The sequence below is a fragment of the Nyctereutes procyonoides genome, unplaced genomic scaffold (genome assembly GCF_905146905.1).
Source record: "Nyctereutes procyonoides isolate TBG_1078 unplaced genomic scaffold, NYPRO_anot_genome, whole genome shotgun sequence".
Taxonomy (NCBI): domain Eukaryota; kingdom Metazoa; phylum Chordata; class Mammalia; order Carnivora; family Canidae; genus Nyctereutes; species Nyctereutes procyonoides.
In genome coordinates, this window is record NW_026575142.1 from 5118915 (window position 1) to 5263093 (window position 144179).

General features: G+C 38.5%; 1 protein-coding gene and 1 pseudogene across 1 annotated transcript; one reads left to right on the plus strand and one right to left on the minus strand.

The window, feature by feature from the left end:
- Nucleotides 1-3168: 3168 nt before the first annotated feature.
- Nucleotides 3169-109639, plus strand: NCKAP1 (NCK associated protein 1). Its single transcript, XM_055308549.1, has 31 exons — nt 3169-3346; nt 19654-19764; nt 42877-42969; nt 43159-43215; nt 43936-44078; nt 44162-44252; nt 46822-46959; nt 48063-48111; nt 52830-52986; nt 55386-55442; nt 57678-57774; nt 58168-58274; nt 59017-59149; nt 61391-61472; nt 63115-63173; nt 69150-69295; nt 71191-71323; nt 75086-75205; nt 75797-75936; nt 76772-76903; nt 79125-79343; nt 79525-79655; nt 79930-80027; nt 92094-92187; nt 99132-99214; nt 99610-99690; nt 104205-104298; nt 106272-106388; nt 107206-107315; nt 107658-107747; nt 108715-109639. Exons 1-31 carry the CDS (start codon nt 3239-3241, stop codon nt 108829-108831), a joined length of 3387 nt encoding a protein of 1128 aa, XP_055164524.1. The 5' UTR covers nt 3169-3238; the 3' UTR covers nt 108832-109639.
- Nucleotides 109640-120672: 11033 nt separating this feature from the next.
- Nucleotides 120673-122216, minus strand: LOC129498797 (protein FAM98A-like; annotated as a pseudogene).
- Nucleotides 122217-144179: the final 21963 nt, after the last annotated feature.

A 144179-nucleotide genomic window follows, 5' to 3' on the forward strand; every position in this document is an offset into this window, starting at 1 on the left:
ATCCTTACTTTGCTTAGAGTGAGTACATTTTGCCTGGCTTAGAAAACACTTTTTCAAATTTAGATACATAACTTTTTAAGAATCAGATTTATTGAGATAATTTATATACAATAAAATTCATACTTTCTTAGACATACTGGTCTCAGCCAGTTAATTTTACTAGTTAATTTTCTAAGATTACTTCAAATTTGAAGCTATTATCTACTTTCTATATCTCTGAAGGCTTACAATTTTAATGATATCTGAATATGTTATAGGGACAAAACAGTAGAAATCTCTTAACTGAAGGGAAACTATTTGGAGATCTTTAGTACCAAAGGAACTGTTATGCTTTACATGATGAGCTTTACATGATGAGGGGAATAATTATCTCCAGTAATGCTTTTAAAGCTTAGTTTCCTAATCATTTTTAAAATTTTATGCTTTTCCAGAAAGCTATGTATGGTAGGAAAAAAAACATAACAGGCACACTTTTTCATAATAGCCTTATAGGCTGATTAACATGATACAGCATATATTTTCAAAGACTGAAGAACCGAAAGAAAATATAAAATGATATATACTGACTACAACTGCCATAAAATCATCTGTACATGGCAAAATACACAATTACCTTAGCTCTGATAGTATAGTTTTTTTTTATTTTTTTTGATAGTATAGTTTTTATACATATAGGCAGATACTTGAAAGGGTTGAATCTTAGCAACAAAATGCTTTTTGATGCAAACTGTAGAAAAAAATGCAAGAATTATGAATACTTCATCTAGATCTAGTCCCTTTTACTCAAATAGGCATATTCTATTTTCAGTCTATGGTCAATATGTCTAGAAATCCGTTGTAATAAAAACTGGATAATGAATGAGTATCTACAGTTCTCCCTCTATTGGGTATTCTGAATTATAAGTAGGTACAAGTGTTCAAGTTCATGTGGAAACTTTTCTTGAGGAGTAACAGTTGTGTTCAAATTATAATATGGTGCCATTTCCTTGTTCTCTTTATACAACACTTTTGAAAAACTGGAAAATGATGTAAACTTTCTTTTTTCAAACAATTTATTTATATGAGCAGAGAGAGAGAGAGAGAGAGAGAGAGAGTGTGTGTGTGTGTGTGTATGTGTGTGTGTGTATGAGCAGGGGGGAGAGGCAGAGGGAGTAGCAGACTCTGGGTTGAGCAAGGTCCCAGGTGAGGCTGGATCCCAGGACCCCAAGGTCATGACCCGAGCTGAAGACAGATGCTCAATGGACTGAGCCACCCAGGCGCCGCGCGATGTAAACTTTCATGGGTGGGACTCTGTAGTTCTGCTTCTAGCTAAATTTGTTTGTGGTCGCCCCAAAGAGCACATCTTCCCCTCCACATTCAACATCTTTCAGTTCTCTTCTTGGCTGGTCTCAAACCCCTCATGCAGCTTAGTTTTTCCCAGATCCATTCTCACTGTGGCAGGCTCCAGATAACCGCCTCCTTTCAAGTTTTAACTATCAGGTTGGAGAGTAACCAGATAAATCAAATCCCCCAACAGGTTACTGAGTAATAATAGCTCAATAGGTCATCTCTCTGAGGCGTCTGGATTAAAAAAAAAAAAAAAAAAAAAAAAAAAAGAAAGGACTCTAGGTGCAAAGCCTTCATTCAAGGCAAAGCAGCTCTATTTGTAGAATTTAAAGCGCAGTGTCAGGTCTGATTGGTGGATGTTGGATTCCTTTAACGCCCCTTAAGTCAAATGCGTTCAGTCCATTCCCTTTCCCTTGTCAAGACGTTAAAATAAAGATTTCTGTAGGAATAGTACGTGTCTCAGCTTTAAAGACTTTTAAAAAGCCATTCATCACAATTTCCTTTTCCTAAAGCGTTTTGATCAATGCAGCGATAGCTTATTTACTCTTAGAATGTCTTTTTTTTTTTTTTTTTTTGCAGGTGCCAGAGCATTTTGTCATTCACTTAAAATCAAGGAATACGCTGGAAACATCGACGCCTGGAAGGAAGTTCAGGGCAGATCCTCCTGGCTCCGCTCACGCCGCTGCCCCAAGGGCTTGGTTCCTCCACTTGTGGGACCGAGGGGCCGTGTTAGAGCGCGGCCGGGGAGCAGCACACACGGTGGGCAGGAAAGTAAAATGTTTCCAAGAGGAGGTGGGATTCAGGGTGGAGGCCCCGCCAACGCCAGCGTCCCGGTCCCTGCGCAAACTCTGGGCTCCCGCAGGCTCCTTTCCGGATGGGAGCCGCCAGGCCACGGACTCCGGACGCGGAGCATCTCCGGAGCTCCAGCCGCCCTCGCTTCCGACCTCGGGTCCCCACCGGGGGCGGGGCGGGGGGATGGGGGAGGGAAGGGCTTGGGGCCACCGCCCTCCACCCCTCCGGGGGGCGCTGCGGGGACACGTAGGAGGGCGTGTGGGGCGCAGGGGGGGCCGCAGGGACGCGCGACCCCTCTGGGGCCCGGCGGGGGATCCAGTCCCGGGCGGCGGAGGCGGGAGGCCGGGCGGGGCCGGGAGGCGGGGAGGCGGGGTGTGTGGGGGGGAAACCCGGGCGGCGGGAAGGTGGGGGGGCGGGGCGGCAGGGAGCCCGGGAGGGGCGGAGCCGGGGATGCGGGGGCGGGGCCAGGAGGCCGGGGGCGGGGCCAGGAGGCCGGGGACGGGACAGAGAGGCGGGGCCCGAAGGCGAGGGGGCGGCTGGGAGCCCGGGAGGGGCGGGGCCTGGAATGCGGGGGGCGGGGCCGGGAAGCGGGGGCGGGGCCAGGAGGCCGGGATGCAGGGCCAAGCGGCCGGGGGCGGGGCCGAGAGGCGACTGGGAGCTCGGGAGGGGCGGAGCTGGGCGTGCGGGGGGCGGGGCCGGGGAGCGGGGCCGGGCGTCGCGGCGGCGGCCCCCTCCCTCCCGTCCCCTCCCGTCCCCTCCCCCCGGGCGCAGCTCCCCGTCCGGCCTGGCGGGGGCGCCCGAGCGCCCGATCAGGTGACCGAGCGTCCGTCCGGGGCTGCGGGAAGCGGCCTCGTTCTCAGCCGCCGGAGACGCCGCCGCCGCCGCCACACCTCGCGGAGGAGCCGGGGAGGGCGGCGCGGAGGGCGGCGGGGCGGAGGGCGGCGCGGGCGGAAGGGCGGCGGGCGGGAGGCAGGGGCCGCGGGGGCGCGGGCGCGGGCGGCTGCGGGGCCGGGCCCGAGGCCGGTGTGGGCGCCGGGGTCATGGGCGCGCTGCCCTGAGCCGGAGGCCGCGGCGGGGGACGGGGCGCGAGGCGGCGGCGGCGGCGGCGGGGCCCGGCACCATGTCGCGCGCGGTGCTGCAGCCCAGTCAGCAGAAGCTGGCGGAGAAGCTCACCATCCTCAACGACCGGGGCGTCGGCATGCTGACTCGTCTCTACAACATCAAGAAGGTGCGCGCGGGCCGGCGAGGCGGGGGCGGGGGGCTCGGGGCCGGGGCCGGGGCCGCGGCCGGGCGGCCGCTCGCCGAGCGCCGCGGCCTGCGGGCGGGTCCTGCCGGCGGTCCTGCGGCCGGGCCCGGGGCCGGGGTGACGCCCGCGTCGGCCGTCCGCGCCCCCCCCGCGGCCCCCCCAGCGGGGTCCCCGGGGAGGGGGAGGGGGAGGGGGAGCGCGCGGCGAGCGGGGGCGGCGGGGCCTGGGAGGGCAGGGGCCGCCCGCGGGGGGGGCCGCGAGGGTGGAACCAGTTTTCTTCCGAAATAAATACTTCTGGCCGTGAGTCACTGCAACCGGAATAACCGCCTCCTCCCCCGTCCCCCCCCCGCCCTCCTCCCCGCCCCTCCCCACCTGGTCCGACGCCCCGGGCCCGTCCCCTGCTCGCTGCGGGCGCAGGACCGAGAGCGCACCCGGTGCGGCCTGCCGTGGCCCCCCCGCCGCCGCGGCCCAGAGGCCCCGGAGAAGTCTGCAAATGGCTCCGCCGACTGAGCCAGGGCAGGCGGGGCTGCAGCCCGGGCCCGTCCAGGTAGAGCAGACGCAGCAAGGCCCCTCCCTCCCGGTTAAGGCAGAGCCGGTCGGTGCACCCAAGGCCTCGGTCAGGAGGGAAATGAGGGGGATCTGTGGGCACGGCCGACCCCTGAGTCTCCAGTGTCGGCCTTTCCGTGTATGACGAGCGTCCCCTCGGGCTGGACGCCACTGGGACCCCAGCGCGCGCCCCTCGGGGCTGCTGCTGCTGCTGCTGCTGCTGCTGCGGATACGGTTCTGAAGTGCAAACAGTGAGGTTCGAGCACAAAAGTAATTCGCTGCAGCCGTTTGCTGAGGATCCTGGCCGCCCAGGGAGGACTGTGCGCCTCTAGGTAGGGGCACATGGTGTGTAAGGATCGCTGCTCCTGTGGCCCAGCGGGATGCAAGCTCACCTGAGCTGGCCCCCCACCCAGCTCAGCGCGGCCTGAAGAGTCCCTGAAACCGGTCCAGGTTGTCACATGGGGGGGGGGGCAGGAGCGCAGCATCATTACAGAGAAGCCCTCTGCATTGACCGGAGAGCCTCGGCCACACGCTTGTGCACTTGCAAAGAACTTGATTTTCCTAACTCACAGGCTGTGTTGACCTGAGCTTTCTGGCCAGATTATTATGCTTCTTGACAGACTCTGAAACTGGTTCCTCTATGAGCTTTGTCCAAAAGGACGAGCGAGGCAAACAGTACTGAAAATTACTAGACCTGTGGTATTGTGGTTAGAGGAAATGGTTATGATGGTTTTCAGAAGAGGAAGTGAGAGTAACATCAAAAGTGATTTGGGTGTTTGGACGACCTACCTTTCGAAGTGTGCCTTGAAACACGTTTATGGTGTAAAATACAACCAGACTTTACCTGCTCCACCCTCATATAAGTTATACAGAAGATTAAACCAAGTTTTAAGCGTTTCAACTCGTATTATTTCAGTTCACTGCCTCAGAAGCATATTTTTTCACTTCCTGTTTGTTGAGGAACTTCAGGCTCTTATATTACTGAGCTACTGAAATTTAAAATGGATCGAACCCCAATGGTGACATCCCAGGGTCAAATATTTTGAGTTACTGGAATGTGTTTCAGCCTTTAACACATATTTAGAATTTATTGAGAAATGTTTTGTCTCCCCTGCCTGATTGTGAGTTCCCTCTGGGCAGGGAGAGTGCTACTCATTTTTGAATTACTTGTGCTCAGGCCCTTACCTGGTCTACGGAGTCTTGAGTCAAGTCTTGTTGAAAAGGATGAATACACAGTGTGTCTTAGGTTATACGTATGTGTTTAGCATATGAGCGTATGATCTTTATCTAGTTTTAATAATGCCTTTGGGTTTGCTCTCCTTGTGTAATTTTGCATACAAATGCATCAGATAGGTTTAGAATATTTTAGCCTGTAGAGTTGTCTGTAAGACTGGCACATCTTCCTGGCTGACTAGGGATTGAAACATTTGTTCAGAAATCTTGCCAAAAAAAGTGAGTAAGATTCGTTCACCACGTATTTGTAAGGTTCATGCCGCCTGCATTTTTTATGACAGTATAAGCTACATAATCTTTTAGATCTCAATCTCAGAGAGTCCTCAAAAAAACACAAACCAAACCCTTCCACTACACAATACACGTCTACCAATCAGTTATTACGTTTTTATTAATGCATATGTGTATCACATTGCCTGTCAGGTCCAGTTGCTCTGTTTCTATTGGAAGTCTGCATGGAAATATTTTAGTGAGCATACACAATGAAAATATTTAAATGACCTGAGTAAGATAGCTTCATACTGTGATCAAAAATAATATGCTTTAATGTTTGTCATAGGAAGGTAACATGGTTGTTGAAAATGTTTTGCTTTTTTAAAGAAAATTTAATCAGTTGAAAAATTTTTTGAGGTCTTAATATGTACAGATTATGGAAAATTTAGCAAAATCGTAGACACCTCAGGGATGTGAGAACACATGAAGGAGTATTTCAGAGAAAAGACAGGAAGGTGGTAGGTAGTTTTACATTTAAATTTATTTGTTTCTTGGTTTCTTACAAATTCCTTTTTTTTTTTTATTGAAAATATGTCTTAAAAAAAAAGAAAATATGTCTTTTTCCATACCTGATAATGCTACTCACCTCTATCTTGATTTTTAACATTTTCCAGGCTACTTTTTTATCTTTTACTGTGGCATGGTAGGCAGTGTGGTTGTGGAAGTGGAGTACTAGGCCAGGTTTGGGGGGACCTGCCTCCCAGTCTTGAGTCTGTCGCTAGGAGTTCTTTAACATTGGGAGATGTCGGGGATCCCTGGGTGGCACAGAGGTTTAGCGCCTGCCTTTGGCCCAGGGCGCGATCCTGGAGACCCGGGATCGAATCCCACGTCAGGCTCCCAGTGCATGGAGCCTGCTTCTCCCTCTGCCTGTGTCTCTGCCTCTCTCTCTCTCTCTCTCTCTCTCTCTGTGTGACTATCATAAATAAATAAAATAAATTAAAAAAATAAAACATTGGGAGATGTCTTGACTTCCCTGAACTCCATTTTTTCCTCATCTGTAAAATGGGAAAGTTAACTGTTAAAAAAAATGCTAAAGTCCATTCCAGCTCTGATTATCTTATCTCTAGAAGTGATGGCCCATTTTATTTTATTTTATTTTATTTTATTTATTTTTTTGATGGCCCATTTTAAACAGTGCCTGGGCTCAGGTTAGTTTTCTGTAATACACAGATGGCAGTGCCTTCTCTGCCTACCTCACAGGATCCTGTATGAATATAAAAGACAGTAACAATGTGAACACAGTTCAGAGCTTCAGTGAACGTAAGGTAGTATTTATTTAGGAGTCTCAGCGACTATTTTTGGGCAACATTTGTTCCTCTGAAATTTTGCTGCTATTTGCAAACACATTTCCAAATACCAAAACATTTTAGCTGAGTTCAGAAAATACTTGTTTTGGGTTTTTTTGTCTTTCTTTTCCTACTACCTGTCACCAACCTGAACTTGATGGTTCTGTACCACAAAGGTCTCCGGTAATACTTGCATAATTTTTCTTGTTATGTTATTGCCTTAATTCTAAGGGACAGAAAAGAAGAGCCACCCAACTGTTGCAGACTTTTTTTGAATGGCGTGTGTTTGCAGATTTCAATGCACTTCCACTTGTTTTTTAAAAAAAATTCCTCAAAAAAAATTAAAAAAAATTTCTCTTATTAGTGACTATTTTTCTTTTTCTTTTTTTCTGTAGTTTTCCCCCCGTGATTTTGGGTATGTTTATTTTATGAGGAAAAAAATGAATAAAATAGCAGTGTAAAAAATTGAAAGTATTTGGCTGGTATCTGCTTATTTAATGGAGAAAAAAAGGATGTGTGTGAAGGGTGTAGTGCAAGGTAAAGGGAGGGGGAGCCACCTTTAGCTTTCTCTTTCAGTGTTAACCTTTCTTTTCATTTAGGGTATTTTCTCTGTTCCTCAATCAGGAGCAGAAACATGCTCCAAAGATTGGCTTGTAGCAAATTGTAAACTAATAAGTATTATTAGTATGAGATTTTTTTTTCTCATCATTATGGGGTTTCATTAAGAGCCTTAAACATGTTAAGGAAACATACATCTCTTCATAAATCTGAATTAAATAGTATATATTATTTTTTTTAAACAGATCCTATCATGTCTATTTGTAATTTTATTTTTCAGGAAAGCTACTCATAAAAATAAGGATTTGATAATCTTTTTTCTTGTTATGTTGGATGGTAGGCTGAGGAGATAAAGATCACTGAAAAATACTTAGGAAAAAAATTTTTTTTTTTTCAGGTGGCAATGATAGATTGTCCCTTATGGACTTGTTAAATAACTTAATACTAAGCTTTTTTAACTAATACAAAAGGAATATATGTTTATTATCAGCAACTCAAACATAAGAGCATTGTGTCACTTCAGAAATTCTTTGCCTCCCCTTCTCCCACTTTTAAAAATAAGCCTATATACTTACATCCTTTTCTGTACAAATGCTAACATATGTGCATGCATATTTTATTATATTTTGATTAAATTAGACTCTTCACAAAAATAAAATTGAAGCAGCATGGTGCAGTTTGCATATCAATGAAATTAGGGTCCTTAATATATTGTTTGTGTACTTAGACTAGTAAGAAAATTATAAAGGAATGAACATACTTAACTATCTATATCCAATATGTAAAAAATGAGGGAGCTCAGATGAAAAGTATGTCAGTGTCAAAAGTTCCTGTCCTTACTGGTTGGGATGATTGAAAGATCTATTCCATATTCTTGTTTGATAGTATAGGAATGTTCACATTAACTTAAGTTCCAGCAGTAATTTTTTTTTTTTTTTTATGATAGTCACAGAGAGAGAGAGAGAGGCAGAGACACAGGCAGAGGGAGAAGCAGGCTCCATGCACCGGGAGCCCGATGTAGGATTCGATCCCAGGTCTCCAGGATCGCGCCCTGGGCCAAAGGCAGGCGCCAAACCGCTGCGCCACCCAGGGATCCCCTCCAGCAGTAATTTTGAGTCAGCTCCAGTAGTTGCACATTTTAAATGTTACTAGAACTAAATAATTTCATCTCTTTATTGCCCAATAAAATGTGTAATGAAATTAACACTTGCTGCCATTTATTGAGGCTTTACTGTATACTCTATTTTTTTTTTATTTGTCTTTAGGTCTGTGATACATATACTTATTTATTAATAAAACAGTTGAATTTGGAGAGGCTAAATAACTTACCCAAGTTATAACTTACCCAAGTTATTTTGGGTAAATAACTTACCCAAGATATTTATTATATCTTTTTTTTTTTTAAACTTTATGTTTTACTAACCTACAACCAGTATGGGACTCTAATTCATGACTCTCAGATCAAGAGTCACATGTTCCTCTGACTGAGTCGGCCAGATGCTCCATGCCCAATTCTTATTCTAGAAAATAATAAGAATTTAGATTGACACCTTTTTTTATTGACCACTAACATGGTTTCTAATTTAATTATTTTGCCATTAGATTTATAGTCATTATTGACATTTTAATGGGAGATACAATTAGATTTTTTTTTTTTTTAAGATTTTTATTTATGTATTCATGAGAGACACAGGGAGATGCAGAGACACAGGCAGAGGGAAAAGCAGGCTCCATGCAGGGAGCCCGATGTGGGACTGATCCCAGGTCTCCAGAATCATGCCCTGGGCTGAAGGCAGAGCTAAACCGCTGAGCCACCCAGGCTGCTTGAACACACAGTATTCTTAAAGAAATATGTACATAAACATAGTACAGAAATCTTTTTTTTTTTTTTTTTACTGGAGATGACTTTTGTATGAACTTTCTGTGGATTTGCATGAAAAGATCATTGATATCATACTGTGTATCAGAATGATTTTTTAAAATTAATTAATTTGACAGAAGGAGAAAGGCAGAGAGAGAGCGCGCGCACAAGTAGGGGGAGCAGGGGAGGGAGAAGCAGGCTCCCCGCTGAGCAGGGAGCCTGATGTAGGGCTTGGTTCCAGGACCTTGGGATCATGACCCCAGCCAAAGGCAGATGTTTAACTGAGCCACCCAGGCACCCTGGGTAATTATTTTTTTTTAGAAAGACTATTTGAGAAAGAGGAAGGCGGGAGGGCGGGTGGAGCCCCACACAGATTTATTCATTTATTTGAGAGAGAGAGAGCGTGCACGCGCAAGCTCACCCAGGTACAGGCAAAGGGAGAGGGAGAGAATCTTAAACTCCCTGCTAAATGAGCCCCACACAGGGTTCTATCCCAGGACCGTGAGATCGTGACCTGAGCTGAAATCAAGAGTGGGGTACTTAACTGACTGAGCTACCCAGGAGCTCCTGAATTTGGAAATTTGAATGTACTTTTTCATTTTAAATCTTACATACAGTTAAATGGTAACATTTTCAGGTTGGGCTCTCTGCTCAGCAGAGCCTGCTTCTTCCTGTCCCTCTGCTCTTCCCCTTATTTGTGCACACTCTCTGTCTCTCAGATAAATCTCTAAAAAAAAAAAAAATGAAAATTCTGTAACATGAAATATAAGAAATGCAATTAAGAAAGTCAACTGGTAAGTTTGTTTCTTTCTGTCTTGGGCAGAAACTAGTAATTAGTATGTCAGTCGTTTGCTTTTTCTGTTCTCAAAATGCGTTTTGTTGCTGGTGGTGGCTTTTTATTATTGCCTTTATCAGTAAATGTAGTAAAATCTTATTTGGATCCTCTTAGACATTTGCAAGTAGTATAATTAGACTGGCAGATTCTTTACTTATCTGACAGTGAGGAGACTGGCTCATCATTTCTTCAAATATTATTCTGCAGTGTCTTAAATAAGTTAAGAAACTTCATACGCTCTTAAATTGCTAATTTTTAAGTACGGTTGTACATGTGCCAGTTTTAAAGGAATTTCTTGTTTTAAGTAAAAAGCCTGTACTGGAAAATACTTTTGTTATTGCATAGTTGATTATTTTAGATATTTGACGGTAATAAAACAGCATTTTTAAAGAAGTGTCTTATAAATCATATGAACTATTCTTTTAGTTAATCCCAAATTTTGAGGGTTTCCTTTTCATTCATTCATTTCCTCTTTTATTGAATGTCTGGGGAGACAAATAAATTAAGATGCAGTCTCCAATGCCAAGAAATTCACATTTTAGTAGGTACGAGAGATTTACAGATACTTACCTAAAATGTATTATGTAAGCGTTCTTATGGGAGTCTTGAGAAGGGTGTTGAAGATTCCATTCTGGGGAAGAAGAGATAGTAACTTTTGTGCTTGATATTGAAGTACTAATAGCAGTTTCAGGTAGGCAGTGACAGGTATAGTCAGTCATTATTTAAGGTGCCAGAACTTTTGGTCAGCAGAATATATAAAGATAGATATATATAAGGTTACAAAATAATGCCCTAGTAATGTCTAATGTCCTTCTTGCTGGCATACAGCCTCTGAACTTCTCTCTCATTTTCCATACTTGCAGTGTATTCTATAGCTTGAGAGAGCTTGATTCAAGATAAAGCTCTGATACTATTTTTTTAAGCTTTGGACAAGCTATTTAACTGTTGTTCCAGGTTATAGTTTCTTATACATTGGGGAAACCAGTTTTAAAATTTTTTTTTTTAAGATTTTATTTATTCATGAGAGGCACAGAGAGAGAGAGGGAGGCAGAGGCACACGCAGAGGGAGAAGCAGGCTCCATGCAGGGAGCCTGACGTGGGACTCGACCCTGGGTATCCAGGATCAGGCCCTGGGCTGAAGGCGGCACTAAACCGCTGAGCCACCCGGGCTGCCCTTTAAAAGGTTTTTAAAAATACATCTGTATCTTGACCCAAAGTTAGAAAGAAAACGCACTGGAAGTGATTCTGATATTAAGAACCACTGAAATAAGTCAGATGTAAGTTCTTAATATCTGTTTTTTTTTCTTCTTTCTTATATAGTCACAATAGTGATGTAACTTTGTTTTGGGGGTAAAACCAAATTTCTGGAATGCTGGGCTTGCACATAGACTTTATACAGCAGAACCATTTACAGAGTACTTATTTGTTCTCCGTGTCTGTTAGGCTCCAAGCTATATATTTTTGTTTTCTAAGCCATGTTAATCTTCTTGATTTCAATTCTTGAAATCTGAAATTTTTTTTAAATTTTTTTTTTTTTATTATCTTTATTTATTTATGATAGTCACACACAGAGAGAGAGAGAGAGCGCAGAGACACAGGCAGAGGGAGAAGCAGGCTCCATGCACCAGGAGCCCGATGTGGGATTCGATCCTGGGTCTCCAGGATCGCGCCCTGGGCCAAAGGCAGGCGCCAAACCGCTGCGCCACCCTGGGATCCCTGAAATTTTTTTTTAAGATTTTACTTATTTATTTGACACAGAGAGCACAAGTAGACAAAGTGGCAGACAGAGGGAGGGAGAAGCAGGCTCTGAGCAGAGAGCCTGACATGGGGCTCCATCCCAGGACCCTGGGGTCATGACCTGAGCTGAAGGCAGATGGTTAACCAACTAAGCCACCCAGGAGCCCCTCGAATTCCTGAAATCTAAAATAAGTATCTAGCTCTCCCAGGTGTGTGGAATACTCTTTAGTTAACCTTATAAGGTTAAGTGAGTTAATTCATCTAAAGTGCTAGTGCAGGCTTAAGAGTAAGAAATGAATATGTTGGGCAGCCCCAGTGGCGCAGCGGTTTAGCGCCGCCTGCAGCCCAGGGCGTGATCTGGAGACCCTGGATGAGTCCCACGTCAGGCTCTCTGCATGGAGCCTGCTCCTCCCTCTGCCTGTGTCTCTGCCTCTCTCTCTCTCTCTCTCTGCATCTCTATGAATAAATAAATAAAAAATCTTTAAAGAAAAAAAAAGAAATGAATATGTTTAGGCTGTTGTTATTAAATCTATTTCTGGGGCTTGAAACAAAGTGGACATTTAATAAGTGTTCATCTTTTTCTCCTGTTAAATACAGTTCAAGGCCACCTTTAGGAAACATTACTTACTTCTTTTTTACTACCTGACATTACAGTTTGATATCTACTTACTGTTGGTACAAAATAAGTATTTGTATTTCAGGAGTGTGTTCTTCAGTAGGTCTTTTTTTTTTATTTTTTATTTTTTATTTTTTTCCTTTTTTTTCAGTAGGTCTTTAAAGAGAGCAGCTTATTTTATTTTTTAAAATATTCATTCATTCATTCATTTATTTATTAAGTACAGTGGAGCCCAACATGGGGCTTGAAGTCATGACCCTGAGATTAAGACCTCAGCTGAGATCAAGAGTCAGACAGATGCACTTAACCCACTAAGCCATCCAGGCACCCCAAGAACAGCTTCTTGAAAACAGTAAAAATGTGGCCATGTATATATAATACTTTAAAAAAACCTATAAAGCACCTTTGTTTTATATTGAGATGTTTCTGTATATTGCAAGCTGAAAAAAAATTTTTTTTTAAAGATTTTATTTATTTATTCATGAGAGAGAGAGAGAGGCAGAGACACAGGCAGAGGAAGAAACAGGCTCCATGCAGGGAGCTTGATGTGGGACGCGATCACAGGTCTCCAGGTTCACGACCTGGGCTGAAGGTGGCGCTAAACCATTGAGCCGCCGGGGTTGCCCCCTGAAAAATGTTTAAGAGCAATAGTGACATACATATCTTCTTATGAATTGAATAGTAATTGGTAACTCATTTGAATCATTAAAGTTTTTAATAATGAATTTTGAAATATATAATGCTTTGAAATATTTAAGTTTGTGAAATTCCCAGAACTTGTGCTTTGAGACCAAATACCATAATATATATTTTTAAGTTGGCCATTATTGGTTCTAAGTAACAGTTATTGATAAATTTACATTAACTTAAAAGTATTTCCAATAATTCCAATATACTTGCCTATAAAGCCTCTCAATCTAAATTTTAGCAGTGAGTTGCTTTTTTTCCCACCTACTCAGCTCAAGGGGAAGTTCAAAGCAGATTGGTTGGCCAAAATGTAGGTGATACACAAGAAAACAAAACAATTAGAGACTAAACCACTTAGTTTAGTTTCTAAAAACCTGCAGTTTTATTTTCATTTATTTTATTTATTATTTATTTATTTTTAAAAAGACCCCGAATAGCCAGGGGAATTTTATTTTATTTTTTTAATTTTTTTATTTATTTATGATAGTCACAGAGAGAGAGAGAGAGAGAGAGAGAGAGGCAGAGAGGCAGAGACATAGGCAGAGGGAGAAGCAGGCTCCATGCACTGGGAGCCCGACATGGGATTCGATCCCGGGTCTCCAGGATCGCGCCCTGGGCCAAAGGCAGGCACCAAACCGCTGCGCCACCCAGGGATCCTTTTATTTTTATTTATTTTTATTTTTTAAGATTTTATTTATTTATTCATGAGAGACACACACAGAGAGAAGCAGGGACACATGCAGAGGGAGAAGCAGGCTCCATGCAAGGAGCCCGACGTGGGACTCCATCCCGGGTCTCCAGGATCACACCCTGGGCTGCAGGCGGCGCCAAACCGCTGCGCCACCGGGGCTGCCCTAAAAAACTGCAGTTTTATTACTGCAAGAATTTAAGGCTTGTTTTGCTCTTGATAATTTTCCAATATTTATTGAAAATTTTCATTGTATTACTTTCATCATTTTTAAAATTAGAAAATAAAAGAATGATAGGTAAGTTGTTTCTATAGTTTTTGATTTTAGGTAATGTCTGTTTTCCCTCTAGGCATTAATGACAGTTAATTTCCTTTCAGACTCAACAGAGAATCTTGGTCCTGTTTTGCTTTTAGTTTTGCAAAACCTTTAAAAACTATGATTTTTCTTGTTTACTGAGTAAACATTAAATTCCTGTTTCTGGCATAAATTGGTCACATTTTACATTTTTTCTCTCCTTCCCTGACATATTCAGATAGGGCTAGTTTATTTCCTGTACTCTCACAAATAGCATTCTCACTCTGAACTCTGGAATTTTGTTCATATTTTCCATTATGTTATTATATTTAAAAAATTGGTTTGTTCTACAGTATTTTGGCAAAGTAATGTGTTTTATTGCTGAGTTAGACTAACAGTTAAAAATGAAACTGATCAAATTAAGCAGATATTTCCTTTTTAAAAATATTTTTATTTTTATTTTTAAAAAAGATTTTATTTATTTATTCATGAAAGACATAGAGACAGAGGCAGAGACACAGGCAGAGGGAGAAGCAGGCTCCCTGCAGGGGGAGCCCGATGTGGGACCGTGACCCATCCTGGAACCTCAGGATCACGCCCTGAGCCAAAGGCAGCCGCCCAGCCACCCAGGCGTCCCCAGATACTTCCTTTGATAGTAATTACTCCAATGAAAGTTTTAGGCGGTTGAGGTAATTAAAGAATGGAGATCTTTTGTGTGTGTTTTTTTTTGTATTTTTTTTTTTACTTTTTTTCCAAGCATATATTTTTAAATAACCATTTTAGTGCTTTGGAATCTTTGGGTACTCACAGCTAAACCTTGAGCAAGTCACTTAATTTTTCTGAAGCTCCTTTCCTCTCTGCTGAGAGACACTTTAGACAGTTTCAAAAGCATAGATGTTTTACACACAACAGGTGCCCAGTAAATTTTCTTTTTATTCCCCACTCTTCGGTCTTTTTTTTTTTTCCTTGATTGTTGCTTAACCTGTTATGAATAGATAGAAGACTATTTCTATATTTGTTTTTTTTTTTTAACATAAGTTTTTGAAAAAATACGTAGCATTAACCGTGTAAGGTTAGTCTGTGGGATGTAATCTGACGTTGTTACAGCCTGAGGGAAGGACTTGGGAAGGGGTTTTTTGGTGGTAGATCGGCAGAAAAATTAGTTTTAAAGTCATACTTTAAAGTTTGGTCTTAAAGTTTTTAGTCAAAGATCTTTATTTTGTGGCCTGAATAAAATATAATACGGTTTTCTAAAGCATTTTTATTCTTTATTTTTGATAGTAATATTATATTTACGTTTCATGAAGAAAATGAACTTGGAGATGTTGATTGATAATACTGAGCTAATACTGAAGTCAAATGGAAAATCTTTAATAATTGGGAAGTCACTGTAAATATCCATGTATTTTTGAGAAGTTTTATTTTAAAAAGTAGAAGATGATTACTTAGAACTTACTAAGTACTTACGTCTCGGTCACTGGAATAAGCACTTTATGTGCATTTTGTCTTAAAAATCTGAGCAGTTTACCCAGTGAAGCAGGTAGTATTAGTGCCCTTAAGTTTATGGCTTAGAGAATTGAGGTTCAGAGATTAAACAGCTTGCCAGGAAGTCATATGGGCTGTGCTCCTGACTCAGAGACAGATTTTTTAATTATTATATTTAAACATTCCCTTTAACACGAGTACAATTTTATCTTCTACATTAAATAGTTCTAACTTTGTTGAATTTAAAGATAAATAGAATATTCATAGAAAATAAAGTTCTAATTGTGAGAACTGGAAATTTAAGTATATAGATATTTAAATTTCCTTTAGATCTTCTGGAATTTTAAATTGGAATTTTAAATTACAATATTTTATGCAATATGAAAGCTTGCTGAGTCAAGATAAAGTCACATACACGGTTTTGAGGTTGTGGTTTTTTTTTTTTTAAGTTCTGTGGTTCAGATATGGTTTCCTTTTTGTCTAGGAAAAGTAGCTGTTTTAACCACTCATGCAAAAAAACTTTGTTTTTTATAGGACCATAAGGTTCAGTTATTTAGATGTAGTTTTGCCCTGTACTCACTTTTTCTTTTTCTTTTTTGGTATGGGAGAGATAGAAGTATTCAAAAGTTTTGTTTGATTGAATTAGTAACTTGTTAAACCTTTGGTTCAGTCTTTGTGGTAAGCCTTTCTGATACATGTCAGTCTAAAATTTATTAATAACCATTGTATGTATTTTCTTAACTGTGGTACTTCAAAGGGTGATATTTTTGAGAGTGAAAGATTAATTTTGTGTAATTTTGTAGTTGTATTAGGATGAAGTAGAGTTTCAGGTATACAACTGCAGGCAGTATTTTTGAAATCTAGGTTATTTTATGATTTCATTGTCCTCTGTGTCCTGAGAATGAAATGCTTTCAGTTAGGGTAGAGAAGAATAATTTTTATAAACTGAGACATCTGACTAGTTGCAATTTTGCTATACTACTTTGGTATGGTAAGAAACCCATTTTAACTGAATTACAGAAAGTATGGCTTTTTGTCAGATTTTAATTACTTAGACATTAGTTTTTTTTATGGCCTGAGTGTTCCCTATACAGTATCACTGTTGGTATTAAGTAAATAAATCAAGCAGATTGATTTCAGAAAACAACAACAACAACAAAAAAATAGGGCCTAGTTCTGTATAGTAACTATGAGCCTCGTGTAGTTTATTGGCATATTGGTATTCAAGATATTTGTGTAAACTGCATGCACACATGTGTGCACACACGTAATCGGCCTAAAAACTTTTTAGGGTAAATTGCAATTATTATCAACCTATTTAGCAGATGGAAAAGTTGAGGCACAGAGGAGTAAAATCACGTGCCTATGGTTCTGCAGCTAAGAATTGATGGAGTTAGAATATGAACCTGGACAGTCTTAGGACTCATGTTCTTAACTACCAGGCTAAACCCTTTCTGTAAGTACAACATATTTGGCATTCAGACTTAGGACAAATGAAGGAAATGTGCGATTGGAAGAGGGAATTTTAGTCATTATTGTTAGTTCTGTATATTATGAGAAAGACGATTTTGCAATTATATTCTTAAGAGACTTTTACTTGGGTAATTATAATTTTTGAGGTGGTTTTTGGCAACAGCAAACATTTTTAGAGCATCTTAGAGCGCTTACCTGTTAGTCCTGCTAAGTACTGTACATGGTTTATCTGTCTCTTTTCTAATCCTCATAATGACCCTAGGAGGTAAGTACTAATTTCCCCACTTAAACACGAAGAAACAGAGTAGGAGGTATTTTGTAATATATTCAAGGTCCTATGGATCGTTAAGTGGTGAAGATTGAAACTCAGTAAGTCTTATTCTAGAATGTGTCTCCTGCCTCCTGGGATAGGATGTTTAGGTATGGCTCATTGAGCAGTGTGGAAAAAGGTAAATCAATTCCAAGGGAAAATTAAACAACCATTTATTTTTCCATTGAAATGAAATTGGATTCTTTCTGTTTTCAGTGTAAGAAGGAAGAGTTCCTCACATACATACATACATGTATGTGTATGAGAATACATAAGTTAGTTTGTAGATATTTGATTAAATTCTCATACAGTATAATTTGTGATCATGGGAAATGCATATGGTAGCCTGATGTATTTTCATTATTCTAAAGTCACTGATATTGTTGTAATGGAAAGCTAAATTTTAAAATACTAGAATATGGAAGATAAAACATACCATTAAAAAACCGAGTATAATTCGGAATCACGTTAGGATTCTGGACCACCTCAGGCGTATTTAGGGAACTTGATTTTCATTGTATTACATCGGTGTAAGGAAATGCTAATCTGTAGGTATTTCTATTTGGACAAACTCTTAGTATGTGGTTCTTAGTTATTCTCTTATATAGTATATTTTTGGGGAAGTGGATTAATTGGCAAATGAATTTATAAGAAATAATATTTTAAATGAACGATGGTCTGCTCTGAGGAAAAGTCAGATACAGTTAGTATTTATGATGTTGAAATGAAATTTGCAAAGCTGCCTTGTGTCACTCTGGTTAAGGATTATGAAATTCTAAGTTTCTTGAGTTAATTTTGTTTTATCTACTTACGTTTCAGAATTAGGAGAATTCTTACTGCATTCCTATTTCCGTTTGGAAAATACAGGAATGTTTGCATTGATTTTTATACTTTGAGTTGGAAGGGAGTTAGGTGAAATTTGAAAAGTAGTTACAATTTGAGCTGAAGTAAGAGTCATCCAATAACGATTTATTTTTATTCTTGGCTACCGTTTCTTTTTAAGGTATGTAAAATTTCACTGACGGTTTTGCTCCTACTTTTATAGCTGCATGTAGTCTTCATTTTTTTTCTTCTAGTATTATTTTAAGTTTATTTAGAAAGAGCACCAAGAAACTTACATGGTTGTACACTTACACAATAGTATTTAAATATATATATGAATAATATAAACTCTATTGTATACTAAACTCGCTACTTAGAATACCTTTAGAGTTGTAGCACCATATAGTTGTTTTGTTATTCATAGTCTGCAGTGCATAAAGTTCTCTACTGAAACGTATGTCATAGTTTGACAATCATTGTTTACACGTAATTTTCTCTCTTTTTATTACAATGCTTCCCCAGCAAGGACAAGTTTGGAAGGTTTGCAAAGCTTTTCACCTTCCCTCTGCCCGCTTGCCCGCTTTCAGATCAGTTTCATGTTTCATAACTTCTCTTTCTGCAATTCACAACATAGCCATAGTAAACAATGAAAGAAACATTAAATTGCAATACGGTATTTCCTCACACGAAGTAGAGATATATAAGGGAGAGATGAAACTTTGCAAAGGACACACTTAAAAAAAAAATGCAATGAGAAGTTAAATAGCAGTGCTACAATTTTAGTAATTCCCTAAGAAATAACATCTCACTAGCACGCAGTTAATTAAATGTCACATTACAAAATGCTGAATAGTATTGATTATATTTGGTAGTGCTAATAGTTTAGGTAAAAAGTTCTTTCTAATACAGTTTACTACAGAGAATGCTGTACGGCTGATGTGGTCAAAATGTAAACATTCCCATTCATTCTGTGCTTACGAGATGAGACATAGGACAGATGCAGATTCATTGTTTTAAGTGCTGCTGGTATGATGGAAAGATAGTGCTGTAACTCAGATGTTCAGAGGAACAGGCAATACACTTCAGTACTATAAAGACAATTTTAGCAGCTTCCAGTTCTTTTGAACTAGGGCTCTTGTATTAAAATGTTTAAAGTGAATGAGGAAGACATTTTGGAAAAGACATTTAAACATAAGCTTTTATTTTATAACACTTAGAAACATTTCCAGTACTCTTCTGAATATTTAATTTTGTAATATTTTATTAGCTTCAGATGAATACAATCCTACCTCAAACCAAGACTTTTATTTTCTTTTTCTTTTTTTTTAGGTTTGAGCTTTTTCCTTCACTGCTGTTCTGCGCTAACTGCTTTGAAACTTTCCATGCATTTTTTTCAGTAGAAGAACATCTCTGTACTGTCTCCCATTGCATATTTCAGCTGTGACAATCCCTGCACTTTGCCTATTCATTTTATCACCTGCTCACCAAAAACAATAAATATCTTTAATTTCTGATTACAGATTTGCTATTACTTGGTTTTAGAACAAGGATGCATTTCACCTTTTTATTACTGTTGTTTTATAGGCATGTGGAGATCCCAAGGCAAAACCATCCTACCTTATTGACAAAAACCTGGAATCTGCTGTGAAATTCATAGTCAGAAAGTTCCCTGCTGTAGAAACTCGCAACAACAATGTGAGTCATAGAAATTTTCGTATTACTTGATTTTTGCTATGTGTGATAGTAATGGTTAGTGTAATACTTGAAGTAGTTATTTGTCTAATTCTTTATATTTTGGTATGCCATTTATGTACGTTAATTAAGGGCTTTTTGGGACAATATTTTTACCTCTGAAACTGGAAAAAAAAGACTCTGAATCATTTTATTATAGAAAAAATGAAATCTTAATTTCTTACACACTTCTTCCCTTTCAAGTTGCAACAGAAAGTAAGGTAATATGTATATATATTCCAGATATTTGCATGACTAGTTGGGGAGTTTTTCTTTATGGTAATAAACCTTATTTTGAGGTAAGTGAATGTCTTCATAGAACTTGTATTGTTTTTAGTAATTAGCTGTGTTTATTCTAAAATATATTTGTTTAGTATTTTTACAATTGAGAAAACTTTCTGAAAAGTATGTAACAAAGTAATACTGTTGGACCTTTATTTTTCCATATTTTTTCAGATGGGATACTTTCTCATAATATATAAAATACAGTCATATTCACAGTTTTCCTGATAGGTTTACATAATCTTTTGGTAGTTCTTTATGATAATTTCTACATTTAACTAATTTTAGAAAATTGGAGTTAATTTTTATCTCACTCTGGTCTTTTCATATGAGTTTTATTGACTTGGAATCTTTCTGCATGTCTTCTTTTAAATTTTTTCTGTTTGTAGTCTCATGTTATAATCTTTGTTCTCTTTTTATGTACAAACTTAGTCTAGAAATTTCCTCTATTCCTAAGAAACTGTTTAAAAAATATTTTGTCATCTTTTGGTTTCCTCAAATCATGTATATTTATTGAAGATTCATATTTAACTTATGGATATCACCTTTACTTAAAAATATTTTAATGTAGGAAGAAAACACTAGTCAGAACTTATAAAGTCTGGTAAAGTGCTTTTTAAAGAACTAGAAAGTCTGTGATTCTTGTAAGTACAAGTTAATAGAAGTCTCCCTTTGTTAGAAGATTGTGTTTTATAATTGGTATATTAATGTATCACAATTAGTTCCTGATTACAAATGGGTGATTCAAAGTATGCACTTCTTAAGAATACCATTATTTGTGTGGAGAATTCTTTTTTCGTTGTTGACACTTCTTTTTCTCCGGGCTCATAAAATCTCTGTGATATGAGCTCTTCCGAGAGTCATTTAAATTTAGTGTGTGTGTGTGTGTGTGTAAATTTCCATATAAAAATAACCATAGTTCCTAAATCTGAGATCTTTTCTTAGAAAATTAATAAGATACAATTAAATACATTTTCACTGTTTTTATAACAGTAACATTTTTTTGTTAAAGAGTAAATTAAGAATTTTTGCTCTTCCTGATTTGCAGGGTAAACTTTATAATGCTTCTGTTTTTTGCTTTTTAATAGTTTTACTTCCCTTCTCAACTTCTGTAGTATAAAACTGATTTTTTTTTAAGTAACAGTTTTATTAAGGTATAATTCACATATATCCAGTTTACCCACTTAAAGTGGGTTCAGCGGGTCTTTTTTTTTTTTTTTTTTTTTTTTTTTTTATTTATGATAGTTACACACACAGAGAGAGAGAGGCAGAGACACAGGCAGAGGGAGAAGCAGGCTCCATGCACCGGGAGCCCGACGCGGGACTTGATCCCGGGTCTCCAGGATCGCGCCCTGGGCCAAAGGCAGGCGCCAAACCGCTGCGCCACCCAGGGATCCCAGGTTCAGCGGGTCTTTAGTACATCCACGGAGTTATGCATCCAGTACCACAATCAAATTTAGAACCTTTTTGTCACCCCAGAAACCCCAAAACATAGCATTCACTTTTGTCAATCTCCCATCCCTAGGCAAACACTAATCTTTCTTACTGTATGCCTGTTTTGGAGATTTCATATAAATAGAATCATATAGCATGTGGTCTTTTGTGACTGGCTTCTTTACATTTTGCATAATGTTTTTAGGTTTATCCAGGTTGTAGCATAGATCAGTACGTCATTTCTTTTTGTTGCCAAAAAATACTCCATTGTTCAGATACACCATTTTATTTATTCATCAATTGATAGATGTTTGAGTTGTTTCTACTTTTTTTTACAATTATGATTAATGCTGTTGTGAACATATGTATAAAAGTTGTGTGAACTTATGTTTTCATTTCTCTTGGGTATGTATCCTTAGATGTGGAATTAGTCATGTGGTGATTTTTTGTTTGACCTATAAAATCAATTATATGGTATTGTTGAATATTAGGCTGCTTGTGGAATTGACTCTGGTGTTTTGTTTGCAAAGCCTGACTTTTGTCTTAGAACCTTTGCATCTATTCTGTGATGCTGTTCTTTTGTATTTTGCCTACTGAGGTACTATGTACTGGGTGCTTAGGAAGTTTTGTGATCTCAGTTTTGATCTGAGCCTGCTAAAATCCTGGTGAGAGGTTCCTGGCAAACTTGGGTTACGAAATGAGAAATGAGTTCTGTTTTGTTTTCGTTTAATTTCATAGAAATACTTAATGGAGGTTTAAGGACTGGGAATGGTAGTAGCATCTGGGAATGATAGATACTCGTAGACTTCTGGCTGTTAGGTACACTGAAGATATGGTATTGATATCATGGTCGGGGGGGGGGTTCCCTTGTTATTTGGGTCATTGAGTCATAGTATAAATATGTGCCCCAGAGCGTATTTATCTCCCTTTATCTCAGGGAGAATTACTGGTTAGCATCGTTTCTATTTTGATTCAGATAAGCACCACAGTTTCATAAAAGGCCATCATAAATTGTTGGTGAAAATTAAGCACAAATTTATTTTGAAGTTTCCATGATTAGAGTCGTGTGAAAAGGCTACCTATGTGCTCACAGATGGATGATTATCTTACATCTTATTTTACACTCTAAGAAAGGAGGGCGTTGCTGACAGATCTAGCTGGATTGGTGCCTAACATAGCTTTAACAGTGATGCTGTTGGGCTCTGTTGAGTCAGTTTTACTGTCTTGCTCAGGCCCCTTTGTAACTAGGTAGAAACTTTTATACTCTCTCAATTTTGGGTTTAGGGAAAGTCTGGATCATAGAATTTTTTTTTTTTTTTTCTGAGTCATGATGTTGAACGAGATGCCCTGTAGTCTTCAAAGCAGGCTGATTAAATTAATATATAGTATAGGATATTATGTAATAATTTTTTAAATATTACATAACAAATTAAGTAGTTTATAGCATCATTTACAGAATGACAAAGCAACTCTAATGTGAGACATAGCTTTAGAATCTGGTTTTATTTTTATTTATTTTTTAAATATTTTATTTATTTGGGAGAGAGAGTGTGTGCACACACACACACGCATGAACAGGGGAAGGGGCGGAGGGAGAGGGAGAAGCAGACTTCTCGCTGAGCAGGGAGCCCAACGTGGGGCTCCATCCCAGGATCCTGGGATCATGACCTGAGCCAAAGGCACATGCTTAACTGACTGAACCACCCAGGTGCCCCTAGAATCTCTTTTTAAACATCATTTTATTCAACTGAATAAAAGTGATACCAGTTTATAATTATACCAGCACTTACTGAGTGTCTAATATGTGTCAGGCTATGTATTTTAATAGAGTTAATAGATTTTCTTATTTAATTTAATTAATTAATTATTTATTTATTTTTAAAGATTTTATTTATTCATGAGACACAGAGACACAGGCAGAGGGACAAGCAGGCTCCCTGTAGGGAGCCCCATGTAGGACTCCATCCTAGGACCCCGGGATCACGACCTAAGCTGAAGGCAGACGCTCAACCAGGCATCCCGTATTTAATTTTAAATTAAGGAAAGCATTTGTGAGCTGATTGTCTAATTTATCTATAACATGATATCTTCTAGTATTTTGAATATGTGACTGCCAGATGGGTGCATAATTTGTCTCCTATAAGTTTCTTATGAGCATATAGAGGGAATCTGTTATTTTACTGGATAAAGAAAATAGTAGAAATTTCTTATTTTATTAACAGGTAAAAATTGTTTTGTCCAGGAAATTCTAAGGGGCATTTTAAGGAAATGTTTGGGTGTATGTATGTTAAAACGTTTCTTCTGAAATATTTTTCCTAAATATTTTAAACTTATTTCCTGCTTGTTCCTGTGTTGTATTTCCATCCAAAAGCTAATTTGTGTTTTTTAAAGATTTTATTTATTTATTTGACAGACAGAGAGTCAGAGATCACAAGTGGGGGGAATGGCAGAGGGAAAGGGAGAAGCAAGAGTGCCCAATGTGGGGCTTGATCCCAGGACCCTAGGATCGTGACCTGAGCCAAAGGCAGATGCTTAACCTGACTGAGCCACCCGAGCGCCCTAATTTGTGTTTTTTAAAGCAGTAAAATTATCTGACACAGAGGTGTTATTATAAGATTTGTCTATTTACTGTACATTTCAGTATAAAATTTTGGATTTAATTCCCAAATTAATGGTAAAGTGATATAAATTACTGCCCTGTATATGTTGGATTAGGTCTTAACTCCCTAAGAATGAAGGCATTGTTGGTGAGGAGAGTGCTATTAACAATCTTACAGGGATTCTGAAGTGAGATACAGGCCATTATTGAAATAATTAGAGGGGCACCTGGGTGGTTCAGTTGATTAAGTGTCTGCCTGGGATCCAGGCTCGCATCAGCTCTCTGCTCAGGGAGGAGTCTGCTTCTCCCTGCTTGTGCTCTCTCTCTTTCTCAAATTAAAAAAATTTTAATTTTTAATACAATTAAATTAAATACAATTTGAAAATTAAGTTTTCAAACTTACAGGAATACTTTTTTTAAAAAAAATTAATTAATTTATTTATGATAGTCACAGAGAGAGAGAGAGGCAGAGACACAGGCAGAGGGAGAAGCAGGCTCCATGCACTGGGAGCCCAATGTGGGATTCGATCCCAGGTCTCCAGGATCGTGCCCTGGGCCAAAGGCAGGCGCTAAACCGCTGTGCCACCCAGGGATCCCCCAGGAATACTTTTTTGTAGATGTTAATTATCTCTGCTCTTAAGGAACACAGTATTTTTTTTTTTTAAATTTTTTTTTAATTTTTATTTATGATAGGCACACAGTGAGAGAGAGAGAGGCAGAGACACAGGCAGAGGGAGAAGTAGGCTCCATGCACCGGGAGCCCGACGTGGGATTCGATCCCGGGTCTCCAGGATCGCGCCCTGGGCCAAAGGCAGGCGCCAAACCACTGCGCCACCCAGGGATCCCAGGAACACAGTATTATAGGATACCTTGTAATAAATTTAAGTAGCTTATAGCATCATTTTACAGAAAGACAAAATAAAGCAACTCTAATGTTGTGAGACATAGTTTTAGAATCTATTTCTATTTTTTTATTATTTTTATTTATTTTTAAAAGATTTTAAGAGAGAGAGTGAGTGCGTGTGCACACACATGAACAGGGGAAGGGGCAGAGGGAGTGGGAGAAGCAGCCTCCTCCCTGAGCTGGGAGCCAGATGCGGGGCTCCATCCCAGGATTCTGGGATCATCCCTTAGCCAAAGGCACATGCTCAACCGATTGAAATACCCAGGTGCCCCTAGAATGTGTTTTTAAATACCCTTTTATCCCTAGTGTTGAGTACATAAGAGAAAATACATATATGTTTGATGAGTGCATAAGATTTCCTTTATTCAATCATTGTTTTAAATTTATATCAGAACTCAAACTTAGTAATAATTTTTTAACTTCATTATGTTATTAGCTAAAAAAAATATCCTTTTTAGTAGAGCTACACAAATACATCTCATTAATGATACTATTGAGAGTAAATTGGAATAAGAATGGGAGTCCCAGCTTCTTAAAAACATGAATATATGTGGGAGTGGGATGGTGGTATGGAGGATGGGTACCGGGAAGCCTGACACACGCACTGTGGTTTAGTTAGTAGTTAGAAGGAAAGAGGAAGGACTTCCTTGTTTCTAGCTAATCTCTAAGAGAGCATGTGTTGTCTTGTCCTGGCTTCCATTATGATGAGGTAGTTAAGAGGTTGGACTTCAGAGCTAATAAACCAGAATTTGAGTTCTGGTTTTTCAACTTACTAGCTGAGTGGTTTGGGCGTCCTTTCACATCTAAAAGCCTGTTGGTTCTTATCTATAAAATTATGATAAAACCCAATTCTCAAGAAGCAGTTTAATATCTTCTAAGTACTTCACAGATCTGTGTGAATTGCTTCTGAGAAAAGGAAGCTGTTACTTAGATTACCTCTCTTTTTGGTCTACTTTACTGGCTTTTTTTGTAGTTGCCCTTTAAATGTGGGTGTTTCTGAATAATTTCCCCCACCTCCCCACTCCTCCCTGCCCCCCTTGCCTGCAGTGTATATGTATGAAAACATTTACTTCCATGGCTTCAACTAAGTGATATACTCTCTTCTCTTCTCTGGGTTCTGGATTAGCTACCTTTTGGACAGCAGCACAAGTTAAATAGCAAACTTCATATCCAGTATTGAACACATGATTGTGATCCATTTTGTTTCTCTTATGTGGTTTCTGTCTTGAGCCATCATCCTCTACTTGGTTACCTACACTAGAATTTTCAGAAATCCCTTTGACTTTTATAAAATGTCAAGTTATTTAGGGCTCATCAGTTTTAATACTTGTCAGTTTTCATAATGTCTTGAATTTATCCCCTTCAGGTCTGCATCTCCTGCTGGGAGAAACGCTGTGATAATCCAAACACTGCTTTTTGTCTTTTCCAATCTCTCTTACTGTTGTCAGCCTCTGCCTCCCACACTAGGGGAGACCAAACAAAACAAAACCCCTCTATTTCTCTGTGGTAACTCACATCTCTGTTTTCCTGGCCCAAGCACTCATCTTTGAATCCTTTTCTTTTTTCTTTTTTTCTAATATTTTATTTATTTATTCATGAGAAACAGAGACATAGGCAGAGGGAGAAGCAGGCTCCATGCAAGGAGCCCGACGTGGGACTTGATCCCGGGACTCCAGGATCACACCCTGGGCTGAAGGCGGCGCTAAACCGCTGAGCCATCCGGGCTGCCCTGAATCCTTTTCACTAGGATATAGTAGGCCAGCAAATAATACTTTGGTTTTAAAAGGATTTATCTTACAATAAAATGATGTTACAGTATTTTCATGGTATATTTTGTCCTTAGTATGTCTCTCTCTACGCTAATGGAAACTTGTATATACGCTAATGGAAACGTAAAGAAATATTTGGTCTTGACCAATTAAACTTTACCAAAATTAAGAAGCAGAACTAACTAAAATATCTGTTCTTTGAAAAAAGAATCATCAGGGTGCTTGTTTGGCACAGAGAGCTCAGGTCATGATCCCAGGGTCCTGGGATCAAGCCCCACATCCTGCTTCTTGCTCAGTGGGGAGCCTCCTTTTCCTCCTCCCTCTGCCTGCTGAGTTCCCTGCTAGTGTGTTCTCTCTCTCTCTGTGTCAATAAATAAAATTAAAAAAAAAATAAAAAGGTATCATCAGTATTCATTTAATATTTTTTCTACATGTAATGGTCTTTAATTCTAACTTGAATAAACCGTAAATAAAAGAATGAACCCCTCATTAGCAGATGCAAGTAAGTCATGCTTAGATATATTTGAAAAATATTTGAAATTGGTCAGACGCTGGCAGGGAATTGCATTAGCACTAATGACTTACCTAAACTGGTTTAAATGATCTTTTAATTTTTATCAAAATAATATGAATGCATGGTAATGAGTCAAGAAATTCAGAAGAATTTAGGATAAAAAGTGAGTATATCTCCTATTCCACTCTTTCCCAACCTGGTCATGTTTCTCAGAAGGAACTTCTATTTCTTTTTTTTAAATATTTTATTTATTCATGAGAGACACACAGAGATCGAGGAAGAGACACAGGCAGAGGGAGAAGCAGGCTCCATGCAGGGAGCCCCGATGCGGGACTCAATCCCGGGACCCCAGGATCACTACCTGGGCCGAAGGCAGGTGCTTAACTGCTGAGCCACCCAGACGTGCCAGGAACTGTTATAAGAAATATGCTTATTCTTTTTTCTTTTTTAAATTAATTTAATAGTGTTAGACAATATCTGTTATAAATTCTTTGCTATAAAAAATGAAAGTTTATTTCATTCAATTTCTCACTTCTTACTCTCCTGATATTTGATAGTTTTTTTTTTTTGGTTAATATTTTTAGATCATTGGTTACTTTCTTTTTAAACTTTAAATAATATAGTTCTCTATTTTTTTAGCCTTACTCTTGGTCATATACTTAAATGTTGTCAAAATTGTTAGTGCTCCCTTTTGTTTCTGAAATCATAAAGTGTTCTGAGATTGAACTATATGCTGATTCTAAAAATTAAAAACTGGTAAAGACCTGAGTGATTATTTTGCATTGCTTCACTCCATTGTCACACTGGACTTAAAATAACTTTTATTACATGTATTTATTTATGTTTATATATATGTAACAGTAAAATTAAATGGATTCTTCTAGAATTATTTCATACTTAAACTTGTCTCAAAGGTATATGTTGATTTTTCTGGACTTACAGTAATGTGCCTTGATAGAATTCTTAAATGTATCTGTCCTAATAATCATATCACTTTTATAAGCTTTCCTTTTTTTGTGAAGCCCACCCTCCTATAACCCGCAGTCTTCTAACTTCTCTCTGGACAATTTGCTTATGTCTGCTGCATAGTTTTCATCCCGGGAAATCTTTTTGTTGTCCCACCTGGGCTTTCATATGGAGTTTTCTTAGAGTTTGGGAATCCCTTGAAATTGTGTACAACGTTTGAGTGTGAATATACTTTCAGCTTTCATTGTATTCTCCAGGATGGTTTTTATGATCCGAAACCACATCTGCTTTGAATCACAGTATTGTGTACTGTATATGCTAATTATACAAAACTGTAATCATAACCTCTTCAGCTCATTGATGCTGTTTTCTTGCAAATGAGACTGCAAGTGGACATTTTACTGGGGTTTTATAGCGTAGCCCCTAGCATAGCCCCCAAAGAGATACATTCCTGGTATTTGCAATCATCTTTATATTTTCCTCAATTTCCTAAAGTTATATCTTGCCTTTAGTGATAGCTTTTCAACTCTTTCTCCCTTTGGCTGCAATGGTGATTATGATGCCCTTTGTAATAACAAAGGATGTTACCAATACCTAATCACTTGTTGATCTTTAATTTTTATTTTTCTTGGTCATTTGTTTGAAGGAGGCTTTAGCCACTTTTAGCCTGGTGCCCTTTGAGTACTCTTAGCATTTATCATGGTAGGTCTGGTCTTAACTTTATCACAGCAAAAGTTATTTGCCAACATCCAGAATAAAAGACAACAAAAGAAATTACAATGGAGTAAATAAGAAATGTTGCAAAAACTCTTATTTTTCTTTATTCTTCTTCCTAGTGGTGATCCTGGCTAAAAATGTTTTAAATATGTATACCAATGATCTTTGGCTAAAAATAAATAGGGTAGTATATATTGTGTTAGTCCTCTGTCTATACTGTTGGGTAGGTATAGAGCATGAGAAAATTTAATTGCTTATATATTTTTTAAGAATTTATTTATTCATCTGAGAGAGAGAGAGAGAGAGAGAGCGCGCGCGCGCGCATGGATGTGCCAGTAGGGGGAGGGGCCAGGGGAGGGTGAGAGGGAGAGAATCTTAAGTGGACTCCACACTGAATGTGGAGCCCCAAGCAGGGCTTGATCTTATGACCCTGAGATCATGACCTGAACTAAAATCAAGAGTCAGATGCTTAACCAGCTGAGTCACCTAGGCACCCCTAAATTGCTTGTTTTTTAAGAAGTATTTTACTTTGGGAACATATAGTGTGTATACAAATAGCCAAGCTTTACTTTGCCTCTAGGCCTTTGTTTATGTTGTTTTTACTCTGGAAAAATACTTTTCTCTATAATCCTTCACTAGGATAACTTCTACTTGTCTTTTGGGTCTATCCTTAGATGTCATCATTCCAGAGAAGCTTTCTTTAACCCTTTCAAATTAGGTTGTGTGCTGCATGTATAGTTTTCTCCTTTTATCACTCATTTTTATCACTTTATTCATTTATTTAAAAATTTTGTGGAGTGCTGTCTGTTAGCCAAATCCTATTCGAGAAGGCAGTAATGAATAGACAAATTATTGCCCCTGTAGAGCTTACATTCTATTGGGTAGAGATAGAAAAGGATTTAAATGTAATACTAGGTAGAGGTGAGTTCTAAGAAGAAGAACAAAGCAGAGAGAGTGTGGGGAGATGCTTATTTACTTAAAGTGACCAGGGAATGCCATTCTGAGGAGGATGGAATTTGTAGTCCTTGAGATGAGAGGTGATAGTGGCTTGGGGTAGAATGGTAGCAGTGAGAAATATTTAGATGCTGGAAATGTTTTTGAAAATAGAATCAACAGTAACTTACTCATGAGTTGATATGGGATATATGAGACAGTAAGAAATAAGACCCCAAGATTCTGGCTTGAGTGGATAACAAAATTTCCTTGGATGAGGACAGAAGAGGAATGGGTTTGGGATAGGGGTGTAGAAGAGATAGTACTCACCAGCTCAATATTAGATATGTTAAATTTGAGGGGCATACTAGAAATCTGAGTGGAGATGTTGAGTAGCCAGTTGTATATATGAGTCTTGAGCTCAGGCTAGCCTGCACCTGAGAAGTTGAAGAGGAATTACTGAGTGTTTTAAGAGGGAGGAGAAGTGGCATAATCACTGAGTGTAGGAGAATGAATTGATAGTAAAAATTGGCAGTGAAAAGGGAGTAGTGTTACTCGTTATGGTTTATGACCATGAATTCAGGTTGAGGTCAAGGCAGCACATGTATATGCTTTCTCTCATTGTGGGTTTTATCAGGCAATAATGATAGAGGGAGACAGGGGCAAAGAAGTAATACAGTGATGGGCCATTCAATCTTAAGATGGATAAAAAAGGAAATAGGGCATAAGATGGTGAGTGAAGATGGTAGGGTAAATGGATAGGAGGTGCCTCCGAGTTCAAAGACTTGATAAGAATATACAGGTATTAAGAGGGTATTAGACGTATTAAGTGGGAGTTATTCTTCCATTGATGCCATTTTACCTTGTCTCTAAATCTGCCATGAACACAAATAAAAAGGCCAGAAAGAAGCCAAGGCAGTTTAAGCATAAACTTTACTCCTGTTTATAGGCCTGTGAATTGAGGAAATTTAACATGAGCCACTCTCTGTCAGTATGTAAGAAAAATAATTCCAGTCTTCTCTGTTTTAAGATCTCCTTTAACTTTCCCCTCTTCCTCACCATCCTCACTACCCTTAGAAACTCTGACAATTCTTATTGCGGTCTTCCTCAAACTGGAGTGTGTGTGTGTGTGTGTGTGTGTGTGTGTGTTTTAAATTTATTTATTTATTTATTTATGACAGTCACAGAGAGAGAGAGGTAGAGACACAGGCAGAGGGAGAAGCAGGCTCCATGCACCGGGAGCCCGACGTGGGATTCGATCCCGGGTCTCCAGGATCGCGCCCTGGGCCAAAGGCAGGCGCCAGACCACTGCGCCACTCAGGGATCCCTGTGTGTGTGTTTTAAACCTCTTTCATGTAATTACTAGTTGGTGAGGGTCTGTGTCTTGTTTGAAGCATTATACATGATAGTTTTTCGCCATGTACTTTGTACCTAGAAGTTAATTGTTGTGTAACCAGCTTCTAAAACTGGATATTTACCTAGAAAAAAAAGTGAGAATTACCTGTATATCTACATATTACATCCCTCAGTAGATTATATACTGATTTAGAGGGCCATCATTTTATTGTTTTATCCCCAGGTCCCCCCACAATGCCTGATAATCTAATAGGTTAGGATATTTGTTGACTCAATGAATAATATATTATTACAGTCTTCCCTTTCCTAGAGGTTACTTTTCATATCACCTGCCGCTTTGCATTACATCTGAGAACTAGGAAGGAAGGAAGCAATTCCACTTTTAAGAATCTTCCCAAGAGGACCACCTGGGTGGCTCAGTCAGTTAAGCACCTGCCTTTGGCTCAGGCCATGATCTCAAGGTCCTGGGATCTCAGGGTCCTGGGTTCAAGCCCTGAGTTTGGCCCCTGATCGGTGGGGAGTTTGCTTCTCCCTCTCCCCTGCCTCATCTCACCACTGGTGCTCTCTCTCTCAAAGAAATAAATAAAACCTTTTTTTTTTTTTAAAGCATCTTCCAAGAAAAAGAAAGTATGTGTCCACTTATAAAGATATGTTTATAAAAGCATTCATTATTCATAATAGCCTAGAACTGGAAACAGTTCAAATGCCCAGCAATTGATGAATAAATAAACAAAATGTGGTATATCTATTTAATGGGATACACTGTTCAGCAAAACACGACTGATACCTATTATAGTATCAGTGAACTCCAGAAAAGTTTAGACAAGTGAAAGAAGCCAGATGCAAAAAGTTACATATGGTGTGATTCTATCTTATAGGAAATGTCCCTCTAGAAAAAGCAAATTTGTTGAGAGAGAAAGTAAGTAGTTTCTTGGTGCTGGGGGTAGTGAGGTAAGAATGAGGTTAACTATAAATAGGCACAAGGGAAGTTTTTGGGATAATGGAGATTTTCTCAAATAGGGTTTGTGGTTGCACAAATCTAAATTTTACACAAATTACTTAATTGTTCATATATATATATTTTTTAATCATATATTATCAATGAATTTTATGGAATGTAAATTGTACCACAATAAAGCTATGAAGAACAAATAATTTTGAGCATCCAGATGTGGTATTTTAGAAAAAATGAAGTTTATCCAGAAATAAGCTTTTTGGTTCTCACTATGCCAAGCTTGTTGAGTTTACTTAGGCAAAATTGTAACCAGTCTATTTTCTTTTTTTTTTTGTTGTTGTTGTTGTTTTGTGGGTTTTTTTTTTTATAAATTAATTTTTATTGGTGTTCAATTTACCAACATACAGAATAACACCCAGTGTTCATCCCATCAAGTGTCCCCCTCGGTGCCCGTCACCCATTCACCCCCACCCCCCGCCCTCCTCCCCTTCCATCACCCCTAGTTCATTTCCCAGAGTTAGAAGTCTTTATGTTCTGTGACCCTTTCTGATATCTCCCACACATTTCTTCTCCCTTCCCTTATATTCCCCTTCACTATTATTCATATTCCCCAAATGAATGAGAACATACACTGTTTGTCCTTCTCCGATTGACTTACTTACTCACTCAGCATAATACCCTCCAGTTCCATCCACGTTGAAGCAAATGGTGGGTATTTGTCGTTTCTAATGGCTGAGTAATATTCCATTGTATACATAAACCACATCTTCTTTATCCATTCATCTTTCGATGGGCACCGAGGCTCCTTCCACAGTTTGGCTATTGTGGACATTGCTGCTAGAAACATCGGGGTGCAGGTGCCCCGGCGTTTCATTGCATCTGAATCTTTGGGGTAAATCCCTAACAGTGCAATTGCTGGGTCGTAGGGCAGGTCTATTTTTAATTCTTTGAGGAACCTCCACACAGTTTTCCAGAGTGGCTGCACCAGTTCACATTCCCACCAACAGTGTAAGAGGGTTCCCTTTTCTCCGCATCCTCTCCAACATTTGTTGTTTCCTGCCTTATTAATTTTCCCCATTCTCACTGGTGTGAGGTGGTATCTCATTGTGGTTTTGATTTGTATTTCCCTGATGGCAAGTGATGCAGAGCATTTTCTCATGTGCATGTTGGCCATGTCTATGTCTTCCTCTGTGAGATTTCTGTTCATGTCTTTTGCCCATTTTATGATTGGATTGTTTGTTTCTTTGGTGTTGAGTTTAAGAAGTCAAACTCTCCCTCTTCGCCGATGACATGATACTCTACATAGAAAACCCAAAAGCCTCCACCCCAAGATTGCTAGAACTCATACAGCAATTTGGTAGCGTGGCAGGATACAAAATCAATGCCCAGAAATCAATGGCATTCTTATACACTAACAATGAGACTGAAGAAAGAGAAATTAAGGAGTCAATCCCATTTACAACTGCACCCAAAAGCATAAGATACCTAGGAATAAACCTAACCAAAGAGGTAAAGGATCTATACCCTAAAAACTATAGAACACTTCTGAAAGAAATTGAGGAAGACACAAAGAGATGGAAAAATATTCCATGCTCATGGATTGGAAGAATTAATATTGTGAAAATGTCAATGTTACCCAGGGCAATTTACACGTTCAATGCAATCCCTATCAAAATACCATGGACTTTCTTCAGAGACTTAGAACAAATTATTTTAAGATTTGTGTGGAACCAGAAAAGACCCCGAATAGCCAGGGGAATTTTAAAAAAGAAAACCATATCTGGGGGCATCACAATGCCAGATTTCAGGTTGTACTACAAAGCTGTGGTCATCAAGACAGTGTGGTACTGGCACAAAAACAGACACATAGACCAATGGAACAGAATAGAGAACCCAGAAATGGACCCTGAACTTTATGGTCAACTAATATTCGACAAAGGAGGAAAGACGATCCACTGGAAGAAAGACAGTCTCTTCAATAAATGGTGCTGGGAAAATTGGTCATCCACATGCAGAAGAATGAAACTGGACCACTCTCTTGCACCATACACAAAGATAAACTCAAAATGGATGAAAGATTTAAATGTGAGACAAGATTCCATCAAAATCCTAGAGGAGAACACAGGCAACACCCTTTTTGAACTTGGCCACAGTAACTTCTTGCAAGATACATCCACTAAAGCAAAAGAAACAAAAGCAAAAATGAACTATTGGGACTTCATCAAGATAAGAAGCTTTTGCACAGCAAAGGATACAGTCAACAAAACTCAAAGACAACCTACAGAATGGGAGAAGATATTTGCAAACCAGTCTATTTTCTAACACAGTGTACACATTGTACATTTAAAAGATACTGATCAGGAGCAAGTGATGATTGACGGAAAAGAAATAAAAGCTTTAAAAAGTAAAAAGTAGGGCAGCCTGGGTGGCTCCGCAGTTTAGCGCCGCCTTCGGCCCAGGGTGTGATCCTGAAGTCCTGGAATCAAGTCCCACGTTGGGCTCCCTGCATGGAGCCTGCTTCTCCCTCTGCCTATGTCTCTGCCTCTGTGTGTGTGTGTGTGTCTCATGAATAAATAAATAAAATTTTAAAAAAAAGTAAAAAGTATATCCAGCAAAGAGTGTTTAATGTTGGCTTGTTACCTTATGTATATCAGTAGCACCTGAGGCCATCTTGACATTAATAGCTTGGTATAATTACTGATTACAGTGATGACATCTAATCAGTAAGAAAAGCTTGTTTTATTTCTGTGTCCCTAGGTTATGAAAGCAAGATAATTACATAAAAATTTATAAAAATTAATTATTAAAATTGAATGTAAAGGAACTAGCTTCATTTATGCTTTTATTTATATTGGAAAATGATGCCAATGTATGAGGTAAATTATATTAACAGTGTGCTGTCTTGGTCATGTTACACCTGATGAATCACACTATACTAGGACCTGTAATTAGTGATTTTTCTAGTATTAATGATAAAATTACAGTAGTTTCATCAGTTTGCATTAACTTGACTGTCTTGTAACTAGAAATCTTAAAACTTTCAGGATTTTTTTCTGATGCAAGTTAATGCATTCAGATGGTAAAATAAAGGTGGTTTTAATTTAGTGCTAGTTTTAACCTAGTATTACATAACAGACCACCCCAGATCTTACTGAGCTTAAAACAACTTCTCTTTCATCATTCTGTGGGTTGATTGGGCAGTTCTTGTGCTTGTCTTACCAGTCTTACATCACAGCTGCATTTAGCAGATGGGTTGCCTGGGGGATGGGCCAGGGGATGGACCTAGCTGGGCTTAGCGAGATGCTGAGCTGCTTCTTGCCACATGATATGATATCTGAGGGTTCTTCACACATAGTGCTTTAGGGCAGTGTTCACAAAAGAGCAAAATCAGAAGTTGTAAGGCCTTAAGTTAAGAGTGTCATTTCTGCTGCTTTTTGTTGGTCAAAGCAAGTCACAAGGCCGGCTGAGATTATAAGGGTGGGAAAGTAGACTACAACTCTTGATGGGAGGAGCAGTAAAGTCCTATGACAAAAGAGGCATGCATACAATGTTTACTTTTTTTTTTTTTTGCCTTTCTGTTCTTTAAAATATAAAATTCTGCTTTCAGAATTAATTGGAACAGATGACTAGGAATATAAACTTGAAAAGGTTTGCTTTAATATAAAAAATGAAGAGGTTGACTTACAGGAGTTCTTGGAAGCTTCAGTCTGATGAGGCTACACGTAAATACAAGTATTTTCTGAAAAGAAAATAGCTTTAGCTTTGCTTGTTTCTATACTACTTTAGTGTCATTGTACGGCAACTTGAATGTCGAAGTGAGAAGAGGTGTTTTGAGCTTTGGAATTTGATTGACCTGGATGGGCATTTTATGCTTTTATGGTCTGTTTCTGTATCTGGAAAGTGAGGATAAAAATATACCTGGATTAGGAAGATAAAAAAAAGTTCTAGAGATAGATGGAAATGATGGCTGCACAACAGTGCTAGTATATATCTTTTTAAAGTTTTTATTCATTTAGAGAGTGAGAGAGAGAGCACACACATGGGGGAGGGAGTAACTGGACAAAGTGGGAGGGAGAGGGACGAGCAGACTTTTCGTTGAGTGCAGAGCCCTATGTGGGGCTTGGGCTCCATCCCATGACTCTTGAGATCATTACCTGAGCCAAAAACAAGAGTTGGATGCTCAACAGACTGAGCCACCCACATGGCCCAATGCTGGTATCAACACCTAAAAATGACTAAAATGCTTAAAGTAGATTTTATGTTATGTATATTTTATTGCAGTAAAAAAAAAAGAAAAAAAAACATGTACCTTGAAAAGCACTTATGAGGATTAGATTTAGTAACAGACACTCAGTTATGCTTATTCACTAGGCAGCTTGTTAGGGTTACTTTCCCTAAAATTTATTTAACCTTTACTCAGAGAAATGTGTTTCTGAAATATTGACTACTGGTAGAATCATTTTATATATGATAAAAAGAGAATCCTACAAAATCCTATGAACCTTTTTAAAAATGAGTACTCTGGGTGAATTTGGATTTTCAGGTAATCAAGAGATTTGCTTATATTGGATAGAATATGTCGTTCTCTTTAGATGTTTCCTGTTTTCTTCTTTTATGCTTTCTTGTCCCAGAAGGACATAATGAAATACTTTGCCCAACAGTAGAGATTTATTCAAGGGGTTAAATACTACTACTCTTTATTAGGATACATAAACTCAATTGAGACATGAATTGATGCCTGATACTGCATTCATTTATAGTCAGCAGTGCAATTTAAAAAATTAATTCATGATTTTTATGTTGAGAATCTTGAAGATTGGTAATTGATTGACAGTTCATCTAATATGTGCTAGTGTTCTAGATACTGGAGATACAGTAGATAATAATATAAATGTCCTGGCTCTCATGGATTTAAATTCAAGTTGAGATTTTAGTCAATAATTAATGGAAATAAATACGTACTTTGATTTGGAGATACGTGATAGAAAGAACTAAAAAAGCAGGATAAGAAGTTAAGAGAGTAATGAGGAAGAAGAGACTATATTAGAGAAGAGGGTCTAATCTTGGCATCTCTGAAGAGAAGTGTGGGAGTGAGCTATGCAAAGAAGTGGCGAACAGCGTCCCAGACTTGAGAAATAGCAAGTGCAAAGGCTTTGAGGTAGGGCCAAGGGTGGTGACGTTGATTGAGCAGGAAGTCCAGTAGTGACAACTACTGAGTGAGGCTAGAGGAACATGAAGGAAGGTGAGGTCTTAAAGATAGACAGGTGTCCTGTTTAAATTTTTTTCTGAGGCACTGGTAGGGACTTTGTATTTTAAGTGTGATGGGAAACCATTGGAATTTTTTTAAAAGCCTTTTATTTTGAAATGGTATTAGACTTTAAAAATTTGCAGAAATAGTGCAGAGTGCCCATATATTCTTCACCCAATATCAATATCTTGCATAACTATTATTGGAATCAGTTTTTTGAGGTAGTATTTTTTTTTTTAAGATTTTATTTTATTGATTCATGAGAGACACAGAGAGAGAGGCAGAGACACAGGCAGAGGGAGAAGCAGACTCTATGCAGGGAACCTGACGTGGGACTCGATTCAGGGTCTCCAGGATCAGGCCCTGGGCTGAAGGCAGCGCTAAACCTCTGAGCCACCCAGGCCGCCCTTGAGGTGTAGTATATTGCTTTAAAATTTGCACTCTCCTGGGATCCCTGGGTGGCGCAGCGGTTTAGCGCCTGCCTTTGGCCCAGGGCCCGATCCTGGAGACCCGGGATCGAATCCCACGTCGGGCTCCCGGTGCATGGAGCCTGCTTCTCCCTCTGCCTGTGTCTCTGCCTCTCTCTCTCACTGTGTGCCTATCATAAATAAATAAAAAAAAAATTAAAAAAAATTTTGCACTCTCCTGCTTCTATGTGAAGACTGAAGAGGCAAGAGATGAAGTCTGGAGACCAGTTCGGAGGCTAGTGTAGTGGTCTAGCGGAGAGTTGACAGTTCCTTAAAAGAGATGTACCCAAGTAGCTTCTTGGAACTCATATTTTTAAAAACCTGCTTTAGAGTATCTTACCAAGAAACTGCAGAAAGCATTCCCTGAGACCAAACTTCTGTACTTGGTATTTTTTAAGAGGAACAAAATAACTAGCATAATTTAGATCAATAAAAATATTATGTATAAGAAATTTTGATAATGAAAGAAGGTAGTAATTGACACAGGTGAATAAAGAACAATAGCCACATTTATCTGTCTTGAAAATCAGTGAGTTGCTTAGGCATTGGTTCCTTTATTGTAAGTTGCCAGTAGTTTTTCTTTGAAAAAGAAAACTAGTAAATATCACATTTCAAGTTTTTACTTTGTGTGGAAAATGCTTCTTAATCTAGCAAAGATTGATTACCAGGATTTTTCAGTGCAAAGATAAAATCTGCATGGCTAATCTTTATCCTTTTTATTTTCAATTTTTACATATTTTACTTGAACGTTAAGAATATGATCCATAGTTTGAAAGTTTAAGGAAAGCATTGTACAAATATTTTGTTAATATATATAGTTAATTTATAGATCTGTGATGGTGCTTATATTTATTTATTCATTTTTTAAAAAGATTTTATTTATTTATTCATGAAAGACACAGAGAGGCAGAGACACGGGCAGAGGGAGAAGCAGGCTCCATGCAGGAAGCCGGACATGGGACTTGATCCCGGGACTCCAGGATCATGCCCTGGGCGGAAGGCAGGTGCTAAACCGCTGAGCCACCCAGGGATCCCCCCCATGATATGCTTTTAAAGTATTAATGAAGTTCATGAATTATTCTCAAAATTGTAGTTTTCTAATGTTCTGTAACATCACACAATTTACTAATTTATGTATTTAAACTATTTCCAGCTTTTTGTTTTCTATAAAAACAATGAGGTGATGAATTAAATAAACCTTGTTCTGAATGTTGAACCTAAAATTAAGTACTTTTTAGTAGTATCTACTCTCCTTCACTTTAAGAACTAAAAGGTAACATTTTTTTTTGTGGTGGAAGTCTGAAAATTGTAGATACCTTTGTTCTTTGTTCTAATTCAACTCTTTAATGCATGGCTTTATGGAATTTATTTTCATTAAAGAGGGAACATAATTGAGAGGATTGAGTGAGATACTTGTAGAATATTTGGAACAAAGTCTGGCAAGGAGTTCATGCTTACTTAATATCAACTCTTAATAGAAGTACTGTAAGTGGATTGGGATTATTTAAAATAGCTTTATTTTTGCTTGTTTTGAAGAAGTGGTCTGTGAGCCCCCTTTGTTATTCACCTAATATCTAATGGGTAGCTTCTGGGTGTCAGGCAGTGTCAGATGTTCTCATGTACATTATTTTGGCTTATGAGGAGGGTAATAGGCTCTGAGATGTGAAGCTATTGAGTCATGGTTGCATAAGAGGTAGGCTTTCTAACAAAACTACCCAAACCTGCCATCTGTTGTTGATGTAAAAGGCTTTTTAATTTGTCAAAATCACTCCTGATAAATGTTTATATTGGATACTTTCTTATATGCAGAGCTATAGGATATGGGCTATGGAGATTGAAGATATGTTTGGTACACTGTGTTGGAGACACTGAGATACAAGGTAAAAACTGGTATTATTAGAAATTATACACACTTAGAGGACAGAGATGTTTGCTTCAGGGAAGAAGTTAAATCAGGGATTTTTTTTTTAAAGATTTTATTCATCATTTACTTACGAGAGAGCGAGAGAGATTGAGGAGAGAGCGTGCGCACCCACTCGAGCAGGGATTGGGAGCAGAGAAAGAGAATCTGGAGCAAATTCTGCCCTGAGTGTGGAGCCTGACAAAGGACCAAGATCCCATAACCCAGAGATCATGACCTGAGCCTAAATCAGGAGTCAGATACTTAACCGACTGAGCCACCCAGTTGCCCTCAGGGATGGTTTCTTGAAAACAGTTAACTTTTAAACTGAGTGATTTGGGAGGAGTGGGATTTGGATGACTTAGTTGAAGAAACAATAACGAAACATGAGATGTGTATAGAAAATAGTGTATAGTTTGTTTTGGCTACTGTGTGTGAATGAATGAATGAATGTAGGGGAAATTTTATTATTTATTTATTTTTAAAAGATTTTATTTATTTATTCATGAGACACACAGAGAGAGAGAGAGAGAGAGAGAGACAGAGACACGGGCAGACAGAGGGAGAAGCAGGCTCCATGCAGGGAGCCTGACGTGGGACTTGATCTGGGTCTCCAGGATCACGCCCTGGACTGAAGGCAGGCGCTAAACTGCTGAGCCACCCGGGCTGCCCTCTATGGGAAATTTTAGATTGAAAAGGTAAATTAAATTTAGGACCAAATTGTGTAGGATCTTGAAAACGTGACTGTTTTGAATTCAGACATTCATTAGTTGAGTGCATTTCTTTTAGTCACTATAGAAGCTAGGTACATATGGTTTGGGGAAAATAAAAGGGAATGAGAAATTTAGACCACAATGAGATTTTATTAAAAAGGGAAATTGGTGGGCATGCAGAATGGTAGAAAAAACATTCATTTTATTAGGAAAAAGAGAATGAAATTTCCAATCCTTGCCCTGCCATGAAGTAGTTATATAATGTCAGGACAGGCCTTTTACATTCTATGTGCATCAGTTTCTCAGTATGTAAAATGAGGATTGTATAAAAGATCATTAAAGCCATAATGAGATGGTGACTGTGTCTTTTCTTGTCTAAACTAAGATGCTGAAATTGAAAGGAGGTACTATTAATAATTAAGCTCAGTAGCAACTGAATTATATTCTTATTATGAGTCTACTTTCACCTATTTCAAAACTCAAATTTAAGCTACTGAAAAGAAAAAGAACTAAGACATAAATCATATATGTTTAATGTTGAACAAGGTAAAAGTAGTATAATCTGAGGAAATAGAATCTTTTAAACATTATTTTTAATTGAAGTATAATTGGCACTCGGCGTCACATTTGTTTCAGGTGTGTAACGTAGTGATTCCACAAGTTTACGTGTTAATGCTGCGCTCACCACCAGGGCGGTCCCATCTGTTATCTGCAGTGCTGCTGTAACACCCTTGACTGTATTCCTCGTGCTGGACTTTTGTTCTCGTGACTGACTCATAACTGGAAGCCTGTACCTCCCACTCCCCTTCACGCGTTTTGACCATCTACCACCCCCCAGAAATAGAATCATTTTTAAATAAGTATCTGCTTGATGTTACATACGAGTGGTGATGATTAAAAACGTGCATATGAACATGGAATTGTTTTGAAACGTATATTGTTCAAAATAAAGTCCGTTAGTCTCATAGACAAAGCTAAAGACAATTACACGTCACTATAAGAAGTAGTAAGTCTGGCATTTAGGGGAAGTAATGAGGTACTTCATTTACATGTGTTTTCTCGATATAATTCTTTAAATGTCTTCAGGGACTGCAGTCTTCAGGGTAGTTTACCTTGTATTAGCTGGTCTTCCAGACTGCTGTGCTTGCTGTTTTAAATACTCTTGTTACAGTTTTTAAGATCTTCCCTTGATGATAGACTCAGTGCTGTAATTTTCTGGCTTTTCATGATGGTTCAATACAATTATGCAGAGGCATCTTTCCCCCCAGCCGTCCTGTATAAGTAAGAACTGCCTGAGAGCTTCAACACTGGATTTTGATAGCCAGATTGTTATTTCAAGCCACTTTCCCATATTTTCTAGTTTTCTCATATTCTAGACAAGAGATTCTCAGGCACTTGATGTACATGCAGATCACTTGGGTATTTTGTTAAAAGGCTAATTCTGATTCAGTAGATCTGTGGGCCTGAGAATCTGCTTTTCTAATAAGCTCCTAAATGGTGTGGAGTTGCTATTCTGTAGACTGCACTCAGGACCAAAAGTTCTAGAAAGTTTACTGGAATTCTGTAAATCTTAGGATACAGGGCATTAAATTACCTGGATTCTTTCAGAATTATCGATAGTTTTAAAAAGAAAACTTAGTACTTCTGTAAATTTAATAATACAGCTGATTGAATAATATTTATCTTTTATATTCACATTTCCCTCTTTCATGTTTACCCGTGTCTTAACTCTAGTTTTGCTTCTTTCTCATTTCTTTTTTTTTGTTGTTGTTGTGGTTTTTTGCTTTTGTTTAATGTATTACTGTGTTTTGTGGATCTGGTCAGGGAACCGTTACTGTATTTTATGTTTGTATCTACATTTTATTTTGCATGCGTAACGTGGCTTTGCCTGGATGTTCTTTTTGGTAAGTTCCAAATTTATAAAGCATATTGTTTTTTTGTAGTGTAAGTTACAGTGTTTTTCATCTTTTTTTCCCCCCTCTCACTTCTAGTAATGTGCTCATGCTTATGAGTTGTTTTTAATTTTTTTTGAAGAGTTCATTTGTATTTTTTCCTAACATTTTCCAACTTTCCTTAATAGTAGTACAGTTTGATACTAATCTGCTTTGATTGGTCTTATAGCCTCATGCTGTCAGTTGCTGATCACTATTAGCAATAGCTGTCTCAAGTATTTTGGTTTTTTAAAAAAGCCTTAGTCATCTAGAGATGTTTTTCTAAGAGCTTCTGCTTCCATATAGTAATCATAAAAGAAGATAGTTTGTAGTGATATTAAATATCTTTGTTCTGAATGGACAATGCATTCTGATTTTGTTTTTACAGCAACAGCTTGCACAGCTACAGAAAGAAAAATCAGAGATTCTGAAAAATCTGGCATTGTACTACTTCACATTTGTAGATGTTATGGAATTTAAGGTAATGTATTTTAATATGTAAAATTTAACATAGAATGTTTGTTAATTGTATAAATTGCTTTGTAACCTGAAGATAATAAAATTAGAATTCTTCTAGAACTAAAAATTAAAATGCATTTTATTTGTATGTGTTTCCTAAATTCAGTATTATTTATATAGGTGAAAGATTAAAATCAGCTTTTATTTTTAGGACCATGTTTGTGAATTGCTGAATACTATTGATGTTTGCCAAGTCTTCTTTGATATTGTAAGTATTATTTTCAGTAAAGTTTCCAGTTCTCTTCTGATTTTCTAATAGAACTAAGGAGACTGAATATTTTTCTTTAGAAAAAAATCTCCATGACTAGTGTGTGAAATTTTAGCATTGTTAATTTGGGTTATTTTGTAGCATTTTTTTAAGGTAAGAAGTTATAATGTATTCTCTGTTTTGTTTATTTAATTGTCACTGAGTATGAGTCTTGCACATATTGAGAAATAGTTCTTAATTCTAGTATTTTAGTAGGTCTTTTAAAAAGTTAAGTGAATAATATTTTTCTCTGTAAAAGACATACTTGGGATCTTTCTTAGGTGAGACAATTTCTATATACAGAAAATCAAAGTGAAGAATGTCTCCGGTGACAATTTACTTATTGAATGACTTTTATTACTTATTTATTTAATACTTCTTTTTCTTGCTTAGTGAGATTGGCTCCATATTCCTTGTTATCCTACTTTTGTTTATTCTTTTAAACTGTTACCAATTAAGGCAATAACAACTTTTTTTCATCCATAAAATTGTGTCACCAACACAAAACTATTATCTGTAACTTCCAAATTTTAGGTATGTTTTTTTGGTGAAAGGAATTAGAATTTTAGAAATGGGAATAAAATAAATAACTATAGATTGGATTTCAGTAGCTGCTGTGAAGATTTTTGTGCATTTAAAAGTTAGCAAAATAAGGAGTTAAACTTGATTTTTGTTTTCTAGACTGTAAACTTTGATTTAACAAAGAACTACTTAGATTTGATCATAACCTATACGACACTAATGATACTGCTGTCTCGAATTGAAGAAAGGAAGGCAATCATTGGATTATACAACTACGCTCACGAAATGACCCATGGAGCAAGGTAGACCTCCATTATACAAATCTTTGCAAAGTTCTTAGTTTGATGGCTAACAACTCACTGATACTTGATATGTCTGTTTTAAGTGACCGAGAATATCCACGCCTTGGTCAGATGATTGTGGATTATGAAAACCCTTTAAAGAAGATGATGGAAGAATTTGTACCCCACAGCAAGGTAGGACCTGGTTTTTAAATGTGCTTTAATGGGCATGTGAGATACAGGGTAATGAGATTGAGCCTCCTCATCAGGTTCCATGCTGAGCATGGAGCCTGCTTAAGATTCTCTCCCATTCTCTTCCTCCTGCGCCCCCACCCCCCACCGCCCACCCATGCACACTTGCTCTCTCTTTTTCTCTCTCAAAGAATGAATGAATAAATAAATAAATAGGCATATGAGATGACTTAAGGGTGAATAGAGTTAACAAACTTCTTTTATGAAAAACATTAAAATGGGATATGAATAGTAGGCAAGCATGGTTTTATCTAATTGTGAACTGGAGCACTCATTAGTTAGATTCCAAGTAGTATATGGAGACTCAGGGATCATTCATTATAGTTTTCACATTTGGTATTGAGTATAGAGGTAGTGAAACTTAGTATTTGAGAATGTCTACTCTGATCCTAGACTATCTTGGTACTAATCCCAATGCTGCTGATTATTAAGTATATAATATTGGGAAAGTCACTTAACTGTTTTCATTGTATCTCACTTTTCTTATCCGTAAAAATGAAGTAATGGTACTTGCCTCATGGTTGTTAGGATGTTTTAATGAGTTACTTCATAAAAAGTGTTTGGATACATAGTATTTGATAAATTTTAGCTATATTAATTAATAAAGCTTTTTAATGAGGAAAAAATGATGAGTTTTGTGAAAATGCTTGGGAATGTCTGTCTTTTACAATATATTGAAAAAATTTCTGTTCGAAGGAGTCTTGCCATTATGGCTTCTCTGCAGTTAAGGCTGATTCAGTGTACATAAGCACATGAAGGAAATGTATAGGTATCTCATAAATCCTCATTATAGGTAAGGAAGTTGAGTGCTGGAGAACTGACACGATTAGGCATTTGGCAGTAATGGCAAAACCAGAGCAAAAGCCAAGATTTCAGAATCTTAGTTCATTCTGTTTGAATGATGAGTATTAGACATTTTAATAATACACTATTTTGTATGCATCTGTTAATGCCAAAATTTTCCTTTATTTTCTTACCTCTGAAAATTCTGAAGGTGTATTTGCAGTTTAATTTTTGCATAGCTGTATTATAGCCACAAATTTATATATTTAATGTTTTGAAGTTAGTTGGATCATTAGTTATAAGCTAATAGATGGCATCAAATTTGAAGTAAAAATCGTCCTTAATAGATGTAAGTGTCAGGATTCCTCAGAGTGTTGATGAGCACATCGTAGTCATCTGTCTCTGATTTTAGTCATCTGTCTCTTTTTCCTCACCTAGAACTAGCTTCCCTACTTCTCCCTTGTTTTTTCTCTGGATCTGTGTCTGACTTCTTGCCAATCATGTCTGACCTTATTTTTAATTACCCACTTCAAATTTGTTTTTTTTCCCACTTAGGTGATAAAAATTTCCTTAAAGGGCTTAAGGGTTGGATCTCTTTTTAAATAAACTCTCCATACTCATTCACATATACTAGGCTATTAAATTGCTTGAGGACAATCATACAGTTGGATTAGACCATTTATTTCCTTATTATGATTTTTTTTGATGTACCATGATATCCCAGGTTTTTTGTTTTAAGATTTTCTTCTTTTTGAGAGTGTGAGTGGAGGAAGAGCAAAGGGAGAGGGAGAGAGAAAAATCTCAAACAGACTGTACTGAGTGCAGAGCCTGATACAGGGCTCAAGCCCATGGCCCTGTGATCCTGACCTAAGCTGAAATCAAGAGTCAGATACTTAACCAACTGAGCCACCTAGGCATCCTAGTATCCCAAGTTTTAGTGGAAAGTCTATTTTGTATTTGCTAGAATTTGTTAAAATTAATTTAATTTAAAAAATATAATCATTTGGTAGAGCATCATAAAAATAGAGATTTCTAGAGTCTACTCTGAGGTTCTAGTTTACTAAGTTATAGGTAGGATCCTGCTTTCTGTTTTCTGAACAAATCCCATGGTAGTTCATGTGCAGCTAGATTAAAGAATCACTCTTATACAGAAGTTTTAGGAAGCAGAGATGAGTACCAAAGCACAGTTAAAAGCAAACAAGAAGCAGATGAGAAGAAACATTGAGTATCTTGATGATAAAGCTGTAGTTAACAAAACAAACGGCAGATAGAAGTTAAGTAATTTATTCAGATAGAGTACATTTTTTTATAAGGCATTCTTTGGAGAAATATGAAATGTGTTGCGCTCTCTTAATACTTAGTCATATAACCCTAATGTTCTGTTATTTCAGTGAGAATTATCAGAGTACAAAAGAATGACACTAGGTTTCCTACCCCTTTTGAAATAAATATGTCAAGATTGCCAAACATTTTAACTTCTAAGGAAGTAACATGATTTCCTGAGCTAAGCTCTTGCCCAGGAATGCAGAATCTATTTTGCTTTTATGAAGTTAAAAAAAAAATTCTAAAGGAGATTGCCAGACCCATCTCAAATATTATACAGAGCGTAGTTGTGATTAGGCTTTGTTGTTTTAGGATGGTACAGTTTTAGAAACACACAGCAGTTGTAGCTGAAATTTAAATGAGAAAGGAAAATGTTATTCCTCAACTTCCTTTTTTCCTATTTTAGTCTCTTTCAGATGCACTGATTTCTCTTCAGATGGTGTATCCTCGAAGGAATCTTTCAGCTGACCAGTGGAGAAATGCCCAATTATTGAGTCTCATCAGTGCACCTAGTACAATGCTTAATCCTGCACAGTCTGACACTGTATGGTTCTATTTTTCCCTTTTCGAATGAAAATAGTAGAGTTGATTTTTAAAATAACATAAGTTTTACAGTATTGTTGCAGTTTTTCTTCTAATTGATATTAGCTCATCAGTGAAATTTATTGCTAAATGCTCATTAAGTCCTACTGTTGAGTTTTATTTCTAAATTCTGATGCTGAGTTAATACAATTAGTGTAAGTATTTTCTTACACTAATTTAAATGTTTTGTTCTGTTATGGTAGAAAATTTGGAAAATGCAGAAAGTTTTAAAGAAAAAAACAAAAAACACCTCAATCTTCACCAACCAGAGAAAATCATTACTAATTCTTTCACGTAGTTGACCCTTGAACAGCACAAGTTTGAAGTGTGTGGGTCTACTTACACTTGGGTTTTTTTTTTTTTTTTGATAAATACCATATTTTCTCTTCCTTAAGATTTTCTTAATAACATTTTCTTTTCTGTAGCTTAATTTACTGTGAGTACATATAGTATAATATGTATTAACATGCAAAATATATGTTAATTGACTTTGTGTCATTGGTAGGGCTTCTGGTCAATAGTAGGCCATTAGTAGATAAGTCTTTGGGAGTCAGAAGTTCTGTGTGAATTTTCAACTGCGCAGGGAGGGGGTTTTGACACTCCTAACCCTCATGTTGTTTAATCTTTTCTCTGTGAACAAAGATGTTCTGCAGGTGGAGAATACACACACATAATTACTGATTTGGATGAGACACTGAACATCCATGTACATTAATCTTTTTTAACTTGATTAAAATATTATCTTTTGGAATACTGCAAACTCTCAAATAGACAGGAAATTTGGAAGTTGTCATTTACCAAATTGAAGACAAGCAGGAGTATTATTTTAAGGGAGGTTTCAGGGAGTGTAAATATGAAAGGGGCACAGCTCTTATTGTCCTTTATGACTGCACATTTAAATATAAGTTATAAAACTATTATCTAGCTTTTCAAATATGTCGTGGTATTTGAGCCAACTATTGAGTAGTAAGAATTTTTAGGAGGAAAAAAAGGAGTGTAACTCAGTACAGGATTTGTGTTTTTAGAAATTCTTTTAATCACAGATTTGTATCTTCTCTTTTTAAGATGCCTTGTGAATATCTTTCTTTGGATGCAATGGAAAAATGGATAATCTGTAAGTAAAATTAGTTTTGTAATTACCCCTCAGGTTTTAAGTTTTTAGAGAAAAATAACAGGTAACATGGATTACTTCTATGCTAAGCACTGTCCTGCGCCTTCTCTGTGCATTACTTCATTCAGTTCTTTTATGACCCTGTCAAGACTAGATCGTCTCTTTTATAGATAAGGAATCTAAAGCTTAATTCACATATGTAATCGATAAAGGCAAAATAAGAACCCAGGCTAATGCCAGGGCTCATGGTGTATTATGTTGCCTCTCAGTATAGCTGTCAAAACTACATTTTTGTTTTGTTTTTAAGGATTTTAAAAAATATTTTGTTTATTCACTTAATGTTTTTGGTTTTGATTTACTTCAGTACATATAATAGCGACTCATGGTTGGCAGTTAGATGCATGGAGGATAAAATTTCTTGTGCTCCTGAAAAGTTCACAAATTTTCGGGGTAATAGACATGGTGACACACAGATAAAATAGAGAATGAGAATTGCTATAATACAGCTGCTTGTATCACCCCCCGGTCCAGTGGCAGAGGGAATAATTTTAAGCGTTTGTGTTTTTTACTTTCTCTAGTTCTTGTTTCTTGATTTTTTGACTGTTAGGCAGTATTTGTTGATTTTTTTATTATAGTATGCCTCAAATTATAGTGAAGGATCAGGTTTTTTTTAAAACAAATTTTTAGATTGATACTTACATAAAATATGAATGACTAAACTACTAATAACTGAAAGTGAATTACTAAAGTTACCAGAAATAAAGTAATAAAGATAAACAAAAGAAAAGCTCACATTTTTAGGGGTGGCTCAGTGGTTGAGCATCTTCCTTCAGCTTGGGTTGTGATCCCGGGGTCCTGGGATCCAGTCCCACATCAGGCTCCCTTCATGGAGCCTGCTTCTCCCTCTTCCTGTGTTGTGTCTCTGCTTCTCTCTCTGTGTCTCTCATGAGTAAATAAATACAATCTTTAAAAAATCCACATTTTTAATTATTAGATTGTTACTAGATTTCTACTATAAATGTCAAATTTTTATGAAAATTTCTAAATACTCCTTTTCTTTACTTAATCTCAGTATGCCCTGTCACTTTGAATAGCACTGTTTTTATTATGAAAGAAAAGTAATTTAGGACATACTCCCTATCCTTAGCTTTTTTTTAAAAAAAAGGTTTTCTTTCTTTCTTTCTTTCTTTCTTTCTTTCTTTCTTTCTTTCTTTCTTTCTTTCTTTCTTTCTTTCTGAATATGCACACATGAGTGGCGGGGGTGGGCAGGGGGAGAGAGAGAGAGAATCTCAAACAGAGGGGCTCAGTGTGAAACCTGTCATGAGACTTGATCCCACCACCCTGAGATAATGACCTGAGCCAAAATCAAGAGTTGGATGCTTAACCATCCAGGTGCCCCTCCTTAGCCATTTTTATTAATTATATTTTTCACATTGATCATTTTTGATACTTATCTTTTCTTCTATTATGATAATTAAGATTTTCATTCTTTGCCTCTTGGTTGATTCAAAAGACAGCTTTCAAAGTGTTGATTTTGCTTAAATGTATGTATCCTGTTCCCTGATTGTTCATGTTTATGGAAGTATGGTTGTAGAACAGAGGTGATTAGTAGAATTAGGTGGCATGGGTGACTTCTAGAATTAATAGCACTAGTTCCCCCAGGCTATACAGGAATGCTGATTGCAAGGCTCTGTACTATGGGCAGGGATGTGGGTCAGAAGGCAGGCTACACAGGGTCATATATAAGGCAGATAGATTTGGCATGAGAACAGTTGCTGAAGTATGGAAAGTGTTAACTCTGAGCTTTGCTGAGCCTTGAGTAGAGTTAACAGAGGTTAAGAATTACCTTCAACTCAGCGCTTTTTTGACCCTGATATTCATAGTAGGACTTTTTCTTTTTCTTTTTTTTCATAGTAGAACTTTTTCTGTAGAAGATAGTCTTTCTTTAGCACTTTGCTTTAGATTAGTTCAAAGTGTGGTCCCTGGGTCAGCAGCATCACCTAGGAGCTTGTTAGATACACAGAATCTTGATGTCGGCCTAGACCTACCAACGTAGACTGTAAATGGATCGTGGCAGTGTGATTTAATAAGCCTTCCCAGTACTGATACAACCTAAAGTTTGAGGATCACAGGTCTAGATTGTAACCTGGGGCCAAGAGTTACTGAGAGTCTGGAATGTTGAAGACCCAGCTTTTTGGAATGCAGTTATAAAATAACTTACCCCGTTGTTCTTACTATATTGGTTGCACTCAGAGGGACTCCTTGGAAAAGATTTCTTTTTCATTTCTAGACTTTTGTGTTACTAATTTCTGTTTCTTTTTAAATTGATAGTTGATTCTTTTTTTTTTTTTTAAAGTTTGCTCAGTTTTTTTTTTTTTTTTTTTTTTTTTGAAATTTTTGTTTGTTTTATTTATTTATGATAGGCACACAGTGAGAGAGAGAGAAGCAGAGACACAGGCAGAGGGAGAAGCAGGCTCCATGCACCGGGAGCCCGACGTGGGATTCGATCCCGGGTCTCCAGGATCGCGCCCTGGGCCAAAGGCAGGCGCTAAACCGCTGCGCCACCCAGGGATCCCTCAGTTTTTTTTTTTTAATTTTTTTTTATTTATTTATCATAGTCACACAGAATGAGAGAGAGAGGCAGAGACATAGGCAGAGGGAGAAGCAGGCTCCATGCACAGGGAGCCCGACGTGGGATTCGATCCTGGGTCTCCAGGATCGCGCCCTGGGCCAAAGGCAGGCTCTAAACCGCTGCGCCACCCGGGGATCCCTGATAGTTGATTCTTAAAAGATTTTCTCCAACTTTCTTGTCTAGTATTGGTCTTTTATCTTGTTTTCCAACAATTTTGTGACTTAAAAAATGAAAAAAAATGTTCATTTCTTTTATTGGGACCTTGGTGGGGAAAGATGGGTAAAATGTGATTTAATAAACTATCCTGGGGCAGCCTGGGTAGCTCAGCGGTTTAGCGCTGCCTTCAGCCCAGGGCATGATCCTGGAGACCCGGGATCGAGTCCCACATCAGGCTTCCTGCATGGAGCCTGCTTCTCCCTCTGCCTGTGTCTCTGCCTCTCACTCTCTCTGTTTCTCATGAGTAAATAAGTAAAATCTTAAAAACAAAACAAACAAACAAAAACTATTCTGATCTGGGCAATCTTAAATTAATTTACTTTTTTTGATTCTATCATAAACAAATAGATACACTAAATTCAGAGGTAATCCGTATCTTAAAAAATAAAACATGGTAACACATAGTATAACTGCTAATATTTTTAGAGAAATCTTATATTATCAGCAGCAATTTTGTGAATCTAAGTATTCCACAAGGTATAAGACACTAAGTGAAATCTCTTTTTACTCAGGGTTTTAGAGTAAAAAGTCATTATATAAGGAAAGAATCTTTTACAGACAATTTCTCATAAGGATTCTTTAAATTTCCATGCATGTATTCTCTGTCTTTGGTTGTGTACCAGGTCGTATAATTGGCTTGTGTTTAGGGGTCCTCGGATTAAAAATATGTCTACGTAACTTAAAAAGTTAACCGCTGGGGCTGCCCAGGTGGCTCGGGTTGAGCGTCTGCCTTTGGCTCAGGGCATGACCCGGGGGTCCCAGGATCGAGTCCCACATCAGGTTCCCTGCATGGAGCCTGCTTCTCCCTCTGCCTGTGTCTCTGCCTCTCTTTCTCTCTGCGTCTCTCATGAATAAATAAATAAAATCTTTTTTTTTTTTAAAGTTAACTTGCTTGTGTAGTGGCTCTGTTAAAGGAAGGTTCTTGAGCTAAAAATAAAAAGATAAATGGCAAGTTGTATGTTAATGATTCAGGAGTTTGTTTAAAGATGGGAGTGACTACTGAGAATCCTAGGGAGATTTCATGGGAAATACGGTTGATTTGTAACTGGTCCAGTACAGTACTTTGTGTATAGCCTGCACTGAGTAGACGTTGAATGAATGACAGTTGAGGTTTTGTGGCCTAGTACAGAGGGCTAGAGAGAGTACCCACAAACATATATATGATTATACATTTGTGTAGGGTTTCCAAAGTAGATAACAAAAGATGAAAGAGTTACCTGAATTCATATACTAGAGAGCAGCATAATGTATTGAGTGAATAATAGACTTTAAGGGTAAATACTTGAGGCTAACTCTAGCTCTAACATGTTAATAATATAACTTTATGTAAGTCATTGAACCCTCATTTTTTCAACTATGAAAGAAAAGGATACCATCTGTTTTATCTTTTCTGCAGAATCATGTGAGATAATATATGTGGAACATATTTGGTAAACTATGAGTTGCTATGAAAATGCAAGATGCCATTACATCTCTTCTGGTGATTTAGAAAAGTAGATTAGCCTTATTTTTCAGTTATTTTAACAGTTGTAACGATTAGTAAGTTATGTGTTAATTAGTAACTTCTGATCTTTTGTTTAAAATATAAAGATTTTATAAATAAATATATTCATTTATTAAAATGACTTATACAACCCAGAAGCAACATTTCTTTTTCTCATCAGTGTGGGTTCAAAGAACTGATTTTGCAGTATACAGAAGATTGAGAGAAATATGTTGCCATCTTTATGTATATGAATTATTGCCTGTCCCTTGAAATCCTCAATTTAGTGATTATGTTTATATTTCTGAAATTTTTGAAAGCAACTTTGTAACTGAAAGATTTCAATTTTGGAATACTTTTATATTTGTATTTACTTTTGTTTCTTTAAAGTTGGCTTCATTTTGTGCCATGGGATTCTAAATACTGATGCGACAGCTTTGAACCTTTGGAAGCTAGCTCTTCAAAGTAGCTCTTGCCTCTCTCTCTTTCGGGATGAAGTTTTCCACATTCATAAAGCTGCAGAAGACTTATTTGTAAACATACGAGGGTATGACATTTTCATTTATCTTGTCTTTTATTTTTTTTGGAGAAGGGTATTTTTATTGAAGTTTGGTGATAGAAAAGGATCATGTGGTGATCACCTGTACTTTCCTACTGGCCATAGCAAGTTGTTTTTAACAATTGTCCTGTTATGGTAGTATTCATAATTTTATAGGTAACTTTGTAGATTAAAGTTTCTAGTGTTTCTGCCTTTTCAAAATTTTCATTCTAGGATAGAGAAGATGTCTCCTCTTTTTCAAATCATGATATGGGTTTAGACATAAATATTGCTAAAAGTACCATATACATTTTAGAGTTTTGACATTTTTATAAGTGCTATTTAAAATTAAGTATGTGAATCAATCAAAAGCTCTTCTTTAAATTAATTACAGCAATTATAGAACTCAGACCACTGCACAAGAGAAATCACGGTTCCTTTTAATAAGATGTTCCAAGTGACTCATTTATATTCATTCCCTGTAAAGCAAACAGTTCATACAAATTCGTGTTCTTGAAATTTTTAATGCCTGCATTTCTTTCCACTTGAGGTTCTGTAGCTGTTGTATAGAAGTCAGGCTGAGCTCAGACTTGGTAGCAATTTTGAAGTCTTTTGAAATTAGAAGCATCTAAAATATTCTGGGACCCCCTGTACCTGAGAATGTCAAATAATTATGTTTTGGTTTTTTAGCTGCGGGTAGAAATGAAGTTTACTCAGATTTATTTCATATTCAGTTTGGAAATGTCTTGATGAAATTGATACAAAGCATCTGTTAGTCAATAAAAAATAAAGATCTGTTTAAGACTATCAACTTAAGCCTCAAATTTTAGTGTAAGAATTACTCTGTGATGTGAATTAAGAGCCTGGACATCATTCCTGACTTGTATTTCCTATATCTATATCTTGAAGAGGTTAATGGAATCTGCTTTTTTTTCCCCCTAGTAATTTTGAAGTAAAATTTACAGACAGAAAAATGCATAAATTTTAGGTGTATAACTCAACAACTTTGCATATGAATACTGTTGTTGATTTCCTAGATCAAGATATAGAACATTTCCATTATCCCTAGAAAATTGATTTGCACCCCTCTGGGTCACTGCTGCCACGCTCCATCTCCCATCCATCAATCCCCTTCTCAAGTGACTATTGTTCGGATTTCTGTCAGCGTGGGTGTTTCTGACATTCTCAGTAGTAAACTGAGGTCTAGTGCTCCATGTACTTTCCAACTCTTATGTGGCTTTTATTTTAGATGCTGGAGTACCTGCAAGTACCCCCTGTCTTTTGGGATATTTTCTAATTAATTTTCGTTTTCTAATTAATTCAGATTGAAAATCCTGAAACTTGTATTGTGTCTTACCATATTGATAACCTCTCTGTGAAATCATATTTATATATAAATTATAAGCATTTAGAACAAGGTGGTCTATATATTGAGTGAGCTTATTTATGATACACATATGCTTCATGGCATCATGAGACTGTCTTTTTGTTACACTTTTCTTTCCCTTTTTTTTCTGTTATGCTTTTCTAATAAATTTACCAGTTAAGAATCTTATTTAAAGTTGGAAATTGTTAATTTTTTATTCAATCATGAGTGATCAATTTAAAATATGACTTAGCAGTAGTTACAAGTCAGACCATTAAGTATAAAAGCTTTTTAGTTGTAAAGGACAATGATTACAGAATTAGTGTATTTTGGACATTTGCTCAAAGAACATATAAATCTTAAGAATATTTAATTTAGAAGTTGAAGTTCTTGGTATAACTGGTTTTAGCCAGGTTGTCAGGAATATAGTTTTTTCTTTAACATTATAGGAATTTTCAGTTTTTGTATGTAGTAGTTACGAAAATAACATTTATTAGCACTTATTTTTCAGATGTTACCTTTAAACTTTTTGATGTTGGTGTCCTGTTTTAGTTTAAAGTAGTCATATGCTTTCCCGCCCCAGTTTTTTGTACAACAAAACTCATATGTCTAAACATTCACTAGTGTTGCTGACCTAATATGTCCTTTCAGAATTTTTTTTAATGAGATAGCATTAAATAGCTTTATTATTACTTTAGATTTTTTAGAAACCACTATTAATTACAATGGAAGTATAATTTTAATGTCTTTATGGGGGCTGAATGAGGTGTATTTACTCAAGATCTACATAGTGAGCTTTATTTTTTTTTTGTTAGATTTAATATAATATGAGATCTGTTTTTCTAAGAAGACTTAACTGGTACTGTAAGGGACCGAGAAAGGAGGAAGGTAGATTTCTTCCATGCACTTCTAGTTTGAGGGCTAGTTTTTCTTGTTGCTAATAGTCATTTTTAATTGACTTTTAGTATTTGGCTAACTCGTTTTGACTGTTACTGATGAAATTAAGATTAACATGGCTCTAAATTTTTTTTTTTGCATGTAGCTATAATAAGCGTATTAATGACATAAGAGAATGCAAAGAGGCAGCTGTGTCACATGCGTAAGTAGTTCAATCTTATCTGTGGAAGTTACAATCAAGAAGAATTCTTTTCTTAAAGCATAATTTTGTTCAATGATTGCAGACTTTTGGTATGCAAGATGTGATAGAAATGGGGGACTTTGAATCAATGAAAAATAAGTAAATATCAGTATCTTGCAAGCTTCAAGTTAGTGCATACATACAGTCCTTAAGTATTTTTGAGGTATTAATAAAAATATTCTAGGAAGTACCTTACAGAGCCTTTATTTTAGGTGTCATTCAAGTCTTTTACCATTACTATGCTTTTGTGCCAATACTTTGCAAGTTGTGATGATTTTTGTACTATTTCATGAAAATTGACATCTTTACACTCCCCTCAATAGTATTTACTTTTCAAAATATGGCTTTCCTGAATTGTGGTAAATATTTTACATTAGTAAGTAGAATAACTTAAAAATTAGCATATTTAAGATCTTTGAGCAACTTCCCAATTTTCTCAGAAATAATTATAAATAACTTGATATTTCAACTTAATTGTTAAATATATGGTATACTTGTGTATATCTTTTCTCTGTTGAGCCTAGGTAGAAGTAATATTTGACCTATCTGTATTTCTCTAAGCCAGAGAGAAGATAATGCACCTTTGCCATTATAGCACTGCCAGATGTAAAGCCACAAGAAGTTTTAGAATTTAGGTTTAGGTTATGGGATGGATGTTGGGAATTTAAACCCTCTTTATTCATTGCTGTCAGTGCTATATCATTTCTTCATGCATATTTTTTTACTTGAATGAAATGCTTATATGATTAAAAAGTTATTTTCTAGTACAAATAACATACTTTGGAGTGTGTTAGAATTCCTTTCTTCACATACAGAAATACAAATGTTTTTCACTTCTTCATGGGATTGACCCTGTTGTAAGCACATATATGGTGTCATAGCTATCTTTTATGAAACTCTTTTAAAGGTAAGGCATTTCCCCCCCTTTATTATATAAAGTAATCATAAACAGTAAGCAGTAGTAATTTTTCATAGGAATTCCTCATTACCATGTGCCAGGCATACTACTTTATAGACCTTTTCTCTCTGTATTAATAACACTGCAGGCTCCTTGCAGCAACTCTGTGTAGTAAAATAGTCCAAATAACCTTGCCCTTTTTCATCTTAGAAATCATACTGGAGGACTTTGTTATTGTTAGATTAAAAAACTGCTTGTCATTGGAATTAACCTAACATTGTAAAAGTACTATGTATCAGCCATTATGAAAGATGTATCCTTTGAGGCAGGTATCATCATCCCTTTTTTATGGATGAGAGGCTAGGCTGGAACTAGAAGTATCTGTGTCTTCTAAAACTAACCTGCTGTGTCCCAGCCAAATTTCTGGTATTCTGTATTCTTTACACTTGCTGTTTTGGCATATATACATAGTGTGTGAGTGTGAGTGTGTGTGTGTGTGTGTGTGTGTATGTGTGTGTGTGGAGGACTGCTTTTTTTTTTTTTTAAACCTATCACAGTCTTAAAATTAAAACTTAAATTGGGACAGTGTATGTCTTGCATAGTGTGAGGAGTTGGAATACTTAGGACATTCTGTGATTTTTTTTTTCCATGTTAATATGTAAGAGTAATTATTTTTTAAAATTTTGTATTTTAAAAATACCTAGTAATGAATATTTATAATTATCTCTTCCCTTCCTCATCTTTCTGCTTTTGAACAAGAGTGCCAAATGATCTCATCCTAATATCTTTATTGTATATAGTTCTTTAGAGGGTTTCACATATTTAATAGAATGTACTTAGTAAACTAGGTTATAGATAATCAGATATTACCTTGTGTTCATTGATTTTTTTTTGTGGGGATGACAAAAAACTATATAGTAGAGCATTGCTTGCTTTCAAGGATTTCACAGTTCAGTTTATGAAGTGCTATGCTAAATGTTATTAAATTTATGGAAATTATTTGGAAACAGACATCTGGATTTTGGGAAATGCTTCTTGAAGGATTGGTCTTAAAGTTTGGGTAGGATTTTGATAGGTGGAGAGTAACAGAATAAACATGGTTATAAAAACGCAAGAAAGGTGAGGATAAACATAAGATTGGAAAGTCATTTAATGAGATGACATACCATAGAAGATATTTGTAGGGCTTCTGGTTTCTAAAAAAATCTTTGGAAATTGACCTGAAATGATAAGTCATTTAATAGCCAATAATGATTTTAGTGGCAACAGATAAATTATAATGATGTCTTTCCCTATAGTGGTTCAATGCACAGAGAAAGACGCAAATTTTTAAGGTCTGCGCTGAAAGAATTGGCTACTGTCCTCTCTGATCAACCTGGCTTGCTAGGTCCTAAGGTAATTAATTTAATTCTTATTTTAATTATAGGTATGCCTTCTTAAAATGAAAAACTCATTGTGAAGTTTTACTAAAATTTGTTTTAATTCTTATCTCAACTATTGGTGTACCATATTAAAATTTAAAAATACTCTATGGGAAGTTGTGCTAAAATTTGAAATCTTACTAAAACTGAGAATGAATTGACACTCACATATCACACTTCTTTGTGTTTTTCTCACTTCTTCCTTACATGTGTACTTTCCCAAGTTTTCTTCTGTTGTCATTTTTGTTTTTTGAACTTGATTTTATTAGCTTTTGCCAGTGACTTTTCGCTTACAGAAAAATTATGAGTAAGGTTTTGTTTATAATCTTGGCATGAGAATAAGCAGTGTGTTTATTTTTTTAATTAGGCACTTTTTGTTTTTATGGCATTATCCTTTGCCCGTGATGAAATTATCTGGCTACTTCGTCATGCAGATAACATGCCAAAGAAGAGTGCAGATGACTTTATAGACAAGTAAGTTAGCGACATTTAAAAAGTTATTTTTTGAATATTTTGATATATGGAATGTGGAATTTGAAAACGTGGAGTTAAATTATTTTGAAAAATCTTTTTTAGGGCTTTTCATATTTCATAGTAAAGTAATATTTGTAATATATCATTAGATGATACGAATTATAATGCAAAGTCAACTGTAGCTTAATATTAGGGCTTTTAATGTTTCCTTTCCAATACCCTGGGTATAAAGTAAAGTTCTTACTTGTTTTCTTGCTATAACCAGTAATATTTCCTTTGGAATTCAGTTTTTAAAATGATTAACCACACAAAAATTTAAATAAGAATCCTTATGAAGTAGAGTTGTACCAAGTGTGTTATTTGAAATGTCTTTCTATCTTTTTAGTCTACAGTCTTTCAGTAAGAGGAGAAGTAAGAGCATATAGAAAAATCATATTTCTTCCCAATTCTCTAATCGTCTTTTATTTGTGATTTTTTTTAATGATGTAATTTTTGAGATACCCTAATTTTATTTTCATTTTGGGTGGTCCTTTGTTAATTTTTTAGTTATATCTGTTTTGCTGTTTTTTAAATTTTACTTTCCATCATGGGAGATATCTTTAAAAAGTAGTTCACATAAGATGATATTTAGCAGTGCTTTTTCTAAGAAAAAAAACTTGTAGTAATACCAAAGGCATTTTATGTGTTCCTTGATAGTGATGAATTTATTTTTTGTATACTTCTCTTGAATTTTTTTTAAAAGGCACATTGCTGAATTAATATTTTACATGGAAGAGCTTAGAGCACATGTAAGGAAATACGGACCTGTAATGCAGAGGTATTATGTGCAGTACCTTTCTGGCTTTGATGCTGTTGTTCTCAATGAACTTGTGCAGGTAAAAACTGTCTCATGCTGTTCTCCCTCTTATTCCTTCCTTCCCTCCTTTCTAGTAACTAATTTGCTTGCTCAATACAATTTAGTGTCAGGTGGTGGAAATACAAATATAAGTAAGTCATTGTCATATCTTGTCAAGGAGATATGTAATAAGTGTTATGCTTAAGTGTGTACAAAGCTCAGAGTGAACACAATGCAGGGAATAATTCTTTACTGTGGGGGTGGAGGTGTACAGTGACGAAATTTTAGAAGGCCTTGCAAAAAGATTTACTAACTGAATCCCTCTGGCTCAGTGTGGATGATGGATTTGCTGGGGGCCAAGGGAGGAGGCAGAGAGGTCAGAAGAGAGCTGATGAGAGCCTGAACTTGGTCGGCGGCTATGGCAATAAAGATGAGATGATGGAGACATTATAATTGGTAACCAAGTTTTAGAGTAAAAGTAGAATATAAATCTTTTGACATAGTGTGTTAGTAAATGACCAGATTTAAAAAAAAAGAATCATCTAATTGTCCTAATTTTATTTTATTTTCAATTTGGACTTCCTCTATGGATTTTTAGTCTTACTTTTGTCTCCATAATTTCTTTATTCAGTCTTTTTCATCTTAATATAAATTTGTTTTACTTTTATTCCAAATAAGCTGACTGTAAGGAAAATGTTTTTTTTTTCCACTTCATTTTATAAAAATAAAGATGTCTAAAGAGTGTCGTAAGCTAACACAGTATAAAGAACAGCATGAATTCTCTTTATAAGACTATTCTGAAATTACTCATTTTCCGGGCAGCTCGGGTGGCTCAGTGGTTTAGCGCCGCCTTCAGCTCAGGGCGTGATCCCAGAGACCCAGGATCAAGTCCCACGTTGGGCTCCCTGCATCGAGCCTGCTTCTCCCTCTGCCTGTGTCTCTGCCTCTCTCTCTCTCTCTCTCTCTCCCTCTCTGTCTCTCTCATAAATAAATAAAATCTTAAAAAAAAATTACTCATTTTCCAATGAATTACCATACTTTGAAATACTGATTTTTTTTTTCAAACCTACCTAAAAATGCACATAAGAAAGAATGTAAATTGTTTATCTTAGATCATACACACCTTATAGTTTGGTATCCTGAACTGGTGTATTTCTTCCTTTATCCACTAGATGGAGCTCAGATGCTTCTTGTCTAGAATGTCCATTAAAAAAGGAAATCGAAGAGCTGATTTTATCCCTAAAATGTTACTGTTTTCTGTACTTTTATTTAAATAGTTATCACTTACCAGATAAAGGAGAGGCTTTTGTGCTATCACAATTTAAAAAATAAACCAGACTCCTGCTTTCATGTCATTTTGAAACTTGCTGAAGCTGGTTGAATATTAATTAATACATTTTACAGATTTATGTTATATAATATTAAATTTTTTAAGTCATTCCATCTCTTTAGGTATCTTTTACATCAGTTGTGTTTTAACAATACTAGGAAAAATAATGTTTTATTTTTTTCTGGAATTACAGTCACATTACCAATAATAATACTAATACTAATTATTATCAGATCTGTTGATGATGTATTTTAGTATATCTATACAACAATTCTCTGAGGGTAGGTATTGTTACCATTTGTTGGGGAAAAAAGACTTTGTATGACTTGCTCAGTATCATACAGTTCATAAGTAATAGAACCAGTATTTGAGCATAGGCTTTATTAACGCCATAGCCCGAGCTTCTTATACCCTTTTTGGTTGCAAGGTACATGCATGGTGTTTTTACCCATTTACTAGGATTTAAATTTAGAACTAAGATTAATTTGTTAATATAGTTCATTGTAATAGGTGTTAAATTTTTTTATTGTGGTAAAATAAGTATCATATGCAAATTTTTATGTTAACCATTTTTAAGTGTACAGTATGGTGAAATTATGCACATATTGTATAGGTTTTAGGAAATTATGCTGTTTGTGAGCTAAGTATCTACTTTTTGAAAAAATATTATTCAGCATGCACTTTAGGTGCAGTTTATAAGGTATTCATTTTTTTAGCTGGCTTGAGAGGGATTTTTTGGTCTTTTGTTGAAGTATAATTTATACACAATAAAAGTGTTTTTGAGATTGATCCATGTTAATGTATGTATCAACATTTCATTCCTGTTTCAGGCTGAAAAGTATTCCATAATATGGCCATACCAGCTTGTTTATCCATCCACCAAATTGACGGACCTATGAATTGTTTCCTGAGTTAGATGTTTTTAACATTGTTCTTTGTTTCTTTTTTCAGAATCTTTCTGTTTGCCCGGAAGATGAATCAATCATCATGTCGTCTTTTGTTAACACTATGACTTCCTTGAGTGTAAAACAAGGTAAGTCTTCCAAATAAAAGCATATTTTCTTCTAATTAGGTTTTCAAATGTGATTATTAAGGAGGGGATTTAACAGTTAATTTTTATATACTTACTTTTGGACACATTTAATTTGTTCTCTCTGAAGCAAAAGTTGCCAAAGTGTGTGTGTCATAATGTTTATCATAATAATGAGGGACGCCTGGATGGCTCAGCAGTTGAGTGTCTGCCTCCTCGGGTTCTGGGATCCAGTCCCACATCGGGCTCCTGTGAGGAGCCTGCTTCTCCCTCTGCCTGAGTCTCTGCCTCTCTCTGTGTCTCATGAATTAATAAATAAAGTCTTAAAAAAAATGAGAATTATAGCTTGAAATATCTTATTTTTCAGCAGGGAGAAAAAAGGTATTTTGTAATTAAAAAAACAAAGCATAACGAAGTGTATATACAGCCCAAGCATCAGCTATGACAATAGTTGGTACCACTGATAAAATGTTTTAAAAAGTGGTAGGCATGTACATATTATCCTATTTAATTCACATAAGTTTTAAAAAGCTGTTTATACTTTTGTTTGGTAGATTTGGAATCTCAATGTTTGATAGTTAATGAGAGTTAACCTCTCAGTTATTTAACATGATTTGCTCAAGCTGTGAACAGGTATTAAGTACTAGTATAGGGATTTGAAGTTCAGGTCTGTCATTCCCAAAAGTTAATGTCGTATACTAGACTGCCTCTTTGTGATGTGAATACTTCATTCCAGCAGATTGGTATGATGTGTTAGTGTTGTAATCTTTAAGTAAAAGATACCCAAAACCTTGAAAAGTTCTGAGTAATAAATTTTAATCAGTCTTTATCACACTTAAAAATAGAGAAACTATTGTAAAGTTGCCTGGTGATACTTGGTTTATAGTTACTTGGAGGAGCTTCACCATGCTCTGCAAAAGCCTCTGTTAACAGGACTTTTCAAGCTCTGTTCTCTCTTCTTCAAAATTGACACTTAGAGTTTAGGGGAGAAGTCTGTACTTTACACTTCTCCTAGCATAACTCCCTCCTTATATCAACATCTTTATAGGTTTTGAGAATGACTTCAGTGTCTTAGTGATTAAATTATTTTTGTTTTTTTTTTAAGTGTGCTGTGTAATGGTGTTTAGTGTATCCACATAGTTGTGCAACCAGTCTCCAGAACTTTTCGTCTTGAAAACTGCAATTCCATAGCTATTAAAGACAGCTCTTGATTTTTTTCCTTGCCCCTGACATCTACCATTCTGCTTTCTGGTTCCAGGGGTTTGACTACTCCAGATGCCTCATAAGTGGGATCATACAGTATTTGTCTTTTTGTCACTAACTTACTTCACTAGCATAATGTCCTCAAGGTTCAACTACGCTATAGCATGTGCCAGAATTTCCTTCCTTTTTAAGACTGAATAATGTACCACATTTGGTTCATCTATTCCTCTGTTGATGGACATTCGGGCTGCTTTTGCTTTTTGGCTCTTGTAAATCATACTGCTGTGAGCATGGTGTACAAATACCTCTTTAAGACTCTGGTTTTAATTCTTTTATGTAGATGGCCATACATGGAATTGTCTTAGATCTTAAATTTTAAAACTCTGATTCTATATTTGTGAAACATTAACTTCCTTTGTAATTTTTTTTCTCTTAATTGTAGTTGAAGATGGGGAAGTATTTGATTTCAGAGGAATGAGATTAGATTGGTTTAGATTACAGGTAAGAATAATTAATAATTTTGTCATTCTGTTTTGAGTATTGAATATTTTTGTTAACATGAAAACATTTAATAAGAAAAAGATTCATTGTTTTGTTTGTGTTGAAAAGACTAGTTTTGTATAACTAACTATAGTTTTTACCTCATAGAAGAAACATTTTTATTAAGGTATCAACATACGAGTTTTCAGGTTTACAACATAATGATTTTTGTACTTATTGCAACATGATCATAATAAGTCTAGTTAACATCCATCACCACACATAGTTAGAAATATTTTTTCTTATAATGAGGACTTTTAAGATCTGCTGTCTTAGCAAATTTCAAATATGCAGTACAGTATTCCTGAGACAGTAATCATGCTGTAAATGAAATCTCCAGGACTTATTTATCTTAAAACTGGAAGTCTATACCTTCAGATTACCTTCACCCATAATGCCCAACTCTGGCTCCCCACCTCTGGCAACCAGCAATCTGTTGTCTGAGAGTTCAGTTTTAGATTTTTGGGGGTTTTGTTATTTTTAAAAATTCCACATGTGAGAATCATTTGATCTTTGACTTTCTATGTCTGACTTACTTCACTTAGCATAATGCCTGCAGGGTCCACCCGTGTTGTTGCGCATGGTGGGATTTGCCCCATTCTTCTGATTAAATAATATTCCTGTGTGTGTGTTTATACATATATGTATTTGCAATGCCATTTCTTTTATCTGTTTATCCACCAGTTGCCACTTAGGCTCTTTCCATGTCTTGGCTGTTGCAAGTAGTGCTGCAGTTAACATGGGTTTGTAGATAATCTTTTTAAGGTAGTGTTTCATTTCTTTCAGATAAATACCTGGAAATGGAATTATTGGATCATATGGTAGTTTTAATTTTTTGAGGTGTCTCCATACTGTTTTCCATAGTGGCTGCATCTATTTACATTCCCACTAAGTGCATGAGGCTTCCCTTTTCTCCACATTCTTGCCTTGTGTTTTTGATAATAGCTTTTCTAACAGATGTGAGGTGATATGTCATTGTGATTTTGATTTTGATTTCCCTGATGATTAATGATGTTGAGCACCTTTTCGTGTGTTTGTTAGCTGTCTGGATATCTTCTTTAGAAAAGAACAAGCAGGCAGCTCACAGGGTGTAGTTTGTTGTCCCGATATAGTGTCATATGCTTCATTTTTCTGAAATGCAGAAATAAATGGTAGTAGATTTTAAAAGTTTAGTTTTCATTTAATATATAACTCACATACATAGTTTTTAAGGACTTTTAAATTCAAGCTTAAAATCTTTGTGTATACTATGAATTTAATGATGGGATTTAATTGCCCCTTAAATAGTTCTAGTAATTATGTGGAAACTGTGGCCCAGTTTTTTCAAAAACTGCATATTTTTAAAATATGTTTTTTTAAATAATAATATTATGTTCTCATTATAAAATGTCAGAATACCCAGAGGTAAAGTAGGAAATGAAAGTTTGTACTTTTCCCAGTTTCATACCTCAGAAATACTTAATAAGTGGCTTATATCCTTTTAGGTATTCAAATGGTAAGTGGGATTATATTATATATACACATGGCTGTGCAACTTAAATTAATTTTTATTTGTTTAATTATAAAGTAAAATATAACCAATATATATTGGTGGAAGTCATTTTTAGATCAGCCCAGTCTCAGGAAGGACTCCTAGGAAGAGCATGCTTTTCTGGCAGTCTGCTTAGTTCCCTGAGGTAATTTTGCTCTCAGGTTCTTTTCTTCGAACCTCAAAATACATGGACGTTTTTCTCATTCTTGTTCTTTGTTCTGTGGTTGCATACTTTTGGAGATGATTTTATAAAGAAGGCCACTAGTATTAAGTAACTTGCCTGAAGTTGCAGAGTTGGTTAGTGGGAAATCAGGGAAGAACACTTAACAGCACTACCCCAAAATAATAAGTGTGTATGTATAAAAGATTTTTTTCTTCCTATTAAAAATAAAGTTTAGAAATTAACATTTCTTTGTTTTAACAAGATCTGTGAAACAATATAGAAGTGGAGCATGTAAGGTGAAAATAAAAGTGAAATTGCTCTGCCAAAGGACATCCACATTTTGAATTTTGAAAGTCATTCACTGTCAAAAAGCTTGAACTATTTAGTATTTAAGTCTTCTGTCTGTTTGTAAGAGTGTCTAAACCAACATTTGGGTTCAGAAAATTATAGAGATTTAGGTACATCCCAAATTTACCCTTATTAAATACTTTCAGGATTATTAAGCTTACTCATTTGAAGGAATCACTTGATAATTTAGCTGTGTTCAGTCATATGACAAAATATAAAGCCTTGTATAAACATTAAGAATGTAGAACTGACAGATCCCTTTGTAAGTATTTTTAATTTTTATGAGTGATTATAAGAATATCACCTGCTCTCTGATTTTTTTCATGTGTTGTATTCTTGCTTTTATTAGTTTGCTAAGGCTCCCATGATAGCATACCAAAGCTGGATGGCTTAAACAATAGAAATTTGTTGTTTTATAGTTATGGAGGCTAGAAGACTGAAATCAAGGTGGATTGATTCCTTCTGAGGGCTATGAGGGAAAATCTTTTCTATGCTTTTTTTCCTAGCTTCTGGTGATTTGCTGGCAATCTTTGATGTTTTTTGGCTTGTAGATGAGTCACTGTCATGGCATTGTCCCTGTCTCTCTTCATATAATCTGTACATATCTCTGTGTCCAAATTTTTCCTCTTATAAGGATACCAGTCTTATTGGATTAGGGCCCACTCTAATGACCTCTTTTTTAACTTGATTACCTCAGTAAAGACGCTGTTTCCAAGTAAGGTCACTTTCTGAGGTACGGGGGACTATGACTTCAACATATTTTTTGTGGATACAATTTAACCCATAACATTGCTTATAATCATGACTGGGACATAAAGTCACTCTCTATAACTCTTCATTTTTAGTGACAGAAGGGCAGAGCATACAAGGAAGAAAGCAGTGGGACATACAACTAAGCCAGAGAAGTCTTGTCTGAGCGGGAAAGTGCAACTTGTGAGGCAGTGGTGAGAATCCAGAAAGTTTTCATAGGTGATGAAGAATAGGTCAACAATGAAGGTTCCATGCCTACTGACTAGACCATAGGATACAGGAGATAAAATATTGAACATTATTTTATAATCTGTAGAGGAGTACAGATCTTGTTTTGAGGATATTATGAATTTGGGTGTGGAGACAGGCATAAAAGATAATGAAAATTAAGTAGCGGTTGAAAGTCTAAAAGATGCTACTTGACAGAGTATGATTATAATTAACTATAGTTTTCTTAGAGGGGAGAAAGCTTTTTTTCATGTTGGAATTGCTAATAACGACTATAGAGAAAGCATCATTTTGCCCAGATTTTGAAAGATGGGTAGAAATTGAATAGGAAAATAGCCTACACAGGAGGAAAGGGCAAGTAAAGAGACTTTTTAGTGTAAAGTATTACTACAAGAGGGAAGAAGTCTTCACAAGAGAGATGACTGATGAGTGATCAAATAGAAGGATAAGAGTTGGGTATGAGCACGTGGCCCGAGAGGGTGTAGAGTTCTCTAGATAGCAGTAATTCTTGTAGTGCAGGGCCAGAAGGATAAGGCTTTGGGGAGAATTTTGTAATTGCTTTCTGCCTTAACTGGAGTCCCATCCAATTTGATCTTAAGGTCATTGGTCTTTTATAGGTCATTTTGATCTTTCTCCTTTTTTCTAATCTTTAAAGCATTCTTTCTCCATGTATTCTGTCATCTTCTTTCTCCTTCCTATTTCTTGTTCCCTTATGTATTCCAGTAGTGTCTTAAGCATCTTTAGTCATCTATCTTCATTTATCTTCTTTTCTTCTGTCATCAAATTTACTTGGGTTGTTCATATCTTACACTTTTATTTAAACCTTTTTTAAAAAAAAAAAAACTATTTCTCCTTTCATTGTTGTCAAGTATTTCAAATAAGTCTTTTACGTTAAACTATCTCATTTTGTCACCATCCATTTCATCTGAAATTGTTTCCACAGTGATATTTTAATTCAGAATTTTTGAAATGAAGGTCAGTCAGTTAATGAAGGTCTTTATTAAGCTCATGGCCACAACTGTGTTTCCTCTTTAAACTGTAAAGCTGATTAAAGATAAACTTCAGTTAGACTTAGTTTGTAATATATGTCCATGCCATCAGAATATTGCCCTCATTCTTCTTCATTCATTCAAAAACTATAAAACTGTTTTGTCTGAGGTGTTTCTGTGTTAGTAAACAGTAATTATCCATGCTCTGGCCCCTTGTTATTGTAGAGGCTAAGAGTTGATTTTTATCCAGTTTACAAGGAAATAATTGTTTATAGTCTACTATTTCATGGAAACTGGCAGAAGACATGGGGCCCCTGCATCAGAGACAAAGGACTTAATTATTCACTGCACAGGAAGCATCATGAGCATTAGTGTATGTGTATCATTTTTTCCCCCTTGCTTCCATGACCCATGGTGGAAGGCCCAGAGGAACCCAGATGAATGGTGGGTACACAGTAGGTTTATGTTGCAGCTAAGGAACACTGAATTTGATGCACCCTCCGTTTTACCAATACAAGCATACTAGCTCTTTGATCCAGAGGTCGAGATGACCTCATTCCTCAAGTTTGGTAGCTGCAAATACAACCTTGAGAAATGGCCTGAGTAATGAGTGCTCTGGGTCTTGCATTCTTGGCATATCCAATTGTAGGCTTACATGAGATCCACGAGGAAGTATTTCCCAAAAGCCAGAACCCTGGCCATGATTCGTAGCTCTTCAGTTGCCCACCATTTCTAGTCATTTCCCGGATGAAACTGTTTTAAACTATACCACCATTGTAGACCAGACCATCATGATCCTGTCTGGATTATTGCCACTACTGCCTGCTAACAGATCTCTGCCTCCTATTCCCTTTCTGTCCACCTTTCCCCAGTTCCTTCCACTGCATAGAATAATCTCTAAAACAATAATTGGCCACTGTGCAGAACCTTTAATTCATGAAAGGGGTCTACAAGATCTGGTTGACTCTCATCTTATACCACTTTCTCTTTTTTTTTTTTTTTCTTTTTAAGATTATTTATTTATTCATGAGAGAGAGGGAGAGAGAGAGAAGCAGAGACACAGGGGGAGAAGCAGGCTTCCTGCAGGGAGCCCGATGTGGGACTCAATCCCAGGACCCCAGAATCACGCCCTGGGCCAAAGGCAGGTGCTAAACTGCTGAGCCCCCCAGAGATCCCCTCTCTTCTTTTCACTTTAACTGTAGCCATAGTGAACAGTATTTATTCTGTAGACACTCCTCCTATTCTCGTTCTGTGCCTTTCTGGAATGCTCACTGTCCATGGATAGGTTTCTGCTCTCTGATTTGATACCCTTATAATAAACAAGAATAATAAAATTTTTTATAATAAAAAAGAATAATAGTGTTTTCTTTTCCCATAAACCTATCCTCATGGTTTTGGTTAAGTTCTATCACCTTATTGGTCAACCTACATTAATTTTTTACTATTTTCAGTTCTTTTCTAGAATCCATCAGTTAGTACAGTGTGTCATATTACCTAGTTTTTAATTATTCAGTATAATCTAAAACTGCAGTGAATCAACATCTACAGTACTTACTTTCATCTCTGTGTTTCCCACGTATGTTTTCTTTCAAACTAGATTAAAAATTTCTTTTAGTAGGGTTAATTGATAATTCACTGTTTTATACTTTTGATATTGTAACTTCAGTTCCTTTGGGGTTCAAGATGAATGACCCACATATTAGATTTTGTTTTATTGACAGTAATACCTGTTTGTTTATTTAAATAATTTTCTTGATAGGAATTTCAGGTTGGTCACTATTGACAGCTTTAAAAACGTGATGTTATTGATACAGTGTCAAAATAAATACTAGAAATTTTTCAGTAGTGGTTTTTTTTTTCCCCTGTAGAATGTCAAGGCTGAAATCATTGGTCTGTTCTTAAACTACTTTTGTTTTTGACTTTCACAGGCATATACTAGTGTTTCTAAGGCTTCGCTTAGCCTTGCAGATCACAGAGAACTTGGAAAGATGATGAATACAATAATTTTTCATACAAAAATGGTAGATTCTTTGGTGGAAATGTTGGTGGAAACATCAGATCTCTCCATATTTTGGTATGTGGTAATTTTTTAAAAATCAGAATTTGAAATTTTTAGTATTCAAAGATATCTTTGTTGGTTGTTTTTATGTTAGTGTTGTAGTCCTTGAGCCCATTCAGTAAAAGACTCCTAAGAATAAAAAGAACAGGGGTGTCTAGCTGGCTCAGTCAGTAGAGCATGTGACTCATGATCTCAATGATGTGGGTTTGAGCCCCATGTTGGATGTAGAAATTACTTAAAAATAAAATCTTCAAAAAAAAAAATAAATGGAATAGTTGGCAACTTGCTAACAAAAAGTCTACAAAGTTAGGGATCTTATGTCTTTTTTTTTTTTTTCTCTATAAGAGTTGTGAATTTATTTTACTTCTTTTGAGGAGGTAAAAAACAGTCACTTTAGATTGCCTCAAGGCCCTCTTTTGCATCATTATATGAAGGAAAAGAAGTTGTGAATCAGGGTCAAATAGAGCAAATGTTGGAAACTAAATGGCAAGTAATTTCGCTCTGCAGTATTAAATTAGACGTTAATATTATGATGATGTGGTGACTACTCCTCCATGGTGCTCTCTTCCTCTCTGCCCTTATCATAGCCTTTTTAGTTCTTTTCTTCCCTCTCTTTCCCCTTACATAATGTGGTCCTTGAAGGAAGGTCAGGTTTTTGTTTTTTTTTAGTATCTAACATGGTAGATACTTAATAAATGTTTGAAAGAATAAATGAACCTGATTGTGATCAAACTAATAAACAGTGGGACCAGGATTCATACTCAAGCTCCTAAGCTGTGCAGTATCAATGCTGTATCTGCTTCTTGGCTTTTTTTCTGTGTATGGAGGCTAATTGGAGTAACCTATTATCCTTTATTTCTACAATGCTGAGATAATCTCAGTGGATAGTAATAGTAGTTTCTGTGTGTTGAAAGCTATCATTATGAATAGCTTCTCACTGTTTTTTGTTTTTGTTTTTGTTTTTTGTTTTTTTGGTGTGGGGAGATACCCCCAGTCCACACTGATTGGGCCGTTTGTTAGGATAGCTTTAATTAACAGTATTGCAGAAGAAATCCAGGTCATCAGATAGGGAAGGCATGAGAGGTTTCTTAAGGGAATTCCTGAAACAATATATCACTGAAACACAATATATCACATGTCAGATTTGTAAGAATTTTAAGATTATTTTTAGAACTGTATACTATTGTCTGACTTGGAAAGAAAAATGGAACATTTTAGGTTTACATATATTTGATCTACAGCAAGGTACCTATTGGTAAAAGAAAGCTACTGCAATAAAAAAATCCTTTTCCCTTTCCTTAGAAGTAAAAATACATTGAGTAATGTTTAAAATTCGTGATTTTCAGTCATATTTAATTAATTTTTATACATTTTTTTCTTGTCACATTCTTATTTTGTCTACTACATCCAAAATAAAGACATGTTTACTACTTCTGGTTGTCTATTCCAAGATGTACTATATTTTATTGACTCATATAGTCTTTTATATTTAATATCTCCTAAATCCAGAAGTAATTTTAAATTGATGGTGCATCATTATTTAATTGACAGTGCTTTTCTTTCTTGGTGGTACATAAAATAATGGTGTTTCTTAAAAATTGATAATGACTTGGCTTTGATAAATCTGGTAGTGTGAGATTTGAATGTCATATGTTCATATGCCATAGATACAGTTTGTGTTTTTTTATTTTAAAACTTGGTTAATATTATAAAATAATATTTGTATTATTCTGTAATGATTGTTGATGTATAAAAGATAGTCTGGAGAAATAACTACTCTCTTTTTAAGGGAATAAAGGCTACCAGTTGATAGCTTTCATTCACTTGAATCAAACAAAATTAACTAAGTACTGTATCATAAAATTTTTAACTATAAAATATTCTAATTTTTAATTTGTTTCCTTATATAGTTTTTATAGTCGTGCTTTCGAGAAGATGTTTCAGCAGTGTTTGGAGTTACCCTCTCAGTCAAGATACTCCATTGCATTTCCACTACTTTGCACTCATTTTATGAGTTGCACACATGAACTGTGTCCTGAAGAGGTAATTTCAGGGTAGTTCTATGATTTATATGGTATGTAGAGTACACCAAAATGTAGCTGGCTACATTTTGCAAAGTCACAATTACCTAATCTAGTTTCTTACCTAATTTCTCTGTTTGCAGAATCAGAAGAATGTTAGAATAGATTAAAATAGATGTAGCATTTACTTCCACAGATGGATAAATACACATATATATTTTTAAGAACATATTATAAAATCACTTGGGGTTACATTTATTAAATGGATTAAATATTCATATTTTTGCTAAAGTTACATACAGTAATTGATTTTGTATGCTTACTTTTCCTCTTGAATTATTATTGGAAAGAATCAAAAATTGAATTACCAATTACTGACTGTAAACATAAAACATGTCAAGGAGGAATTTTACTGATGTTAATATGATATAGTAAACATAATTAACTTTATTAGTATTTGTAAGACATACAGCCGCACATAGTTATTGAATATTTGAATTACTTGGTACTTTTATCAATAAAAAGTATCAAAAAAGTATGCAGTATTTCTCCTGATTTTAGAGAAGAAATGTCGCTTTGTAAGTGTAATAAGACTATATATTAAAGTTAAGTGGTCTGTTTTTTTATAGTTTAACTTATGTTGAGTCCCTTTACTTAGAACTACAGAGCTTGGAGAAAAGAAACTAACAAATAGCAGTAGCATTATTAATGTCTTTAAGCATTAAGTAACATCTGTTGCAGATTGTATTCCTCAGTGCATTGGAAGGGGACTCTGAGACAGAACTTAGCCTGCAAGAGGTTTAGGAGGAATTGCTTTTAGGAATATTACCTGTGAGGGGATAGCAACACCAGCAAATTTTAGACTTCTTAGATTTAATAGATTCTTTCCTTGAGCTTTATACCCAAGATATACTATTAATTTTTTCTTCACAGTCATCCTTCCCATTCAGTCACCCATGAAGTCTTCTTAATTTTGTCTGGTTTCATTTCTTGAATTCACCCTCTACTTTCAGTTTTGCTTTTGTGACTATTGTAGCTCAAATTTGCAGTACTCTTCACATGTACTCCTGTTTTGTTTTTTTAAGATTTTATTTATTTATTCATGAGAGACACCTACAGAGAGAGAGGCAGAGACACAGGCAGAGGGAGAAGCAGGCTCCATGCAAGGAGCCCAATGCGGGACTCCATCCCAGGTCTCCAGGATCACGCCCTGGACTGAAGGTGGCACTAAACCGCTGAGCCACCTGGGCTGCCCCGACATGTACTGCTAAATAGTTTTCCTGCCTTCAGTATTTCTGCCATTAAGATTATCTAATACAATGCCACCAGAGTCTCTTTCCTTCTGGGAGAATCCTCAGTGGTAGTCTGTTGCATATGGAGAAAGTAAAAATTTCTCACCGAAGCACTTAAATCTTCAGCAATTTGGACTCTCATTCTTTTTTTCTCTTAAAAAAACTGTAATTAGGGGCACCCGGGTGACTCAGTGGTTGAACAGTTGCATTTGGCTCAGGGCGTGATTCCGGGGTCCTAGGATCGAGTCCCACAGTGGGCTCCCTTCCGGGAGCCTGCTTCTCCCTCTGTCTGTGTCTCTGCCTCTTTCTGTGTCTCTCATAAATAAATAAAATCTTTAAAAACAAAAACCTTGTAATTAAAAAAATATATATATACTTATATTTAATATATGTGATATATATATATATATATCTCACATAAAACTTTGCCATTTAAATTATTTTTAAATGTTTAGTCAGTGGCATTAATTACTTTCACAGTGTTGTACAGCCACCACCACTATCCATTTCCAAAACGTTTGTCACCCGAAGGAGAAACTTTGTAATCATTAAGTTGTAACTTCTCATCCCTCCAACTCTTGCTATATCCTCTAGTTTATTTTCTGTTTCTAAGAATTTGCCTATTCTAGGTAGTTGATATAGGTGGAACCATGCAGTATATGTCTTTTTGTGTCTGGCTTATTTCAGTTAGCATATTGCTGATGTTGCCTGGGTTTTTATCTCCACCCCAGACCTTTACTGAAAGATCTCCATTTTCTGGATATGCTGCAGATTAGGTATTTTTAGCCATCTGACATGTAGCATGTCCAGAATAGAACTTGATTCTCCATGTTACTCAGTCATCATCCTTTGAAGCCTTTTCTGCCTTTGGCTTCATATATATCCAAACTTATTCAAACTCCTACCTCTTTTCATCCTTGTCAAAGCCACATCTTTTTTCTTGGATTATTGTTGTAGTCTCCTAAATGGTCTCCACTTCTGACATTGTTTTCCTAAAATCTGTCTCAGCACTGTAGCCCGAGGCTGAGGCAGATCATGGAGAGACTTTGTGATATTAGAAGACTATTTGTTTTGTTTTTCCCCCAGTCTCAGCATTTCTGAGCCATTGAAGGGGAGTAGTGATATCAGATTTGTATTTTAAATAAGTCTAGTAAGTTTGAAGAAATGCTAATTCAGTGGTCTTTTTTCGGAATTAAGTGATAGCAAGGGATATGTTTCATTTTCCAGGAGTCAGAATTTGGTTACATAAAACCTTAAATGTTTACTATTTGAAATCTTTCCTTATGTAAACCAATATTTAATTGTATCTGTCCTGGAGGTTCCTTTTGGTTTGGTTTCCTATTAAAATTTTCAGTGGTGCTTAGAATAAAATACATTAAGGTATCATGATAGATCTAGGAACTGTTACTTTAGATATTGAAGTATTTTTATATTCTTGTATATTGCATTTGTTTTAGCACATAGAAATACCAAATGTAAACTCTCGGTATATTTGTTATGTAATTATGGAAGATTTGGTAAGGTAAACTTTCAAAAATTTATCTCTTTGTAAAGTATTGCAAAAGTGTAATACAAAATTTTATTGCATTATATACTCAACATTCTACTTACCATTGACAAGAAAAACCAATTAAATTATTATGACACCCACCAAAACTAAAAAGATTCAGATTCCTATAGAGAAAGATGGATGGATTTAAGTGAGTGTGTGGCACGCGTGCTCTCTCTCTCTCTCTCCCTCCCTCCTTCTCTCTCTCTCTCTCTCTCTCTCTATATATATATATATATATATATATATAATCTCCTTAAAATTAAACAATATAAAAATAATGATTCTTTTTTTCTGCTGTTCAGAAAATGCATGGTCAGCTTTTTATCTCTTCTGGGTTGGGGAGTTTGATTTTAGCAAGTTGAATGTCTTGTGAATTTCTTTGTTTTATTGACACGATTTCTCACAATTTTAATTAAATATTTAAGCTTTTTTGTTTATACATTACCAAGTTATTTTTTGTGCCAAGATTTACATATATCTGTGTGTATATATATATATATATATATATATATATATATATATATATAGTGTGTGTGTGTGTGTATGTATCAGTTAAGGTTAGAGAACATTACTCTTAATGTGTTCTTTCACATCTTCTGTTTGATGGTTCAGTATTTAAATAAGAACGAATGTAGGACCTTGCGAAAATGGAAGATTAATAGCTTTTCATGGTAAAGAAATTACTGGTCCTCTAAGATCTCCCCAATTGTACTTGACTTGTATAATCACCAAATATTTATTTATTTTATGTCAACTATGTAAATACAGTATGATAGGTTAGTTGTTCTAAGAGATAAAAGTAATATAGAACATTCTCTACTACCACTCCTTAGTGTACAATGGACTTTAACTTTATTTTCCGTGTTTATTTAAAAAATATTTTAATTCAAGCTACTTTCTTATAACTTTTATTATTGTTGTTATCATTTGGCTTTGACAGCGACATCATATTGGAGATCGCAGTCTTTCTTTATGTAATATGTTCTTGGATGAAATGGCCAAACAAGCTCGAAATCTCATCACTGATATTTGCACAGAACAGTGTACTCTTAGTGACCAGGTAATAATTTACATGTTTCCTTACAGACAGGACTTTTGTGTATGAAGGCAAGAGAATTAAGTGTTAGGCAGTTGTAATTTTTTTATTGTTAAACTGTCAGTAAATCTCCTTACCTCTTCTTATAAAACATCATTTTTAGGTTTTTAAAAATTTGCCACTGTCTTATTGTTTAAAATCCAGCCTCTAGCTTGGCATTCAAGTCCCTTCCTCATAGCTCAAACCATCTACTTCACCCTTCACTTGGTGCTTTAACACCGAGTAGTTCTCACTAAATTCTGAACTTTTCTTTCCAGTAAAATGTTCTCGTTCTTTGCTTGTCTAGTCTGTTTTTACTTACCATTTAAACTTTAGTTTTGATATAACTTACTCTATGAAGCTTTCTTCACACAAGATTTACCTATTTCTGTTTTCTACCAAGCTGTGTGACTTCCCTGACCCAGGTAGGTAAACTGCATCTCACGTATGCCTCTGTTCTTTGCGCTAGATGCTATTTGCTACCTTGTCTGGATTCAGCTGAGATTTGCTTAAATAGTTAATGTTTTTTTCAAAATAATTGGTGTAATGTAAGATTTAATTTCTTTTTAAATTTAGTTGTTGCCCAAGCATTGTGCCAAAACCATTAGTCAAGCAGTGAATAAGAAGTCAAAAAAACAGACTGGTAAGAAAGGGGAACCTGAAAGGGAAAAGCCAGGAGTTGAGAGTATGAGGAAAAACAGGCTGGTAGTGACCAAGTAAGCCATCCAATTTTATTGTATCTTTTTGTTACAAGTAGTTTTTTCACTTTTTGTATGTCATTAGTACTGAGGGAATGCTCATAGTTGTAAATTCTTCATTTCTTGTCATTAAGTATTATCATTATTATTACTGTTATTTTACCTTTGTGTATTTGAATAATTAGTGCTTATTTCCAAAATACAGATTTTGGATTTTTGAAGAAAATTCACTTAATAGGTAATATTTGTCTATATATAATGAATGCAAAAGGCCAAAAATCTGTCTAAAAATTGGGAGGATACACTATAAGTAATCCATAATTTTCCATTTATTAAAAGGCAGGTAATCTGAGACTTTATTTTGGCATATTGTTGTATTAGAACATAAATGATTTTTATAGTACGTATATCAGACTAGATATTATTAAGGATTGTGTTTTTGGAGGGTAGGCATTGGTGGACAATAATGGATGAACATTTGTTTAAAGTAAATTTCTTACTTCTTGGCTTTTTTTATGTTGAGCAAGCTGTTTGCCATTTTGTAGACAACTTTCGTCCTCCAATACAGAAAGTACAGCAAGATTGTCTATGAGCATGTAATAAACTTTCTTGTATATTAAATCAATGTAATTGTCATCTGAATGGAGAAACAAATGAGTGATACTGTCTTTAGAAAACAGCTCTCATGTTAGTGATATCCTTAAAGATTTTGAACTTGTCAGTTTGGGAAGAAAAATACTGAATTCTGGAATTATTATCCCCAAATGAGATCTGATACATTTATAAAAGTAATTTTGTATTGTTATGATGAAACGTTGAACATTTCATTTACTGTTCATTAATATTTTTTCAGCCTTGATAAATTGCACACTGCACTTTCTGAGTTGTGTTTCTCTATAAATTATGTACCAAACATGGTGGTTTGGGAACATACTTTTACCCCACGAGAATATTTGACCTCTCATCTGGAAATCCGCTTTACAAAGTAAGAAAGAATATAAAGTTTTTTTTGTTGGTTCAGTTAATGAGTTTGTTATGTACTTCATATAGTGTTCCTTGTTACGAGGAATAGTAGTAGAACTGATACAGTATCAAGAATAATGAATGGGGAAGTATAGAGAATGGTGAACTAGGAATTACTTAAGTTACCCAGATTCTTGTCCCATACTTGTTATTAACCAGTTTTAACACTGGACAAGCCAGTTAATTCTGTGAGTCTTAGATTCCCTATAAGTAAAATGAGAAGATTGAAGCGAATCAGTATATTTCAGCTGGTAGGTAGCAACCAAGTCGGGTCATGAAATCAGTGTAGAAGGTTGTAGTAAACATTTAAAAAAAGAAAGAAGAAGCAGAGAAGGAAAAGAAACAAGAATAGAAAAAATCATCCACTGCATGTAGTAAGTATAATACTGCTTCATGAAATTTTTCACTTATATGTATATATGTACCCAGTCATGATGCCACATACATATCTTGTAAGTCGGTCACAGTCAAATATTTGAAACCATTAGGACTAGATGATATCTTGTTTTTTCTGAGTTCACATGTATGCTCTTAGGTCAGTAGAATTCTAGACTCTTGGGGCACCCCTAATTAGAGTTCTATAAGTCTTATATATGTTTCTTGAAATCATATTGCATGTGATATCAGAAACCTTTCAGTTTTATAAATGTTGCTTCGGCTTTTTTCTAAAGTTACACATGTATTCATTCAAGAAAATATTGATTGATTTGAGAAGTTTTTCTTCGAAAATCAATTTATAAAACAAAATTTAGCCAAAGATTTTTCAGTTTTGCGGTCATTAACAAGTAGTATTTATACCATGTGCTTGACACTGTTTTAAGTCCTGTAAGTAGTAATGAAATAGTATAAAGCTTAGAGCTATAGTTTATGAGAAGACTACAACAATTAGAGAACAAAATAGGAGAATATGTAAGTGGATACTAAATTGTGTGTTAAATCATTCAGTTGCCTAGTGAGATGTTAAACAAAGACTGTCTTTTGCTGTCCTTTATAAAGTAAGGCAGGCATTCTGACAGTGAAACCTAGAATAGTTTTTAAACCAAAGGGACATTATGCACTCTCGTATTTATTATTCTCAACTCGGTGGGAATGAGAGGGTGGTGGGTGGAAGATAGGGTTTACTTTACACCCCCCTTGTTTTCCTTCTGTAAGTAGTCTGGTCTGTTAATCCATAGAGAAACAGATGTTCTTTTGACAAAACATCTACTTAGTTATCAGAATCCAAGCAAGGCTGTAAACTTGTTTACCTGGGAAAGATTTTCATACCAAAACAATAGCTTGCATTAGTTTGTTGATTTTTGCTGATCACTTGAGTACAGTCTTGGAACTTGAGGGGTTATATGCAAGGATAGCAGTTATTGCCTTGAGTTGATCTTCTGGGGGTTGTTTCTATTAATGGAATTTGACATTGTCTTTAAGGATTTATCTTTACAAACACAAGTTTAAGATCTTTACAGATCCAAAGCTCAGAGTTTTAAAGATGGTAAGTGGGGTGGCCAACATAGGAAAAGAACAGGTAGGAAAGTATTTTCAAAATTTGTGTTTCCTTTTAGGCTTATAGTTCATTGGGGTATAAATAGAACTGTGTTTTGTGTGCTGCAAATGATTAAAAAACAACAACATGGGAGGTTTTTTGTTGCCTTGTTTGACTGTTGTGCATTTTGTTGAGTGGCAGCACTGTCAGGCAGATGTGGACTCAAACCCTAGATCCCCTACTTCCAAACAAACTGACCTTATTCAGTTTACTTGAGTTCTGAGCCTTAGGTAGTGGTGGTGGTGGTGTTTAAATCTGTGAAATGGTGGTGATAATAACTACATAGTAGAGTTATTAAATATGAGAATGACCGGTATAAAGCCTACTGGTGTGTTAGAGTGCCAGATAAATTTGAGCTGTGGATTAAATAATCCATTGTACTTGCTATAGACAGTGTATCTTGTTAAGGAATTTTTTTAAACCCTCTTTATCCTTAAATCATTTTTAATATTGATGTCCTTAGAATTTTTTAAATCATATTTCTACTTTATAGTAGCTTTTAGATGTTCATTTTTTTTTTTTGGAGATAATGATAGTAATTTCATGGCTTTGTAACAAATTGTCTTTAAAATTAATGTTCTTGCTATCAGTAGGTTAAATGGCCTACTTAATAAATGGAAAAGTCAGTTCTTTTATTCACCCCCAACAGGTCAATTGTTGGAATGACTATGTATAATCAAGCCACACAGGAAATTGCAAAACCATCAGAGCTTCTAACAAGTGTAAGAGCATATATGACTGTACTGCAGTCCATAGAAAACTATGTGCAAATTGACATTACAAGAGTGTTTAACAACGTTCTTCTTCAACAAACACAACATTTAGACAGTCATGGAGAACCAACCATTACAAGTCTATACACAAATTGGTAAGCACATTTAGAAATTTGGAGTGATACAAAGTTTCTTTGTAATGAACTGCTTAGGGAAGTTTTTTTTTTTTTATTAATAAGTGCTCATTTTTGTTATCAGTCAACTTATGTAGGAATTTATACCATAATAAGTATTGACTAAATTTCTCCTGATTATAAATTTACTTTTTCTTCTTAGGTATTTGGAAACTTTGTTAAGACAAGTCAGCAATGGTCACATAGCTTATTTCCCTGCAATGAAAGCGTTTGTGAACTTACCTACAGAAAATGAGTTAACATTCAATGCAGAAGAATACTCTGACATATCAGGTGAATAAAACGGACATGTTCTCTAGAGTGAAGACACCTCGATTCTTTTAGCTTTTGATTGTTACGACTGTTTTCATTTAATTCATTCAGTGCATAATCATACATTATATCTTAGACTTACTTTGCTTTTGTGTTACCTTGTTTATTCTAGAGACTTCTCAGGATTTTTGCATTAATAATTTGCTTCTATAATGAAACATTCCAGTGTGTTAACATTTGTTTTCTGAAAGTGTTTGCTCTGTCAAAGTATAAAATTAATTACATTTCCTTTCAGAAATGAGATCGTTATCAGAGCTCCTAGGCCCATACGGTATGAAGTTCCTAAGTGAGAGCCTTATGTGGCACATTTCATCACAAGTTGCTGAACTTAAGGTAATATAGTCTTTATCGGTTTTTGCTTTGAAATATTAAAACTGTTTCCTGCAAAACATTTTAAGAATATGAACAGCAAGCCTAGAATGTTAATTACTTTAACCCAACATGAAAGTTCTCATATATAAATGAAATTATAGAGCTAGCATGGCCTTTTTTTTTTTTTTTTTTTTTAAGATTTTATTTATTTATTCATGAGAGACCCAGAGAGAGAGGCAGAGACACAGGCAGAGGGAGATGCAGGCTCTATGTAGGGAGCCTGATGCAGGACTCAATCCTGGGACCACAATCAGAGCCAAAGGCAGACGCTCAGCTACTGAGCCGCCCAGGTTCCCCTAGCATGGCCTTTCAATATCATTTTCATTTAGTACTCTCTCTTTTACAGAAGAAAAAACTGAGAACCTAGAGAGGTGAAATGACTTGCTAAACTCAGATTTCTTGACCTTTGGTAGCATCTTTATTCTGTTGTACCATGGTGTTTCTGTTTGAATGACTATTCAAAATTCCAACCAAAGTCATTTATTTAAATTTGTAGTTTGAATGTATTGCTTTCCATAGATTATATTACAAACATTATTAGGTTCACTGGTTTTTGTTTTTGGTTTTTTTTCCCTAAGTAATCTTAATTTCTCTGCCCACTGTGGGACTCAGACTCATGATCCTGAGATCAAGAGTCACGTGATCTATCAACTGAACCAGTCAGGCCCCCATAGGCTCACTTTTCTAAGTAATCTTTTAAATTATCTTATACCCTTTATGCTGGATTAAAAAAATGTCTTTAGGATGCTTACTTAGAATTTTTTTTTAAACGGCTTTGTTTATTTATTCATGAGAGAGACAAAGAGAGAGGCAGAGACCCAGGCAGAGAGAGAAGCAGGCTCCTCAAGGGGAGCCTAATGCAGGACTCGATCCCAGGACCCCGGGGTCACCATCTGAGCTGAAGGCAGACACTCAACCCCCGAGCCACCCAGGTGCCCTGAGAATGCTTAGCATTTTATTAAAGATGTAAAAGAGCTGAAGGAACAGCATTTTAAATGACTTTTAAAAAAGCCTTTTAGAAATATCCCAGTGTCAAGGTGATTTACTTTGAATGAGTTTGTTTATAGCTGTCAAGTGTTTGAAAGAATTTGAATTTGAGCCACTAAAACTTTTCAACTTACAAACAAAATAGGAGAGGCATATTTTTAAATGTGCTCTTTTAGGGGCAACTAGTTGGCTCAGTTGCTGGAGTGTGAGACTCTTGAGTTTGAGATTGTAAGCTTGAGCCCCACATTGGGTGTAGAGAAAATAAAATCTTAAATTGTAGAAAGATAAGCCCTTTGTGAAATTTTTTTGGTGGTTACTTGTGTCTTGCATTTTTAATTTCTTAACAATATAGTATATAGCACTGTTAAGTAGCTTGCATTTTAAGTGTAGCACTTAGAGAGGTCTAAATATGATAATCTTATTTACTGAAAATTGAGCAAATATATGGGATAAGTCAGTTCCGGCAAGGTGAGAAATATTTTACTGAATGAATAAAATAGATGGCAAGAAGAGTCTGTGACTAAAAGGAGAGGTGATATTACCCAGTGTTTAAGAGCTCACACTTTTTTTTTTTTTTAAGATTTTATTTATTTTATTTTAGAGAGAGAGTACATGAGTGGGGAGAGGAATGGAGGGAGAAAATCTCAAGCAGACTCCACGCTGAGCATGGAGCCTGATGCAGGGCTCCGTCTCATGACCTTGGGATCATCACCTGAGTGGAAACCAAGAGTTGGACATGCAACTGACTAAGCCACTCAGGTGCCCCAAGAACTCAAGCCTTTGAGACTGAAATTATCTTGAATTTCAGTCCTCTCACTTAAGAGCTTTGACATTGGGCAAAGTTTAAATTCCTAAACTTTTACTTTGAGAGAAATATATGAGATAATACATATCAAATACTTGGGTTCTGAGACTTGGCCCACAATAAACGTTAAATAAATCTTACTTGGTATTCATCATGTCCATTATCCTCTTACTGTTCTTTTTCAAAAGAGTGTTTTGCAATTTTTGTATAAAAGTTAACTTTTAGATACTTTGTAATATGGGTTTTAAATACATAAGCTGTATACTTGATAGAGTTTTGAAGACATAAACCTTTGAATGACAATTTTGTTTTTTACAGGCAGTCTAATTTCTCTTTATTAGACTCATTCACCTCTAAATACATGATCTCTTTTCCATCCTGTTATTCTTAGGTAACAATTTTCTCATCTTAACATACTTTCTTGTGTTCTTTTCAGTAGGAGAGAAAAATTAGGACAAGATATTCTTGTTCTTGAATTCTAGAAAAGAATTTTACTTGTACCAGCTATTTTTTATTTCAAACTGAATAATAGGTACTTTTAGAATTCTTAAGTATTTTTAGTGCTTGTTTGCCATTTAATGTGATAGATTGAATATTGTCATGTAGTAGAAGAAATTAGCCTATTTAGATCTCTGTATCCATATCCATGAGAGTTCAAAGGCATGATGTCCTTAACAGTACTGAAGGCGGCCTGGAATATAGAGCTGGCCTTTCACTTTTCTCACCTTAACTCACCCAGCGTGGTTGGCTTACTTGTTCTTATTTCAAAATACTCTTCACTGAGGTATTGTCTTAGCTTACTTTCTCGTAATATTCATCATGTATTTTTCAAATGTTGCCTTATCAGAATATCCTTTCTTCACCACACTTTGTAAAATAGCAAGCATCACTTTTTATTCTCTTTATTAAGCTTCCTGTGTATCTTACTTGTGACTCTCATGTCAAGTATTTGCTTATGTCCCTGTCACTAGAATAAAGTCTCAGTTATAAACTCTCTTAAAACTTTGGTACTAAATTAGTATCCACACATAGAAGGTATACACTAAATATTTGTTGGATGTAGAAATAAAAATAGATAGCTATTTTGACTTTTTACTTTGTTCCAGGACTTTTCTAAGCTCCTTACATAAAACTGGTATTGTTCCTAATATACAAACTAGGAAAATAAAACCAAGAAATATTAAGTACCTTGTCTGGGTTCACATGCTTATTATAAGTGGTACAACTAAAACTTGAACCTGTCTAGTCAATCTAGACTTAGAGCTTATCCTAGTACTGTGCTAGAGTGTTCTTAGAAATGAAAGGGATCTAAGCAGTCATCTACCCACGCTTACATGATGCAGGAAAATATACTACATTTTTCCAGGAGGATGATCTGGTATTTTTGAAAATGAGGCAATCTTTTTAGTTAACTACGTATCTCTGTTGAGTCAGTATCTAAGTAGCGATTTTTGATTGGTTTTTATTCTAACATCAAGAGGTAAAGATTGCCTTTGACAAAATTACCCTTCATATATTTTAAAAACTTTTGTAGTGTATTGCCTTTGTCTTCCGCATGTGAAATATACTGATGCTTAGTCTCCCCTATACAAATTCTGTTGAAATTGTTTGTCTCATCCTTAGAGAATAGTGCTTTGAACTGAGAATAAACTTTAGAGATCCGATTAGTGAAGATGCACTTACCTATTCTGGATACTATGTTTACTAGTACAGGTAAAGATTATGTTGACACTTTTGGTAGCTATACCATAATATTTTTAAGTTTTTTTTAATGTATTTTTTATTTTTAAAGATTTTTTTTTTATTTACTCATGAGAGACAGAGAGAGGCAGAGACACACACAGGCATAGGGAGAAGCAGACTCCATGCAGGGAGCCCGACGTGAGACTCCATTCCCCATCTCCAGGATCCACCCCTGGGCCAAAGGTGGCGCCAAACCACTGAGCCACCGGGGCTGCCCTATTTTTAAGTTTTTAAGTTCTAGTTGGTGAACATGGAGTGTAATATTAATTTCAAGTGTACAATTTAGTGATTCAGCACTTCCATACAATATTTGGTGCTCTCCACAACCAAAGCACTCCTTAATCCCCATCACCTATTTAACCCATCCTTCCTCCTCTCCCTTCTGGTAACCCCTAGTGTGTTCTCTATAGTTAGGAGTCTGTTTCTTGGTTTGCCTCTCTCTCCTTTTCCCCATGTTCATCTGTTTTGTTTCTTGAATTCCACATATGAGTGAAATCATAGGTATTTGTCTTTCTCTGACTTATTTCACTTAGACTAATACTCTATAGCTCCATCCACATCATTGCAAATGGCAAGATTTTGTTCTTTTTTATGGCTGTGATATTCCAGTGTGTGTACACACAGACTACATCTTCTTTATCCATTCATCAGTTGATGGATATTTGGGCTGTTTCCATGATTTGGCTATTGTAGAAAATGCTGCTAAAATATTGGTCTGCATGTAACCCTTTGAATTAGTATTTTTGTATTTGTTGGGTAAATATCTAGTAGTGTGATTACTGTATCATAGAGTAGTTCTGTTTTTAGTTTTCTTAAGGAACTTCCATATTCTAGAGTGGCTGCCTGCACCAGTTTGCATTCCCAACAACAGTGCCAGAGGGTTCTCCTTTCTCTACATCCTTGCTAACACCTGTTGTTTCTTGTGTTTTTGGTTTTAGTCATCCCAACAGGTGTACAGTGAGATTGCATTGTGGTTTTGATTTGCATTCTGATGATAAGTGATGATGAGCATCTTTTCATGTGTCTGTTGGCTGTATGTATTTTTTGGAGAAATGTCTGTTCTTCCCATTTTTAATTGGATTATTTTGAGGGGTGTTGGTTTGTGTAAGTTCTTTATGTATTTTAGATATTACTTTATTAGATATGTCATTTGCAAATTCCTTCTCCCATTTGGTAGGTTGCCTTTTAGTTTTACTCTATAGAAGCTTTTTATTTTGATGTAGTCCCAATGGTTTATGTTTGCTTTTGTTTCTCTTGACTCAGGAGACGTAGCTAGAAAGAAGTTGCTACAGCCAGTGTTAAAGAGGTGACTGCGTATGTTCTCCTCTAGGATTTTAATTGTTTCATGTTTCATACTTAGGTCTTTAATTCATTTTGAATTTATTTTTGTATATAGTGTACATAGGTTGCAACATTCTTTTGCATGTTGCTGTCCAGTTTTTCCAACACCTTTTGTTGAAGGGACTGTCTTTCCTGCTTTGCCAAAGATTAATTGACCATATGGTTGTGGGTTCATTTCTGGGTTTTCCGTTCTGTTCCATTGATCTGTGTGTCTTTTTTTGTGCCAGTACCGTACTGTTTTGATGACCACAGCTCTGTAGTATAACTTGAAGTCTGGAATCGTGATGCCTCCAGCTTTGCTTTTCTTTTTCATGATTGCTTTGGCAATTTGGGATCTTTTGTGGTTCCATATAAATTCTCTAGGATTGTTTATTCTAGTTCTATGAAAAATGCTTTTGGTATTTTGATAGAGATTACATCAAATGTGTGTAGATTGCTTTGTGTGATATAGACATTTTAACAATATTCCTTCAATTCATGAACATGACATGTATTTACATTTTTTTAAAGATTTTATTTATGAGAAAGATAGTGTGTGCTCAGACACACGTGCACATGTGAGCTGGGGAAGGGGCAAAGGCAGAGGGAGAAGGACAAGCAGACTCCCCCCTCAGCATGGAGTCCCAACATGGGGCTCCATCCCAGGACCCTGAGATCATGACCAAGAGTTGAATGCTTAACTGACTGAGCCACTCAGGCACCCCATCTTCAATTTCTTTTATCAGTGTTTTGTAATTTTCAGAATATAGATCTTTCTCCTCTTTGGTTAGGTTTATTCCTAGGTATCTTACTATTTTTTGTTGCAGTTGTAAGTGGGATTGTTTTCTTCTCTTTCTGCTGCTTCATGATTAGTGTATAGAAATGCAGTGGATTTCTCTACATTGATTTTGTATGCTGTGACCTTACTGAATTCTCTTATCAGTTCTAGTAGTGTTTTGATGGAGTCTTTGGGTTTTCTATGTATAGTATCATATCATCTGCAAATAGAGTTTTACTTCTTTCTAACCAATTTGGATGCCTTTTCTTCCTTTTTGTTGTCTGATTGCTGTGGCTAGGATTTCTAGTACTATGTTGAAAAAAGTGGGAGATTGGGCATCCTTATCTTGTACCTGACTTTAATGGGAAAAGCTCTCAGTTTTTCCTCACTGAGTGTCATGTTCACTGTGGTCTTTCCATGTATGACCTTTTTATGTTGAGGTATGTTCCTACTTTGTTGAGGGCTTTTATCATGAATGAATGTTATACTTTGTCAAATACTTTTCTGTATCTGTTGAAATGATCACATAATTTTTATCCTTTTTCTTATTGATGTGATGTATTACATGGATTGATTTGCAAATATTGATTCACCTTTGCATATTGGGCATAAATCCCACCTGATTGTAGTGATTGATTTTTTGTAAAGTGTTGTTGGATTCTCTTGGCTGGTATTTTGTTGAGAATTTTTTCATCTGTGTTCATCAAAGATTTTGGCCTACATGTAGTTCTCTTTTTTTTTTTTTTTTTTTTTTTTTGTGGAGTCTTTATCTGGTTTTGTTATCATGGTAATGCTGGCCTTGTAGAATGAGTTCGGAAGTTTTCCTTCCTTGTCTGTTTTTTGGAATAGTTTGAGAAGAATAGCTATTAACTCTTCTTTAAATATTTGGTAGAATTCACCTGTGAAGCCGTTTGGTCCTTGACTTTTCATTTGTTGGGAGATTTTTTATTACTGATTCAGTTTCTTTGCAGGTTATCAGTATGTTCAAGTTTCCTATTCCTGTTTCAGTTTTGGTAGTTTATAGGTTTCTAAGAGTTTATTCATTTCTTCCAGGTTGTTCAATTTGTTGGCATGTAGTTTTTCATAGATTTTAGCATTTGGGAAATCCATGTGATTTTTCTTACTTGAGTTTTCATTTTATCTTCATAGAAACTTGCATATTTTATTAATGACAAGAAGTTGTAGTTACAGGAATACTTTTTAAAAACCCTGATTATATTTTGGTATTTAGGGACTTCCTGTTTTTACCTTTTTACTTCTGAAGTAGTAAATCCTGATTTAAATATTTTCAAAAGGCTCCTTCATGTAGGAAGCCATAAATATGAAAGCTTTACATTTCTAGCATTGTGCCTTTACCATTTAAGTTTCTTCAAAACAAAGCTAGTCCTAATGATTTAATTTTCTGGAATTGCACAGTGCTTTACAGCCATTTTCTTACAGATCCTTTTTTAACAACCCCAAGATGTAATCCAGTTTTATCTGGATTCAACTACTTGTATATTATTAAGAACTGGAGAAGATGTTGTTTATGACTTTGTTTTCTTAGCCTCTGTATGCTGAGGCATACTTCCATGTATATTCTTGTATTTTATAACATAAGAAATCTTATCATAATACATTGGTGTATCGCATAGACAAGTTCAATGTGTTGTATACTATTCTGTACCATTGAGATAAATCTTTGAAAATACTCAGTCTCTCAGTGATGATTCTACTTGTTTTACATTTTTAAATGTATACAGTTACTTTCCTTAGAAGGACCTAATTTATGAAAATACAGAAACAAAATAGCATACAGATATTTGCTTCAAGTATTGATAGGCTAGGTTATTTAGACCATCTTTTCTCCTAAAGACAACTTAAAAAGTTGGAGAGAGATATAAAGAAAGATTCTTCTTTTAAAGAAGCTAAAAAGGTATAGGCCAAAATTAGGAGAATGTGGGAACTCAGAGACATGAGGCTAGCACTGGAAGCTACCCTTGACCTGAGGACATTTGCTTATCTAGAAGCAATATTTGTAAGAGTAATACGTAGGTTTTGTGGCCTTGTGTACTGGTGGATTCTGTAGTAAAAAAGCCTGTTAAAGTGGAGAGTGGAAAATCTGCTTAAATTCCTCTCAACCTTCTTTACACATATACCCCCAAAGGGTTGTATCTGCAGGGTAATCATGAACTGGAAATGATTTGCCCCTGCCCAGGATCTGCAGCCCTTATGGTGTTGCTTTTTTTGACCAAGGAACCTGTAGTCTGAAACTTGGATTAGTGGTCCTCGATTAGTAATGCCTCAAAGTGCTTGACAAAAGCTAACAAATACTCTTTGGAGGAAGGTATCTTCATCATAGGTTTCAAATGATTCCTACAGTCCTTTTTCAAAAACAGTAACCTCCACCTAGAGAGTAGAAGTCTGTTGGAGATCATTGGAATGTGGAGGTAGGAGTTTTCATACATCTGTCTGGCTGTCTCAGGTCATTTTCTGCCCCTTCTCTTCCTCCTGTCAACTTTTGCTCCTGATTTTAGAGTTGTCGTAAATGGCATCACTTAAGATGGTGAGAGGTGTGTGACAACCTCCCATTTAGACATGTAATAACTGTCTTGTTTTCATCTTCCAGTCTTTCTGTGCCACTGCCTACAACTTCTACACCCTACTTGGGTCCTAAAGGCATGTTTCAGCTTGCCTTCTGTACTATATCTCCCCTGCAGGAATTTGCTGGGTCACATTTCTCCCCTCTACTTATTCTTTGGTCCAGTTTCCATCTTCTAGAAGTTTGTTGACTTCTCTCATTTGATCTTGTTTCCTGTAATGTTTTCTTATTTATTGTAGATTTATTCTTTTTTATTTTTTCCTTTCACTTTAGTGAATTTCTGGAAGAAGAGTTTTAGACATGTGTGTAAAACACTCGACATTTAACCAGCACTTCCGCGTAGTTTGTAAACTTAATTTGAGCATAGGAATAATTTCTGAAAATGGATCAAAAGATAGGGATGTCTAAATATTTTCTAATATTGCCAACTATCCCTCTGATGAGATTGTAACTCACACTCTTCACATTAGAACATGAGGATGCCTCTAATAGCATTTTCTTCTTCTTTTTTTTAAGTAGGTTCCATACCATATATGGGGTTTGAACTCAAACACTGAGCTTGAGCCTCATACTATACTGACTGAGCCAGCCAGATGCCCCGCATTTTTATCTTTTTGAAATTAGTATATAAAGGGACATCTGGTTGGTTTATTTGGAAGAGCATGCAGCTCTTGATCTCAGAGTTGTGAGTCTGAGCCCCACATTGGGTATAGAGATTTCTAAAAATAAATAAATGATGAAATTGGTATATAAAATGTTATGGAGGGAATTATAATACTTTTAAGATAATTTCTATAACTTCTTAGCTTTTATTTTTCTGTTTTTATTTTTCATGTTTAATCTAACTTGACATCAACTAAATATGTGGTCACATATTTTCTTTTATCTTAAAGATGACCTTCATTGTTTCAAAGAGTAAGTTTGTGTGTGTGCCAGAAAAAAGGAGAACTTCTTTATATTTAATGGTTGTGACTAAATCATGTGTCAGACATAGTCAACACTGTGCATGCATATTCATGGTAAAATGTGTTCATTGCTCTTTGGAGAAGAAAACAGCCAGTCTTCTTTCCTGCTAAAATTCTTGAGGTGTTTCATTTGGTGGTGTGCCCATTGAGTCAATGTCTCCTTCTAATCCTGCCAAAAGAATCGTTTTTTGGCATTTTACAGATCAGTTCTTCTAGTTCTTCATAGAAGACTTTTTTTTTTTCAAATGAAGTAGGAAATTTAAATATGAGTTATGCCAAGAATTTAACACTTTCTTATTAACTGAAAACCAAATTTATTTTTAGTACTATTGATATATGTCACTTGATTTGTATTCATTAGTATTACTTCCAGCTTATGGTCCATTTGCCAGTGATACTAATCAATGGCCTAAAATATTTAGAGAGCTCTGTTTCAGGATGCAGTTGAGGGAGGAAAAAAAATTTTTTTTAATATGTAAACTATTTTTTAAGTGGAGACATCATTAACTTTTTTTTTAAAGGAATAATGTACAAACAAATACTTTAGGGTAATTATTTGTAAAGTATGATCCTCAGATCAGTGGCAGCAGCCTTACCTCAGAACTTAACAATGCACAACTTTTGGTTCTGCCTCAGACTTGCTAAATCAAAATCTGTGGGACCAGAACCCAGCAATATGTGTTCTAATTAATAAGTCCTCCAGATTGTTCATACACCAAAAATTGGGAACCATTTCTTTAGGGATTAAGAGCATGGATTTTTAAATCAGAAATATCTGAATTCAAATTCCAAAACTCACTGTTTTAATATCTCTATAACTTTGGACTAGTTACCTCATTTCTCTAAGCCTTCATTTAGTTTCCTCAGTTGTAAAACTGGAATAACACCTCTTTTGTGTAGATCAGGTAAATGGGATTGTTTGTAAATTGGTCTGGTACAGAGCTAAAAGGTGATTACAGTAGCTTTGCCATTAAATATACACTACAATTTATAGATTCTAAAACATAGTTAATATATATTTATGTTTCTGAAATTATAGGTATCTTAAAGTCACTTGATTGGAAACACTGTATCAATTTAATTGGTAAAAAGAAAAACAACTTTTTTTCCCTTAATGCTATATAAGATAATGGTGCATTTAAAATTCATTGGTGTCTGATTCAGTGATACATGTGGTATCATGTTCAAGGTGCAGGACCACTGTCAGGGTTGAGCATATATTTGAGTGTGTATTGACTGAATCTGGGTTTAGCATGGAACAGATACTGAATTGGCCCCAGGAGGAGCAGATACTATAATCAGAGACTGTAGAAGTTGAGTTTAGCAAACAGATATGACTGGAAATGTGTATCTCTTTGGGAGCATGAAGACAAATAATGTGAATACAGGAACACCTTGTTTCCTTGCACTTTACATATACTGTAGTTTTACAAGTTACAGGTTTGTGGCCAACCCTGTGTCGAACAAGTATACCGGCACCATTTCTCCAGCAGTATTTGCTCATGTCTTTGGCACATTTTGGTAATTCTTCCAGTATTTTGTGCTTTTTCATTATATTTGTTCTAGTGATCAGTGATTTATGATTTGCTGAAAGCGCAAATGATGGTTAGCATGTTTAGCAATGAAGTATTTTCTAATTAAGGTATGTACATTGGTTTTAGACATAATGCTGTTACACACTTCATGGACTATGGTGTAGTGTCAACATAACTTTTTTTATGTACTGGGAAACCAAAAAATTCCTTTGACTTGCTTTACTGCAGTATTTGCTTTAATACAGTGGTCTGGAACCAAATCTGCAATATCTCTGAAGGTATACCTGTAATATCAAGTAACCTAAACAAAATTCATACTAGTATAGGAAAATGATTTTTATAAATTTTCTGAATAGGTTTTCATGCACCCTTAAGTCAGTTACCATCATCCTTTGGCTTGTAACAAAACCCTTATGGCACTTTAACAGTATGTTTGCTGTTAAATCTTTGCAACCAGGTTTGCTAAATTGAAATATCTAAGGATGAAGCTTGGATTTGTATGTATTTTGAAATATACCTAAGCTTCCTCCCTGGATATTTAAATACTACATCGAGGCTCTCCACATACATATATAGGCATTATCTCTGCCAGAATCAAATTCATTGTATTTGTTTTAATTTTAATTTTTAAACTAAATTACTTTTCCAAAGTACCTTTTAAGAAAAACATTCTTTAATGAGTTATACTTTTCTTTGAGTAACTATCCTTTACTCTTCCTCTCCCTTATTTTTATCTCTTCTTCTCTTCTTTTTCTCAGTGGTCTCTGAAAGAGAAGGTAGATAGTTAACACTTTCATTTTATAATTTGTGTGGGAAACCTTGCTCTATTATAATCCCCATGAAGTGGTATATACCCCAAAAGTTATTCTCCCTCTGATTGTATGCATCCAGTGATGAACTGTAGGCTATCTTTGGCTAGCTTTAACTTTAGCAAGTTCTTCTTATTTTGGTTGGAATTTATTGCTCTCTATATCCACTTCAGTGTCTGTTTTTTATTATTGATGCTGTTCTGTGTTTAAGCATTAGGTAATCCTTTATCCTACTGCATATTTTTATTGCTTTTTCCTGAACCATCCTCCCTTCTTGAATTTGCAAACTGAAGAAAAACATTAATCCTATGTAAGTAATTTTAAGATTCTTTAATTAAACCACCGACAAAAGTATATAGCATAGAATATCCGGATTTCATGAATTGTATTTCCTACTTTACTGGATTATGATTTCCAAGCATGCTCTTATTAACACAAGGTGGTCTATGCCTAACCTAGGATCTTTATTTTTTTTTCTTTCTTTCTTTCTTTTCTTGTTTTTAGAAACTTGTGGTGGAGAATGTTGATGTGCTAACACAAATGAGGACCAGCTTTGACAAACCAGACCAGATGGCTGCACTCTTTAAAAGATTATCATGTGGGTAACTCTTGAAACTTTCTATAAGCATTAAGAAGACCTTGACACTCAGTATTTAGCTTTTGCTAAAACGTAAATATAAGTACTCCTTAGCTTATGAAGAGAGCAGAAAATATTTGCAGTGAAACAGTATTTTAAGTCTATGGCTTACGTATTTCACATTTATTTTACTATACTCTTGGTACCATGTATGAAATACTTGATGAATATTACTAGTTTATAAAGTCATTTAATCCAAGTAAGTCTATATTAATTTAGACTAAAGGAGAATTAACTTTTGAGTCTATAACTTTCTAAAAATCAACTTTATGGTGGTTTAGTTTGCATACGATGAAATTATGCATGTAAGTGAACGCTTGATGAATATTGACAGATGCATATATCTGTGTAACCATCATCACAGTCAAGACATAGAGCACCTGCATTGCCTCAGAAGTTCCCTCACGTCCCTTCATAGCCAGTTTCTGGCCATCCTCCAAACCCAGACGAAAAGTGATCTGATTTCTATGACTGTGGATTAAACTTACCTATTTTAGAACTTCACCTAAATGGAATCACACAGCATATACTCTTGTATTTGCCCTTTTTCACTTAGTGTGTTTTGGAGATTCACCGGCTATGTGAAGTGAATCAGTAATCTGTTCCTTTTCATTGCTATCTAGTATCCATTGGATGAAAACCTGAGCCCTACAACTAAAAAAAATTGTTTTTAATATCTTCTTGACATTGGTTCTTTGTAGGAGAAGAATAAGATTCATTGTGGAATAACAGTGAATCTTAAATATTTATCAAACTATATTTAGCCAGGTAACTATTTTAGATGCTTTTGAATTAATTTCATTTTCATTTGCTTTGGTACTGGAACTTGAAGTATAATTAAAAATCATTCTAAAGTCATACTTTTATTGATTCATTTAAAAGCCTTTCCAACATTAAAAAATTAATGAAATACCAAATAAAATATTCTTTGTGTTTGAGAAAACCAAAGAGTTTATTCTCCCAAATAAAAAATAATCCTGAAAAAATTATAGCCATGTATGTATTTTACTCAGTACTTCGCCTTTGATAATTTTCTTTTAACTGTTATGTAGCTTTATCAAATTTTATAAATGTATAAAGTTTTAGAGAATCATTTTATTAGGCTATCTTATGCCTACCTTCAAAAACATAAACTTCTTTAATAAAAATTCATATAAAATTAAACAACATGATAGGTGACTTTGTAGAACAGATCAGTTGCCAGAACTGGGAAGGCAATGAGGGAGTTTTTTACGTTGTTGGAACTGTTCCCCATGGAGGCAGTGGTGGTGACACAAATCTACATGTGTTAAAATTTTTTCCTAGAGCTATCTACCAAAAGAGGGAAGGAAGGTCAGGTTTACCATATGGTATTTTAAGAAATGAAATTAATGATAAAAATGAAAATACTGACTTGGTAGTATTAAAGGGAGGTAGAGTATGAATACTTAATAGGAGGTTATTTTTAAATTTCTGACTGATCTCTTTGGTTCATTGTTGTACTATATACTTATATTTTCCAGTCTTGTTTTCTTTATTCTTATATTTTTCATGTTTCTCCCATTTTTTAATACTCAGTTGACCACCCAAGCAGCCTAATTACCTAACTTCTTACTAGTAAATAACGTTTTCACTGTATCATCTGGTGAGAAGCATGGAATCCACTGTACTGTTCATTGCCTGTTTACTGTTACGTTAACTCTCTTGTTTGTGGAATTGAAACAAAATGGAGTTTGTTAAAATTCCAGACAGTTTGTAATTTTTTTTTCAGTTTGTAAATTTTCAAAATAAAATCCATAATCCTTTATGTAGATTCTGTTTTCTTGAATTCTGGATATGGTAGTGGTGAGTCATGGTTTATGGAATTGTCCAAAATCAAAATCTAAATTGCAGAGTCTGAATAACCCATGTATATCAAATTTGCCTATAAGTAGAATTTATTAATTCTTTTTTGTAATTTGGAAAAAGAAAAGCTGCTCAAGAATGGCTTACTTGGGACTAGAGAAAGCTGTTCTTTCAGTTGAAATATTTTCTAAAATACTCTCTGTTGTCTTGGATTCCTATCTTTGTTATCTTTGTGCTTCCTTCACCTTATATTCAGAAGTTGATACACTTTTGTAGCAGTTGGATTTGCATAGTCAACAACCATATTCTTTTTAATACTCTTAAAAAGCCATATAATTTATTAAAAGTGACCCTAATTGGGGCAGCTGGATGGTGCAGTCCGTCAAGCGTGTGACTCTTGATTTTGGTGCAGGTCATGATCTCAGAGTGTGGGGCCTCAGGCTCAGCATGGAGTCTGCTTGAGAATCTCTCTCCCTTTTCTTCTGTCCTTCCCTTTGTGCTCACTCTTGCATGCAGGCTTGCGTTCTCTCTCTCTCTCTCTCTCTCTCAAATAAATCTTTTTTAAAAAGTAGCTGTGAATTAGGAAGTAATCTCAAAATAATTTTCAGTTTTTGGGCTTTTTAGCCATGTGACTTGAGCAAATTTAATACTGTCTCTATTTCTTTCTGTTTTCTCACAGTTGTGTCTCCTAGGGCTCGCTTTATTGACTCCCTTACTAGAGACCTTCATTTTCTAGTTTTCCTGTAGTTACTCTTCCTTTTTAAAATCCATTTCATTCACTTTTGCCCTGATCTTGCCACCATCTACAAACCTACAGGTTGCTTCCAGAGACCTTTACTTTAACAGTACTTTGTTATCACCTGAAATTATTGCACTGGTAAGATCTTGAATTTGAAGCTTTACTCTCAGATCATAGTCTTGTCTTCCAGCTTTCCCACTTCTTCACTCCTACTAAATCTTTTGTTCTATCTCCTTGAAACTTGGATGTCTCCCTAGTTTTCTAATCAGCTTCTTCCTGGCTTTACTTCCTTATCCATTCTGGACTTTAAAATTCAGTGATTTTAATGGCATTTTCCTCTGCTATCAGATCTTTGACTTTTTGCTACGTTTGTCATTCCAAACAATTTTCCTGATCCCGGAAAAGTCTCCTGCTCCATGGAAGCCAGATACTGCTTGTAAAATAACACTTGTTAAAGTCTGTTGTTAAGCCTACCTTTTATTCATTCTAGTGTTACTCATATTGCTTAATTCTTAACTAGCTTGTATTCACTGTTTTGTTTTCCTGGTCTTCTGCTTTCAATAGTATAATGTGGCTACTCTCTGAAACTTTTCTGGAAGAGGTCATTAGTGACTACCCATTTGCAAAATCTGGGCCTCTTTCCTCTTATTCTACTTGAATAAGATTTCTTTTTTCCTCCTTTTGATTGAAATTTTATTCTCTTCATTTTCCAGTAATTTTACCTTTTTACGCCATTGTTTTAATAATCCTATTGGGAAAATGTATCCAGTCGTATTCATCAGTGTATCTTTAAAATATTCATCCCCATCCTTGACTCTCAATATGGAGCTCCAGGAATTTAATACCGAGGGCTGATTTGGTCAGGGTGTGTGTGGTCTATGGACCACAAGCAGCAAGCAGGCATAGTACGTAGAAGTTTGTTAAGAATGTAAATTATTTCCACCCCAGACTTACTAAATCAGTTTGCTGCAGCCCAGCAAGTAATTCTGATTTGCATTGAAGTTTGAGAAACATTGTTAGATTATCTACAGCTATATGACCCACAGATACTTTGCAATATCTCTGGAATAGGAAGGATATTCTCCTCATTGGAGGTATGAATGGGTGAGGAGAAAAAGCCTGGGTATGAATGGGTGAGGAGAAAAAGCCTGATATTCTTCTATTACTGACCATTTTATTACCTCCCATGCCATTCACCCAGTGATTCTCACAGGGAAACTTGGGTGTGCTATCTTGACTTTTCCTATAATCACATTCCATATCCATGAGTAGCTGTATGTTCCAGATCAGAGTTTGCAAATTGATGGGTCACATTTGGCCCAAAGAGAAAATATTTTTGACTCTATGCTGCATTAAATTTAAAAACATTTTTTTGATCATTATTTTAAAAATGGAAGATTTTGCATAAACATCCAAACTTCTGGGTCCCCTCCCCCAAATCCTAGGCAGTATTTCCCCACATGGCAGTGATGGACTGGAGCTAAGTAGCAGTTTCCCCCTTTAGAAATGTTTTCCTTCAGTTTCCCCCCCCCCCCACTGTTCTTTCGCTTAGTCTACTTCACTATTTTATGTTACCCTCTGTAGATGTTTGAGCCTGTAACTCCTGCTGCAGATCCCACATCTTAAATATGATGCCTAAATCTATTCCTTTTATTCCCATGGTTCTCATTTAAGGTTTTGTCATTATTTTGTGAACTCCAGTCTTGGTTTCCTAATGTGTCCAGTCTTCCCTCTCTAGTCCATCTCCCACATTTAGAGTCATATTGATAAAGATTTCTTTTCATATTACTCCTTATATTTAAAAACCCTGAACTACCTCCTCTTTGCTTGGAGGATAGTCTAAAAATCCTTAGCATGTTATTCAGAAGCCATTATTTAGATAACCTCTTTTCCCCCACTACTTTTTGCCTGCCTGGCCTGAGATCCAAACATAGCCTGTGCTCAGTGTTAGTTCCTTGGCATGTGCCTTAGTCTGGGCTGCTACAACAAATATCACAGATTGGGTAATTTATAAACAACAGAAATTTATTTCTCATATTTCTGGAGGCTGGAAGTCCAAGATCGTGGTGCTGGCATGGTTGGCGAGGGCCCGCTTCGGGGTCACAGACTCATTGTATTTTCATGTGACTGAAAGGGATAGGGTTCTCTCTGAAGCTTCTATAAGGCAGTAATCAAATTCATGAGACTTCACCCTCATGGCTTGAGTGCACTTCAAAGGCCCCACCTTCTAATACCATCAGCTTTGGGGGCTTAAGTTTTTAATATATAAATTTTGTAGGGACATAAACATTCACACCAGAGCAGGATGTTAATGGAAATTATGGGGGATAAAAGGAGATGGCCAGTGCTTAAAAAGGTATAGCGAATAGTCCATTTGATCAGTTAAACAACATTTCTTACCATGAAATTTCTCAGAACTTTTAATATGTCATTATTACTGTGTATATTCAAGAGGAGGTCGTAAGATATAGTTCTGGAAAAATTGATTGAATTCTGGGTATCATCCCTTGGAAAATATATGATTCTCCCCCACTACTTCTTTTCTGATTATTCACCTTATTCTTTGCCATTCCTTTTTCTAGATCCCCTTTTATTTTGTTTCCTGGCCTGGAATGCTTTTGTCTTGTTACCAACTTGGATGACATTTTCTCAGATAACTATTTCCTTTCACCCTTCTTTCTTCTCTCCTTTTCTGGATGGTAACAATTTTCTAGTCTCATTTTTTGAATAACCATTTCATTAAACATCTTGTAGTTTTCTGAGTCTCAGGCACTCTACTGAGTGCTAAAGAAAGATGAAAAGATTGATTAAACTGATAACTGCTCATGTGGAATATATAACATATTTGTGCCTTACTTCATTTTGTGAACACCACTGTTTTAATTCTCATCACATTTTGGCTTATATTGTGGCTGCTAGTATGTTTTTTTGTTTTGTTTTGTTTTGGCTGTTAGTATGTTTTAATAAAAGATGCTATGGTCACAGTTTAAAGCAAACCACGCAGGAGGTAGAAAGTCATAACAATTCTCTCCATTCCTATTTCTCATAGGTAACTATGGTTAATGCTTTTCTGTATATCTTTCTAGAAATTTGTTATATATACACAAATGTGTGTGTGTGTGTGTGTGTGTGTGTGTGTATCCATATATACATACCGGTAGGGTCGCTGACTCCCTGTGCAGTCAAAAATCTGCATATAATTTTTGACTCCTCCAAAACTTAACTACTAGTAGCACTGTTTACTGGAAGCCTTGCTGATAAAATAGTTAACATATCTTATATATTATATGTATTATATACTGCCTTCTTACAATAAAATAAGCAAGAGAAAAATGTTATTAAGAAAATCATAAGGAAGAGAAAGTACATTTACAGCACTATATTTAAAGAAAAAAACCCATGTGTAAGTGGACCTACACAATTCAAACCCGTGTTATTCAAGGGTCAGCTGTTTATCTTTTTGTCTCCTTATAAATAGGGTCATATTTTCTTAGTTTTCTTGACAGTCCATTTAGACTGTTACTTATAGTCTAGATTATTCTTTTTTTTTCATTTTAAGTTTTTATTTAAAGTCACATACAAGGTTACTTTACTTTTGCATCTTCTCAATGGTTTCTTCCTTATATTTGCCCTTTTCCTTTCCTACATGGCGCTAGATCATTATTCTGTTTATATTTGTGTTCTTATTACACAGTACGATGCCTTGTATATTTGGAGTAATTCCATAAATGTTGGCTTTTTAAAATATGAAGGTATTGATCCTTCCCATTCTAATCTCCCTTGATTTTGTTAACTAAGTTTTAATATTGAATATATAGTAATAATTTTCAAAGTAATGCTTTCTAACCAAAATGTTAAATGATGAAATCCATTCGTAGTCGTCAGCAACCTGGTCTTACCAAAACTGCTTGTGATTTCAGTAGTCATTTTTTTGTTTCTTGACTCTCCAGACCTCCTCAACAGTTTAAGAATTTAGCGTCTCCAAGTTCTGAGACCATTTGAGGACTTAGCTCCTTTCCATTCTGGCAGCTTCCTGTTTCTCCCCTAGGCTCTCTCTCTCCTTCCCCCTACTTCTGCCATTTCTGAGAGGATTATATAAGTGGCTACTTATGTGATTATTTCAAGATTCTGGTGAACCATCTAAACCATTTTAAAGAATAGTGTGTACTTGATGTGAACTGTAATTTCCTTTTAATATCATCTTTTGGTACCTTTGCCTCTTTAATGTTGTAATCAAATTGCTCTTGTACCTTTTATCATGGGAATTTTATGACTAAGAGTTTTCTCCTAGTTAAGAAAGAATCAAATTCATACTCTTCTCCTCTCCTTTCTTCCAATTTAGCTGTCGACAGTGTCTTGAAGAGGATGACAATAATTGGTGTGATTTTATCCTTCCGATCGTTGGCACAAGAAGCGCTTAGAGATGTAAGAAACCATTATAATACACATCCTATAGTCAAATAATCCCTTTTAATTTCCCAGTAATTAAAAGTTACTTAAAATTCTAGTTTACATAGTTATATAAAATCAGATATATAGAAATTAGAGTTATTTAAACATTTTTAATTTTGGTTTTGAAATTGGGGTGGGAGGGTATAGCTTGTCTGGATATTGTACTACTTTTTCAACTTTACTCTTCATTGAAGCATTTCCCATTTTGGCTGTATTCAGTTTGGCATTACTCTTCTTAATACTTTAGAAAATCATGTGAAAATATTTTTAAAAAGTTATGAAAACTAGAAGTAATTGAATGGTAATATTTGATAATTTTGGGGTTCACAATTAAAAGTAACTGCATTTTTATTTGTTGTCCTGCCTAGGTCTTATCTTACCACATTCCTTTTCTTGTAAGTTCAATTGAAGATTTCAAGGATCACATTCCAAGGGAAACTGATATGAAGGTAATAAACCTTCTGTTCCAATTCTACAGGGTTTAAAATGAAATATTTGAGTTACACGTGCAATAAAACTTAATAAATTCTAAACTACTGTAAAGTGTCTATTTTAGAGTGATCAATTAGCATGCTTGCCTTTGAAAATATATCTTTGAGGGACGCCTGGGTGACTCAGCAGTTGAGCATCTGCCTTTGGCTCAGGGTGCGATCCCAGGGTTCTGGGATCGAGTCCCACATCAGGCTCCCTGCAGGGAGCCTGCTTCTCCCTCTGCCTTTGTTTCTGCCTCTATGTGTCTCTCATGAATAAATACATAAAATCTTAAAAAATAAAAAGTGAGAAGAAAAGAAAAAACAAAATACGTCTTTGAGAGCTCAGCACCAAAGTGCTGCTACATAGGCATTTTGAAAGTTCATCTTCCTTGATTACCTATAGCAATGTAAAATGGGTTGGTATTGATTTTTATCCCTTTTGCTGATAGCTGTCTATACATGCCCTTAAGCAGAATAATTTGACAAGCCCGTGAAATAAGAGTTGTTTGTTTAATTAAAATTAAATCTGTTTTTTATAAATTGATATTAAAAAGTCTTGTAAAAGGATGTCAATTATAGGATATGATTTTTTAAAATTTTCATATCCTATTTTTATAAATATAGAATATTAGTAGCCATATATGAGTTTACAATTTTTGTTTGTTTTGAAATTTTTTTGATCATGAAATCCAACTCCTTATCTAACCCCAGCAATAATTAACCAGTGGTTACACATCCAGTAAGTGATCTCATCTGTATGTTTTCTAAACTTTCATGTGTCTTGGAGAAATTATTTTGTTTCACATGTTTTAAAGCACACCGTCTGAAAAAAGTTGTTTAAATTCTCTTGTATGACACTCCGGTCTTCTCAGATTGATGCCACTCACTTCCTGAGGCTTATCTTCCATGGCTTATTCCATCCTTTTGCCAAGCTCCTCCCTTTCTTACACTATGCTTCTCTTCATATGTATCCTGTGAGGTAACTAGTTCTTTCTGGGTGCAATCTCACATCTGTCTGTTTCATCCTTTAATTATTTTACCTGAAAATCTTGCCCTTTTTCTATTTTTTGACTTTGGAAATCCTGCATTTCTTTTGAGGCCAGATTCAGTTGCTCTCTTCTAAGAAATATTCGTTGATCCCCAGGCAGTAAAGGATTTCTTTTTTATTATTATTATCAGAAAACTTTTTGTTTATCCATCGTGGAGTTACGTATGTTCTGCCTTGTCTTATGATTGTGTTTTTCTCCTCAATTTATGCTAGATTGTGAACGTTTTGAAGACCTTTTTTCCTTTATTTTTGTGTGTCTCACGATGCTTAGTGTACACAGTACTAGTGTGATCGTTAGAGATGAATGATTGTCTTATGATTTTATGATTGAAAACCATTATGATTAGTACAAAGTGATTAAATGGAAACACTGTAGGAAAAAAAGTTAAGAAAACATGAAAGAAGAATCATTCCTTGAAATACACAAGCGTGGGGATCCCTGGGTGGCTCACTGATTTAGCGCCTGCCTTCCGCCCAGGTTGTGATCCTGGAGTAGTTCCAGGATCAAGTCCCACATTGGGCTCCCTGCATGGAGCCTGCTTCTCCCTCTGCCTGTGTCTCTGCCTCCCTCTCTCTCTCTCTCTCTAAGTCTCTCATGAATAAATAAATAAAATATTTTTTAAAAAATACACAGGTGTGAATTATGAGAATGCTAACTAATATTCTAAGCAACCATCCAGCTGTCTCAGCACCCAACATAATTATGTTCAGTTTTTAGCAAACTGTCAACAGAACTTAATATTTTTTGAAAACTCATATATTTTTAAATTTATTTTTAATTGAAATATAGTTGCCATAAAATATTACACTAGTTTCAGATGTACAACATAGTGACTGCACATTTATACACGTAACGAAATGCTCACCATGGTAAGTGTAGCTGCCATCTGGCACCATACAAGGTTGCTACGTTGTTGACTTACTCCCTATGCTGTACTTTTCATTCAAGTTACTTATTTTATATCTGGAAGTTTGTTACCTCTTAATTCTCTTCACCTGTTTGTCCAGTTCCCTTCCCCTCTGGCAACCACCAGTTCTCCAAATATATACTTTTTAATAGCTTTATTAAAATATAACTCAGATATCTTAAAATTTACTCATTTATAGTATACAATTCAGCAGATCTAAGTATATTCGCAGAGTGGTGCAGCAGTCATTGCAGCCAGTTTTAGAGCATTTTCATCTCCTGGTAGGAAGCCTGTGCCCATTAGCAGTCATTCCAGAAATCTTCCTAGTCCCCAACCCTAGTTAACTACTAACCTGCCTTCTATATCTATAAGTTTGCTCTTTTTTTTTTTTTTTTAAGATTTATTTATTTTAGAGAGAGAGAATACATGTGCATGTGTGCATAGGGGAAGGGATTGCAGAAGGGCATCCTCAAGCCAGCTCCCCACTGAGCACAAAGCCCTACACAGGGCTTGACCCCGTGACCCAGGAGAGGATGACCTGATCTGAAATTAAGAGTCAGGTGGTTAACACACCAAGCCACCCAGGTGTCCCAAGTTTGCCTATTCTTGACACTTAATATAAATCATATGATATGTAGGCATTTGGTGCTAGCTTCTTTTACTTAGCATAATGCTTTCATGTTTTATTCATCTTGTAGCATGTATCAGTACTTCATTTTTTATTACCGAATAGTGGTCCATTATATGGATATACCACATTTTCTTTTTCCTTTCATCAGTTGTTGGACATTTGGGTGGTTTTCACTTTTTGGCTCTTATAAATGATGCTACTGTGGATATCCATATACAAGTTATTGTGTGAACATATGCTTTCCTTTTCCTTGGGTATATGCCAGAAGTTGGATTGCCAGGTCACATGGAAACTCTATATATAACCTTTTGAGAAATTGCTGGATTGTTTCTGAAGTAGTTGTACCATTTTGCATTTCAAGCAACAATGTGTGAAGGTTTCATTTTCTCCATATCCTGTCAATATTTGTTGCTGTTTGTCTTACTTATAGCCATGCTAGTATGTATAACATGGTATCTCATTGTTTTGTTACACATTTTCCTGAAACGATGAATATTGAATATTTTCATGTCCTTCGCTTGTTTTTTTCACTTGGATTTTTTGCTGTTTTAATTTTGAGATGTAAGAGTTCATTATATATTCTGGATACAAGTCTATTAACAGATACATGATTTGCAAATTTCTGTTGTACTGTGGATGTTTTTTTCATTTTCTTAATAAATGTCCTCTTTCGCACAAAAGTTGTTGGTTTTGGTGAAGTCCAGTTTGTCTGTTTTTTCTTTGGTTGCCTCTTCTTTTTGGTGCCCTAAGAAACCATTGCCTAACCCAAGTCATAAAGATTTTTATCTATATTTTCTTATAAGGATTTTATAATTTTAGTTCTTATGTTTAGGTTTATGATCCATTTTGAGTTAATTTTTGTATGTGGAGTGAGTAATGAATCACAAAAAAAATGTTTTTCCTTTTTTTTAAAAAAAAAATTTTTATTTGAGAAAAGGAGACTGCGCTTGCATGCACAGTGGGGAGAGGGAGAGGGAGAGCATCTCAAGCAGACTCATCTGCTGAGTGTAGAGCGTAATGCAGGGCTCCATCTCACCACCCTGAGATCATGACCTGAGCTGGAATCAAGATGCTTTACCCACTGAGCCACCCCCCCCAATGTTTTTTTGAAACTTATTCCATGACAATTTCCATTAATTTTAAGATACACAGTTTTACTTCATATTTTATCCTGAGGGTTTTTCTTCTAGTAGTATCAGAGGTAACCAACCGTGTAGGTGGTTTTTAACTGAAGTATTGAACAGAGTATTGTAAATACTTGAAATCCATATGTGAGAACCAAAAAGAATTACTTTAGTCATTAGAAATTCCTTTATCAGGTTTTAAATCATTACTCCTTAAAAATCTGTTGTGGAGCACATGGATGGCTTAGTTGGTTGAACATGGAACTCTTGATCTCTGGGTTGTGAGTTCAAGTCCCATGGTGGGCATAGAGCTTGCTTGAAAAAAAAATCTATTAGGATAAGTAATTTACTAGCTATGATATGATGAGGCATTGAACCACCCCAATTTCTCATTAAATAAGTATGAATGTAAATAAAAGTTCAGTGATTTTGATTCACTTTTGTTCATTTATTCATCTCTTTTGGCTTGGTGTTTTACATCCATGCTTCCAAGAAAAATAATGTTAGGATGATTTTGTTGGTATTTGCCACAGAGTATACAAACCTTCTTTAGTATGACAATAGGAAGTTCAAATAAGCAGTACGTCATGAAGTAATAACTCAGTTTTTCATTGTAGGCTGGGTGTGCTATGGTTCCTATTTCAGCCACATTTTGAAATTCTCTAGTGTTCTTATAGGTAGATTCTAATTTAAACAGTATATCTTTTCTTAGTAAAGTGAGATTTCTTAGAAATTTGCTAAAATATTTTTTACTCTATAATTCTTATATATTTCATCAGGTTGCAATGAATGTGTATGAGTTATCATCCGCTGCTGGATTACCTTGCGAGATTGATCCTGCCTTGGTGGTAGCTCTCTCCTCACAAAAATCAGGTAAAATGCATTAGTAAATACATATCAGTCTTAGTTAAAATTATCAGGGCAATACAGATACAGGTATGGAGGTTGTGGCACTATTCAAATGCCCACTTAATGTCATATTTGCTTTTTTTTTTTTTTTTTTTTTTTTTGTAGTTGGAATATAGCAATGTAGAAGAGACAAAAATCCCTGTTTTCTGGAACTTATGTTTGAGCATAGTCATCATACAGATGATACTTAAGCCATAAGACTAGATGGAATTTCTAAGGTTAGTTAGCATAAATGCAGAAGTAAGAGGGATCAGGGTCTGAGCCTTAGGATACTTTCAACTTCAAGAACTCAGGAAGAAAAGGAGTAATTACCAGAAAAGAAACTGAGAAAGAAGGATGGATGAAGGAGAAAAAAAAACTAGGAAAGAGGAGCTTCCAGCAAAGTGGAGAAAGAATGATCAACTATGTAGAGTTAATGGGTAATGCTGCCAAGAGCAGTTGCAGTGGAGTTTTCAGAGCAAAAGGCTGATTAGAGAGGTCTTAAGACAGAACACGAGAAAAGGAATTGGAAATAAGTATAAAATAACTCTATCAAAGAGTGTTACTATAAGAGGGAACAAAGAAATGAAATTACAGTAGCCAGAGGCAGGAATAAAATCAAGAGAAGGATTTTTTTCAGGTGAGAGAGTAACGTAACAGCATTTGCGTACTGATGGAGATGGACCAGTAGGTAGCAAAATTGATACCTGGAAAAGGGTGTCCTGTTTTCACTGGACTAGAGCTATTTGCCAGTCAGTGCATCATTGTGTTATATTAAACATTTAAAAGATTTTAAAACCGGGTAGCCCCGGTGGCGCAGCAGTTTGGCACTTCCTGCAGCCTGGGGCGTGATCCTGGAGACCCTGGATCGAGTCCCACGTCGAGCTCCCTGCCTGGAGCCTACTTCTCCCTCTGCCTGTGTCTCTGCCTCTCTCTCTCCCTCTGTGTCTCTATGAATAAATGAATACATAAAATCTTTTTTTAAAAAAGATTTTAAAACCAGGTCTTCGAAATATAGTACCCAGAATGCTCTAGATATTTCTAAATTTGTCTCCAAAGTAGGTAACATTTTATCTGTTTCTGATACTAAAATGCCCTTCCCTATCCCGTTGTACTCAGCATGTTTGGCTGGGCTCATCAGTTCTTTTTTTATTTAACACTGCTTTTTGTTTCATCATTTGTGCAATATGCTAATTATGGTCACATGAGCAGTTGCCATTATTACTAGTTTGGCTACAGCTCTATTTTTCATAGCCAAATTTTTAAGACCTATTCTGGCTCTTAGGTTCAATTCTTACATATGTGTGGTAGGGTGAATAGTAGAGTAACTAGAATTTTCCAGGCACCAAATTCAAGTGCCGAGGTGTGACCTAGAGTTCTAGTACACATTACAGTAAATATTTTAGAAAGGATTATGTCTTCAAGGACTTAGAGCAGTGCTAGTTATTTTCATTTATGACTGGTTCCTTCTGTCTTTTAGAATGGAGAGGTTGGAAATCCAGTCCACTTTCCACATTTATGTCTTTTAAATAGTAATTTTTAAATTACATTTATTTAAGAATTTTTTGGGAAGATTTTACAGAGTAATTTATGAGATAATTTTCTAAACTGTAGTACACAGAATTATCTTATGAAATAATAATTTATCAGTTTTCAGTTAGGAAATTTTAGGATTCCACTTATCCTAATTGTACTTTTTTTGTCCTATCATCTCCTCTGTTTTTTTTTTGCCTTATTGGGTTTTTAGAGGTCCTTGAAATATTCTTGGATAGTTAATAGTAGCCAATAATAATATATGTTACTTCTATATTTCTTACAGCAAAGTTGTGATTAGTTCTGTAGAAGCTCAGTAATATACTTTATACGAAAATTAAATTTTGCATTTTCTGGTTTAGATTGATAACTCTTAACTAATCTTGAAGAAATACCTTGGTTTTATTTTTAATTTTCTCCCTTAGAAAACATAAGTCCAGAAGAAGAATATAAAATTGCCTGCCTCCTTATGGTCTTTGTGGCAGTTTCCTTGCCGACACTGGCAAGTAACGTGATGTCTCAGTATAGCCCTGCTATAGAAGGTAATAGTGCTTTAAAACTGTTTTGGCAATGAAGAAATAACTTTTGATATAATAGTTTTCAAGTAATTAATGTTTGTATATAATAGAATGCGGGTTAATTTAGTAGCCACTTACTAGCTTGATAACCATAAATAGTTTTTTCTTTAGAAAGAGAAAATAGATTTTTCTTTTTCTCAGCCCTAGTTTCCTGATAAATATGTATGGGTGAGCTTTTGGGTGCCTGAATGTGTGTGGCAGGGGATGGTGAAGGAGTATCCAACTCTTAAGATTATTTTAAAGATTGAATGACAGTGATCCCTGGGTGGTACAGCGGTTTAGCGCCTGCCTTTGGCCCAGGGCGCGATCCTGGAGACCCGGGATCAAATCCCATGTTGGGCTCCTGGTGCATGGAGCCTGCTTCTCCCTCTGCCTGTGTCTCTGCCTCTCTCTCTCTCTCTCTCTCTGTGACTATCATATATAAATAAATAAATAAAAATGCCTTTAAAAAATTATAAAAAAAAAATTGACAAAATGTTTCTAGAGCAGCTAAGAGCTTCTTTTTTTTAAGTTTCTAAGGCAATATAAAAATGATACATGATTTCTTTTAGGAATGTTTTTTTTTAATAGAGACATCATCACTTGTTGCTTTTCTACTATAGTATTTTTAAAAGCACTAGTCCACATGAAAATGAAAGGAGAGCAAGGCAGGCTATGTCCTAGCTCTTTAATAATGTCACTATTTATATAGATTGTGAAGTTATTAAAGACTTGCCATTTATGTATTATTTGAAATATCGGAGTCACACAGAAACCACAAACCCTATATGAACTTTCTCAGGGCACTGCAACAACATACATTGCTTGGCCAAAGCCATCAACCAGATTGCCGCAGCTTTGTTTACAATTCACAAAGGAAGCATTGAAGACCGTCTTAAGGAATTTCTGGCGGTAGGTATACTCAAATAGCAGAACCCATGATGTTTTATAAGGAAAATTAAAATGATAACTATCTAATAAAGCAGAATACAGTCTCCTTTTTCCCCCCTGAAAGGAAAACCAAATAAAGGAGCCAGTTACCATTTGTTCCCTTAGCTGTCTCTCATTTCTAGAGCTCTGCAATATGACCTTTTTTTCTAAGCTGGTATTTGGACTGCCTAGAATTTTGCCCATTATCTTACAGATAGCCACTGAATGATTGAAATATATTATAAGTTGAAACATACTGAAAATAAACAAGTAACTTGTGAACATTTCATTAAAACTTCCTTAAATTGTCTGTATCCTTCTAAGCTGGCATCTTCCAGTCTACTGAAAATTGGCCAGGAGACAGATAAAACAACAACGAGAAACAGAGAATCTGTGTATTTACTGCTAGATATGGTAAGTCTCATTTTATGTTTTATTAACAAGAAAACAGTTCCAGTCTGATAGTCTTTCTTGGCATTTAGTTAATTAAATAACAACATGAGCTGAAATTCCTTTTGATCCCCTCTGTGTAGTTGACTCAAGCCACACACTTTCTAAATATTGCCGGAAAGACTGACATGCTTATGCTTTACCATATGATAATCAGGTCAGAAAACAAAGATGAGTAGCATTATCTGTAAGGTATTCTAAGGTATTCTTTCTCAGTAGTTTTTCAACCAGCTGGGAAGCACCTGGGGCCTTACATTTACCTGGTGCCTTATATTTCACCTCATCTGGTTTTCTACACTCTTTCTTCCACCGTCTACTGTAATTTCCTGTGAGTCTCTGTGTCTCGTCAGTTCTTTCTCTTCACTGTTTGAACCAGCTCTGCTTGTTTCTACACCGTGCCTCTTTTCTCACAGTAATTTCCTTTTCCTGCGGAGATCTCTATCTGTTCTGTGATTCAGAATACCCCATCACTCCCGTCTTTTTCTGGATAGACTTTCCTGATGACTGCCCCACGTTAATCTTTCATCCCTTTTGAACTCCTCTAGCTTTCCACTTAGTTACATACAGTTGGTCTTATGTGTGATCTGGCCTCCTAGCTTAGACTTGAGAACCCAGTTACACTTGATGCTATGGACCATATTTTAAATATGTTTATGTTCTCAAAAAAATATGTTTATATTCTCTTAAATGTCTAGTGTACCGTTGAGGGCAAATGAAAGTACTCAGTCTGTTCCTGTGATTAATAGACTTAATTAAAAAGTGATGATTTTAAACATTTTGATAGCAAAACAGTGGCACACTTAGATTTCAGGTTTTAAAGTTAAAAGGAAAATAATTTTCTGTTTCTAGTAACACTGTAATACTGGCTGTGAGTAAATGTTGCTGCTATAAATAGCTCCCAAATCTGTGATGCATTTTTGCCACTTTTCAGATTGTGCAGGAATCCCCATTCCTGACCATGGATCTTTTGGAATCTTGTTTTCCTTACGTCTTGCTGAGAAATGCATACCATGCTGTCTACAAGCAAAGTGTTACATCTTCTGCATAAAATACCTACTTATTGAAGACAAGCACGCATTTTTGTTGGTCTGGTTTTACCTGTAAACTGTGGAACAATTTTACCTTAAGGCCTGAAAAACAGTTTTGTGGTTATAAATTTCTTTCATACGGTTGTGTTTTCTGATCATTGGTTTCATTTAATATGGTTGTATTACAGTATACTTGGTTGATTTAGGTTTCACATTCACTGAATTCACTAAAATTATTCCTATAATTTTAGAATATCATTGGAAAACATACATTTATCTCTATGTTTTTGATATTTGAAAATGAACAAAAAACCCCTTTGCTTGTTTATTTCTGAAAAAGAATTGTATTTAGTGATTATTTTAGATAGTGATATTATAGCATTCATCTGTGTGTAAATTATTTCATATAGGGAAGAGTTCTGATCTGTACCTATGGTCCGCATTGAAAACAAAACTGGATGTGTATTTCTGTGATGTTATGAATACATTTCTACTTTATTTTGAAACATTTGCCAAACTAAATACTGTAACACTGTATAACATTAAAAATGTTTAAGGACTGCTTAGCATTAGAAGCAGGCAATGTCCAGAAATTCTAAAATGGCAGCACATGTTGTTGCTTGTATAAAGCCTGGTGATGATTTTTAGACTAACTTCCCTGGTGCCCTACTGGCAATAGCACTACCATTGTACCCTGCTGTATAATAAATAATCTTAGACATTTATCAACTGTTGATACAAATGTTAGTCCCTAACCACTTTTTATATGTTTTAAATTTTTGAAATTCAAGTGTACCTGCCATAACATAAAATAAACACTAGACTGTATCACATTTTGAATTATTTCCTTAATTTTGGATCTCTAGAAATTTATTAAAAATATGAAAGTTTTAGTTTCAATTTAGTTTAAAATAAACTTTTAGTTTAGAAATGTCTAACTGTAGCATTTGATACCAAGTCAGCTGTCAGAAAAATCTGCTTAAATATTTTGAAAAACATCCCACTGGAAAAAAAAATTTTTTTGAATAAATAAAATCAGAAAATAAAATCATGACATTTTTTTAAGAATTAAGAACTAAAAGGATATTCATGTGCCATCAGCTTGCAGTTTCATGTGACCAAATGGACAGAGTTATTTGAAAGAATGGGAATAAAATGATTGATTATGGAACCAGTAAAGTGTTGCTGAGAGCTACTACATCAGTCAGTAATGAATGGGAAAGACCTATTGCTTAGTGGTTGGCCGAGGGTAGAGCAGCTAATTTTGTTTAAAAACTAACCAGATGTTTTGCTCTTTGATTGGCATTATAAAGACTATTTCTCAACAGCTTTGTATCTGGATATCAAGTAGAACTTTTGCTCACAGCTTCTTAAATATACACTAGTAGCATGTTAAGAGAAAAGGAAGCTACTATGAACTCAGTTATATATTATTCTTCTTTGTTCAGATAAGAGAGTAGAATGAAATTGAGGTGCCACAAGATTATCGTGTTGCTATTTTGTGTGTGATCCTTCCAATCTATATTTCAAGCAGGGAATAGCACTCTCTGTTGAAAATTTTCAATAGTTCAGTGAGGGTTTTTGAAAAGAAAAGGAATTTTCTGGGGTGCTGGGTGGCTCAGTCATCTAAGCATCCAATTCTTGATTTTGCCTCAGGTCATGATCTCGGGTCCTGGGATCAAGCCCCGAGTCCGAGTCCGGCTCCACGCTCAGCAGTAGGGAGTCTTCTTGAGACTCTCTCCCTCTCCCTCTGCCCCTCCTCCTGCTCATATAGTCATGTTCTGTCTCTCAAAATAAATACATCTTTAAAAAAGGGGGGGGGAAGAATTTTTTTTTTAAAGATTTTATTTATTCATGAGAGACACATATAGAGAGGCAGAGACTCAGGCAGAGGGAGAAGCAGGCTCCCTGCGGGGAGACTGAAGGGGGACTCGATCTGGGGAACCCGGGGTCACGCCCTGAGCCCAAGGCAGATGCTCAACTGCTGAGCCCCCCAGGCGTCCCTGGGAAAGAATTTTTTAATGGAATAGTTTTAGATTTGAGATAGCCTGATAAGTCAATGAACAGTTGAAATTAAGAATAAATGTTTGTTTTGAAATCCTAGCATCCTAGAGTGGTAGTAACTGTTGGTAATGATATCCTGAGAGGTAAAGTGGGCATTTGAATATGTGCACTTAGATTGGTAAATGTAGGGACCTAAGATGTACGCACGCCATTATTTACCCCCGCGCAGACCCAACAAAAGATCGCCCCTTTCTAGTGACGTGAAGTTTTTCTTGCCCCTCTTTTTTCCTCATATACCCAAACTGACTAACTGGTATAGTGTCTGATTATTCTTACAGGCAATCTTTCTATCAAAAAAAAAAAAAAAAAGGCAAAGATAACTTAGAAAATTAAAAGGTAAAATTAAATTGACAGTACTATTTCTAACATTTTGTTTTACTGCTGTTTTTTTTTTACTTTTTTTTTGTCTATTTCTTATTCTAAACTTAAACTACAACATGACTGTTTTTATTGTTTTCCATACAGTCATGCAGTCATGCCACATATGCTAGCCCTCTGCATAGTACTCTGCATATTTCACTCAAGAGTCAAAAAAAGTCTTTGATTTTTTTTTTTGACGCTTCTATATATGATATATGCCATGACTAATTTAATAACTTCACTTGGGTGAACATTCAGGCGATTTCTGGGTTTTTCATTTTAAATATCTTGTATCTATATCTTGGTGAACTTGGCCTATTATCTCCTTAGGATAATTTCGCACAAGTGAGATTGCTTAGTGGAAAGATGTACACATTTTAAACTTCGAAACATGATATTAGGTTCCTTCCAGTAAGATTGTATCAATTTTACCTTTTCAGTTATGTGAATATAATTTCCTCTATTAACTGCCAATGCATCTTTGCCTCTTCAAAAAGAAACACACGTTGTGTTTTAATTCACATATCTTTATTCATTAGGGAGATGGAATATCTTTTTTGTGTTAATTGGTTATTTTTATTTCTTAAATGAATTTCTCATTTTCACTGTTTTAAGTGGAGTGTTGAAAAGCTGTTGTGTTAAAATACTAATTGAACACTTATTTGCTATGTAAACATTTTTTAGTACAATAGTTAGGGTTGAAAATAGCTCCCAGACAATCTTGAGTGTAGTCATATGACTGTTAAAATCTAGTAGTGCATAGTAATTAATGTTAGGATGCAGCTACTTTGATAACTGAATTTTAATTGAGTCTTAGAAGTATAGGACATTTATTTCCAAGTCCAAGTTAAGAATGGCATTCATATAAAAAGGGTGTATATATATATACACACACACACACCTGTTAGAGAATGATAAGATGTCCAATTTAAAAACATGAACTTAGGGGCCCCTGGGTGGCTCAGTCGGCCCAGCGTCCACCTTGGGCTCAGGTCGTGATCTTAGGGTCCTGGGATCAAGCCCTGCGTGGGGCTGGCTGTCCAGCGGAGAATATGCTTCTCCTTTTCCTCCTTGCTTTTGCTCTTTCTCACTTAGCTCTGTCACTATTTCTATCTCTCTCTCAAATAAATAAATGAAATCTTTAATACATGAATTTAAGAATCAATTAAAATTACACCAAGATTGCAATTCCTTTATTCTATTAAATAGGTATATTGTGAATTCTATATTAAGCTAATTCAGAAAGATGCCATTTGTGTGTTTAAACACTGTATATAGGAGACTGTACATAGCAGTTTTTAACTTCATTCCTCAGAGATGTCATTTTGAAAACTATGTTCTCAGTAAAACTGTCTACTAATCAGAAGGCGAAAAGTTGTAAGACTCCTTGCCTTTCATACCAATAGTCTGGTACACATCATTTTTTTAAAGAGAAAAAAGACCAAAGAGGACTTCAGTACCTAAATTAGTGTGATTAATGTTAACCTTTGTCTTTCAGTTACATCCTTTGTTAAAGCTCTTTATATTTTAATGGGCTTGATAAAATTGTTTCTGTCATTCATTCCACCCCAGCCTTCAAGATATGGAAAGTTTTTCCATTTTACAAAATTTTTCGGAGCCAAGGTTAAGTGGCCTTTAAAAAAAAAAAAGATTTTATTTATTTGTTTTTAGAGAATAGATTGTTCAGGGAGAAGAGTGAAGGGCAAAGACAAGTAGACTCCATGCTGAGGGTCAAGCCCCATGTGGGGCTCAATCTCATGACCCTGAGATCATGACCTGACCTGAAATCGAGAGTTGGTCCTTAACCAACTGAGCCACCCCAGTGCTCCTAAAGTGGCCTTTTTGTTATTACAAATAGGAAGGAAAAAATACATAAAGGAAATGGAATCTATATCATACATTATTTTAAATGTAATTAAGATAATTCCTTGTGAGAAAAAAGCTGCCTGGTCATTAAGTCATCTTTATTTACTGTAATCCTGACCTTCATAGATGGTGCTAATGCAGGAAATCCGGTCACAGAATGTTCCGTAATGCAGTCAGTCTGAGAGCATATGTCTGTACAGTGGGATGAAAGAGATGTGTAAGACCTTGCACCTACCTCCTGGGAGCTCAGAGCGCACCTTGCTGTTAAGTCATAATCAGCTGATTGTTCTGCTAGTGTTGCCGATCTCTTAACCCAGATGGGATGGAAAAACTCCAAAGTTCAGTGGACTAGGATTAGGGCCCTGGAGAAAAGGCTTCTGCGAATTTACAGGTGTTAACGCAGAATGAGCCTTTAGAATCTCTAGAGGCCAGGAGGAGTTCTTGGAGCCTAAGCTGGCCCGGGGGCCGGGGAAACACACTCTTCACAGTCAAGAAGGGCTCCCGACAATGAGTAGTTTTTTTTTACAGGGTTATACACTTCTTGCGTTTTAGTAAGAGCTCAAACAAGGAGTACGGCCCGTGGGCAGGCATCCCATTTTCATCTGATGGCATTGGCCTGAATTTTCAAACAATGGCTCTTTTTTATTTTAGTTTAGTTTTTTATTTAGGTTTTATTTATTCATGAGAGGCACAGAGAGGCAGAGACACAGGCAGAGGGAGAAGCAGGCTCCCTATGGGGAGCCCGATGTGGGACTCAATCCCGGGACCCTGGGGTCATGACCTGGGCCAAAGGCAGGTGCTCAACCGCTGAGCCATCTAGGTGCCCCTTTTTCTAAAGATTTGCTGTGACCCTTGTCTTTTGATAAAAAGATTGGTTTGAAATTTTAAATGTTTTAATCTTTAATGACAAATGGTTATTTAGTTATTTGGTCCTGTTGAATTGAAAGGAAAATCGGTACTTATTGAGCCCACTTGGTATTATTATTTTCAGGGTGGAAAGTTGCTTTAGGTATATTGAAATTTGGATATTTATATGAATCGAACTTTCCATACACATTACTGTCATTACCGTTTCAGGTCAAGCATGCCTAACTCTAATATGTCTCATTTCTAAGAAAGGTTCTCAGGCTGTTGTTTTGACCTAAAAAGAACAATATAGGATAAATTAGCAAATTAAAGTGAGGAACCTAGCCAGAGAGGCCATATCTTATTTCCAGTTAAATGCACTTTACTACTTTCTTTTAGCTTCGAGAATGAGGTGGGAGGGATGGGTTCTGGTCAACTTCTTGCATGAGGTCCACAAACCTGGGACATGGGTGGCCTGGAGATGGGACGATACTGGATAAGCAACCTGTGATTGCCATGTCTTAACTGTGGTATAAGGCTAAGTCATATTCGTAGTGTACATACTGACCAAATGCTCAATCGTCTGGTCTTGGAATTATATTTGGGCAAGGCCTAAGTGGAAGATCACCATTATAGAATATAAGCTTCTAAAACATATGAACAAGTCTTATTTAAAAATTATCATGATTTTATTTCATGAGTTATATTTTTAAAGTGTAATGTGGTTCAGAATCATTCATTTCTCACCTCTATCAACTGCTAAATTGCTCCTGTGCTCATGTTAAACCACTCATTTAAAATTCTAAATAGTGACTTACTTTTTTAAAAGATTTTATTCATTCATGAGAGACAGAGAGAGGCAGAAACACAGGCAGAGGGAGGAGCAGGCTCCTTGCGGGGAGCCCAATGCAGGACTCGATCCCAGGACCCCGGGATCATGACCTGAACCAAAAGCAGACACTCAGCCACTGAGCCCTCCAGGTGCCCCTAAATAGTGACTTTCAAGTGGAGAGTGGAGAGCAACTTATGAAGTTGCTATATCAAATTAGTAAGATTTGCTTTTTCTCCATTAGTAACTGAATAAGTTAAAGGCATATCTTCTTTAACTCCTGCATTTGAAGTTTTGGGGGTCAGTGCTAATGATAAAATTTCATTACAGTATTCTCCCAAACTGAAACTTCATGCATTATTGGGTGGTACTTCCAGAAACAAACCTAAAACATGTCGCCCTTGTTTATTTTTTCCTAAGTTCTTGCATACATTACTGCATCATAATTACTTGAGAAAAAAATTTTTGATAGACTTTGGTTCTAAAAATGTGACAGTGGTACAAATGCAACTAAATTTTCCACTTGCATATTTAATTGTGTGCATGCTAATTTCGGCATCTTGTGGTAGAAAGAGAATCTTCACAGCCGGTAGTATCATGTAAGAAATACTTACATTCTAAAGGCACATTTGTACTTAAACTGATAGAGTCCAATTTAAGGAGATCTCCACTCCAATTATATCTGAAATGTTTGTCTTGGGGCACCAGGGTGACTCAGTCGGTTAAGTGTCTGTCTTCGGCTCAGGTCATGGTCCCAGGGTCCTGGGGTGGAGCCCCTCATGGGGTTCCCTCCCAGTGGGGAGGCTGCTTCTCCCTCTCCCTCTCCCTGCCACTCTGCCTACCTGTGCTTTCCCTTATGTCTCTAATAAATAAGTAAAAGCCTTATAAAAAAAGGTATTTGAGCGCAGATATTCAATTATGAATCATAAATCAAGATGCCATACCAACTGGGTATGACCATAACCTATGGAATTACATGGTCATTGATCACACACAACTTGTAGAGGCCAAAAGGCAGATTGGAGCTGGCATTCGGTGGTTAGACCTTGCAAAAACTAAACCCGAATCTGAGGAGCAGCTAATGCACAAGTTCCTAGGCTGACGCTGAACTTTCAGTTCATCCCTAATGCCTACCTCCGGCCAAAACGTACAAGGGTCTTTTTGTGTAGCCTGAAGCAAGGCCCTGCCAGTAGGACTCAGATGGGAGTAAAGGTCAAATTTGATCTTGGCTGTTAATAGGGGTTTGTCCAAGCTGAAAATGCTGGGCAGAATAATAATAAGAAGAATTTATTGATAGTTCACTGTGCAGCGGACACTGCCAAGTTTTATCCAATTTGATCCTCTAAGTATTGCTCATCTAGTCTTCACAATAACCCTACGTGGAGGTTATCCTCAGTTACTGATGTGGAAACTGAAGCTCAGGGAAGGTGAGTAACTTGTACAAACTCATGTTGCAAGGAAGTAGCAGCCAATATTTAAATCAGGCCCCAAACTATATACTTATCCTTATATTGTCTCAGATCTCTCGGATCGGAGGGTGGGCTTCTGGATGCAGTGGCATTTAAAACTGCTTGGCACCGCCTTGGGTGCAGCTTCAGCGTTAGGAGCCACTTCTGAGTGCCTACATCATGCCATTTTCATGCCCATTGCCTGTTTTAATCCCCACAACCAAATTGCTCAAGAGGGATTGTCTTTTCATGAAGAAATGGTACCACAGAGCTTTAAGTACCAGGCACATGGAGTGACAGTAATAATGGAGCATTTTAGTCTTTTATAGCTGGAGAGAGCCTTAGAAATGATCTACTTTAACCTACTCAAGGGTGAGTAATTTATCCAGTCACATAGAAGAAATCTTGTGATTTCTTTTAGAATTTTGTCATCTAGGTTCGTGGCATAGTAGGTCTAGTGCTCCTTCTACTGTGCCATGCTGCTACACGTACGTGCATGGTTCTACAGTCGTAACGCCTTAGTCATCATGAGCGTTTCCTGGTTCCTGCTAGGATTTTAGGGGTCTATGTGAGGGATGATTCCATGGCATCAGAAAATCTGGGATCGTAATCCCAGCTGTGTTACTTTCAAGTTACTTGACTTTTCTGAGTTTGTTTCTATAAACATAGAGCGGAGATAATATCTACCTCAAAGGGCTGTTGTCAGGACTGAAGTAAGTGGGGTCATGTGTATAAACTGATAAGATTCAATAGATGGAGGTTGTTTTTCTGATTTGTGGTTGATTTGACAATTTGTTCTGCATCTTATACAACTGTCTTCAAAGAGTTTGCTGTGGATTCTAGGAACAGTATCACATCACAACTTCCATTCACGAGCCTGGGACACTTTTGTGTCTATATCCGGGCAGCCCGGGTAGCTCAGCGGTTTAGCGCCGCCTTCAGCCCAGGGCGTGATCCTGGAGACCCGGGATCGAGTCCCACGTCGGGCTCCCTGCATGGAGCCTGCTTCTCCCTCTGCCTGTGTCTCTGCCTCTCTCTCTCTCTCTCTCTCTCTCTCTCTCTCTCTCCGTGTCTCTCATGAATAAATAAATAAAAATCTTAAAAAAAAAATCCTTTGCGTCTATATCCCAGCCTATGTTCCTGCTCTGGTCTGAGAGTATGTGATCTTGGATGGGAAAGAGTTCTTTTTCTCAGGCAGCTTTAACATAAAGCAATGCTCAAGTTGATTGAAGCCTGCTCTTTACGCATGTAGGTTGTACTATATTTATGTGCATTATACACACGATGTAAAAGATAGAAAGCTGCATTTTCAATGTCATTGTAGCATCCGGAACAATTTTAACAATTGCTTGCTGGACGTCTCTGTGCTTTTTCCTCATGTTGTTTCCTGCCTCTAGAATGGAAGGTTCGCTCATGTTCTGGCCTCAACCTCCTGATCGCATTGTCAACAGTGAGTTCAAACCTTCTTTTCCATAGCACATCATTCTCTGTTTTCTTCTGAACCTCGTAAATAACTTTTATTACACACTTACAGGATCATAGCGTAATTGTTACACATCTGCATCTCCTTTGATTCTTGGAATAACTTTTGGGTCCGTGTTCATTTCACCTTTCTTTTTTTTTTTATATTTTATTTATTTATTCATGAGAGACACACAGAGAGAGAGAGAGGCAGAGACACAGGCAGAGGGAGAAGCAGGCTCCATGCAGGGAGCCCGACGTGGGACTCGATCTCGGGTCTCCAGGATCACACCCTGGGCTGAAGGTGGCGCTAAACTGCTGAGCCCCCCGGGCTGCCCTCACCTTTCTTTTTAATCAAACCCCCAACTCAATGGAAAAGGCTGATGGCTGGACAGATGCTGTAGAAAAATGTCCTTTACTTCATGTTGGGGGCAAGTGGGTATTTTTCTTTTTGTTCTTGCTTGTGAAGCACGGGTAGGTAGGGCTTCCAGGGCCCGGAGTGGAGGTAGCTCAGTGGTGACGCAAAGTGGTTTCTGTGATTTCTCCCAGTGAGATCATTCCCATGTTCAGAGTATTAGGGGGACACTTGGAATCTGAACTCCTTATGTAAATAGGCATAAGCCCCTGAGACTGATGACACACTATAAGTCAACTAAATTGAATTTAAATATAAAAAGTTTTAATGAATAGGCATAAGAAGGGGAGGGGTCGTGGGAGATCCAGAAAGTGTTTCCTGTAACAGGAAAATGACCTTTTTTTAAAAAAAAAAAAAATCTGGAAATGTAAGTGAAATGCCAAGAGCAAAGAAGAGGAGCTCTAAGAGAAATTGCAAAGTGACAGTTGAGGTCATCGTCCTGAAGTAGAAAAATGGTCCTTTGGGCCTGGTGACCCAGGCCTCCCGGAGGTGGGCGCTTCACCCACAGGGCCGGGGCTGCGAGGCCTTCACCATAGCGTCAGCCCTGGGCAGCGGTGCCTCCCGTCCCGGAGCTTGGCCAACGGTCCTCTGAGGTCGTCGGGCGCAAGGCCCAGGGGGCCTGTCACCCCGTCGGCCTAACTTCCCATCCGGCCCGCGATGCGCCGGCAGCTACCCTGGCGGCCAGGCCCACACCGAGGAGCGGCAACTCCTGGAGAGAAGAGCCTGTGCCGCGGGTTCTAGGCTCGTCGTGAGGGCCCGGCCCGGCCTGAGGGGCGCTGCCCAGGGCGGGGGCCCGGCCTCAGCCGCCGGCCACACCGGCTGCCTCAGCCCACCAGGACGTGGCCTTCCGTACAGGGCGTCAGAGCTGGGAGACAGATGTGGCCTTTCAGGAGCAGCTTCTCCAGCCTCCGAGGTGGAGGTGTGCTCGGGCTGCGCTCGGCCTGAGGGGAGAAGCCCCGGGACGACACGCAGGCAGAGGTGCTCGCCGCAGGCCCCGACGGCCGGCCTGTCAGTGGGAGGGTGGAGGGTGGCGGGGTTATGTCGTGGCCTTAGGCTGACGTCCGTCCTGTGACCATGGCCAGGAGGCGGATCACATGCTTCTGGACCGCAGGCGGCGACCACAGGTCCCTGAACCCGGGGCAGGTCGCACAGGAGATAAGGGAGGAGCGCCGTCACCCATCGCACCCTGCAGCAGTTCAACTGATGTTTCTTAAGTTTATTTTCAAGCAACCTCCCCACCCGACGTGGGGCTGGAGCTCATGACCCCGAGACCGAGAGTCACATGCTCCTCTGGCTGCACCCGCCGGCGCCCTCAGCAGCAACAACTCTTCGGACAGCGGCTGCACGTAGGTACTTTATGGCTCACCCTTCCCACGGGGCGCACGTCCAGCCGTCGCCTCTCCGCTCGCCCACGCCAGGTCTCTGAGACTCGGTCAAGGAGAATGTAGAGCATCCGCTGGGCCAGGCCCGTTTCCGGCCGCAGTGACGAAGGGCGCCCGGCTCCAGGGGCCATCTGCCCCCGTCCTTGGCAGGGGTGTGGTTCCTCCCTTGCAAAAGGAAGTCTCCAGCCCGAGCAGACTGACTCCATCTGCTGAGCCAGTGGCATGAACTCAGGCATCAGACAAACTCCAGTTTGCTGTTTCTTGTAACAGAGTTCAAGGAAAACTAGGGCTCAAGGAAGAATTCACGCACTCTGGGGGCACAACGTAGCTTGCTTTTATAGTCTTTACAGATCTGGGACCCCTTCCGGGTTTTCAGCGATGAGCATAGGGTCCAGTGTTGCATCAAAAGGATCCGGCTTCTGGACGTGCCGTCTGCAGAAGAGCTCATTTCATAGGAACTGAGCTAAAATTTCTATCGTGGAGCAAATGTGGTATAATCTTTCTGAGTAAAAAGCCAATCAGGGCCGAACTCTGCTGGGGAAGTAGGAATTGGGATACTTGAAGGGAAACACACTTACATGGATTAATATTAATATTAATATGAGGAGGGTTTCCTAGTTGTAAATCTAAAAAAAATCCAGGACAATCCTCTTTTCACAATTGCTTATTGAAAACTTTTTTTTCCAAGAAATTTCTTCCCCAAAAAAGGACTGTGGAATTAGTCTACTGGTCAATTAAAGGTAATTTTAATCTTTTTTTTTTTAAAAATTCTTCATACAAAGCACAGATGTTGTGTGTCTCTCAAACAGACTGCGTTATGTTAAGTCCTTAAAAAAAACACACACACACACAATTAAATGAAGACCTACAAATATTTATGCCAAGCAGAAATCTGCCTGCCACTTCCCTGCAACATTAACTCAAAATTGATGTTGAGGGGCACCCGGGTGTCTCCGCGGTTGAGCGTCTGCCTTTGTCTCAGGTCGTGACCCCGGGGTCCCGGGATCGGGTCCCACATCAGGCTCCCCGCGGGGAGCCTGCTTCTCCCTCTGCCTGTGTCTCCGTCTCTTTCTCGGTGTCTCTCATGAATAGATAAATACAATCTTAAAAAAAAAATTGATGTTGGATTCAAGATTCTGAGACTAGGTTTCTACTACTTGAGCTCTAGCAAAATTTAAGGTTCTGTAGACTCAGCTAGGATAATGTCTTCCGTGTCCAAATCTAAAATGATTATGCTGATAACCTCCATGCTGAGTGCTGTTCAGATTGGCCCCCCTGGTGACAATTCTGGCTCACCCTTCCTCCCCCAGCCTCCTCCTTGGCCTCCGCAACCACCTCTCTCTCCATAAGCACTGCCTTGATCACCACGGCGCCCACCATCGTGGTATCTGCCCTGCTGGTATCCACCACCCTGGTATCCACTTCCTGTATAGGTAGATGTTTGGAAGCCACCGTCACTACCACCTTGGTAGCTACCACCGTGGCCACCACCATGATGGCCCCCTGGCTGGAAACCTGGATCTTTTTTTTTTTTTTTTAAGATTTTATGTATTTATTAACGAGAAACACACACACACAGAGAGAGAGAGAGAGAGAGAGAGAGAGAGAGAGAGAGAGGCAGAGATACAGGCCGAGGAGAAGCAGGCTCCACGCAGGGAGTCCAACGCGGGACTCGATTCCGGGTCTCAGGGATCATGTCCTGGGCTGAAGGCAGCCCTAAACCACTGAGCCCCCCGGGCTGCCCAGGAAGCCTGAATCTTGGTAAGCACCATCGTGGTAGCCACCTCCTGCTCCATTCCCTCCATCCGTCCAGCCTCCTTCATGCTTATTTCCTCCTTCTCCCTCTCAGCTACCATGGGCATAGCCACCTCGTCGACCTCTCCATCCTCCTTGTTCATGGCCTCCTTGTCCACCATATGGGGAAGGTTCATGACCCCCCTCCCCCCTTCTTGGCCTGCTGCTTGCTGCTGGGGGCCATCCTGCCTCTGTGCCATGCTGGCATCTCTGGAAGGGGAGGTGCGATTTCACGGGTCTACCTCCCCTGTCGGGCACCCAGCCCGTCAACACCTTGTTGCTGGCTCGGCCGGTCTTTGCTCCTATAGAGCCATGGCTTGTTCTTAAAAGCTTTGACAGGTGTTGTCTTGTAGCCAAAAGGTGGGCCACAGAAACGGTGCTTTTAGGAGTACGAGCTTTTAGGGGATAAGGTTTCAGCTTGTCTTTGCTAACTTTTCTGTGTGAACTTTGGCTCCGTCAGACCAACCAAAAGACTGGACAGCGACATCCAACCATCTTATTAGTGGCCTTCTCAGGACCGGGTCTTCATTAGCTGCGGTTCATCGCCCTGGCCTTTCCCAGGGGGCTGGTCCCAGGGGCTCCTGCAATACAGGCCTCCCCACATGGTTAGCTGCAGCTCCTGCCAATGTCCCCTCTAATTGTTTGTCAATCCCGCTGAAGACCTGGAATGCAGTCATACTGGCGGGGGGTTTGGACGTTCCCAGGGCAGGACATGTGCCTTTCAAGTCTTGAGGGTCCTCGCTGCGCCTCCTCCTGAGCTTCTCCTAGAGCAGCGTTCCCACAGGCCATTCTGGCAGGTTCCAGCTCTGAGATGAGGCATGTGAGCCAAAGGAGGCAGTTCTGAGTGGGAAGGCGCATGGTCACAACCAGATGTGGCCTCCCCTAGTGGCCCACTAGCTCTAGAATTCTCAGCTGCACTCGGACCGTTAGTTGCTCGCATGTTTCCCTCTGGTTTATGGAGCACACTTGACCCATACACCAGCCCAGCACCGAGGCTGATGAGCTCGGGAACTGGCTCCGCAGACACGGCCGGCAGCCCACGATGGACCCACAACCTGGGTCTTCGGGCAGCGCCAAGATGGTAGCGTCCCCGAGGTCACGCTCCACGCCACTGTGCCACTCACACGCCCGGGTCACTAGACTCCCTTCTGCCCCCCCCCCCGCCCCAGCATGTGCTCACACATCTGCAGCCTCCCTGCAGTGAATATTTATTTAATACCTGCTATGGGCCAGCCACTTGGGGCAGAGGAGTAGGAAGACACTATCCTAAAGCACAGTTTAACTAGACTTCTCCAGTTCCCAGCCCCATGCCCAGCCGCCCCTAAGGAGGAAGACTCCCAGCGGAGGCTCCTGCGATCCTACACTCGCACCCCACTACCCATCCTCCTCCTGCCGGGCAGTTAATGAGAGAGGAAGCTGGATCCGTGGGGAGTTAGTCCACTGACTTGGAGGTGGCGGCCTGTTTCTACCAGATGTTTCTCGTAAGTGAGGACCAAGGCTGAAGGTTGTAGTGGTTGTTTCAGCTGCGAGTCTCATGGAATAGAGATTGGGGCGGTCATTGGGGCGGTTTGCTATGCTCCCAGATTATAAGGAAGGAGAGAATCAGAGGAAGCTGATCGGGTGAAAAGAATGGTGTGGATGCCCAGAAGAAATCAAAGAAACATGGCACGATGAAGTTGAGAAAACATCCAGACTCTCTCCTTCAATCTTTCTTTTTTTTTTTTCACTTGAATTGATTTCATTAGATTTATATTTCTTACTACTTCCCAGTGCAGAGAACGTCCTCAAAAAATATTTATTGAATGAATGAATTGTATGGGGCATTGCGTCTTAAATGCTTGGTGTATACAGGAAGCAGATACGGTCCCTGCCATCGCGGGGTTCGTCCCTAGAGGAGGAGACAGGTGTTACGTATCTGATCTTGACCATGACACAAATGTTGACTCTCATCATCTGATGCAGGAGGCAGGTATTGAACAAATAATGACTATTCGATAGTGCCGTGTCAAAACTAACCAGAAGCTCAGGTAAAAGTTTCGATGTTATTGATCACGACCAATGGATACATGAATGCATAAGAACATTGATATCGGGATCCCTGGGTGGCGCAGCGGTTTGGCGCCTGCCTTTGGCCCAGGGCGCGATCCTGGAGACCCGGGATCGAATCCCACATCGGGCTCCCTGCATGGAGCCTGCTTCTCCCTCTGCCTGTGTCTCTGCCTCTCTCTCTCTCTCTCTGACTATCATAAATAAATAAAAATTAAAAAAAAAAAGAACATTGATATCATTAGCAAAAACATAAACAAATTGCACTTCACTGGAATTCAGAGTTGGCCGGATATTTTTTTTCCCACCCTCCCTCTCCCTCCTTTTCTTCCTTATTTCTTCCCTTTCCTTCTTTTTGAAATATGACTGCAATATTGTGCTAATGCACATATTTTAATTTGGTGCAGAGCATGCATAACAAAATAAGTGAAAAGCTGTAAATGTTACAGCATACATATTATTAATTTCAATGACAAAGGGGCGATAAATCATTTTGCCAACTGCACTGTAACATTCAAGTTCTGCCTCTGTTATGTCTCATTGGCCAAGCATTTGCAATTCTGAACTCTGCAGACTGGGGAAAAAGCAATTAATTTATAACAATAGATCCCTGACTTGTCATACATACCTTTCCTACTTCCTACTTTGTCTCTTTAACTGAAAAAAAAAAAAAAAAAGCCTTTCTTAAATATGTACTATTTACAGGTCATTGGAAAACAGTGGTGCACAATAATAGGATTATTATAACGTACTAAAACATAGCACTTTTATCTTACTGGCGTGCGGACATCACATGTGAAAACTTTTTGATCTCTGTGGACTTTTTAGTGGAAAAGATTTGGAAATAAATCCTTTTGTCACTTCCCAAAACAGAACTGTGGTAGCTGTTTTATAGTCGGTCACTTTTTAACAATGGATAAAACAGTTTTTGTTGAAGCCAGTTTATTCAAACATAACAGGCAACCTGTTGCCTTAAAGACAAATAAATGCTTATTTTTCCCTCCTAACCAAAGACTCCCCAAATTTTTGCTAATATCCAAAGATCTACGTTCTCCACACACCCCCCTCCCCGGTCTGTCCTATCCTGAGAAATTGTACCGTAACCCTCTGAGCTTTAGCAGTCTTTCAGGGAAAAGGAATTTTTCATGATGTAATTGATATCATAACTACTCAGCTGGACATAAGCTTTTAAGGGCTAAGTCCATTTGCTTATTTGTTTGCATTTCCTGCTCCAACTAGAAGAATTCAAAGGCATGAAGAGCCTATTGTGAAAAATGCATGAATAATGCAAAAGCCATCCTGAGGTGGGATATCAGTAAGGTTCCAAATGCAGTTACGGCTTTCTAATAAAAGCATGAAAAACTTAAACTGAAAAAAACAAAACCACCTCAAGTTAGTTCAGGCAGCTACGGGAAGAGTGCATGGGGGAAAGCTCCCTGTGACATGTTTGGGTTTTCTTCTGTGAAGCCTCTCCCCTCACACCCCCACGACAATTTTGTCGAGACCGAGTTGACATATAACATTATGTAAGTTTAAGCTGTAAAACGTGTAGTTTTGATCCACTTATGTCTTGTAAAATAATTCCTACCGCAGCGTTAGCTACTGTGCCCTCCAAGTCACATGATTGCCATTTCCTTTTTGCGGTGAGAACATTTAAGACCTACTCAAGGGACACCTGGGTGGCTCAGGGGTTGGGCGTCTGCCTTCGGCTCAGGAGGTGACCCCGGGGTCCTGGGATCGAGTCCCACATCGGGCTCCCCGCTGGGAGCCTGCTTCTCCCTCTGCTTGTGTCTCTGCCTCTCTCTCTGTCTCTCATGAATAAATATATAAAATCTTAAAAAAAAAATTAAGACCTACCCTCATAGCAACTTTCAGGCATCTGATAGAGTAGTGCCAACTACCATCACTGTGCCGTACTTTAGATCCCTAGAACGTATCCATCTTAAGACCACAAGTTTGTAGCCTTGACCAACCTCTCCCCATTTCCCCCACCTTCCCTCCTCAGGTAACCACCGTTCTACACTGTTTCCATAAATTTGGCTTTTTTAGATTCCACATACGGTCATATCATACTGTATTTGTCTTTCTTTGACATGTTTCACTTAGCATAATGCCCCAAGTTTCATCCAGGTTGACACAACGGGCAGGATTTCCTTTCTCACAACTGAATAATACTCCGTGTGTGTGTGTGTATACACATTCCCCCGGCCTCCCAGCCCCAAACACACCACGTGTGAACTGATGCTTTCCCCTAGGGGTCAATGCTTTGATTCCCTTCTCTTTGCCTTCCGTGAATCTACCGTGGGTTTCCACTGCGTGGTTGTTAGGCGGTGTACATAAAACATCACATAGGTGTTAACAGTCTATTTTACATTGATAAGTTAACTTTGCTACAAAAGCTCTACCTTTTTACTTTATCTTTTTTTGGTCATAATTTTAATCTTTTTATACTGTGTCTCTAGTAGCAAGTTATTGTAACCATAGATTTTTGTTTATTTTCATATGTTTTTATGTTTCTAATTAGCATCCTTCTATTTCAGCATTTCTTAGAAGGCAGATTGACTGGTAATGAACACCCTCGGCTTTTGTTTGCTAGGGAAAAATCTTTATCTCATCTTCATTTCCTAAGAACAACTTTGCTGGGTAAAGTATTCTTGGTTGGGAACGTTTTTCTTTCAGCCCTAGGATTATATCATTCTCTTCTTTCCTGGCCTGCAAGGTCTCTGCTGAGAAATATGATGTTAGCCTGATGGGAATTCCTCTGATGAGAGAATTGTTTTCCTCTTACAGCTTTTAATTAATTAATTAATTAATTAATTAATTATTTTAAAGATTTTATTTATTTATTCATGAGCGACACACACAGAGAGAGAGGCAGAGACACAGGCAGAGGGAAAAGCAGGCTCCGTGCAGGGAGCCCAATGTGGGACTCGATCCTGGATCCAGGAATCACGCCCTGGACTGAAGGCAGATGCTAAACCACTGAGCCACCCAGGCATCCCCTCTTACTGCTTTTAAGACTCCCTTTTTGTTTTTGATTTTAGACAATTTTAATATAATGTGTCTTGGAGAAGATCATTTTAGATTGAAATTTTGGGGTGACCTATTTGCTTCGTGAACGTGTCCAAATCTCTCCCTAGAGGGGGAAAGCTTTCAGCTATTATTTCTTTAAATAAGCTTTCTACACCATTCTCTCTCTTTCTCTCTCTCCTCCTTCTGGGACTCCAGTCATGTACACTGTTTCTCTTACTAGTGTCCCACAGGTGCTGTCAGCGTTCTTCATTTCTCTTTCTTTTTGTCCTTCTGATTGGATGATTTCACTTGGCCTGTCTTCTGGATCGCTGCTACTCCTGCTCAGTCAAATCTGTTATGGGAGTTCTCTATTGAATTCTTCGGTTCAATCATTGCATTATTCTTAAGCCCCGTCATTTGTTTGGTTTATTTCTATGTTTTCTATTTTCTGTGTTGATCTCATTTTGTTCTTGTATTTGTTTTCCTGATATTGTTATATTATTTATCTGTGTTCTTTTGTAGCTCTCTGAGCACCTTCAGAGCAATTATTTTAAATTCCTTGTCAGACAATTCCTGGATTTCCATGTCTCCATGGACAGTTACTTAAGGTTTACTACATTGCTTTGGTGCAGCCATGATTCACTGATTTTTCATGACCCCTGTAGCCCTGAGTAGGTGTCTGCACATTTGCAGGACCAGTCACCTCTTCCGGATTTTATGGATTGACTTCTTCAGTCATGAGACACAGTCTACTGTGACCCTGGGTCTAGTGGTACGGGCACCAGGTGTGGGGGCATGTGGCAGCATTGGGTTCAGGGGTGCATGATGCCTCTGGCTTGGGCTGCTGGAATGGACAGCATGAAGACCCATGTGGTCCTTGGTAAGCACTATGTGGGGAGTACTGTGGCTGTAAGGGATGCTGGGATCCTTTGTGGTGCCTCCAGGTCCCCCAACCAGTGACCAGGGCAGGCAGCTACAGTGGGGAGCCCCCAGTGGTGTGGGAGAGCCAGCTGCAGGTGCCTGTGTGAGGGCTGGGGCCAAATGCGGTCACACGTGTAGTGAGGAAGGCCAGTGCAGGCAGCAAGGGCCAGGCCAGCTAGGGGCTCACTGGCAGGTCTGGGGGCCCCCAGCTGCTGGTGTGTCCCCCTGTGGCTGCACAGTCTTCCTTGAGCTGTGTGGCCCATCATGAAGGCTAGTAAGGAGGGTGGGTGAGGCCAGGCTATGCAGGTGCACGGCTGGGGGCAGTAGCTGCAGGCCAGCGCCAAAAGAGGCCCCTTAATTTGAGCCCAGCAGGTGTGCGAGCAGTCGGTGCAGACGCTGCAGTGGAGGCAGGTGACAGGTGTCAGGAGAGCAGCAGGCCAGTCACAGCTGGAGGCCCGGCCCCGGTGCGTGCGGGCGGTGGAGGTGGGCTGGGAATCTAGCAGTGCAGCTCCTGGGCCCCGGCGTGGGGGAGACCCACAGGGGCTGCTGTGGGCAAAACCTGCTGCAAACCAGCCATGCTGGCATCTGTTTCTTGGAAGTCTTCTGTGTTGCTGTGCAGCGCAGGTGACCGTGGGCCACGATGGCCCACACTGCTCTTCCCCCTCTGAGCTGCCTCTCTGTGCCACCCACTGGGACCTCCAAGGACCCCGAGGCTGGGGCAGCTGGGCCCTGGCCCCGTTCCCCCTTTCCTGGCGAGGGGCCCCTTCCAGATGGGCAGCCCCTCTCCGGCGGGTGGGCCGCAGGGGCGCAGTGTGGCTGCCGTCCTTCCCCCGCTGGGCAGTCGTTGGCAGGTTCCTCGTTCCACTGCACTGCTTAACTTCTGGGGGACTCCGCTGCTCTCCCAGCCTTGCTCTGTTCTTGGGTAGCTGTCGGGATCTTGCTCTCTGTGGGGGAACGCGGCTACCATTTCCCGTGTCACCATTTTGGTGATGTCCCTCCTGCCATTAAAAAAAAAAAAAAAAAAAACTCCATCAACAGGGGTCTGTTCTCCAAGTGAAAGAGTAGGTATTATTCAACATAAATGTTCAAATGTTCCCCGAGAGAAAGGGGAAAGAAAATATCAAAACCGGTGACTTTGCCAGTTACAAGTCCCGATGATGGTCACTCCATTGAGGACTTAACATTTTGAAGTTTCAAGGGTCAGAATATTGATTTCACTTGTGTGTTCGTGGTTTAAGATTTTAGATTTCAGTTTTTCTAGATAGTCTGTTCATAACACATTATGTAAGATATGGTAACTCAATAGTGAAGTCATGAATTTATTGCCATTTTTCAGCTTTATTTTTGCTGTCCTTTGAATGTAGCCTTTTCCCATGTTCGCACTTGAAATCTCCATTGCCCAAGACATGGGGGGTGAGAGGCCACCTCCTACCCTGGAGGCCCATTCTCCTAGCATCCCCCCGTCCTTTTGTGGGGTACCAGACTCGGGCTCATCTAGTCAGATGCAACGACTCTGGTTTTGAACTGGGGGGTAGTGATGCAAGACGAAGGGGAGCGTGGTGGAGGCAGTCATGCCCTATCCAATTTCCCAGGCCCGTGGAGACCTTGCTAATGGTGGTGTCCAGAGTTCAGCTCTGCAAAGCTCTATTGTTTGTTGTTGCAGGTGGTGTCGGTGGGCTTCCCTCTGGGTCATTTCTGTGCCTTGGTTTTGATGCCTCTGGTTGCCTGGCGTTCGAGTCTGGTTTCTAGCCTTCCTGGCTATTCGGTGACATGCTGGTCAACATTCGTTCACTAAATCCCCCCTTTGCTTAAATCAAAGCTGTCCTTTTTTGTTCTTGCAACCTTGAGGCTTGTGACCGCTCAGCCCACATACGGGTCAGATAGGCTCTTGGTACATTTATGATGCGCGGGGGCTTATGTTCCACCACACTGGATGCACTTGTGCAAGTCATGCCACCGCAACGTCGGTGTAACAGAGATGTACACTTGCTGGAGTGGCGATACTGGGAAGAGGCTATGCAGCTGGGAAGCGGGAAGGGGATCATTTGAACTCTGGATGTAAGCTTTCTGATACACAACGTAAAACTGTACACAGAGTCCCTCTGAACATGGTTCCGTCTTACACAAATATGCTGGGTCATGTTGGCACATCAGAGTGTAGAAAGAGTCAACTTTCACGCATTGCTTAATTTACTTATTCTGGTAAAAGTCCCATTCACAAATACTAATTTTGCTTTATAGAAATATTGCAAAGTGGAGAAATATAAGTGTTCAATAAAGTTAAGCAATGTTCAGTGTGACGGGATTAACATGGTCCTCTTGCAGTGGAGTTCTGCGGGAACCAAATTAAAGTTGTGTCTTCTTTGGCCTGACATGCTGCGTGTAACTGTAGGCCTTTAGGATGTGAATTCAGGTGGAGTCGTGAACTTATAAATACTTAGCAATACTTACAATTACACAATATGTAGGAATGCCTGCGCCTCCTTACTGATAGCCTTCTGTGAAGATGGCCAGACTTTGCAGATGCTCTCAGTGTCTGGCCATCCACCTCCTCAACATGAAGAATGAGGAAATAGGATTGGATTGCCAGGGGTGTCCTAGAAAAAATAAAAAGGTGTTTGAGGATGTGTTACCTGTGAGGTCATGAGGATCTCTTCCCACAGAATGTGGACGAACTTCTTGGGCGTTCTTTTACACCCGTTGTCTCATTTGACGTGCACAGCAGTACTATCAACAGGGTGGGCAGGAATTATTCTGACTTCCCGGGGAGAATCCTGAGGGTCACAGCATCAGACATCTGGCTAACAGGTGGTGCACTGGGGACGCAAGCCTGTCCTCTGACTCTGGCCCTGTCCTCTGGCCAAGACGAAGGAACCTGGCAAAAGAGCCTCCTCACTGGGTTTCTTCACTTTAGGAACCCACGGTCTTTATCCGAGACGTCTATCCATCCATACCCTTCCCCAGAAACCACTCGCAAAATGTTTTCTGCTCACTGTTCAAAATTAGTGGAATGCCCATGGCTTTGGTGTTGTCCATCAATATCAAAGCAGGGGAGCATTTCACTAATTCAGGTCAGTTCTGACCTCTCTGAGATTCTTCTTTGCACTCAAGTGCAGGCAAGAGCCTTCTTTGCCAAATAGTCATGACCCAAATTTCCCAAGGCTCTAAATGTTGTGTGTGCATATGGGGACATGTCAACATCCATGCCCAAATGCTAGTCACCGTTCCCCTCATGCACTCAGCCCTGGCCTCCAAACCTCTGAGAAATCTTCCCTTTGGCCTTCCTCAGGTAGGGTGTCCTCCCCTGGGTACGGACCCAGACCATACTGGCTCTCTCACGCAAGAACTGCAGCTCGAACGGGCTGCTCTGAGCTTCCGCTCCGCTCGCCAGTGAGCTACAGACCTGTGCCAAGCACCTCCGCTGGAGCTGGCACAGCCGGCTGGTCTACCAGGCAAGGAGGAGAACATGCCCTCCCTCTGGGGGTGCTCGCTTCAGGATGGTGCTGGAATGCCTAGGGTTGTCCTACAGCAGGGTTACGTGGACCTCAAGTGTAGAGTTCTGAAGGCCGCTCTCTGAGTTTGCATCCAGAGCCCTTTTGGCTTCCAGGGCACCTCTGGACCACCAGGTAACCACTGTCCAGGAATCTGGACAAGTTAAAGAATCATCTACACAGGGCAGCCCTGGTGGCCCAGTGGTTTAGCGCCGCCTTCAGCCCAGGGAGTGATCCTGGAGACCTGGGATCAAGTCCCATGTCAGGCTCCCTGCATAGGGCCTGCTTCTCCCTCTGCCTGTCTCTCTCTCTCTCTCTCTCTCTCTCTCTCTCTCTGTGTCTTTCATGAATAAATAAATAAAATCTTAAAAAAAAAAAGAATCATCTACACAGCTTTGCACCAATCAGTATTTTGGGCCCTTAATTCTGGGGCCCAGCAGCCGAATTCCTTGGAGCGAGCTTTCTCTTGGAGCTCGACAGTTTCCTTTTGTGTTTTAGTCTTCACTGAGCCCCTTCCACCATGGCGCCCCTATCCCAACAGGCACGTGCAGATGTGTCTGAACACCAAACGTGACCGAAGCTGTGGTCTGTGACCAGAAGGCTACTTTCCCTTTGTATAAACCAGTGGCTGCAGATGGAACTGAGCAAAATGTTTTCCTTAGTAGTGACCAAGAAGCTCATTCTGAACCTCATCTCAGGGTAGGCTCCCTTCTTTATTCTTAGCACCTCCAATCAAATTCACAATGGAGCATTGGAAACTCTCCGTTGCCAGTCAAATTATTTATATTTTGATGCTCTGTGCCACTAATATTTTCTCAGGGAAAATTTGGCTTTAAATTTTATTTTTCGGGGTGCCTGGGTGGCTCAGTCCATTACGCGTCTGCCTGTGGCCCAGGTCATGATCCAGGGTCCTGGGATGGAGCCCCACATCAGTCTCGCTGCTCAGTGGGGAGCCTGCTTCTTCTCCCTCTTCCTTCCCCCTTTCCCTTGCTCGTGCTTTCTCTCTCTCTCTCTCTCTCTCTGTCTCAAATAAATAAAATCTTTTAAAAAAGTTATTTTTCACTTAAACAGATAAAATAGCAAAGTGTTCATCAACAGAGGAATGTGTACACAAAATGCTGCACATACAAGCAAGGGGATAGGATTCATCCTTTAAAAGGAAGGGAAATTGGACCTGTGCTGCCACGTGGATGAACCTTGAAGCCCTTGTGCCAAATGAAGTAGAGCAGTCAGGAAGGGAGAGAGATGGGTGATTTCTTCCACACGAGGTGCCTGGAGTAGTTGGATTCATGGAAGCAGAAGGGAAACGGGTGGCTGCCAGGGGCTGGCAGGGCAAGGGGGTGGGGAGCAAGCGCTTCATGGGGACAGAATTGGGGAAGACGGAAAGGTCCTGGAGTGCGTGCTGGTGATTGTCGTACAGCGAGGCGTAACTTTTCAAGAATTAGAGGTTTTTTTTTTTTGGTCTATCATATAATTGGCAGATATTTTCCAAGTTTATCATTTGTCTTTACACTTTTTATTTTTATTTATTTTTTTAATTTTTATTTATTTATGATAGTCATACAGAGAGAGAGAGAGAGAGAGAGAGAGAGAGAGGCAGAGACACAGGCAGAGGGAGAAGCAGGCTCCAAGCACCGGGAGCCCGACGTGGGATTCGATCCCGGGTCTCCAGGATCGCGCCCTGGGCCAAAGGCAGGCGTTAAACCGCTGCGCCACCCAGGGATCCCTGTCTTTACACTTTTTAAAAGCTAGACCGAACTCCTGACTCATTATGTAGACACCCATGTACCCACTTGTTCAAGATCAGAAAACCTCTGCGTCATTTCTAGCACTTCTGTGGGTTCATTCTTGACTTCGCAGTCGTTGACTTATTATTCTGCTGTTAGATTGCGTCCACGAGACTCGGCTCTTCCATAAACACAGTAGCTCCTCCTTAAGCACGTCGTGAAGCACTGTGCCAGTGCCTCCACCGGTCACAACGTGGAGGGATAGGTCGGGAAGTGTCTCAGCAGGCCCCATCGCCCAGCCCGGAGCCCAGCTATGCCTGCTGAAGAGACCGGACCTGTGCCCTCGCCGGGCTCTGAAAGGCTCATCTGCTCACAGAGTCTAGGACTGTCGGGGGACGTCTGCTTTCATACTCCGTCGCTTCCTTCACTTCACACGAGAAGATCTGAGCTCTAGAGACATCATCGCCCCAATAGGAGCTGTAACTTTGAAAACCTGTCAGAGCACCCGAGTCCCAACCCAGGGTAAGTAGGCCTCTCTTCCAAGAAAACTTTTATCCTCAGACTTTCCCGGGTCAGCACAAAAAGGTGTGCAGGACGTTTCCCCATGCTGCTGCGTGGCCACTTCACCTGCAGAGACCACAGGGACCGAGGGCCTTCCTGGGTGTCCCTGGGCATGATGAAACCCGGGGGTGCCGGGGTGGGGAGCAGGCCCAGCGACTCCCGGCCCCCCAGAGAAACCAGGCTCTACTGCAGGAGGCTGGTGAGCTTGGCTTTGTATTTACATCGGTGTAGTCTGTCCCCTGGGGCCGTAGTTCATCTTGTTCATCAGATTTCAGAGAGGGAGAAGGTTGGGAGTCACGGCCCTGCATGTATAAAATAGCCGTGGATGGCCACTTGCCTTGGACTGTATTTCTTTTTGAAACATTTCGTGGACTATGCACCATGTCTTCTTGCAAGATTGTTCTGTTAGAAATTCCTCAACCAACAAAGGTAAGAGGGTCTGTTATTTCACTGTGGGCAGATGCGTCAACATTTTACAAATGTTTCCTTTTCCAGAGCCCGCCCTCCCCACCCCCACCTCTCCCTTCTGGAATCTTTCAAGTCTGAGAGCCAAGTACTTCTGGGTGTCGGATGGTTGTTCCCTCAACACCTTACACGGCGTCCTGGCTGTCCTGTGGCCAGAAACACAGTCATCTGCGTGATGGATCGGCACAGGGCCCAGGCCCAGGGAGGACACTTGGTCCATTTGGCCTCCAGTAGCCGCATGATTTCTTGAGCTAAGCAGGAGGGGAACAGGGGACAAGGAGGCAGGGCCGGAAACCCTGCAAGTGAGACCAACGTTGAATTGATCCAGAATGGAGCCTCCCCCCCCCCCCTGAGCTGCAAGTCTTTGAAATGCTCCGTGGTGTCTTTGGGGTGGGAAATTAGCATCACTTCCTTCTCTCACGGTCAGGTCTTCAGCCTCCCAGCGGGGCCTCCCTTTGAAATCTGAGGAGCATGTGTGCAGAGGATTCAGGAGCCAGGCTTGCAGGCCCGGAAGAAAAGCAACCGGCCTATTTCCCATCCAGAGAGTAACCAAATACAGCTGTAACTCTACACTGAGGTGCTTGGGAAAAATGATTTTTCTTATTAGTCATTATTTTCTAAGAAGCAAGTGTGCAGTGCTCAGGAAAGGATCCAAAACGCAGCCGAGGAAATCTAGCTGGGGTGATATCGTCCCATCTATTATGGACAATTTAACAAGTCAGCTGATTTGTTTTCTTAGGAAGAGAAGCCTTGCAATTAAAAGAGTTTTGTTTTTTCAATTTTAAAGACAAAATGATTCGATATCGAGTTAGAAATACAAATCAGAGATTCCCAAACACGCGGCGGGTATGATATGCTTGCAGCCTGTTGCTGTTTCCTTCTAGATTAGCTCCATTCGAGTTCAAGCAATTATTAAAGGAAGCTAGAATTCTCTTGTGTCCTGTCTACCTGTGGGAGCTATAATGAGATCGCCGCTGAAACAGGAAACGTACAATAAATTCCCCTTTTATGACTGGAAGTGAAGTATTTTATGGTGTTTGCAAGTCATGTAACTTTGTGGGGGAAACAAGTAAATTACGTTGTGAGTTATGTATTACTGGACAGCCTCTGCTGCATAATAACCTGTTTTGTATATTTGCCACCTCTTTGAGGTTGTGGCCGGTGTCTGCGCCGTAGGTAGCACATAATCAACCGTGATTCTGAAACGAAAAGAGGCATTTGATACTGAGTTTGTGAAAGGTGGTACGTAATGAGGTTTCCTGTGAGCAAGGTGGACCAACAATGATATATCGTGTCTTATTAGTTTGAGTAGAAAAAAAAAAAAAGTTAGGTGACTTAGAAACCAGGAGATATTTCAAGAATATCGTTTGTTGGCTCAATGTTTTTTTTCCAGGAGTCTTTATGCATCTTTTCTCTGCCATTTTAAGAGAGATTCAGAATAGTTATTCTTTGATGACTGTGACCCAAAAGTTAACTTCCAAAAAGAAGAAAGAAAACAAGACATGATCTTATTTTTCAAAATCCAATTTATTTGCAAAGCCTATAAGGGGTGGCCGCCAGAGTACGTGCATCTGAACCAAACTCGTTTTGCTTGATGCCGTCGACCTCCCTGAGGCCCAAATGTGGTGGTGTTTCCTGTGGCACCTCTCCTGAGTCTGACTGTGCACCTCCAGGGCGTCACCTGGTCCAGGGTCCATGTAATCAAGACGATGCTGGTAAGGTATATCCCTTATCGTGACACCGTTGAAGATTCCAGTTTACTGACTTTTTTTTTTTTTTTAAGATTTTATTTATTTATTTATTCATGAGAGACCCAGGGAGAGAGGCAGAGACACAGGCAGAGGGAGAAGCAGGCTCCATGCAGGGAGCCCCACGCGGGACTTGATCCCGGGACCCCAGGATCCCACCTGGGCCCAAGGCAGACGCCCAACTGCTGAGCCCTCCAGGTGCCTCAGTTTCCTGTCTTTAAAGTCTTGAGAGACCCGCTCTGTGGATCTCCAGTGTGAGGTTTTGGTACATGGTGGTGACCGTTACTGTCCCTGTAAGCAAGGCTGTGTCCCTAGAAGGAAAGAGACACTCCTTCCTACAACTGGAAGCGAATTCCTCCTGGAAGCCGTTCCGTGAGAAGGGCGGGAAGCGCCGGGAGCGCAGGGCCTCCTGGACCTGTCTTTGGGGCCTGCCATGGAGGTCAGGGAGGGCCTCGGGAGCCGGAGGGCGCAAGCCCATGAACCAAATTGGGGAAAATTAAAGAGTAGGAACCAGTGGCCTCCCACGAGGCCGCGGCCGCCCGGCCCGCACAGCCTCGCTCTGTGCCAGCCTCGCCCGGCGGCCCCGGGGCCCGCCCCGTGTCTGCATGCACGCCGGCCGGCCCTCCGGCTCCGCATCCTCCCGACTCGAAGAAGAGCACTTCGAGATTTTTCCTCAGAGCAGCCTCCTTAGGAGCTGGCGTTCTGCGGAGGCTGCTGTGCCAGGGACGTTGGCCCCGAGGTGCGACTCCCAGGGGAGGGGACCGCACTTCCTTCTTCGTTATCACCCGGGGCAGCGGGACCCCCAGACTCCCCGTCCGCCTCCCGGGCACGCTCGCCCATCGCCGCCTCCCAAGGCCCAGGGTGCAGGCAGCTCGTCTCCACTTGGAGAGCCTCCAGGGGTTTCCCGACCAGCTGAGACTTCACTGGCGCAACCAGTAAGGACCTCTCTATCCCGTTTCAGATGATAGGGGGCTCGGGTCCTAGAATTTTTATTTTTAAGATTTTATTCATGAGACACACAGAAAGAGGCAGAGACCCAGGCAGAGGGAGAAGCGGGCTCCCTGCAGGGCCCGAGGCGGGACTCGAACCCAGGCCCCGGGGCCAGAGGCGGTAGCTCCATCTGAGCCACGCAGGTGCCTCGCTGTTGGTGACTTCAGACGGGTTGCGTCAGGCGCCTGGAAGCCCTACGTTCAAACCTAACTCTGACTTACCAGCTCTTTGCTATCCAGCTGACCTAAAACTTAGTGTTGGGGTGAAGATTCAATGAGTATCTTGAGTGCTCAGCATGGAGTTTACACGCAGGAAAAGGCCCTTTGCAGCTTGGCATGCAGGAAAAAGATGTTTTAGGAGGTGGAATAGACAACTGTTGGGGATTCCACTGATTACACCGGGTCCCCCAGGTGTTACTGGGGGTTACTTTGCCCCGGGCCGGTCAAACGCCTTCCCACTTGCTGCCGAAAGCCCAGCGTCTTCGCAGCGACGCCGGTGGGTCCCGGAGAAGCTCAGGGCCGTGGGCCTGGTGGCTGAGGGCGCCTCGCTTTCCCGTGACCCCATCCACGGTCAGGGCCACGGTGACCCTGACTCCGAAATCATTCACCAGAGATATTTATGTCCGTGGAGGAAACTTGCCCGGAGGTTCAGGGGGCGGGATTTATCAGAGCCGCATGGACCCTCGAGTGACACATGCCACGCGGGCTCATCCTGGTTTAGGGAACGCCCAGGCCGCGTCTGAAAAGTGGGCTCCAGTTCGAAGGGGGGTGAGTAACGGTCGCCACCGCCCCGGGTTGTTGGGAGGCTTAAGGGAGCTAAAGCTCCCTAGGGCCCGAGAACAAGGCCTGGCTCGCAGGCCCAGCTTCTCCCGCTGCCCCCCCAGGCTTGCCCCCCACCCCCCGCCACCCGCCTTCCTGGTTGTGGTCTGGGCAGCTGCTGACCTGTGGCTCTGGCCTCTGCCCAAGGCGTTTAGGAAAACATTTCCCAGGCAGACACAGTTCCCTTTCGAAGAACACTTCTGCCGGCAATTACGATAAAAATACGGATGCTCTGCACCCTACACCTCAGCTATCCCGAGCTTGTGAGCTAGATTCAGGTGATGGTCACCCTCCTGCCCTGCACGACCTACGCTGTCAGACTCGGGCTCTGCCCACTGACCAGAGAATGCTTCTGGCCTTTGCGACCGGAGCGCGCACCCCCCGACGGCGGGGTTGCATCCAGCACACCTCAGTTTGAGCCAGGCACTCACAGGCCCATGGGTGTCACCAGGGATGACTGATTTTGTCCCCTCCCCCTCGCTGTGCTGGGAGCCGTGGCCGCCTCTCCGTGTCCTGCCTCCCGTGAGATTCCCAGGATCCAGTGATTTCTGGCCCAGAAGCAAAAGCAACGTGGTTTCCATTGGCTCTGAATTCACAGGAGGAGAGCTCACAGTGAATCAGGGGGTCCGGGGGGGACCCTGGGGAATCAGCAGGCCGGCAGGGGCTCCCGCCTCGAGGGCCCCCCAGGCCTGTCCAGGCCCCGGCAGCAGCTGAAACAGGGCCACCTCTCTGACAGGGGGGTGTGCTTATTGAGAGAGTAATATTTTTCCTTTATACTTCTGCAAAATAGATGGCTTCCATAATAAATATGAGAGAAGCCCTGTTGCTGGAAACAGCCGATGAAATGAACAGACTCCACAATAGTGAGTATGTTTAGTTCCAAGGGAAAAAAGCTTTGTTTTTGTTTTGTTTTGCTTAAAAAAAAAAAAAAAAAGAGCAGGCAATCTTTTTAAGGGGGCGTGGAAAGCTTTAATTCATTCGTGGGGTCCCAGGGGCTGGAACGCGGGGCGGCCACCTGTCGGCTGGCCTCCTGTCAGCTGCAGTGGAACCCACGGCTGGGCAGCATCCTGGCGACGTTTCATCTGAGGGCTGAAGACATCTGCTGTGGGAGCAGGTGCTCTGGAAGGTTCGCTGGGTGTGCACGTGTGTGCATGAGTCTGTGTGTGTGTGGGGGGGTGCACCACGTGGCAGCAGGGGTGGGGGGGGAATGTCTAGCCCCGTGTCTCCAGGAGCCTTTCTCTGCAGCTTTGGACGTGTGTGGCCCTTGACCTGACCCTGTAGGTCACCTGCTGGCCTTGGGCGGGACACGGTTTAGGATATTTCCTGTGAAGAGGCCGTTTACCAATCTGGGACTTCAGACTTCAGTTTTCACCACCTGAACGCGTGGACTCGCCGGCCGGTGCGCCTTCCCCGCGGCTCCTGGACCCTCACTCCCCCAGCCCCGTCCGGTTTGGCATCTCCTTCCCCTGTTCCTAGGGCACCGCAGCAGCACGTGCAGGTACATGCGGGTATTTCCTGCCACCTGCACGGATTCCTGTGGTGTCAGTGTATTGGCATTTTTTTTCACTTCATACATCGTGGGTTGGTGCTCAGGTCACAGCTGCAAACCCGCCTTACTGTTTCAGTTGCTGCACAGACTGGCTCTCGGGGCAGCTGCCATCACTGACTGGACCGGGTGATGGCAGTCACACTGTTTCCAACTTTTTATTATAAACTATCCAGCAACAAATGTATTTTTAAAAGCAGGGCTTAATTTAGAGCCTTTATATTTTTCTATGGTTTTATCAATGAATTTAGTCGTGCAAAGCTCTTGGTCCTGAAAACTGGTAAAGACATGGATTGTGAAGACTAAAATTCTGCGTTTTCTCCTGAGAATTGTGGGATGGATTGGTTAGAGTGATAATTATACATCTATACATGGATAATTATACAAATAGGTCTTGCATATGTAATGAACCTGCTGTAGCCATGTATCTTTGCTCTGTTAGGAGCCATAGAAATCATAGGATCTTCTAGTATATTCTTACTGGTCTTCAAATCATTTGGACACAGTCCTTCTTCAAGGTAGGATGAAGAATGAGATGATATGTAAGATCACAATCATTTAATAGTCTATTTATATTATAATTTGTTGTATAATTAGAATAATGTAATTATGAGGATGTAGTCTCATAGTCTCATAATGATATAGTGCGGTGTACCGTAAGCTGATGGTAGTTGGACCTGATTTCTATAAGCCAGGGTTTCTGAGCCATTTCCCCCACGGCTTACCCTGTTTAAAAATCCATTTAATGAGGTTATTTCACAAAAACTTAGCCATCCAATATGAACTGAGAGCCTGTTTGTAAAAGAGAAATACAAAAATATATATGTTACAAAATTTCTGCCCTTCAGAATCCTGCTATAAGCAGTCAAAGATTTTGTATTTCATTTCAGTGTATGAAAAGTTGAAGGAGTAGCTATAAATGACAATTATAAATGACATTATGTAATGAAATGCTGAATAAGTCAAGCAGACAGTCAGTTTAGTCAAGAAGAAATGAAGGAATTGACTCAACTTATCCTTGATATTTCATTGTTAAAATGATTCGTTTAGGGCAGCCCGGGTGGCTCAGTGGTTTAGCGCCACCTTCAGCCCAGGGTGTGATCCTGGAGACCCAGGATCAAGTCCCATGTCGGGCTCCCTGTGTGGAGCCTGCTTCTCCCTCTGCCCCTCCCTCCCCCATATCTCTCATAAGTAAATAAAATCTTTAAAAAAAAATGATTCGTTTAACATTGTCAAGGCTACGACTTACAAATTTACACCGTTTTTAAAAATATATGTTATCTTATTTCGCCCTCAAAGATTGCTTCTTGATATAGAGTGAGAAAGAATTCTTGGGCTCATTTTACAGATGAGGACACTGAAGGTCCGAGAAGTTCAATGACTTACACAAGGTCAAGGTATTAGTAAGAGGTGGAACCAGGACTGAAAGCCAATACGCCTTGCTAGACTTTATGTTCAGGGGGTTATTATAATGAATAACTTCTTTTTTTTTTTAAATGAATTTGTTTTTTTTTATTTTTTATTTATGTATTCATGAAAGACACAGACAGAGATAGAGGCAGAGACACAGGCAGAGGGAGAAGCAGGCTCCATGCAGGGAGCCTGACGTAGGACTCGATCCCGGGACTCCAGGATCACTCCCTGAGCCAAAGTCAGACGCTTAACCACTGAGCCACCCAGGTGTCCCTAATGAAGAACTTCTCAATGCTGCTGTGCTTTTGTGGAACAGTCAGGAAAGATTCTTCTTCACACTCATTCATTAATTTGTGACACAAATATTTTTTGAGTGTCTACTAGGCGCCTGGGTCTGTTGTAGGCTCTAGAACAAAGTGGTCAAATTCCTATGCTCGTGAGCTTACATTCTAGACCACAGGATATCCACATATATATTACTGTTTGCTACCAGGTCTGAACAGTTATGGAGACAAATAAAGCAGTAGAAGAGGGATAAAGAGGCCATGGGATTGAGCCTTTACCTTTTTAGATTTACCTTTTCAGGGAAGTCTTCACTGAGAAGTTAACATCTGAATTTAGAGAAGTTTGGGCCGAGAAATCTGTGCATCAGGAGCATTTCCATTCCCAGCATGTTCAAGAAGCAGCAAGACAACCCGTGGGTGGGGAGGGAGTGAACGAGGCTAAGAGTAGTAGGCCATTCAGCCAGAGTGAAGGGAAGGGGGATCCCTTGGAGCCTGGGTGGCCGCCGTAAAGACAGGGGGTCTGCGTTTCAGGAAAAAGAAGGCCGTTGGAAAAGTAACAGGATCTGACGTATATTTTTAAAGTGTCACTCTGACCAGAGTGTTGGGATTAGACAGTGAGGAGCTGAACACAGAGGCAGGGAGACGAGACGGGAGGCTCTAGGAATAATCTAGACTTGTACTGCTGAGCTAACAGTCGCGGTGATGACAAGCAGTAGACTCTTTATATATTTTGAAGGTAGAACTGAAGGAAATAGAGGCCCAAGGATTGTGGCCTGAATTAAGTAGAAGGATGGATCCATTAACTGAGGTTGGAAAGATTGCAAGTGGGCCAACTTTTTCATTCTTTAGCATTTTATTTTAGGTGGGTGGGGGTGGGGGCGGTAAGCAATCAGGTGGGGAAGAGCAGAGGCGTGGTTTGGGCATGCTAACTTTGGGGTGTTCATTAGATACCCCAAGTGGAAATTGTGGAGTAGGAAGTTGAGGAGAGTTCAGGGCCAGACTTGGACTAAGAGACATAAACCTGGCGTTCATCAGTTTCTAGATAGAACATAACAAGCCGCGGGATTGGATGAGATCACCATGGGATTGATTGCCAGGGAGAGACTCGGATCTCACTGAGCTCTGGGCTCTCCAGTTCACAATCGAGGGAGATGAGGATTTCTCTTTCCTGGATTTCTCCGGGATCATCTTTTAGGTACAGAACATACCAGGATTCTCCTACGTACGCGAATAGTTCTCTGCTGCCACCACCACCACCATGACCACCCTACCGCCGCCACAACCACCACCACTCCCACCCCCGCCACGACCATCACCAACACCACCATCACCACCACGACCACCACGACCACCACCAACACCACTATCACCACCACGACCACCACGACGACCCCACCACCACCACTATCACCATCACCACCACCATATCGACAACCACGACCACCACCACCACCACCACCACCACCACCACCACCATCATATACCACCACCACCACAACCCCCCCACCATCATACCACCACCACCATCACCACCACCACCACCATCACCATCATCACCACCACGATGACCATCACCACCAGCACCACCACCACGACCACCAACACCATCATATACCACCACCACCACCACCACAACCCCCCCCACCATCATACCACCACCACCACCACCACCGTCATTATTACTTCCACGACCACATAGCTGTTGTATGATGCTGGTTATGTGCACTGGATCTGCCATAATAGTGCTTTGCAGAGCAAGAGTGACCTCTTTGCATACCCAGGAGGGTGGTGAAATTGCTGAGTGCAGCCTTTCCTTACCTGACTTTCCTATGATAAGACATGCCTCTTATTCTACTACGATAGAATATGGCTGCAGAAAGGGCTTTGCCTTGGATTAACATGCCTTGATTAAAGAAGCCACATAAGGTAATTCTAGAGGAAAACAATAATCTCTTCTCCTTTGGGTTACAAATCCTAACCACATACCTTGGGAGTTGCTCACTGGGAAGTAGGGGGCAGGGTATCCAGAAGAGTTGCACTATGGCTCTCACCCCTGAGGCCTCGGAAATTGTAACACGTCTCTCTAACAGAATAATCTGATGAAGTGAGGTGGTTGGGGATGAGTCACCGCATGCTGCCGGGACTGGGGAAGAGTTCGTGAAGGTCGTGCTCATGCAACAGCCTTCCTGGAGCAGACCACGTGAATTGGAAGGCCGCTCTGTGACTTGGAGAGAGGGCCAGGTAAGGTCTCAGGGGCATGGGACCAGGGCTTGGGAGCCTTAGGGTAGAGGTGGTTTGGGAGGGGAGCATAGCCACAGCAGTGGGAAGATGTCAGGGGTCCGGCCGTCCTGGGCCAGGCCTCTATAGGGTTTTGATTAAAACTTTAAAGGGTAAGTCTCAGCCCCAGCCACTTACACTGCTTTAAAGAGACGGGTTTGGGGAAGCCTGGACATCAGAACTCGGCACCTTCTCATACTGGAGGTGGAGGCTGAGCAGCCCCACTGACCTTCTGGGTCCTTCTAAAATCTCAGGACCGGAGGCTCACAGGGGTGACTTCCAAGGATAGCTTGCTTTCTTCCTTTCACGCCCACTAGATTTAGTGTTAGATTTAACCTCACTCGGAAAATGTGTTGTGAAATTTTTACTGGTCTTTTATATCAAAATGTTCTTAAAGAACAAAAGGTTGCTATACTAGACAAAAATGACACATATCCTTTTGCTTATTTTTCTGTTCACTCTCCGCTCTCATAATCTACATTTATTGAACGTGTATAGAAGACATCGTGCTGAGGGCATAAAATGGGTGGAGCATAATTTCTGCCTTCTGTGGAGGTTCCTGATGTTCACATCATATGATGTTATACTTGGAATACTTCCTGATAGAAAAAAAAAAACCCATTGAGGTATGTGCCCCATCACATCCACTTCATAACCTCAAATAGTGGATTCAGTTTAATTTTGCACCTGTGAGCCTCAAAGGGGGAAAGCAATGACCAAGCGTGTTGTTAAATAAAGCTAAACTGTTCTCTTAGTTGCAGTCATCATGTGCTCACCTTGAAGGCTAAGAGCCTACAGAAGAACCCAGTGCTGAAGTTATTTGAGTTTTATAATTTTACTCCACTAATAAGTGATGCTTTTCCGAGAGGGAAAGAGGCATAAGGCATTCAGTGGGATAGGTCGTTTCAAGACTTTTTACTCAGAGGATTTTTATTTCACTATTAACAACCTCAGATTATTCTCTGAAAGTTTTCTTTAGGAGAGACCATGTTGAACCTCAGAATGTATTTTAAGTGCCTTAATCACTGTAATAAAAAAAGATAAACACTGTGGCTGTTTTCATAAATTTCAATGTGCATTTTATGTCTTTGCTGCAGAAGAAAGTCAAAAGAAAAAAACGAACTCTAGGACTTTGGCATAGTTCATCTGGAATTTTTTTTTTTAAGATTTTATTTATTTATTTATTTATTTATTTATTTATTTATTTATTTATTCATGAAAGACACACAGAGAGAGGCAGAGACACAGGCAGAGGGAGAAGCAGGCTCCCTGTGGGGAGCCCGATGTGGGACTCGATCCCTGGACTCTAGGATCACGCCCTAGGCTGAAGGTCGCGCTAAACCACTGAGCCCCCCAGTCGTCCCTATTTTGTTTTTTTGCTCTCTTTACTGTTAGGGCTATATTTGCCATTTGGGACTGGGTAAATGCAGCAACAATGACTTTGGCAAAAACTTTTTATTTTTATTTTTTAAAGAAACTGAGAATTTTGGAGCATTTCCAAAGCATTACACTAAGGAACCTTTAATTGGTAGCAGTAAAGTTTTGTTTAAGCTTAGCCATTTGCTATGTTATGTTTGTCTGAAAAAAATTGCCGAGTCCGTGGC

Coding starts and splice junctions, on each gene's coding strand:
- NCKAP1 (XM_055308549.1), top strand. CDS start 3,239: ATGTCGCGCGCGGTGCTGCAGCCCAGTCAGCAGAAGCTGGCGGAGAAG. Junction 57,775..58,167: donor CTGGCTTGCTAGGTCCTAAG/GTAATTAATTTA, acceptor TTTTTTAATTAG/GCACTTTTTGTTTTTATGGC. Junction 79,656..79,929: donor AGAATACTCTGACATATCAG/GTGAATAAAACG, acceptor ATTTCCTTTCAG/AAATGAGATCGTTATCAGAG.